Source organism: Eretmochelys imbricata, chromosome 3, assembly GCF_965152235.1.
Source record: "Eretmochelys imbricata isolate rEreImb1 chromosome 3, rEreImb1.hap1, whole genome shotgun sequence".
In the NCBI taxonomy this organism is placed as follows: Eukaryota; Metazoa; Chordata; order Testudines; family Cheloniidae; genus Eretmochelys; species Eretmochelys imbricata.
Genome location: NC_135574.1, coordinates 195,670,553 through 195,814,731, shown reverse-complemented (window position 1 = coordinate 195,814,731; position 144,179 = coordinate 195,670,553). Strand labels below are relative to the sequence as shown.

At 42.7% G+C, this 144,179-nt stretch overlaps 2 protein-coding genes and 1 pseudogene across 6 annotated transcripts; 2 read left to right on the top strand and 1 right to left on the bottom strand.

Annotated features, from left to right (window-relative positions):
* Positions 1 to 26,384: 26,384 nt before the first annotated feature.
* LGALSL (galectin like) lies at positions 26,385 to 32,291 on the top strand. Its single transcript, XM_077812035.1, has 5 exons — positions 26,385 to 26,636; positions 27,338 to 27,409; positions 27,530 to 27,618; positions 28,058 to 28,235; positions 30,068 to 32,291. The coding sequence occupies exons 1-5, from the start codon at positions 26,385 to 26,387 to the stop codon at positions 30,209 to 30,211; spliced, it is 735 nt and encodes a 244-aa protein (XP_077668161.1). The 3' UTR covers positions 30,212 to 32,291.
* Positions 32,292 to 71,615: 39,324 nt separating this feature from the next.
* Positions 71,616 to 73,808, bottom strand: LOC144262444 (ankyrin repeat domain-containing protein 46 pseudogene; annotated as a pseudogene).
* A 1,182-nt stretch (positions 73,809 to 74,990) lies between these two features.
* On the top strand, positions 74,991 to 141,310 carry AFTPH (aftiphilin). Of its 5 annotated transcripts, XM_077814039.1 has the most exons (13): positions 74,991 to 75,186; positions 75,692 to 75,788; positions 89,069 to 89,134; positions 95,368 to 97,265; positions 114,910 to 115,061; positions 115,623 to 115,749; positions 116,118 to 116,174; positions 118,670 to 118,792; positions 124,281 to 124,341; positions 125,955 to 126,038; positions 131,187 to 131,310; positions 135,640 to 135,775; positions 140,026 to 141,310. In XM_077814039.1, the coding sequence occupies exons 4-13, from the start codon at positions 95,403 to 95,405 to the stop codon at positions 140,191 to 140,193; spliced, it is 2,895 nt and encodes a 964-aa protein (XP_077670165.1). In that variant the 5' UTR covers positions 74,991 to 75,186; positions 75,692 to 75,788; positions 89,069 to 89,134; positions 95,368 to 95,402; the 3' UTR covers positions 140,194 to 141,310. The 5 variants fall into 5 exon arrangements, with proteins under 5 accessions (XP_077670165.1, XP_077670164.1, XP_077670167.1 ...); XM_077814038.1 differs by lacking the exon at positions 75,692 to 75,788; XM_077814041.1 differs by lacking the exon at positions 89,069 to 89,134.
* Positions 141,311 to 144,179: the final 2,869 nt, after the last annotated feature.

Below are 144,179 nucleotides of genomic sequence, written 5' to 3'. Positions count from 1 at the left end.
ACACAGACACCCAGTGTGACCTTGGGTAAGTCACTTAGCTCTTTGGGTGACAGTTTCACATCTGTAAAATGGGATAATAATACTTTCCTTCTCTTGCTTGGCTATTTAGACAGTAAGTTCTTCAGTACAGGGTTGTTCCTTTACAATCTGGCACAATGGGATCCTGAACTCAGATGAAGTCACTACATGCTACTGTAATAAAAGTAACAATTGGCAGCATTGTATTCACTGTTGTTGTAGCCATGTTGGTCTCAGGATATTAGAGAGACAAGTGGGTGAGGTCATAGCTTTTGTTGGACCACCTTCTGTCGGTGAGAAGAACAAGCTTTCGAGACACACACAGCTCTTCTTCAGGTCTGCGTAAGCTCGACAGCTTTGTCTCTCTCACCAACAAAAGTTGCTCCAATAAAATATATTGTTTCAGCCATCTTGTCTCTCTAATTATCAGCATTAGTCTTCTGATTTCCTCTCTGTTTTACTTTAACAATTCCCACCCCTCCCCACTACCCAGCCCTGCACATTTCTGTAATAGCCCAAAATTCTTAGCCGCTTTTCCAATTCTGCTTTTAGGATTCTTTGCCGATGGTAGACTAGACCTTGGTTTTATACATAAACAAAGCTGCACGTGAACACCCCATTTGCTGACTTTCTCTGGTGCATAGGTGAGTTGATGCAAAGTAACCAGAGCATTGGAATAAAAGCTTTTTGTAGCATTGTGGTTATTTTACATCGATGCATAATGTCCACAGGCACTGTCATTATATTTCATTTTGATATACTCCATTCACTTCATGTTACTGCTTTTAGGCATAATTGATGAATACATCTGAATTACTTTTTAGTAGGGCTGTCAAGCGATTAAAAAAATCAATCATGATTAATCGCAGTTTTAATCGCATTGTTAAACATTAATAGAATACAATTTATATAAATATTTTTGGATGTTTTCCCCATTTTCATATATATTTCTTTCAATTACAACACACTACAAAGTGTACAGTGCTCACTTCATATTTATTTTTATTATAAATATTTGCACTGTAAAAATAAAAGAAATAGTATTTTTCAATTCACTTAATACAAGTACTGTAGTGCAGTCTCTTTATCATGAAAGTTGAACTTACAAATGTAGAGTTTTGTACAAAAAAGTAACTGCATTCAAAAATAAAATGATGTAAAATTTTAGAGCCTACAAGTCCACTCAGTCCTACTTCTTGTTCAGCCAATCGCTCAGACAAACAAGGCTGGTTACATTTGCAGGAGATAATGCTGCCCACTTCTTGTTTACAATGTCATCTGAAAATGAGAACAGGTGTTCTCATGACACTGTTGTAGCTGGCGTTGCAAGATATTTATGTGCCAGATGCACTACAGATTCATATGTCCCTTCATGCTTCAACCACCACTCCAGGGGACATGCGTCCATACTAATGACGGGTTCTGCTCGATAACGATCCAAAGCAGTGCAGACTGATGCATGTTCGCTTTCATTATTTGCATCAGATGCCACCAGCAGAAGGTTGACTTTCTTTTTTGGTGGTTCGGGTTCTGTAGTTTCCGCATCGGAGTGTTGCTCTTTTAAGACTTCTGAAAGCATGCTCTACACCCTGTCCCTCTCAGATTTTGGAAGACACTTCAGATTCTTAAACCTTGGGTCAAGTGCTATAGCTATCTTTAGAAATTTCACATTGGTACCTTCTTTACGTTTTCTCAAATCTGCAGTGAAAGTGTTCTTAAAATGAACAACATGCTGGGTCATCATCTGAGACTACTACATGAAATATATGGTAGAATGTAGGTAAAACACAGAGCAGGAGACATACTATGCTCTCCCAAGGAGTTCAGTCAGAAATTTAATTAACGCATTATTTTTTTAACAAGCATCATCAGCATGGAAGCATGTCTTCTGGAATGGTGACCAAAGCATGAAGGCGCATATGAATGTTTGGCATATCTGGCATGCAATTACCTTGCAATGCCGGCTACAAAAGTGCCATGCAAACGTCTGTTCTCACTTTCAGGTGACATTGTAAATAAGAAGCAGGCAGCAGTATCTCCTTCAAATTGTAACCAAACTTGTTTCTCTTACCGATTGGCTGAACAAGAAGTAGGACTGAGTGGACTTGTAGGCTCTAAAGTTTTACATCATTTTATTTTTGAATGCCATTATTTTTTGTACTGTTATAACTCTACATTTGCAAATTCAACTTTCATGATAAAGAGACTGCACTACAGTACTTGTTTTAAGTGAATTGAAAAATACTATTTCTTTTATTTTTACAGTGCAAATATTTATAATAAAAATAAATATGAAGTGAGCACTGTACACTTTTCATTCTGTGTTGTAATTGAAATAAATATATTTGAAAATGTTGAAAAACATCCAAAATATTTAATAAATTTCAATTGGTATTCTATTAATGTTTAACAGTGCGATTAAAACTGCGATAAATCACGATTAATTTTTTTTTGAGTTAATCGCGTGACTTAATGGCGATTAATCAACAGTTCTACTTTGTAGCAAGGAAACTGGAGCCACTGTAGCAACCTAAACAAGCAACATAAAGCCATATCTACTTCAGGATCAGTCACACCTTAAGAGCCCAAACCTGATAACAGCCATGGATTCTGGGATGATTTGTAGCTTTGGCTTTGAGTGTGAATGGAAATATTAGTTCTTTTGCAGATGATTTGGTCAGCAGTGTTATGTTTAAAATATGCACTGACTCTCTAGGAGCATGGTATAAACACTGGTATAAACTGACTGACACACAATATTTAAACATGACTGTTGCACCAGGGGGCCAGAACTCCATGCTCAGTCATTGTGCTTTAGGCACAGATCACACAGGCAACTGCTCAGGGCACTATGCTTAAAGACAAGTAAGTCAGGGCAGAGTTTCATTTGGAACAACCTACCAGAGCAAAAGACCCTTGCTATGGGAGCCTATCTCCAGAGTGCAAGCTACTGGACGAGGCTGACCGTCATCAGAAGAACATGTCCTAAGCCTAGAGAAAAGAGGTGGGGAGGCTAAGGCATTGCAAAGGAAACTGGGACAGCAGGAAGTTGCAAGGGGCAAGTGAAAGAGATGGGTGGGACTCACAGATGGGATCTGATGGAGAACCTATCTTGTTTACTTAGGGATGTGGGAGTCAACAAAGCAGGTTCTCCATCTATGGCAATTATTTGCCCAAGGCACGAACACATTAGAACTGGCCCTGTTCTGAGTTATGTGCAGTAAGATGTGTTAGACTCTGCCCTTCCCTTTGAAGACTTCTCTGGATACCTTCTTTCCTTTCTATTGGTAAATTGGGCAGCCCTTTCCCTGCACTTCCATGCTATTTTTCAAGGATATAATGGAAAAGGAAGGTTTCAGAGTAGCAGCCGTGTTAGTCTGTATCTGCAAAAAGAAAAGGAGTACTTGTGGCACCTTAAAGACTAACAAATTTATTTGAGCATAAGCTTTCGTGAGCTACATCCGATGAAATGAGCTGTAGCTCACGAAAGCTTATGCTCAAATAAATTTGTTAGTCTCTAAGGTGCCACAAGTACTCCCGTTCTTTTTATGGAAAAGGAAGAAGACTGCCTTGACATCAGACAGTTTTAAATTGAGAGACACTATAAAAATTACTTGACTGTTCAAATAACGGACGCCCCTATTACCAGCCCCACAATGAACAGAGTTATGGTCTTAGAAGAAACTATAACTTAAGAAGAGCTACGTTCTGTTGAGAAAGAAATTCGGGTACATTTTGTTCACAGCCGCCCATCCTTTACTTTTGTCTGTAGTCGTTACTCACTGGCCTGAGGAATATATTGATAATGGATGTGTAGATCCTGTGGATGTACAAAAGGACCCAAGGATCTATGATTTCCAATAATCAGCCTTCTGAATGGAGTCCCACATTCCCAGTGAGTGATCTTCTTCTATGAATGCGCTGCAACAACGTAGCCAGGAGTTGCTTTCTTAGGCGGTTACTCACTTTCATTTGAGAACCTCTCTGAAGTCCCACTGCACCTTGCCCGTGCAGGGAGGGGGGGGAAGGGGGAGAAAAACGTTGCCTGGCAAAACTCTTGCTTGTGAATCGATTGTGATGCAGCGTTAACGTTCAAATGGGTGTTCAGTGGTTTTGAAGAGGCAGTATTTTCCAGTGCTTAGAGAAAGAGGCTGAGAGTCCGGACACTTGAGTTCTATGCTGGGCCCTGCCACAGACTTGCACGCAAATCCCATAACCTCTCTGTGCCTCTGTCTTCCCATCTGTAAAATGGAATAATAATGCTCACCTTTGAAATCCTCCCATCAATGATGGTGCCTCTGGGCCCTACCACTACATTAATATTAAATACCATAATAATAGAGATGCTAAGTTGTTATTAGCATATAGTGTGCATGATACGAAGGGCATAATGCAACACAGTATTTAAAATGTAAAGAAGAAAAGTGTTTTCAGATCTCATGGTGTATCTGTAATTATTAATTTGAGTGGCAAATATATTATTCATGTCTGTTACCAGCTATCGTAGTATTCGCACATACGATAAAGAGCCTGCAGTGTTTGCCAGTAATACTAATTTGCATTGCCATAGTGCCTTTCGTCTGAGGATCTAAAAAAGGTTCATGGGCTTTAATTTATTTAATCCTCACAGCACCTACATGAGCCAAGTAAGAATGCCATTCCCGTTTCATTGATCGTTAAGTTGAGCTTCCGCAAGGGTGCTCAAGGTCATAGGGAGTCCGGGGCAAAGCTATGCAATGCACTGATTACTTTGCATCAACCCACTCGTCGCACCACAGAATGTCAGCAAATGGAGTATTCATGCACAACTTTGTTTATGTCTAAAGCCAAGGCCTAGTCTATCACACTGTCTACTGCACAAAAATATCAGGTCCAACAAGATGGTTAGTGAATGTTTCTTGTGTGAGTGAGCATGGACTGAGAGGACCAATAAAAATTGTCCCCCTTGCCTAGCCCTGGCAAAACAAAAACAAACACACCCACACCCAAAAACAAACCTAGAATCAACATTTTATTTGACTCACAGTCCCCCGCTCATTAGACTACACTCCCTGAATAGCCAGGATTAAGAGAATTTGCTTGAACTGTTATATTATTCTTATTAATTACTCTCATCATCACCATCCATATTGCAAGTACTTCCAAATCTAAGAGTATTCTCAGGCTTGTGGCTAGGTAAAATATTCTGATTATCTTGTGGTGCATCATTCCTTTAAGAGACATTTCAGGGTTAATATGCAAACATGCCCCTGCCCTGCTATCCAGCTGTTGATACACTTGTTTGAGGAGATAAGCGAGACAGACGGGTGAAAGCGACAGGTGATGCATATTAAAGTTAATGAAAAAATTATGCTGCAATACATTTCAAAGCAATTACCAGGAACACTCAATACTTCTCACAAACATGTATGGACAAACACATTCCCCGTGTCCTAATGACATGGGCTGCACTGTTGCAACTGATAAGCATGGGCTGACTGCTGAAAATGTGCCCTATCAATTGCAGGACTGGGTGCTTGGCTGTTCTTTTAGGAATATTTGGATAAATTGGCTTTGTGGGTGTAGTGCAGGGAGAACCCCATTAGCCACTGAGAATGAAACCCCAAAGCTGCCATCTGTGTTCCGACTCCATTAGTCTTCTGGGTGGGAGTGACCCTCAGATCCAAGCAAGGCACAACTGAACCAATACAGAAGATTCCTAAACACTCTAATAATTTTTTTTATCCCAAGCAGTAGGATAGTCAAGGGTAAACAGAGTTTACCCACTTCTCATTTGAGGAATACGGAGTTTAGTTTTAGTTAGTTTATCCTCTTTTTTTTTTAAACCACTCCATGCAGGATTCCCAAAGGCATTTTATAAGCAATATATCTAGGGATCTCTCACCCACTGAAGAAATAAATGCCTCTCACTGAGATCTAATTTAGTCAGTAAACACTGTCAGTGATCCTTCATCCTGCCCTTGCTGACCCAGTTGTTCAATCTGTCTCTGGTGTGGTCGAGGTGGCCAGCATACAGCTTCATGAGCCAGGGGAGCAAGGGGCAGGCTGGGTCCCCCAGATTCACTACTGACATTCCAACATCACCAACGGTAAAGTGCTGCTCAGGGAAGAATGACCCTGCTTGCAGCTTTTGGAAAAATCCTGTGTTCTTAAAGACATGCATGAGCATGCACCATCCCCACCCAGCGCACATGTCAGCAGTGGGACAGTCCTACATCTCAAGGCTACCAGAATGGCCGGAGTGGAGCATCGTCCTCTGCAAAATGGCGTCCTCCGTGCACTGTGTGTGGGCTGCTACTTTGGCAACCTTCTAAAATAGCACCAGAGTGGCATTCTGGGCTGTTCCCACTCCACTTCACCACTGGTATCAATGAAGCACCCACAGTGATCAACTTGGCCTGTTGGGTGACCTTGAGCAAGTCATTTTACCTCTCAGAGCCTCTGTTTCCCCATCTGCAAAATGGGGATAATGCTACTGACCCCTTTGTAAAGCACTTTGAGATCTACTGACGGAAAGCGCTGTATAATAGCTAGGTAGTATTCTTAGAAGAGGATAATATGTTTTCTGTGTTGCTTTCTTTTTTTCTTTATTTACGCACTTTTATCATAAAAAATGAAAACCAAAAAAAACACATTTTAATCCTAAGGCAAGATAAGGCTGTAACACTACATTATTGAATGAACGTAATAGAATTCAAGACCAAAATCCTATGTTAAAATATAGAGAAACCTGTTTTACACAGTCACCGCTAAATCCAGCAATACTCAGTTTCTTAAGAGATGTGGGCCCAGTTCCTCAGCCCTGCTCCAGCTGCTTTGTACTGCTCTGCAAGACTGATCCAAAGCCCACTGAAATCAGTAGAAAGATTCCCATTGTCTTCAGTGGGCTTTCCATCAGGCCGTGGAATCCCCTGGCTTAATTGGAGGGGATTCCTCAGGTTAGTTGTGAAAACATGGCACTTTCGTACCCAACTCCCCATGTGCAGGCAGAGCCACATCTGCCATCTTCCATGACTCAGTGAAATTGTTACTGGTCCTTCATTCCTGCTAGCCTAGCAGAGCCTATGAAGATAAGAGAGACAGTGGGGTTGCACAGCTGCAACTGAGCGTAGAATTTGCTCTACAGAAGTAGGATCTTTACTACGGATGAAGATGTGCAAAACATAAAGACCCAGCTTGACTCCCGGATTCCAGGTTGAATTTGCAGGGCTGGCCATCACAGGGAAAAAAGCACATTGGCACTGGAGTCTCTGAGACAATAAACATGGAATCCCAGGATGTTATTTCCGTGCTCATTTTTCAGAGCACAACCACACTTTAGGCCAGGGCTGGTCCTGAGGCAGAACTATGCTGCATTGTCAACAGGAATGGTGGTCTACAGAAGCTGTGGTGGTTTCCTGTAAAGCTGAGGAGAAGGTCAAGAGTTGGGGGAACTTCTCAGATGCATCAAAGTGAGTTAGGAGAGCAAGGCCCAGCCTCAGACTCCAGCTGAGTCTCTGTCCACTCTAGACAAAGCCCCCCAGCTGTGAAGCATCTCACGTATTTCAGTTGCAACCTCCGGAGCCATTTAAAGGTGTCAGAGGTGAGAATGAATTAAAATGAGGAATTCTTAGAGCTCCATATTTTTGTATTATGCACAAAGGCCACTGGGCAGCCCACAAAATGTAACTAAAAACCTGACAAACATTTTTAAAAGGCCTCATTGTCCGAACCTAGCAAAACAACAAATAACCCAGCTTCCACTATCTATTAATAAAATAACCACCCACCCAGATAAAGCTCAATAGTAACAAAAAAGTACAGAGGCTTCTTCGCAAGATGTCACTAGACATGGACCTGAAAAGCCCTGACCAGTGGGAAAATTCAGAGCCAGATGCAGCTTCAAACCTCACAGCCGGAGCCCAGCTCCAGATGCCATAAATATGCACTATTTATCGGTGAAGAGAAGATTCTACACATATGGATCTTCAATGGAGAAGCGGCTACAATACTCTTGAGCTTATGTTGGGGGGCTGCCAGGAGCTTCAGTCCTGCCATTTCCAATTATTGTAAAGGAACACAGAAAGCAACAGGTTGTCTCTCTCAGGCAGAGTGGTCCTATAGCAATTTACGATGTGCATATTGAGAAGTACAAGGACCTTTTTGTGCACACTCATTGGGAAAAAGGCAGCCAATGAGTGTTGTGGAGCATGGGCTTCACTGACACTCATGGGCAAAAGCTTGTTAGCAGGCATGCTTCCAAGTGCTACAGTAGCTGCAATGCTACTGCCAAGCCCCGGCATTCAAAATTCATGAGTCAGGCCACAAAAATGTATGAGATTGGCTTAAAAAACATGCCATTTAAAAATATATAGAATATTTTTTATTTGCCTTCTGGTTTTTGTGCCATTTAGGGAGTCACATTTTCAAGCTTTTCTCCACACCCATGGTGGCCAAAAACTTACATTAAAAAATAAAAGCCGAGAGTCTCGTGAAATAACATGACTCCAGGAGATAAGGCTTTAAGAAAAGAGATCAAATACCATGAGACTAATGATAAAATCATGAGAGATGGCAACACAGTGTTTTTCAAAGGAAGTCCCAAATAAAACACAGTACAATAAATAATCTGCCTTGAGGTCACAAGACATGGTTCACGACCTACGGATCTCCTGATTCCTATCAGATCTTTGCAACTATCACTTCTGCCCACCCTAGCATTTGGAAATTATGGATGTGGCTGCAGGAGGACTTTGAAGATCCAAAAGCCTCCTATTCAATCAATAGCTAATCCCATATCTGGTTTACATTTATGCACACATTCTCGGCTCAAGTTGCCTTCTTCTATTTATCACACACACTGCAGGATCTATAATTATTCTGCAATACAAATGGACACCAAAGAGTAACCTAATGGGGGATCAACAGCATGTGTGGTTAAATGACTCATTCATCTGACCCATCTCTTCAAATAGGAGTTTGTTTGGTCCCAGTCAGTGTGAGCTTTGGAGGGCTGATTTCTCCATCACACACATGAAGAAAATATGAACCCACGAGGTGATATTCATACCAAAACATTTCAGTGAGCAACAAGAAAAGGTTCATAGTGTGAAATAAATGATCCTTTTAATCTGAAATTATAAGACACTCTGTATAAATAATATGTCAGCCAATGATGAAAAACAAACAGCTGGTGCTGGGGTGGATCCTGGACTTCTTTATCAGTTTGTCAGAAAGGAACACAATTAACGCATGACAATGCACAGTCATGTTAAATACCTGTCCTGTTCTGTTTGTTCTGCTGCTCTAAGAGTTGCATTGCGTAGGGGTGAGTGTGGGAGGGTGTGTTTATGAGCACACCAAATGGTATGTGATGTGTGGAGAGGTCACTTACCCAATTCACCTTAACCATGACACGCAGAAGGGAGAGGCTAGGGAACCCAGCACTGTCCTGAGGAAGAGTAGTTACGCTCACATCCAAGCTGCCTACATTTGTAAACAATGTTTACCAGCATGAAAAAAAAAATGAAGCAAACAGCGCTTTCTCTGAAGCTGCTGGTGCTGGACACTGTAGGAGACAGGATGGACCATGGGCCTGACCCCGTACTGCAATTCCTATTGGGTGCGCCTCATTATCATCCAGTTTTACACCTTGGAAGTGAATTAAACTAAACCGAATTAAGGCTACTTTAATTCTGAATGACAGTATCCACACAGGGATTTAATGCAGTTTAACTAATCCACTTTAAATTCACACCTTTAGTTAATTCAGATAAACTTTCCTGAGTATCCCCTGTAAACAAACCCTAATATAACTGCAACAGCATAAGGGAAAGGAGAATGAGGCCCTTTATAACACTAGACCAGGATTGCTCATTCCTGTACACTCCACTGAGGTACCAATACAACTGGAAAGACCCAAGGAAATGGGCTAGGTTCCAGGCCCCTTCAGCAGCACACATTCTCCTTCTGTAGCAACATCTTGATGCTATTCAGCTCCCGTGGAAAATAGAAATGTTAAGGCCACTTTACAACTATGTAGAGTCCCCCACAGACACCACCATCCCTCCATCACCTCCTGTGTGATGAATACATGTGAATAAGTACTGAAGGCAAATTCTCGCTCAATAATGATATAAATACATACAGTTTTGATGTCTTCCATATCTATCATAACAGTACACAGTGGTTTCTCCATCTCCTGAAGTCTTCAAATCAAGACTGGATGCCTTTCTGAAAGATATGCATTAGTCAAACACAAGTTGCTGGGCAGTACAGGAGTAAGTGAATGAAATTATATGTCCTGTGTTATACAGCAAGTCAGACTAGATGATCTAATGGTCATAAAACTCACCTCTAATCTATGCTAGCTACAACATACCAGAAACCCTACCAAAAACAGACTTTTGACCTTCTATAATTGTAAGAACATAAGAACGGCCATACTGGGTCAGACCAAAGATCCTTCTAGCCCAGTATCCTGTCTTCCAACAGTGGCCAATGCCAGGTGCCCCAGAGGGAACGAACAGAACAGGTAATCATCAAGTGATCCATCCCCTGTCGCCCTTTCCCAGTTTCTGGCAAACAGAGAATAAGTATTGCCTTCAGTACTTATTCCCTGCCCATCCTGGCTAACAGCTTATCTAGTTCCTTTTTGAACCCTGTTATAGTCTTGGCCTTCACAACATCCTCTGGCAAAGAGTTCCACAGACTGACTGTGCATTGTATGAAAAAATACTTCCTTTTGTTTGTTTTAAACCTGCTGCCTATTAATTTCATTTGGTGAGCCCTAGTTCTTGTGTTAGAAGAAGCAGTAAATAACACCTCCTTATTCATTTTCTCCACACCAGTCATGATTTTATAGACCTCAGTCATATCCCACCTCAGTCATCTCTTTTCCAAGCTGAAAAGTTCCAGTTTTATTAATCTCTCCTCATATGGCAGCTGTTCCATACCCCTAATCATTTTTGTTGCCCTTTTCTGAACCTTTTCCAGTTCCAATATATCTTTTTTGAGATGGGGCGACCACATCTGCAAGCACTATTCAAGATGTGGGTGTACCATGGATGTATATAGAGGCAATATGATATTTTCTGTCTTATTATCTACCCCTTTCTTAATGATTCCCAACATTCTGTTCACGTTTTTGACTGCCGCTGCACACTGAGTGGATGTTTTCAGAGAACTATCCATAACGATTCCAAGGTCTCTTTCTTGAGAGGTAACAGCTAATGTAGACCCTATCATTTTATATGTAAAATTGGGATTATGTTTTCCAATGTGCATTACTTTTGCATTTATCAACATTGAATTTCATCTGCCATTTTGTTGCCCAGTCACCTATGTTTGTGAGATCCTTTTGTAGTTCCTCGCAGTCTGCATGGGACTTAACTATCTTGAGTAGTTTTGTATCATCTGCAAATTTTGCCACCTCACTATTTACCCCTTTTTATTCCTACCCTTTGTTTCCTATCTTTTAACCAGTTACCAATTCATGAGAAGACCTTCCCTCTTATCCCATGACAGCTTACTTTGCTTAAGAGCCTTTGGTGAGGGACCTTGTCAAAGGCTTTCTGAAAATCTAAGTATAATATATCCACTGGATCCCCCTTGTCCACATGCTTCTTGACCCCTCAAAGAATTCTAGTAGATTTCTTTGGAGTTGGCAGGTGTGATTACAGAGCCATTGGCCATTATCTTTGAAAACTCATGGCAATCGGGGGAGATCCCAGATGACTGGAAAAAAGCTAATGTAGTGCCCATCTTTAAAAAAGGGAAGAAGGAGGATCCGGGGAACTACAGGCGAGTCAGCCTCACCTCAGTCCCTGGAAAAATCATGGAGCAGGTCCTCAAGGAATCAATTTTGAAGCACTTAGAAGAGAGGAAAGTGATCAAGAACAGTCAGCATGGATTCACCAAGGGCAAGTCATGCCTGACTAACCTAATTGCCATCTATGATGAGATAACTGGCTCTGTGGATGAGGGGAAAGCAGTAGACGTGTTATTCCTTGACATTAGCAAAGCTTTTGATACGGTCTCCCACAGTATTCTTGCCAGCAAGTTAAAGAAGTGTGGGCTGGATGAATGGACTATAAGGTGGATAGAAAGCTGGCTTGATCATCAGGCTCAACGGGTAGTGATCAATGGCTCCATGTCTAGTTGGCAGCCGGTATCAAGCAGAGTGTCCCAAGGGTCGGTCCTCGGGCCAGTTTTGTTCAATATCTTCATTAATGATCTGGAGGATGGTGTGGATTGCATCCTCAGCAAGTATGCAGATGACACTAAACTGGGAGGAGTGGTAGATATGCTGGAGGGTAAGGATAGGATACAGAGCGACCTAGACAAATTAGAAGATTGGACCAAAAGAAATCTGATGAGGTTCAACAAGGACATGTGCAGAGTCCTGCACTTAGGACGGAAGACTCTCATGCTCTGCTACAGACTAGGGACTGAGTGGCTAGGCAGCAGTTCTGCAGAAAAGGACCTATGGGTTACAGTGGATGAGAAGCTGGATATGAGTCAAGAGTGTGCCCTTATTGCCAAGAAGGCTAACAGCATTTTGGGCTGTATAAGTAGGAGCATTGCCAGCAGATCGAGGGACTTGATCATTCCCTTCTATTCAGCACTGGTGAGGCCTCCTCTGGAGTAATGTGTCCAGCTTTGGGCCCCACACTACAAGGATGTGGAAAAATTGGAAAGAGTCCAGCAGAGGGCAAAGAAAACGATTAGGAGTCTGGAGCACATGATTTATGAGGAGAGGCTGAGGGAACTGGGAATATTTAGTCTGCAGAAGAGAAGAATGAGGGGAGATTTGATAGCTGCTTTCAACTACTACCTATTTGCCAGAGTTTATGCTGCTATTTTCCTCACTAGGACCTAACTTCTACTTTTTAAAGGATGACTTTTTGCCTCTCACTGCTTCTTTTATTTGTTGTATAGCCACAGTGGCACTTCTTTGGTTTTCTATGTTTTTTAATTTGGGGTATACATTTAAGTTCAGCCTCTATTATGGTATCTTTAAAAAGTTTTCATGTAGCTTGCAGGGATTTCACTTTTGGCGCTGTACCTTTTTATTTCTGTTTAACTAACTTCCTCATTTTTGTGTAGTCCCCCTTCCTGAAATTAAATGCTACAGTGTTGGGCTGCTGTGGTGTTTTCCCCGCCACAGGGATGTTAAATTTAATTATTTTATGGTCACTATTACCAAGCGGTCCAGCTATATTCACCTCTTGGACCAGATCCTGTGCCCCACTTAGGACTAAATCAAGAATTGCCTCTCCTCCGGTGGGTTCCGGGACTAGCTGCTCCAGGAAGCAGTCATTTAAGGTGTCAAGAAACTTTTTCTCTGCATCCTGTCCTGAGGTGACGTGTACCCAATCAATATGGGGATAGTTGAAATCTCCCATTATTATTGAGTTTTTTATTTTAGTAGCCTCTCTAAACTCCCTGAGCATTTCACAGTCACTATCACGATCCTGGTCAGGTGGTCGGTAATATATCCCTACTGCTGTATTCTTATTATCAGAGCATGGAATTACTATCCATAGAGATTCTGTGGTACAGTTTGGTTCATTTAAGATTTTACTTCATTTGATTCTACACTTTCTTTCACTATAGTGATACTCCCACATCAGCATGATCTGTTCTGTCCTTCTAATGTATTTTGTACCCTGGTATTACTGTGTCCCACTGATTATCCTCATTACACCAAGTTTCTGTGAAGCCTATTATATCAATATCCTCATTTAATACAAGACATTCTAGCTCACCCATCTTATTATTTCGACTTCTAGCATTTGTATATAAGCACCGTTAAAGCTTGTCACTTTTTAGCTGTCTGCCATTACACGATGTAATTGAATGGGACTCCTTTTCATTTGACTGTTTCTCATCAGATCCTACCCATATTTTATCATCTTCCATCCTCTCCTCCTTACTAGGACACAGAGAATCTCCATTAATAGATCCTCTCCTAAGAGGTGTCTCTGTCCAAACCATGTGCTCCTCCGTACCTGTCAGCCTGCCCCCAGCCCTTAGTTTAAAAACTGCTCCGTGACCTTTTTAATTTTAAGTGCCAGCAATCTGGTTCCATTTTGGTTTAGGTGGAGCTGATCCTTCTTGTATAGGCTTCCCCTTTCCCAAAAGTTTCCCCAGTTCCTAATAAATCAAACCCCTCCTCCCTACACCATTGTCTCATCCATGCATTGAGACCCTGCAGTTCTGCCCGTCTAACTGGCCCTGCGTGTGGAACTGGAAGCATTTCAGAGAATGCCACCATGGAGGTCCTGGACTTCAATCTCTTAACTAGCAGCCTAAATTTGGCCTCCAGGACCTCTCTCCTATCCTTCCCTATGTCACTGGTACCTACATGTACCATGACCATCAGCTCCTCCCCAGCACGACACATAAGTCTATCAAGATATCTCGCGAGATCCGCAACCAGGGCTGCCCTAGCTATTCTGGGGCCCTAGGCCGCCCCACCATGGGGGGGCAGGCCTCCATGTGTAGTGGGGGGGGGCTGGCCCCAGGCCTCCCCGGGGGGAGCGGAGCTGGCTTGGGGAACAGGGGGGAACCACCCCCCAGCACTCACCGGCTGGGTCCAGGTCACTGCACTTCCCACCACTGGTGAACGCAGGCACAGCCCTGCTGCACTCCTCGGGCGTGGGGGCGGGGCTGGGGCAGAGCAGGGGTGGGGGCGGGGCGGAGCAGGGGCGGGAAGAGGTGGGGTGGAGGCTTTGGGGAAGGGGTGGAGTGGGGGCAGGAAGAGGCAGGGAAGAGGCGGGGCAGGGTGGACCAGGGGCGGGGCGGAGGCGGACCTGGGCTGGGGGCCCTGGGGAAGAGGCGGAGCAGAGACTGGAGCAGCACGCAGCTGCGCAGGGCACCAGGAAATCTGGTGCCCCAAATTTCCTGGTGCCCTACGCAGCTGCGTGCTTTGTGTATGGGTAAGGATGGCTCTGTCCACAACCACCAGAAAATACCAATTACACCTGTGTACACCGAGTGTACACCGAGTACACTCCCTATAGGACACAACCCTCTCTTGGCCCTACCATGGCAGTGCAAACCCTCACTAGTTCACACACACCTGTCAAAGAGCTGCTCCAATACTGAAGCTGTCCTCTCTCTGTCCTCTCCTCCTCATTGAGGAGGCTGTTCCCACCTGTCATGCATTTGGATCTCATGGGAGGTCCTTCTTGCCAGCTCAGGCTAACTCCTGTCATTACTCATTCATTTACCTATATACACTCCAAAATAGTGGGATAATTAAGGGCGGGCAGCAACTGGTTGTGAGAGAAGAGTGGAAGATATTGCATCTCCCTCAGGTGCTCGGGCTGTAATAGACTTTCATGTATTAGGATGAACAGGAGAGTACCTGGGTACGCAATGTGGCATGGGTAAGTAAGAGACTTATTTCTAATGAGCTACTGAGTCAGCATCCATTGGTGAGGCATTTGCTATGTTCATAATGGTCAATGAAAACTTCTTGCCTGGATCTTCACATAACACACAGTCAACCTGTGGAACTCTTTGCCAGAGGATGTTGTGAAGGCCAAGTCTATAACAGGGTTCAAAAAAGATCTTGAAAAATTCATGGAGGATAGATCCATCAATGGCTGTTAGCCAGGATGGGTGTCTGTCGGAAGACAGGATACTGGGCTAGATGGACCATTGGTCTTACCCAGTATGGCCATTCTTATGGTGCAGCCAGGGTTAATGGGAACATATTTTTCCCAGCAGTGGCCACCACATAGTATGGAAAAGTTGCGACCCATGTCCTCTAGGAAAAGCCAGTCTTGGCATGACGTCCTGCATTATTGGAAGGCAAGACCAAAGACTCACCCCCACCAAATCCCTCCCACTTTTGGAAGTCTAGCACTGTGGCAACGCTAGAGCTACGGACTCCCTCTACATCCTGCGCACAGGAGCTGGGACTGTTCCCAATCTGTGCACAAAGAGAAAGGAAAGTACCTTTTACCCTCCCCCCAACTGGCACACCAGCACAGACAACCTGTATTTACACAGAATTATAGACGGTCTGTCAAACCTCTGTCACGTAGCAGGTTCCAGCCCCATATGATTTACAATGGCTTAACTACAAAGCTGGGGATGAAAAGCCAGGGACCCTGACAGATGGATAATGATACTGCGAGAGCCTTACTGTCATTCTTCTGAACTTGTTCACATGCAAAACATTAAAAAAGATTTGGCTCCAGCCACAGTTTGCTTATATGAGTAAAACTTGTTGCTATATTTTCTCTTACTCATTGCTCAGGTGTTCCAGGTTGTTACTAAATATGGACCCTAGTTCCTTTCCACCCTGAAACCAGGCAAAGCTTCCATGAAACCAGCAAACACCTCACATCTTGACAGCAATTTCATAAAACCACGGCAGCAAGACCAGTCAGTCTATAAGCCTGTAAATGAACACAGCCATGTCAGATGTAATGAGGTGAGAAACGCAAGGTAATTATGCCACACCAAAACTGTAATTATGCTGCATTCCTTCTAAGTGAAGGACAACTAAAAATTAAAAACACCTCTTGAAATCCACAAGGGGAGTGGCACTTGGGATGTGCAGGGTTAACAGACCCCCGGCAATGGCTTTGGTGCCTGGGTGAAGGGTTGCTAAATGTTCCTGAGTTTTGTTCCCACCATGCCACTTCCTGCCTGGCTTTCATGCCTACTGGCCAAGGAGGATTCAATACTCACTTCTCCGTGCAGTAGCTAGTTTGGGGCCACATCCCACTCACCTAGCCCCCGGTGTTGCAATCAGGTTTGCGAGGTCAGAGCCTTCTGACTGCTCAGAGCTTCACTGACTCCAGTGGGGCTGCACACAGGCACAAAGATCTCTCCACACATTATCTGCCAGGGCCCTTTTCTGCCGAGGAGTTAATGGGACTTCATGTAAGGTGAGCAGACTTGGCTCAGAGTTCTCTTTACTGAAGAACATTGTGGGCTAGATTACGGCATCTACACCACAGTCCTGTGTAGAGGGGGAGCTACATGATTCCAGGACGAGCTGCAGGGAGGTTATTTCTCAAGCAACCACACTCAACTGCAGGGCTTTTTTGTGTGCACAAGTGGATCACAAGCCTGGGGCATATAGCTCCTCTGCTGTGCCAGCTACAAGGGCTGGTGTAGAGGGTGAGGCTAAGCCAGAATCCTGCCTCCTCCCTGCTCCCTCTGGTGTCTTGCTCCCCAGAGGGAGGAACAGGGGCGAACACCTCCCCAGCAGCGCAAGGGGGTGAGGTTTTTGTGTGACTCCCTCATCTGGCACTGTCCCACTCTGGCCCTGTGTGTAGCATGAAGCATGCCTTTCAGAGTTCTCATGGACCACTGTGTAGGGGAGGAGAATGTAGGACAGACAGCAAAATACACAGACTGTCATGTCCTTTCCTTCTGCCTAAAAACGCAAGGAATTTGCTCCATTACCACCTCACAGTGCACGTTGTTTAAACCTAATCCTTCCAGGCCCGAGAACAAATGCGACATTTATTCTAGCGTCTGTAAACAAGCCAAAACAAATGTAGCACAAAGAAGCTAGAAGGGCCATGTTTTATTATTTAATTATGTAGCAATGAAAGATTTAGTTTAAATTTTTTTTTAAAGTTGTAATAATGACCACACTTCCTACTAGAGCTGACCCCTTTCAAAGTTTGGCCTGAAGGATTTGCCTCTATGATTTTAAGTCAGCTACCTCGAATCTTTTTTAGAAGGGTCTCCCTCTACAAGGCGGGGGGAGGAGGGGTGTCTTCCCTCTACAATGGGAGCAAGATGGAAGGGGATGAAATATTTCACAAAAGAGTTCCTCATGCATTACTGAATAGGAGTCCCTGCTCCGTTAAACAAAATTAAAACCCTCAGAGCAAATTCTGCTCTTAGTTAGACTGGTACAAACCCTAATGGAGTCAATGCGGCTGCATCAGCATAACTGAGAGCACAGACTGGCATCATAGATAGCCTGACAAAACAATAAAACTACCTCGCACTTAGAAAATCCTCTTTGTGATTATCTTGTGATTATTCAAATGTACTAAACTTACCACAAAGCCAATAATTTTTAATATATGGTGGCACCATGTTACTGAACTGTTTACAAGTTCAATTTCCTAACATGATTTGAGGATTGTGTTTTTCCAAGCCGTGAATGCCCATAGCTGAACAAACTGGCCCAGATTTGCTCCTGCACTGAGATTTGGTTGGCCTGTTATGACTTCTTGATTCTTTACCCCAATTTGTGCCAGCCCCACTCAGGAAACCATGAGCATGATGTTCAGGAGTGCTGAGTACCTGCTGTTGACTGCAGGTGCTAAGGATGTCTGAAAATCAAGCCCAAGATGTCTGAAACTGAGCATTCAGAAAATAAAGCACCCCAAATCATCATCCATTATTGAAAATTTTGGTCCAAAATTTAATTTTTTCACAATATTACCTTGTTCCCAATAGAATCTTGAAATCCTCATGTGAATGAAGATTTAGACAGAGTGACTATTATTATCCAGCCACTTTATTTCCCAGGTACCTATCATTATGGTATCTAAAACCCAGATAACAGTACAACTAAGCACTCACACAGCACTTCACAAACTGCAACTAATTAATCTTAATAATGCCTCTGTGAGGAGATCCCTGTTTTACATATGGGAAATCTGAGGAATAGAGAAGTGAAGTGACTTGCCCAAGGCCACACAGCACAGCCAGAATCAGAAGTCAGGACTCCTGACCCCAACTCAGGCACTCTGAGACCATGATAATGGGAGTAGCATAAGAACCCGAACAGAACAGGAAAAAGTCCAATGCTCAGTCCACTGTACCACGCTGCTCATTATGGTCCCTGCAGAAATCATGCTCATCTGTCCACATTCGTGTCACCAAATCCTAGCTTGGCAGGGGACAGGGGGCTCTTTAAATCCCAGAAGAACATTGAGCTCATGAATAATGCAGTTACCACACTGTCGCAAATAGATATATAGTGAATTCTAATTGTCACAAGGCACTAAGAGCTGTGATTTCCTTAGTCAGGCATTGTAATTCTCTCATTCATACGGCTACAGCACCATTAAGGTCTCCTTGACTTCAGCAGATTTGTACTAGTGTAACTGAGAGTGGAGTGGGTCCAAGAGATTTTATTTTGTGGAGCTAGGATTCCCTATTGCACCACCTTCTGTGAGCAAGAACTCTCCATATGCGTAGGTGTTAGCTAGGTTTTGGGCCTCTGTAATGAGCAATAAACGCCCTATTGATTCACTCAGTTAGCTTATGTCATTAGAATGTTGTAGGGAAGAATTCAAAACAGTTGCTATATGACATGGGCAAGAGACTAGTATATTACCTAATGCCTTGTAGCATCAAATACATACTGAGGGTCTGATCCTGCAAGTCTCATACCATTCAATGAGAGTTTTGCCTCAGTGAGATCTGAAAGATCAGGCCCTTAATAAATGAAATTACTTAAAACCCTTGACTGTAAAATGTAAATAAATGTAGCAATAGACATTTGTTTTTCAGGGATGCACCTTTACAAAGGCACAGTGGATCTCAGAATACTTTTGAATCAAACAGAAAAATACCACCCCCTAAAAATAAATATAAAAGAAAATAAAAGTAAACAAAATAAACGTAAATCTGTACCAGAAAAAGGCCTAATGTAGTTACCTGTAGCAGTGTCAAAACCAGTTCCTGCTCCCATTAAAGTCAATGGCTTAAACGCTGACTTCCATGGAAGCAAGATTGGTGCCAAAAATGTGGGAAGGTAACAAAAGGCAGGGAAGTGTCTGTCACCTCCATTACAACATCCCTCTTTGCAGATACAGATATCTAGAGGTCCAGGGTTCTGCCCCTGGACAGGGAGTGGGACCATTTGAAGTGTCTGATGGCTCTATAACCTCCTTTCTTCCCCTACCCCAAGCCACTCAATTGTGAAGGCAGCAATTTTAAAATAAAATGACAGACTGTTCAAACAAAATGAAAGGCCTTCTCCAGCTCAACTGCTCCTGATTTTCAGAAACCTCATCTTCAAATCCCCCTGCCCTGACACTTTGGGAGCTGATTCAGGGCCCAGCTCTAAGTACAAGCAAAGCAAGAAAGAAGCAAGCACTTGGGGTCTTGCTCTTTTCAAAGCTCTACAACCAGGGACAAAGCCTATGTCCTCCTTTAGCAGCATGAGCACACAGAGAGAGAACAGCTCGTCACTCACCAGGACCTCTTCTGCTAGGGTAGGGGTGGGCTGCTGGCCGTTTTAATCCGGCCCTCAAGCGCCCACTGGGGAGAGGGGTCTGGGGCTTGCCCTGCTCCGGTGCTCCAGCCAGGGAGCAGGGTCGGGGGCCGCTCCGCATGGCTCCGGAAGCAGCGGCATGTCCCCCTTCTGGCTCCTATGCATAGGGGCAGCCAGGAGGCTCCACTCCGCACGCTGCCCCCACAGCTCCCATTGGTTGGGAACCGCAGCCAATGGGAGCAGCAGGGGCAGTGCCTGCTGACAGGGTAGCGCGTAGCGGAGCCTCCTGGCTATGCCTCCATGTAGGAGCCAGAGCGGGGACATGCTGCTGCTTCTGGGAGCCACTTGAGGTAAGCGCCACCCAGAGCCTGCACCCCTGAGCCCCTCCTGCCCTCTGAACCCCTGGATCCCAGCCCGGAGCACCATCCTGCACTCCAAACCCCTCATCCACAGCCCCACCCCAGAGCCTGCACCCCAGCCAGAGCCCTCACCCCCTTCTGCATCCCGACTCCCTGCCCCAGCCCAGAGCCCCCTTCCATACTCTGAACCCATCATCCCGAGCCCCCTCCTTCACCCCGAACCCCTCATCCCCACCCCAGAACCTGCACCCCAAGCCAGAGTCCTCACCCCCCACCCCAGCCCGGAGCCCCCTCCCACACCCTGAACTCATTTCTGGCCCCATCCTGAAGCCCGCACCCCCTCCTGCACCCTAACTCCAATTTCATGAGCATTCATGGCCCACCATACAATTTCTATACCCAGATGTGGCCCTCAGGCCAAAAAGTTTGCCCACCCCTGTGCTAGGGGAACCACAAAAGGGCCAACTCATGACTCAGTTCACCCTTCTCCAGAAGCTTGGGGTCTGGCAAATGAAAAGCTGGCTCTTGGATTTTCTCTGGAGCAGAGAACTCTTGGCAGCAGGAAACATTGATGGAAGCAGAGCTGTATCTCCAGCAGGAAGGAGCAGCGATCTTAGCCCTGATCTACACTACGAGTTTAGGTCGGATTTAGCAGCGTTAGATTGGTTTAGCCCTGCACCCGTCCACACTACGAAGCCATTTTTTCCGACTTTAAGGGCTCTTAAAACCGGTTTCTGTACTCCTCACCAACGAGTGGATTAGCACTGAAATGGACCTTGCTGGGTCCAATTTGGGGTAGTGTGGACACAATTTGATGGTATTGGCCTCTGGAAACTATCCCAGAGTGCTCCATTGTGACCGCTCTGGACAGCACTCTCAACTCAGATGCACTGGCCAGGTAGACAGGAAAAGCCCCGCAAACTTTTGAATCTCATTTCCTGTTTGGCCAGCGTGGCAAGCTGATCAGCACAGGTGACCATGCAGAGCTCTTCAGCACAGGTGACCATGCAGTCCCAGAATCGCAAAAGAGCTCCAGCATGGACCGAATGGGAGGTACTAGATCTGATCGCTGTATGGGGAGACGAATCTGTGCTATCAGAACTCCATTCGAAAAGACGAAATGCCAAAATATTTGAAAAAATCTCCAAGGGCATGAAGGACAGAGGCTATAACAGGGACCCGCAGCAGTGCCGTGTGAAACTGAAGGAGCTCAGGGCAAGCCTACGAGGGAACGAGGAAGACGATGATGAGGAGGAGGTTGAAGCACAGCAAGTGGAGAAACCGTTTTCCCCAACAGCCAGGAACTGTTTCTCACCCTGGATCTAGTACCCTCCCAACCCACTGAAGGCGGGCTCCCGGACCTAGAAGGCGGAGAAGCAACCTCTGGTGAGTGTACCTTTGTAAATGTAATACACAGTTTAAAAGCAAGCGTGTTTAATGATTAATTTGCCCTGAAGACTTGGGATGCATTCGCGGCCAGTACAGCTACAGGAAAAGTCTGTTAACGTGTATGGGGATGGAGCGGAAATCCTCCAGGGACATCTCAATGAAGCTCTCCCGGATGTACTCCCAAAGCCTTTGCAAAAGGTTTCTGGGGAGGGCAGCCTTATTCCATCCTCCATGGTAGGACACTTTACCACGGCAGGCCAGCAGCACGTAGTCCGGAATCATTGCATAACAAAGCCTGGCAGCGTATGGTCCTGGTGTTTGCTGGCATTCAAGCAACATCTGTTCTTTATCTCTCTGTGTTATTCTCAGGAGAGTGATATCATTCATGGTCACCCGGTTGAAATAGTGGAATTTCATTAAGGGGACATTCAGACGTGGCCGTTCCTGCTGGGCTGTTTGCCTGTGGCTGAACAGAAATCATCCCCGCTGTTAGCCACGCGGTGGGAGGAGGGGTAAGCGATCATCCCAGAGAATTGGTTGTGTGTGGGTGTGGGTGTGTGTGGGGGGGGTGTTAGTTGGGTTTGTGCTGCACGTTAACCTGAAAATCGCAACCCCTCCTTTTCTATGGCCAACCCCTTTTAAAGGGCCAATCCAACAGGTGCTTGGTATGTGAAAGGAGGGCGCTGCTGTTTGAAACCATTCCCACATGTTAGGAAGGTTAAAGAAGCCAAAAGACGGTGGCTTACCATGTCCGCCTGCAAGCCAAATTCTGTTGCCCGCCGGCCCTGCATGTGATCTCTCACCATACCGGCAGGCCCTCGATATAAGAGGCAAAATGTGACCTTGTAAAGAAAGCACACGTGCTATGTAATGTTAACAGCTTGGTTCACCGTGAAAGAGTCTACCCATTGTTCTCTAAAATGTCTCTTTTTAAAGACTAATCTCCCTTTTTTCCCTCCCACAGCGCCAAACGTTTCATCACTCCACGTATCATCTCCGTCCCAGAGGCTATCATAGAAGCCCAAAAAACCGCACTCGTGATGAAATGTTCTCTGAGCTCATGCAGGCCTCCCACACTGAAAGAGCCCAGCACAATGCGTTGAGGGAGACAATGTCAGAGTCCAGGAAAGCACAAAATGAACGCGAGGACAGGAGGGACGAGTGAGAGGAGAAGAGGGACGAGCGAGAGGAGAGGTGGCATCAGTGTGATGAGAGGAGGCAGGATGCAAAGCTGAGGCTACTGGAGGATCAAACTGATATGCTCCGGCGTATGGTTGAGGTGCAGGAAAGGCAGCAGGAGCAAGACCGCCGCTACAGCCCCTGTGTAACCAACCGCCCTCCTCCCCAAGTTCCATAGTCTCCTCACCCAGACGCCCAAGAACGCGGTGTGGGGGCTTCCGGGCACCCAACCACTCCACCCCAGAAGACTGCCCAAGCATTCAAGGAGTTTTGAAGTGCAGTGTGGCCTTGTACTTCCATCCTCCCCTCCTCCCCCACCCCTCCTGGGTTACCTTGGCAGTTATCCCCCCATTTGTGTGACGAATTAATAAAGAATGCATGAAATGACTTTATTGCCTCTGCAAGCAGTGATCAAAGGGGGGAGGGGAGAGCGGTTGGCTTACAGGGAAGTAGAGTGAACCAAGGGGGCGGGTTTTCACCAAGAAACAAACAGAACTTTCACACCATAGCCTGGTCAGCCATGAAACCGGTTTTCAAAGCTTCTCTGATGCGCAGCATGCCCTACTGTGCTCTTCTAACCGCCCTGGTGTCTGGCTGCATGTAATCAGCGGCCAGGCGAGTTGCCTCAACCTCCCACCCTGCCATAAATGTTTCCCCCTTACTCTCACAGATATTGTGGAGCACATAGCAAGCAGTAATAACGATGTGAATATTGGTTTCACTAAGGTCTAACTGAGTCAGTAAACTGCGCCAGCGCACTTTTAAATGTCCAAATGCACATTCTACCACCATTCTGCACTTGCTCAGCCTATAGTTGAACAGCTCCTGACCACTGTCCAGGGTGCCTGTGTATGGCTTCATGAGCCATGGCATTAAGGGGTAGGCTGAGTCCTCAAGGATAACTATAGGCATTTCAACATCCCCAATGGTTATTTTCTGGTCTGGAAAGTAAGTCCCTTGCTGCAGCCATTCTCACAGACCAGAGTTCCTAAAGATGCAAGCATCATGTACCTTTCCCAGCCATCCCACGTTGATGTTGGTGAAACGTCCCTTGTGATCCACCAGTGCTTCCAGCACTATTGAAAAGTACCCCTTCCGGTTTATGTACTGGCTGCCTTGGTGGTCCGGTCCCAAGATAGGGATATGCGTTCCGTCTATCGCCCCATCACAGCTAGGGAATCCCATTGCAACAAAGCCATCCACTATGACCTGCACATTTCCCAGAGTCACTACCCTTAATAGCAGTAGCTCAGTGATCACGCTGGCTACTTGCATCACAGCAGCCCCCACAGTAGATCTGCCCACTCCAAATTGATTCCCGACTGACCGGTAACCGTCTGGCGTTGCAAGCTTCCAGAGGGCTATCACCACTCGCTTGTGAACTGTGAGGGCTGCTCTCATCTTGGTATTCTGGCACTTCAGGGCAGGGGAAAGCAAGTCACAAAGTTCCATGAAAGTGCCCTTAAGCATACCAAAGTTTCGCAGCCATTGGGAATCATCCCAGAACTGCAACACTATGCGGTCCCACCAGTCTGTGCTTGTTTCCCATGCCCAGAATCAGCATTCCACGGCATGAGCCTGCCCCATTGCCACCAGATGTCCAAATTGCCGGGTCCCGTACTTTGAGAGAAGTCTGTGTCCATGTCTTCATCACTCTCCTCACCACGCTGCCGTCGCCTACTCGCCTGCTTTTGCAGGTTCTGGTTCTGCATATACTGCAGGATAATGCGCGTGGTGTTTAGCGTGGTCACAACTGCCGCGGTGATCTGAGCGGGTTCCATGCTTGCCGTGGTATGGCGTGAGCGAGAGAGCAGAGTGGCAGTGGAAGCAGCAATGCTGGAGGACGGTGCTGACAGCAATATGGCACCCGCATGGAAAAAGGTGCGAAACAATTGTCGGCCGTTGCTTTCACGGAGGAAGGGCTAGGCTGGCTGGGAGAGCAGCCTGAGGCAGAATGGCCCCCTCAGGGACTGAGCTCACAGCGCTGGGTTTAAGTAGGCCAAGTCTCAAACCACTGAGCTATCCCTCTGCCAATATTCCAGGCAGGACTGAATCTCTATTAAACAAAACTTAAAGAAGAGAATGACCTGAGTCACTCCCATTTATATGCAGGCACCCCTGACAGACTTTACACAGGTCTGCCAGGAGCACCATGTCCACCCAGGTGCCCTGACCAACCAGACCGAGGCCAGCCAAGAGCACCCAGGAAACAATGAGGACGGCTACTGGTCATACTGCACTGTCTGCTGCCACAAGGCAATGAGCTGCTGCTGTGTAGCCATGCAGTGCCATGTCTGCCAGCACCCAGGAGACATACGGTGACGGTGAGCTGAGCGGGCTCCATGCTTGCCATGGTATAGCATCTGCACGGGTAACCCAGGAAAAAAGGGGCGAAACGATTGTCTGCCATTGCTTTCACAAAGGGAGGGAGGAAGGGCCTGACAACAGGTACCCAGAACCATCCGCGACCATGTTTTTGCCCCATCAGGCACTGGGATTTCTACCCAGAATTCAAATGGCCGGCGGAGACTGCGGGAACTGTGGGATAGCTACCCACAGTGCACCGCTCCAGAAGTCGACGCTAGCCTCGGTACTGTGGACACACTCTGCCGACTTAATGGTCTTAAGTGGGGGGGACACACAACCGACTGTGTAAAATCGCTTTCTAAAAATTCGACTTCTATAAATTCGACCTAATTTCTTAGTGTAGACAGACCCTGCGCAGAAGCCACAACGTCGCAATCCCAGCTTCTGAGACCCCAAAGCTGGAGGCACGTTTGGATCTGGGCTTTTGATGTGGCCCAGTACAAACACGGGGGCTATTTGCAAACTTCTGGCCCAACCCCAGGCGCAGAGGTGGGCCATAACAGGTTGGAGGGTGTTCAGATTCGGGGTCTTGGCTTGGGAGAAGCCCAGGAGACAAAGGAGACGGCTGGGGGCGGGGCCCAACATGAGGCCCCCATCCCTGACCGCTGGAGCGTGTGAAATCCAGCCCCCGCTCTCCCTCAGGAGCTGAACCAAGCGCCCCTTCTCCATGGGGCCCTCACCCTAGGCAGGAGGCCCCCGGGAGCCCGGCGCTGCCTCTCAGCTGCTCGCCTGCCCTTCCCAGCTCGCCGCACGGCCCCCGGCCCCCTCCCGCCTCTCTGCGTCAAGAGCCAGGCGAGTGGAACAAGCTGCAACAACCCCGCCGAGTCCCCACCCGGCCCCTGCCCTCGGGCTGCCCCACGGCCGGGGCAGGGCTTTATATGCCGCCTGCCGCCGCCGCTGCCACTTCCCCTGCTGCGGCACCAGCCCGCCCGGCTGCACGCGGGCCGGCGGGCTTTGCTCCGGGTCCAGCGCCGAGCCCCCGCCCCCTCCCTCGGCCGGGTCAGCCCTGCGCGGAGCTGCGTCCCGCGCCCTCCCCCTTTCCCGCTCCGGCCCCGCACCGGCCGCCTGCGCCTTCACAACTGCACCGATTCAACAAGATGGCGGGATCGGTGGCGAAGAGGGACGCGCTGGTAAGTGGCCCGTTTCCTGCCTGCTGCCGGGGGGGGCCCTGCTCCGCTCCGGGGGCCATGCGGCGCCCCCACCCCTGGGACGGAGCCGCCGGGCGCCCAGCGCCGCTCGGGACGCCGGCCGCCGTGGCTCCGGCATACCTGTGAGCAGCGCCCGCCGCGGCAGCAGCAGCCCCCCCGCCCGTGAGCCGGCCAGGCTGGCTGCGGCTTAGGGGTGTGTTGTGGTCAGGGCGGATGCAGTGGCTGGGCTGGTGGGCTGAATGGGGGGAGGTAACCCATCCCCTTGTGTGGCTCTCTTTCCCCTCTCCCCCATCTCTCCAGAGGGACGATCCTGGGGTGCGTGTGAATGCTCCTGCATGCAGCTGGGCATTGGTAGGGGCGAGGAGCGGGGTCGGGGGACAGACTATGTGCATAGCTAAGTATTGCCTGGGCTCGACATCTGGCTTTTGAATGTGAGCCTGAGCACTTGCTGGGAATTTAAGAGAAGCACCCTCGGAGAGCAGGAAACACCCTTTGTTTTGCAAAGGAGTTCGGAATATGGACCATATTGAGGAGGTGACTTGAAATTAAATTGGCAAGCTGCAGAGAGACTTTCCCAAGCTGTTGTTTGCTGCAGACCGTCCCAGTCACAGGCAGGCTCAGTAATAAACGCACAGAAGGAGCAGTGATTTCTCTGTCTCAGTGTGTGTTTGTTTCCTCTTTAGAAAATAGAGGACGGACATTTAAACAACTCCTTGGGATCTCCAGTGCAAGCAGATGTGTATTTTCCACGGCTGGTAAATTGTTTTGACTTGCTACCCTTCCCTTTCCTATAATTGTGCCTGTGGTCTGGATTTGGCCCAGTCTGTTTCCAGCTTGAGGGTTCCTCCCTCTGATTCCCGGCTGTTCTTTTCCAGATCGTCCCATTTTGTGGACACATCAAAGGAGGAATGAGGCCAGGAAAGAAGGTCTTAGTTATGGGCATGGTGGATCTCAACCCCGAGAGGTAATAACACAGAGGCAGAGCTTGCTTCTGGTTGGCAGGGCTGCTCCAGTCCTGTCTGCATTTTCCCAATGAAGAGCTCCAAGAAAGTACTACATTCCCATGATGAGAATTTGCCCAAAAAACATCCATCATTTCTGAAGACAGCTATTTTTATCAGAGATTATAGAGTGCTGATTTCTCCTTTGACCCATAGAGGGGGCATTTCTTAAAAGGATCGTTTTGTTTCCCAACATTTTAAAGGAGGACACAATTTAGAGAATAATATAAGAGCACAGTGTATATTGTGTCATGGTCCCTTTCTCAACTTTGGGGACTAGCCATTTCCCGTTACAAATTCAGATAGGCTTGTTGAATAAGCTTAGAAATCAGGCGTGCTGCTGCATTTTGGATTTGTTTGCTTCTTTCTTGGCGAGTGAGAGCCGTTTTATTCCTATTTCAGCTTTGACATCAGTCTGACATGTGGGGAATCAGAAGATCCTCCTGCGGATGTAGCCATTGAACTGAAAGCTGTATTTACAGATAAACAGTTCCTCAGAAACTCTTGTGTATCTGGCGAATGGGGCGAAGAACAATCATCGATTCCTTACTTTCCATTTATTCCAGACCAGCCATTTAGGGTGAGTACCACCAGCCGAAGAGTATACATCATATTTGACAAGGTGTTACTTGATGTGATAGTGCAAAACATTTTTGTGTGCATGTTCAGAAATCACATTAAGGTACAAGAATTTCTTCTGTTACGGTAACAACTAACAGACCTAAAGGCATTAAAGTATTGATCAGCTGTTGTGTGTTTTCATGCATATGCTCATACTTGCAGCTGTAGAATATTTTCCCAAATAGGCTGTAAAATCATAGTGGACATAGTGTTTGTAATTTTTATAGTTAAAGAGGGCTTTATTCAGCCTTGGTGTAACTGTTTGTCCCCAGTGGAGTTACGCCAGGGTTGATTTTGACCCATTGTGTTAATAGATTAAAATATATATAAAAAAATATATATATATCATTAGTAATTCTGTACCCTGGAGTTAAAAAAAATCTTATACAATGTAAAGATGTAGCAGTTTGAACAATCCTGCACTGGCAGGGAGATGGACTGGATTGACCTAATATACTTTCCCATTTCTAATTTTTATGATTATATGAAGACATCTTTGCTAATCGTGGCCAACAAACAATGCCTCTGCACAGGGCCTTGCTCTCAGCAACCTCAAAGTGCACAGAGAAGAAAGGCAGGCAGGCTGCCTTCTCCATGCAGCTAATCCAGAAAGGGCCTCGCTCCTCTCCCTAGTAATAAAGCCTGTCTGACCCCCAAAACAAATGCCAACTCTGACCAACTGCCAAACCATCCTGCCCCAAGATAATTCTCCTCCAACCCAAAAAGCTAACAGTCTTCCACATGGGGTAGGTTATGGAAGCATGCTTCAGGCACTGTCTGTCTGATTTTGCACAAGGCCCCAGAAAGCCTGTGGGTGCTTTATTTGCTCCTGTTAAGCTTTAAAAATCCTGATTAGACACAGATCCCTGGAGATCCTCCAGATATGGATGGCCAGGATCATATGCATCTACTCTGTGCCCCCAGCAATCTCACATCCCTGCTTCCTGGCAATATGGCTCTGTGACTCCCTCTGACTGCAGCTAGATTAGGGATTCCCTTAAATGTGAGTAATCACCATGGACAATGCTGTGCAGAACAGATGATTCAGCACTAGGCTACATCACTTTTTTCAAGGTGTCTCCATAGGGCAGTAGGGGGAGATGATGTGCATCCTTCCCTGACCCCAGGCACACCCAGTGTGGTACTATCCTTTACCTGCTCCAGCTTAACCAGTCCCTAATCTCTTCCCCTCTCATGAATTTCAACACCCAGAGAATCCTTTGAAGGGAGGGGTAGTGCTGTGGAAGCAACTACCCTTCTTATTAGGTGACCAGATGTCCCGATTTTTGGGTCTTTTTCTTATATAGGCTCCTATTACCCCCCCCCACCCCTGCCCCGATTTTTTACATTTGCTGTCTGGTCATCCTACTTCTTATTCTGCACAGGAGGGAGTAGAAATCCACACGTGACCCTGGAGGCATGATCTATCCCTCTGTAATTACATGTTACTTAGCATATGGGGCCTGTTTTTGCCATTATTCCAAACTGGGAATTCCCATTGAAGTCAGTGGAACTTTTGTGTGCAGAACAATAGGACTGGGATCCAATATGCTTCTGACTGTACTACTGTACATCTAGAGTAACCTCAATGATCTCTGTGAAGTAACTCCAGATGTATGAGAGTAATGGAAAGCAGACTTTGGCCACGATACCCTCACTGGTACATGGTGTTTCAGTAATAAAATGGCCAACAGTTATCATGTAAAGAATAACTGAGTGACATTTGTGCCCTGGGAAATGAAGCACTCCAGTTACACTGTGAACCTGGTTCATCATTTTTATTTTTTACAGGTTGAAATACTTTGTGAGCACCCACGTTTTAGAGTATTTGTGGATGGACATCAGCTTTTTGATTTTTACCATCGTATTGAAACGCTGTCAGCAATTGACACAATAAAGATAAATGGAGATCTTCGTCTTACTAAACTTGGCTGACCTAGTGAAAACTGTAGATTCCAAACTGGCTCAGGTGAATCTTCTATCTGGAAGATCAATGACAGCTGAGTTTGGACACAACTATTATAGGCAAGCTTCACTGTTTCTTTCCTGTGTCCAGTAAAGAATATGTTGATGAATTGAACTGATATTTATCCTACTGAAGAAAGCTGTTGATTTATAGACACTGAGCCATTTTTCTTCAAACAGACTAGCCCCTCCATGCAGGATAATCAAATTAGAATGGATTCAGAAAGATTTACAGTCTTGTCATAAGTTGTAGCAGCTATTAACCTTCTCAGAGAAAGGCAATTTCTGAAACAAGCGCTAAAGCCAGCTATTGATCAGAGATTTAAAAAAAAAATTTTGTTTTGCAAATAGTTTCTGCACTGAAGTGGATTAGTGTAGCACAAAACAGGGCCTAATGCTGACGTCCTTATCCAGGGCCTGATCCTGTCTCTATTTAAATCAATGGCAAAACTCCCATTGACTTCAGTGAGTCATGACTCATGATCAAACTTTCAGTCCTTTAGTTGAGCACAATTCTCATTGATTTCTGTGAGTTTTGCCAAAGAAAAGGGCAGATCCTCAGCTGATGTAAATCAGCATAGTTCTATTAACTTCAGTGGAATTAGGTTGATTTATGCCAGAGGAAGAGTTGGCCCACGGACTGTGCAAAAACTGAGTAAGGGCTTCAGGATTTGGCTTGTATATTTTAGTCAGGGTATTTGCATAGAATGTAGATTGTTACAAGTTTTTGCACAAATGAACGTTAATACAGTTTTTGACGCTTACCCGTAGTTTGTTTATTTATACTCATCTCTGTATGTATTCTTAGTAAAAATGAACGATTTTACTGATAATTAAGAACAGCAAAGTATAAGTATTTTGAATGTACAAATGTCTTAGATTCTTTGGGTAAACTTGACATATCATTATTGAAGCACTACAAGTGTCTTGCTGAACGGTCGGTTACATTCTAATTGTCCCCTGTAGACCCAGAAAGGTAAGGGGTCTGCTCGTGTATTCACTATAGACTGTTTTTCAGGACTTTATAACTTTGCTGTAAATGTTAAGTCTGAGCTAAAGCAATTTTTTACAAAAAAAAAAATCTTTATATAGAAGGTTTGTAGGTTTAGTTGTGCTTTTTGGAACTTAGCCTGCAGAATTTAATTCTGTTTCCATCAGTTCATAATGGCACTAGCCTTTAGGGGGTAAGTGGGAAATTCTCTGCGCACATTGAAGGGCAGAATTTGATCTTTGGTATTAAAATTTAAAATAGTGTGTGGACAGCCAAGTTATTAGCACTTGAAAATCAGCTACTGCACTTGAATAAGTTTTCCAAATAGCTTTTTAAGTAATAGGTGTAGCTCTCTAAACACTGTAACTGCTCTACACTACAGATGAACACAGTAACTTTTCATAGTTTCTTTAGGACTTCATACACTTTTCCTTGGATGTACACAATGGACTACAACAAGTCTTTTTGAGATGTTCTAGTCTGTGAAATAAACATTTATTTAGACAATTTATAAAACATGTATTATAGGGACTTTTTTAAGACATGTATTTTGGAGCCTTTTTTGTAGCACAACATAAAAAAAAAAAAAAGGAAGAATAATCTCTGAACTATGTTAAACTTATGATAAAGATCTGGTTTAAGCCAACCAAAACTGAAACATCCAGAGTGAGGATAGAACGCCAATTGTCAATCAGTTCATTTTGCCCTCCCTTTGAGCTAATCTGGCCCTGAATCAGGAAGCCTTAGACAATGAGCCAAAATTCCAATTATGGCCCTGATCTAAAGCTTATTAAAGTCAGTGGGAGTCTTTCTGTTGACTTCAGTGGCCTTCGGATGAGACTCCATATGAGCTAAAAACATAGAGGCCTGATTCGTATCTCACTTACACTAATGTAAATGAAAAGTAACTCTGTTAAAGTCTGGAGTTTTGCTGGTGCAAATGAGATCAGGATTGCGCCCCTAGCCATACAGTGCAAATTAAAGATGGAGTTTTAGCCTTATCTTTGAATTTGTGATTTCTCCTCTCCCCCACCTTCCCCCCATTTAAACCAGCCCAAATGTTATTTTCAGATGATTTTTTTCTGGTGTGTGACTTTATATGTAAAATGGACTCTGTTTGTATTGCAGGTTGATTCTTGATATGAAATGTTCCTGTCTTGCTTTGTTTTTATCAGTTTTACACAGATACATAAGTAATGAAATGACTGTGTCATTTTCAAATATGTTAAGAATGCTGGCCGTGTTTCAATACAAAAATATATTCTTAAAAATAAAATCCTAGGAAAAGAAGCTTTTACATGAAACCTCTGGATTATTCTCCAGCTTTGAAACTGTTTATAGTTGCAAGGCAGATGCAGGTAGAAGATGAATTATGTTTAGGAAGATACATTAGTAGCCAACTGGTCCAGCATCTTCTCAACCTTGAACGTTTAGGGGCAGGCTCTCTGGGGTGGTGCTGCTACTTTGTGCCATATCACCAGCAGAATCCAGTCAGAATGCTCGTGTACCTGGCCCAAGGAGGCTATCACCAAAGAAAGAACAATCCTCTGATAGCACCTCCACTGGCTCTGTGCTCTTATGCCACTTCCCGTCCCCACTGTTTGTATAGCTGGGGACAAGAGGCTTGGTTGGGCTGCCGCTATGCTAAACTGATCTCTCACTGCGTTTTCTGCCCCTTGGGACTGTTTGCAGCTGGTATGAGTTAGAGCAGCCCCCAGTCTGCTGTAACCCAGCACTAGCCCTGTACAGACCAGCAGCAGGACCAGAGAGTGCAAAGCACATGCCTATGACAGGTGCTCTGTGTGGATGAAAAGACTCCATGATGTGGCCCACCCAACTCTCCCAGCCTTATATGGCTCTTAGTGCTATACCAGTCCCTTATAAGCTACTATTTTATGGCTCTCAACTGCATTCAAGTCCCTTTTTACAACATATTATACTTTTCTGTCCCAGGAAAAGGCTTGTAGGGCCTGATTCCAGTCTTGCCTAATATAATTCCATTGACTTCTATGGCTAGCCTCTTGATTTACACTGGCACGAGATTAGAAGCAGGCCCAGAGAGACGGAAGATCATAAACACATTTATAGTATGTTTGGACTTAACTTAGCATAAAGATCTGCAGCCTTTAATGCTGAGGAAACCTGCCAGGAAGTCCCAGTTACAGCTTCCATCCCCGTTAGTCTCTTTGGTAGATACTTGGAAGCCTTTTCATTTTTTGCATTGGTCAGTTCCAGGCTGTAAAGAATCAAACAAGACTGGAGATAGCATGTAAGTAAGCGCCAGATTCTGATTTACTGGAGACTGGATTTATACAAGCTAACTCCATTGAGGAGCTACTCTTAACTAATTGATGTGTGGAATCAGTCAGACAAGAATCAGGCCCTACATGTTTCTGTTCAGTAAGCTTTAGAACCAAATACATCACCAGCCCTTATGTGACTTAATAGGAAAATACAGAGTATTCATTAGAGATGGGACTATGCTGCAAAGCTTGGGTCTGGATGCAAGTATCCCTGGAATTTGGGGATTATTCAGCTCTGGGAGTTTTTTTTTAAACCTGTCTTTAGTATTAGTCCATTGATGTGCTGGATGATCTAGCATGCAGCCTCTATGGGTCTGACTCTCAAAAAGACTCAGCACCTCCCAAGGGGAGGTTTTCCAAAGAGTCCCACTGCCAGCAGCTTGTATTGTTCTCAATAGGAGCTCTGGGGTGCTGAGCTGACCCACTTGGGGTGAGCAGGTTAATAATCTACTAGTGAAACATTTCGCTGTAATTTATTTAGTAAATTTCCTCCTCGTGCCATCAGTTGTTACAATGAGAGGAACCTAATATTGAACGAATAAAGCCCCGAGTGATAAAATACCAATAGGAGTAGATGCTATCCTCTTAACTAGTATAGCTTTAAAATCCACACTGTTACGTTTGGAATTGGCAGTGATAAAACACAACCTGATTTCATTACTGAGAATGAGAATGTTGCCTACTCAGAAACAGTCTTGAAATACTTCAGCATTATGTAGAGATAGCACTTCACGGAAATGCTTTTTCTTGGCTAAGTTGCGTAAAATGTTACAGTGTGTCTTCTAATGTTTCTATGTCACAGTTAAAGATATTTGCACTAAACTAGAAGAACGTTTTGTACTAAATATTCTCGCGTTGTGTAAGTGAACCTCCAAATTTTGTGTGAGATGTTGAATTTCCTCTCGTTTCCATGACGAGCTTGTAAAAATATGCGGTGTCACGAAACCAATTCACTGTAAAGTCTGCTTGAAGCAAACGTCTTGCTTGAGGGCTGTTTTGAACATACTGCATGTGGCATGAGCGAGAGCCTGATTCACCATTCTGCTATGCCAGTTTGATGCCGTTGTAATGCCACTGAGATCAATGAAGCTGGTGCATCCGAATGGAGAGGCAGGCCCGGAGATTTTTGTTGATTACTCTTAATGTGTAGGAGCGGGGTTGAGATTTTATCTTCCATTATTTAAAATTGTGCGCAAGGAGGAAATGAGAACCATGGGGCCATCACACTGGCTTTCTAGTGGCACAGTGGTAGCACGCTGTATTGCAATGCTAATGGAGTGTAAGCTCAAAGGCAGAGTTCAAGTTCTGTACCACAGCCTGCCAAAGCATAAGAGAGTGAGTTAAGCTGAGTTTTCTGAGAAGGTATGTTTGAAGGACATGCGCAAATGTCCTTGAGGCTAGTTTTAGAATGTGTTAAGTTTGGAAGACCTGACCTTACTTAAATTCCTAGCTTCCTTGTTTGAAACAGGGACTGAGGGTAAATAAGAAGATAACTTAGGGAAAAAAAGCATGGTAGCCATGCTAGTGCAGTAGTCTGTAATGCTGACAGTCATATGGTACATTTGACATGGGCCTGTAGCTGCTCCTTGCATGGGCCTCCCATTGAAATCCATGGGAGCGCCATGTGCCAAATGGCTCCAGGAGCAGACCCATAGTGCACGGTACCTTGATCACTTAGGTCAGTGACACTGACTTTTCTATATCGAGAACTGCAGCACCATGGGCCCTGAGTCTGCTCGCACTTAGGTGGAAATCAAGAGGAACTTTCCTGAAATCAATGTTATTTCACCAGTGTAAGTCACATCAGAATTCAGCTGATGGTGATTAGAGGCCAAATTCTGACCTTGGATACCTATGCTCAGCTCCTGAAAATATATGAACTAGATCCTCAGCTGGTATATGTAGGCATGACTTCAGTGGAGCTTCACCAATTACACCAGCTGAGGATCTGGCCCTATAGGTCAATTTGCGTACACACATCCCAAGGCAGAATCTAGGTATCCCTTCCCCTGCCGCTTTCTAAAGAGTGCAAACAAATATTTCAAACTCTAATTTCTTAAGATAAACTGAACTCTAGCAATGAATTCCCTGTTTTTTGCAGAAAAACGAAAGATTACTCCTTGGTGAGAGGTGTATATTTTTCTGTTTGGTTAAACTGTTTTCAGCTATGTGTTTGAAACTTGAGCTGTGCCATTTGTGTGATGTGTTAAAGAAAAAGGTCCAGATTCTGATCTCAGCTACACAATTCATTAGAAAAGTTGTATCTGCGTTCATAACTAGGGCCAACCCAAATGGGGGAAAAATGAGCTGTACGCACTTTTTGTCTTGCTTTGATACACCCTCTCGGCTCCTCCCAGCAACCAGTGACTTGTATGAAAAATACAATTAGTGTAACTAGGGATTGCCTGCTGTATGATGATCAGCACTGTGTGCAACATCAAAATAATCAATGCCCACGTAACTACACATCTTCCGTAGTTTCTATTGCTAGACCTATTGGATCTGTCTGTTAGCATAGAGCTGTATCCTCTTCCTTTTGAGGTCAATGACAAAATTCTCTTTGACCTGAGTGGGAGTAGGTCCATAGGAATGAGGATATTTCTATCTTCTACACCCCGGTCCTATTATTCTGACCTGAAACATACAAAGTTTGAGCATCAGTTTATAGGTGTATTTTATTTTTCTAAATTTACTTTGAAGTATGAGATGGGGAATATTTCTTGCCTGCCGTATGTATTTGAATAGAACCATTAGAAAGCACAGCCTTTCCGTTCTGCAGTAATGCTGGTTTGGAGGTGAGCACAGTGGAGAGCTTCACGTAAGTTACATTCTGATTTTAAAAAGGGGTATGCATGATTTGATCTGGCAATAATAATATGTATTGTTCACCACAAATCTATTTTTATGTTGTGCCAATTTGATAATGAACTTTTAATAAGAATAAAATATGAAACCATTAATTGGTGGTGTCATTTACCTGGATGCTTTATTCTAATTACACAGCCTCTTCATTTCTTTCAAACGTCATCCTCTGAATATTTTCTAGATTCTTCCCCTACTAAAACAGCAGTGTGGGGCTCCAGACTGCAGCTTTGATAGCTGCTTGGGTGAAACAACTTTTCAGTTCAAATGCACCATCCTGGACAGTCAGGTCACATTCTTAAGGGCAAATCTTACTTCCCTTACTCATGCAAAATTCCCATTGACATCAAGTAATGTAAGATGAGCATGACTCAGCTCTTAATGCCAGGACAGCAGGGTTTCTATATGGATGTTTGGCTGTAAGATTTAGGGGGCTGAGTCTCTAAAGCATCACCCAAATGAGCAGTCCTTACTCACACATGTAGTCCTGTGGACTTCAGTGGGAATACTTTCATGCATAAGGATTACTTTTGTGAGTAAAGCCTGCAGGATCGACACCTGGGTCTATGCCAGAGAAGTAACCCTACAATATTTCAACTTTTGACATGAGTGATGCTGATTAAAAGCTTGATTCAGTGCCCCCTGAACTCAATTGGGAGTCTTCATATTGACCTAAATGGGCCCAGATCAGGCCTGAAGGTCTCATACTGTTACTATTAAAGTTATTGTCAAAACTCCAGTTGATTTCAAGGGGAGAAGGATGGGCCCTATAGCAAACTCTGTGCTGTAAAAGGTAGAAATGGGTCCAAGTCAAAACCCTAGATCCAAACAGCATTGAACAGCTGGGGAATTGGGATTCAAACTTAGCTATTCTTACCCTTTTCCAATAAAATGTTACATTTTGGCATGGAAAAGAGGTTTTGGAACTGGGAGATTATTTGCCTCTCCTGACCTTTTTGCAGCTGTGGACCAATTTCACACCTGGTGTAAGTCATTGCCATCAAAGGGGTTACCAGCTTGCACCCACTTTGAAGTTGGCTCTATATTTTCTCCACTATTCTAAACAGAATTTGTATATTAAGAAATCCCAGCAATCCATGTGAAGGGGGAACTGGCAAATAGTCTTGGGGCACAAATTAGCATTTGTTTAAAAAGAAATAAGTTTCTCTCAGATATGGTGGCCTGAAATTTGTACTGCACTGAATTATTCTACAGCTGGGGCCCAAAGCCAATGGGAATCTCTCCCTTGACTGGTGGGCTTTGGATCTGGCCTTAAATGCTAAGGGGTACGTTGTGGATCAAGTGCACTTCCTGAGTAAATTAGCTGTGTGCTGGCAGTGGAGGGAAAGTAGCCCTTTCAAAGTGCGGAGCAACAGCAGACTGTAGACTCAGGGTTTCATTAGCCCCTGAGGCTGCTGCACCCTTATGTGTGAGACTGGGAGTGGGTGGCAGGGTTGGCTGGTAGATCTGCATAGGTATGGGTTCATCTTTCCTTTCCCCAGACCTGTCAGGACACAGAGAGCCCCTGCAGATCGCTAGTTCATAGATCTCATGAGCCCTCTCCCTATATCCACCGTCCTCGCACCAGTGCAGTGGAACTATAGTAGCTCTGCATTAAGGGCCCTCAGCACTTGAAGAGAGGGGAGCAAGAATTTCACTAGATGAAATCTGGCCATTTTATATCCATCTTGTGTGAGTGTAAACCACAGTGGTCTTCAGCATCTGTCACAAATGCTGTCCCTGAGAGCTGGATTTTGCATTTAGCTCTCTGATTTAACTGAAAGGTATATACAATTATATGTAGCCAGCCAGTTCCTGTGCATTGACTATTCCAGCAAAAGTACAGAATAAATTACACTTAAAGTTGTTCCTGATCAGTTTGTATTCTACAGCTGGGTGGAGTCTTGATGTTAAACCTCCCACTTTCGATCAGTCCACACCCCATTTTTGTTCTCTTCAGGCACAGACGTGTTAGAAATGTGTATCTGTCTTAGCACATTGTTTGGAGAATGCCAATATCTTGGCACAGCAAAAACGTTGTACGAAGGCTGCCGTCAGCACCCAACCGATACCACAGCACTGACTGTGATATAAGTGGCCGGAGAGGGAGGTTTTCAAAAAGTAGGAATGGGAATTCGATGTCTAACTTCCAATGATTCTCAATGATAGTTGGGTGTCTAACTCCCACTTCAGCCGTGGAAGATCTAGAGCAGTGGCTCTCAACCTTTCCAGACTACTGTACCCCTTTCAGGAGTCTGATCTGTGTAGTGTACCCCAAGTTTCACCTCACTTAAAAATTCGGGCTCAGCTTTACATGTGGCAGGGCTCAGACTTCGGCTTTCTGCCCTGGGCTCCAGCAAGCCTAACGCTGGCCCTGGCAAACCCTATTAAAACAAACTCACCCACAGTTTGAGAACTACTGATCTAGTATATAGAGCAGTATAAACAAGTCTTTGTATGAAATTTTAGTTTTTACTGACTTCACTAGTGCTTTTCATGTAACCTGTCATAAAACTAGGCAAATATGTAGATGAGTGATGTATCCACTGGAAGATCTCTGCATACTCCCAGGGGTACATGTACCCCTGGTTGAGAACCACTGATCTAGAGAATTGATTATGTTATGCCACGTTTTGGTGGAGTGTATCTGAAGCCCATTCATGTGGAGGGATTTACACGCAGAAATACCATTAATGCAGCTACTTACTGCAAATACAGCGGCAGGTATTTTTTAAAGTATGAAATCTGTTCACTGCTCATCTAAGTCTGGCTCTGAAATTTCATGTATACATCCTCTGAAGGGTTATAAATTCTTTTCTTATGCAGGGATTTAGGTAGGAGGCAGTTCAATTCCCAGACAGGGTTTGTTGGCACAGGCAGGGAATGCTGCCACCCCAGACTCTGACGTGGAGGGTGTACCTCAATAAATGCCCCTGCAGCCACCTAAAGAGCTTGAGGAGGAGGTGCGTTGCAGCAACAATCCTTCTGGCCAGTTAAAGACCTGTGTTGATGTGACAAAAAGAATCCCCATCCTTTCCCTGGGCTGACCAATGGTAATTTTGAAATAGAGATTCAAGAGTGGAGCAGCAGTAAAGGTTTGGGACTTCTCAGGATTTTCAAAGTGGCATGAAGGAATTGGCTTGCCCAGGTAGAATGAAGGTTGGGTTAGTGAGAGAAAACTTTCCGTGAGGCTGAATAGTATCTCTTTTTGGTTGCAGCAATTCAAGTGGAGCAGAGAGGCCTTCAGTACTAGATTATAATGTCTCAGTGACATAGGTCCATACCCTGCTTGGTTCCCTCCTCTTGTGCACAGTATCCAAAAGGCAGTGCAACAGAAGTGGTTCTGCTATAATGAAAGTGGGTGTGTGGGCCAAGATAGCCCCTGCTGGGTGATCCACACCCCTGCATACCAGGGAAGGAATGTTTTGCAGGGTCCTGATCAGAGTTATTGTACAGGAGATTTCAGGGACATGCCCAGCAGCACTGTGACTGCACAGATCCATTGGCCAAAAGCCACTATGTATGGGGCACAACCAGTGCCCATAATATTAAAATCCGTGAGGAGTTTAGTAGCAGCTGCAAAGCTACTGCATGGCTGACTTGTAGCCTGGGATAGTGGATTCTCTCTCTCTCTCTCCCCCTCCCCCTGAGAAACTTCCAATTTACTCAGCCTTTATGCATCATGAACCCTATTCAAAGCCCACAGATTGGAGCCCAGGAGGGTATTTGGCCCATAGTAAAAAAGGAGTTTTTTAAAAAGCCAATAGGTCCAGTACTTACTAGAGATGAAAACAAGATCTTTGAATTAAAGAAACACAAAGATAGCATAGAGGATGATGCAGACGGGCCTCCTTTTACCTCCCAGCTCACGGAGTAAAAGTCACATGGGGCTGCACAGAGCAAACAATAGCCCAGCTATACGGATTTGGGTTTGCAGGGCTCATGCTCCGGTGCTAATAATAGCAATGCAGATATTCCCATTTGGACTGGAGCCTGGGCCTTAAGACCTACCCCCCTCGCCAGATTTCAGAGCCAGAGTGGGAATGTCTATACTGCTATTATTAGCACCATAGTGCAAGCCCTGCGAGCCTAAGTCTGTAGACCTAGGCTCTGAGACTCACTGCTGTGTTGGGGGCGAGGGGGGGTTGATTTTTAGTAGTGTACACAAATGCACAGTCAGAGAAAGCCAACCCAGGAGTGACTATGTATTATTGTACTGAAAGGATCAACAGAAATGTGAGACTTTTCTTCATTCATCACCACTCAACTTCACATACTTTTCTTAGTGGTGACAGATAATCTGCACCAGAGATAAACCTGGATGAAAAATCCTGGCTCCAAAGAAGTTCAGTTCTGGATCTGGATCCTAACTTGGAGACACAGACCCACCTCTTTTCTACGCACATCATCTGAGGCACTTACTACTTCATTCAGACCTGAATATGTATATAATAGTGTTCACTTACATAGCACCTCTTACAGAAGAATCTCAAAACACTTTACAAACCCTTAATAAGATTCACAAAATATCATTTAATTTTTATTGTGTCATTTTACAGTCCGGAGAACTTAGGAATTAGGTTATATGTGGCTTTCACAGACATCAGTGACAGAGCTGGGAATAGATCTATCTAGCTACATTTTAGCACACCCATCACTATGATACCTGAGTGAACCTCTGAGTGCAGGCTCCAATCACCAGACAACACTGTTCATTATAATGATAACTATTTAGGGCCAGGTTCTTCCACCCTTATTCCTACTGAGTAGTAATATACTCCGCAAGTACTTCAGTTAAAATGAAAGAGACCATTTGTGGAGTAAAGCACTGCTCACAAGAAGAACAGAAGTGGCAGAAGTTGGCCCTCGGACAGTGTGGTCTCTACAGACTCAGTCTTAAAGTTCCATAGTATTGAAATGCATATTTTATTATTAGAATTGTGCAAAAATCCTGGTATTTGGTGCAAACATTTTATCCTTTAATTCTGGACCATTTGGTGACCCCCAAAATTTTGTTTCTTGCCATGAAATTTCATGAAATGGCCTTTTCGCACATCAAAAGCATTTGAACAAAATTCAATTAGAATAAAAATATGTGGAACATTAAAATAAAATATCACTTCAAAATTATGGAATATTTGTGTATTTCATACCTAAATTGAGCCAACCGGAACCTTATTTTTCATTCAAAAATGGCCCACAATGAAAAAAAATCCACAAAATTTCAAAGGCACTTTTTCTCCCTCCCCCCAGAATCCAACTGTTTTAGAAAAAAGAAATACACAATGATCAAACCTTGCAAACAGAAAGTTTGGCATTATGTTAAAAAGTGTTTGCATACCACTACTGAAGCACGTTTTAAAATGCAATATAAATAATACAGAATGAAAGGAAATCAGGCCCAAGAACAAGCAGTAGTTTGCTGCACCTGCCTTTCAGAAGATGTTGTGGCCAACACAGACACACATTCCCGTAGACAAAATGATTGGCTAGATCCTCAGCTGGTGCAAACTGGCATAGCTCCATTGATTTCAATGGAGGGACACTGATTTATACCAGTTGATGATCTGGTCTAATATGAGTTTGCTTAGGGACTCACAATAAAACTAATTACTTTATGCTGTTCACAAATGCTCTCAGGCAAAAAAGACTAACAGGAGTCTAATCAGCATATGCAAAGGGAAGCGTGTGAGAATTTTAATTCATTGTGTGAGTGAGGGTGTGATACTGCAGGATAAATGACTATGGGTTTCTTTAAGGCTGAAGCAAAAGGAAAATCAGCTACAATTAATATGGCTTTTTATGTTAACAGCTGTATTGATTAGTTTCATCCTGTATGTCACTGGTAACTAAGGAACATGACACATTATCTTTGGCTATTGTTAGAGGGTAGCAGAGACTGCAATATTTTTAGAAACAGATTCCCACAATGTAATTGTAGCAACTGGATGATCATGTACTCGCATATCAAAACATCAGTAGAAGAATTCCTGGGCAACACCACCAACAGTTCTCCTATTCGGAGGGGCACAGGATAGCTCAGAAGCTTGACAATTGGTGAGGACAGAGCTGTTACCTCTAAGTCTCCAGTTTGAAACTGCACCGATCCTGCACTGGCCAGTATGGAAGAGAAGTGGGAGCCAATGCGCCTTACTTGCCACAGTGAAGAGATGACCCATATGCAGTCTTGCCAGTCTGCTCTCACCGTTCCTCAGTTTGCACCGTAACACATTAGAAAGTACATCATGATGTTGATGGAGAATATTGGTGACCATGTGTTAGACTCCTTACACAGCTGGCCATCAAACTCTGGAAGGTAATAGTTATTAAGAGCAAACATAGATACTTGGGTACACTTGCAGGAGTAACAAGAGATACACGCTTGAGGCAACCAGCAGTCTATAGAGTGAGGAGTCAGACTGTCACTTGTATATCTTCCATTTCTACATCCTGGCATCTCCTTCAGCCACTGCATGGTCTTGCCACAGGTCAGTAGACTCAGCAGAAAACCATTACTCTCTGAAGTAAAGGAGATGATTATCTCCATCCATTTTAGGAACCTAGGATTTGCTATGTTGGATCCAATCAGTGATCCAACTAATCGAATATCATTTCTGGCAGTGGCCACTACCAGCTGCTTCAGAGGATGGGGTAGATAGTGCTGAGACAGTTATGGGATAACCCGCCCCCAGGGAAAGTTTTCTCCTAATCCCCATTAATTAGAGGTTAGTTTCTGCCCTGAAGCATGCGGGTTTGTATCCTATTTAGAACTCCTGAGTTTTATATATTTACTGTTATAACTCTGGATATTCTTGTTTCATATAAAAGTCTAATTCACTTTGGAATCCTGCTTCACTTTCGGCATGATGATATCTTGTGGCAATGAAACTAATTTGCACTGTGTGAAAAAGTATTTTATTTTATCAGTTTTGAATTTGACCCCTTTCAGTTTTGCTGAATGCTTCTTTAAACTTTATTAGAAGATAGGGTAAGTAGAAGATTAGAGGACAGGGTAAATAGAAGATCCCAATCTACTTCCTTTATACCAGTCTACATTTTGCATACCTTTATCACATGCTCTCTTATTCATCTCCTCTCTAAGGTAAACCATCCCAATCTTTCTGATCTCTCTTCATCTGAGATTTTCCATGCCCCCCAGCAGCACCCTTTCCCGCACTTAGCAAAGGACAGGATGGACATGGTACTGAATGACTGCCTGCTACCCTAGTCAGCAGTCCTTCCAGGTCACAGCTGAGACACTATCCTGTTGATGTCCCCCTCAAACACTCTTACTGACTCTATTAGTATTATTATTTGCATTACTACCATAGTCCCAAGGAGCCCTAGTCATGGACAAGGCTCCCACTGTGCTACGCATTGTACAAACACAGAACAAAAAGATGGGCCTGCCAAAAAAGAGCTTCCAATCGAAAACGTCAGTGAATTTCAATCAGGCCCTGAATGCAATCTCATTCCTGTTCCATTTTCACTTTTTTTCTTTAATGTGGTGGCTTTACTGGTTCTTTCTGCCTCTTACATCTTCCTCAGTCATTAAGGTTCTGCAGTCAGAACTTGGCTGACAATTCTATTTGAGTGAGGCAGAACAGATTCCAGCTCAGTCTTCCACACCTGTACTGGCTCTGTTATGCTAACAGTTTTGTCAGATAAGCAAGCAGCCGTGACTCAAACACACACAGGAAGCATGTATGCGGAGTCAGAAATTGCCATTTTTATACAGTCGCCTTTCTGCCACAATCACACTTCAACTCCTTGCAAGGGAAACACACTTCACTAATCCACAAACCACAACACTCCCCGCAAAAATCAGTTTGATCTCATTTCCCAGCAAAGACTTAATGGCAGATTCATATTACTAGGACTCATCACTTGCACATAATATCTTAAAGCCAGTTTACCAGGGGATATTATCATAAATAAGTTCAGCTACATTCAGTAAAATAAGTGAACAAAATACATTGTGTTTTTATGCCTATGTTCTCTTACTAATTTGAAAAATTCAGTCATTTGCAGTGGGTCTCCCATTCTTTACTGTGAGCTAGCAATAGCCTGAGATCCTTTGTAAAGTACTCTGAGACACATTGAGTATGGAAGCTCTTAACATAGACTCGTCTTCTATTTTGTTCTATTCCTGATGACCTATACACAGATATTGACTATCGTGTTATGACCGGAGTTATTTGAGAATCTATGGAAGGATGTGTGTGACATGAGACGCATATCCATCACAGCAAACTTTTTTTTAAAAAGTTAAATAGTGTCGATGCAAACCACACAATGAGAGTTAACTGGCAGAAGAACAAAAAGTGTCTCTCAGACCAAGAAAGGTACATTTCAAGAGATTAAACATTGTCTAACACCGATCTGAGATATGAAAATGTAAGATGAAGACCCATCTATTGAGCCAAATCCTGATCACTTGCATAAAGCCCAAGGAAACTAACTGGGCCCAGGAAGTGTTTGGCCCCAATTTAGGACAATTTAAACAACGGTAGGCATGAGCTTAAGAGCTTTTCTGAATCAGGGCCTTTGTGGGAAAACAGGGAATGAATTCGCCACAGTTACTACTGCAGCCAATGGATTTTACTAGTGACTCCTGTGCTTGCCTTCTACGTACATGAGGGATTTTAAACAGTGGACCCTTGTAGTCATGGTACTGGATTTTACTGTCCTGCGTCTCCTCAGCTAGCTTTGACCTACCTCCACTCCTACTGTGTGAACTCTCCAAAGCCTGTTCCCCCATGTACAGTAAACCATTGTTACTTCCTCTCTACTGAGGCCAGATTTTTAGCCCACAATGCTGGAGTGGAGTGGCAAGATTTGGCAAATGGTTTTATTACTATTTTTTAAGTGTTTGACTGACAGAGTATAGCACAAAAAGTTCATTCCATTCCTGGGAGTGTTTGAAACTAAGACATATAATTCATGACTTTCATGAGAATGTGAAGCAGAGCGAAGTGAGAGCTGACAGCTCCTCACCTAGAGATTGCAACAGATGTTAAACACACGTCACGTATGTTTACCTTTACCTGAGATATTCATCCTATTCCTCAAGCATGTCCGAAGGGAAACTCTGGATACCTTCACAGGTGAGTTTCCATTTATGGTCATAGAGCCACTGGCTGTGATGTTTGGCAAATGGATATAAACAATGTGCCAACACTTCCTTCAGTGAGCAGGAACATATAACTAATGCATATAAACAAAATTATATGTGCATTTATTGGAAAAAGATAGCACAGTGACTCAAACATGTGTCAACAGCTTCCCAGGGCGAAGGCTTCAAAGAGCAACTCTGACTATTTAGTGCAGTAAAATCTGATGCTTAATCCACAAATGATCTGCTTCAGATTATACCAAGTGGATGCCTAAATTAGGGAGCAAAGTTGAGAATCTTGTTTTGAGTGACTCCTACTAGCCAAAACTTTGTGCCCAAGATTCACAAAAGAATAAAGCCAAGCATGCCATAACTAGTGGTGAATGTATGACTCTGAGATGCATCTCCTTAAATACCTAAGTAAAAAAGGAAAAATGAAAATACACCACACTGAGGTAAGCAATAGAATCAGCTTTTGGCTGCCAAAGGCAAATGAGAATACATCACTCACATAATAAACAGACACTAATTATTTTGCTTCCACAGGGGACCACCTGTTCTGACAATACGGTGGCTCTGAATGGAAAAAAGCCCTGGAATTAACAGACGGACAACCTACCTGTGACAATATATACATAAAGTACCTCCTTTTCAATCTGACAGAGAGATGCAAAGACGTTTTACTACAGTTACCATATTTCAAGTTCCCAAAGAGAAGATACTGCCAGTGGCAGCAGGAAGGGTAATTGGGAGTGGGGTAAAGTTGGGAGGTGCTGGAGGAAGTATTTGGGGGGCACTTGAGGGATGTGTGGGTACTGGGAGGGAGTATTGGGGGTGCTGAAGGGGTGTGTGTGTACTGGGAGGGGGTATTTGAGGGGTGCCGGGGGTGTATTGGAAGGGGATATTTGGGGGGTACTGGAAGGGCATATTGGGGATGCTGGAGGGGGGTGTATGTACTGGGAGGCAGTATTTGGGGGGTGCTGGAGGGGTGTATGTGTACTGGGAGGGAGTATTGGGGAGTGCTGGAGAGGTGTATTGGAGGGGGCATTGGGGGTGCTGGAGGGGTGTGTGTTTACTGGGAGTGGGTATGTGGAAGTGCTGGAGTGGTGTGTGTGTTGTGGGAAGGGGTATTTGGCAGTGCTGGAGGGGACATTTGAGGGGTGCTGAAGGGGGTACATGAGGCCTCCAGTCACACTCAAGGTGGGGGGCAGTGTCACAGTGGCAGGGAGGCTGTTGCAGGCCAGGGACGCAGCACCAGCCCATCAGTCAGCACCTCTCTGCAGTCCTCTCCCACTTCCCAAGCTAGGGACCTAGGGCTTGGCCCTGTCACCCCTCCCGACTGGGCTCTGAGGCAGTGCAGGTGACCTGGCCAAGAGGCACTTGGCAGCTCCACTTACCTGGCGGGCCGAATTCAGCAGCTGCGGACGCAGGGGAGGGGCCAATCGGGGTGTGGAGACTGCTCTTCCTGAGCTGCAATGTCTGCTCTGCAACAAAAAATCCTGGACATTTCCTCTTATTTCAGAGATCTGCCCAGACAGAGAGGCCATGTCGGGGGAAAACCCAGATGTATGGTAACCCTACCTTTTACACGTAAGGAATACAACCAACTCTATTAACTAGAATCTCCATATGATGTGGAAAGAACTTCAAGCATGTAGGGTTTATTTAAGAACTTCTGTTTTGTTGCTTTTTGGAGCAGAGGTCCCTAAGGAACTGATCCAACACCCATTGAAGTTAATGGGAATCTTTCCATTGACTTCAATGGGTGCTGAATCAGGCCCTAAATTATTAAAAAGAGGTAGACCTCAGAAGGGTAAAGGGGAAATTTTCACCCCCAAATGTCTGGCTCATCTTTGTAAAGAAAGATAAAGCAGAATTGTATCTACAGAGACCAGGTATCTCACTTCAGACTGAGCTCAGACTGGAGAATTTTATAACCATACCTATTTCTAACTGACCACCATCTTTCTCCTGTCTCTGAAAGGAGGAAGAGAAAAACAGATCTCGGAATGCTAGATATTCTGGAAAGTGGGGAGAGTTGGTCCATGGCACCACTTGCAAGAACAGTAGATTGCATCCGATGAAGTGACCTGTAGCTCACGAAAGCTTATGCTCAAATAAATTGGTTAGTCTCTAAGGTGCCACAAGTACTCCTTTTCTTTTTGCAAGAACAGTAGAGTTATCTCCTGGATGTCCCAGCTAAATTCCAATTGGGTAACTGAATTACAATCCTCTGTGCTAAATTCCCCGGCAGGTTAAATGTAATAAGACAAAGTCAAATACATCCCTCGCATAACTCCATTGATGTTGGTGGGTTTACTCTGGGGATGAATTTTGCCCACAGTCTTTCTTTTTTGTCCTTTGTTTCAGGTGCAGCATTTGTGGGTGCCATTTAAAGCCTGCCACCTTTTCACTCAGAAGTGGCTTAACATCAGTGATGGGTGAAGTGATCACTGTATACAAATCTGTTTGTCTAACTCTTGGGAATATTTGGCTAAAAGTATAAATGTCAGTTACTGTTATTAGATGGACACCTCATGGGTGAATGTATGTGACAGAAACAACGTGCAGGTCACATTCTCATAATAATCAACCAGCAACAACCCAGACTGGCTCTGCCAGTAAGTGTGCAGATGATTCTCTTCTTACATACTACTGCAAAGTATTGGCAAGTTACTCAAAACACAACAGCCTCTCTACTAAAAACAAAAAGCAAAAAATCCACAGTGCCTCTGAAAAATAGAGGGAAAAGGAACATGGTTTCAGTGAAGAGTAACAGCTACTCCAACTGCTTACTCAGCCTTTAGTCTGAATGCATTACATTGAGTATATTTGCCACCACCCAGGGAAAAGCATTACTCAGCAGATCAGGACTGAAGGGGGGGGAGGAAGATAGCTCAGTGGTTTGAGCATTGGCCAGCTAAAGCTAGGGTTGTGAGCTCAATCCTTGAGGGGGCTATTTAGGGATCTGGGCCAAAAATTGGGGATTGGTCCTCCTTTGAGCAGTGGGTTGGACTAGATGACCTTCCAACCCTGATATTCTATGACTGCAGGCTTTTCATTTTCTTACAGCTGTGTTCTTTATATAGACACGTTAAGCCAAATCCAGGAAGTTCTGTTGTGTTCTTACTCAAGCAAATCTCCCACGGACTTCAGTGAGAGCTTTGCTCAAGTAAACACTGAGCAAAGACTTCAGGTTAAAGGCTGTGAGAGTCACAAACACCAGTGAATACAGGTGTAATGATCAGCTAATAGGACTTGTTAAATTAAGGAACTTCAGATAGATACTACTTCCTGGTTCTATTCTTTCCTGGGCATATGCTGCCACGGTGATGATGGAGGGCAGGACAGAGCTTAGAAATTCAGTGCCTGATTCTCTCCCCACTTCAACCCATTTCATACCACTGTAACTCCATCACTGCCAACAGAACTATTTTTGATTTATACTCGTATCTGTGAGGGAAAAATCAAGCCCGCAAATTCCTGGTTAGATTAGGTTTGGATTACACCTTCTAAAGGCACAAAAGTGCAGATGGTTGTTTTGACAAACAGTTTTATTCATACCAGGAGTGCATTTTAAAGAGAAAGCCCCCACTTTTAGGATGGATCAGGGAAGGGCTTGGTGTTGCCCCTTCTGAGTTGGAGAGATACATGGTCCCCTTTGGAGTAAAGTTATAAAGAAATTTTATATAAAAACAGCCAGTTAATTTTAAACCCTGTCACACAACAAACTGAACAACAGCTTGGAGATAGTATTTTCATACAGACAAAATTAGTCACAAAGTATGCTACACACTCCATATTTGGCTAAATGTATACACATATATCAGCATGTTTTGTGTGGGTATGTACACACCCACACATCTCTGACATTTGAAATGTTTTGACTTTTAATTAATATGACAAGAGTGTATGTGAGGTGAGTTAGAGTTGTAACATAAGCATGATGGGTTGCTGAGTTCTTTGATCATGGAACAATATTTTGGTAATGGTCTCATTGGAGGCCTCTCTTCTGGCAGTCATCTCCTGGTTAAAAGAGTCACCTTCTCTGGTAGTCAAATGATAACAGGCAGTGATAAATGCAAACTGCACCTGTGTGTGCTGGTGGTGATGTTCACTTCATAGGAACTGAAATGGTCACATTCAAGAACAATTTATCAGCCCAAAGAAACAGAAGTGCAGGAGTAAAACAGGATGCAAAAGCTCACACAAATGCAGTGCATTTTCTGTGGGTAGTGCTAGGCTGTCAGGACTACAGAGACTATCTGCTCCTTTCCAGATTACATACTCACTCTCCAACAGCATCACTATAAGTGAGCTTCCCCAGCAACCTGCTACAAATTTCCATAGCACTTTGTAGAGCCCCATCTGTGCTAGGAGTGAGCTCTGGGTCTAACACAGGTGGAACCTTCTTCCATCTAACTCTTCATATCAATCCTAAGAAAAGGGCAGAGCAGGCAGGAACCACACCAGCAAACTAGGCAGCTGCTAGAACTAGGGGGCCATAGGGGCTAGCAGCCCTGCAATGGAAATATTCTGGGGGTTGATCTATGTTTCCACCCTCCAATATTTTCTCTCTGCCCAGGGTGGGTGTAAGATGAGAGAGCCTAGGTTCTGCTCCTCCTCCGGCCTGAGAGCCTGGAGGGAGGGGATGGGCAGGGAAGGGGCAGCTGGGTGGAGCGGCATCATTTTGGGCATGGAGAGAGGGCTTTTCCCCCTCCAGTGCAGGAGGAGCTGCCAGTTGCACAAAAGCAGCAGTGGGGGCAGGGAGTTGGGTGGGCAGCTGCTGTGGGTGCAGAAGTGGGGACACTATGCTGCCGCTGCCATCCTGACCAGGCCACTTCCTGAGCCTGCTGCATGTCTCCAAGACCAACTTGAGTGCCCGCCCTGCCACCTGCCGCCATCGCCCTGGGTGCTGCCTGAACTCCCTCAGTGCCACACCCCCAGCCCCAAACCTCAGCCCCCCCATTCAAGGTGAGCTTCTGCCACCTCTGGGGGAAAGTGTTTGGTTTTTTATTTTATTTTGAATGCTCCGCCTGTGAAACTGAGCCGGGAACGAAATGACAGCTTTACAATTCAATCACCCACTGTCAACCAGCCTGCCGCTCTCACTAATACCCAAAGAATAAACTCCTACTTGAGCTGGCTAACGGTGGCTAAGCAAAGTAGGCTGGGGCTCACTTGCAACAGCTTAGCATCAGTTAGCAAATTTAGCACTGAAGTTTGCCTAGGGTGGCAGATTGTCTTGAGCAGCATCTCAGAGCTGACCACCCCTCCCCAGTTAGGGATGTGACAGCCCTAGGTATGCCACAGCAATAAGGGCGTGAGCCTTCCTGCGGTTGAAACTTTCCCATAGATAAATATAAGCCTGGAGAATCTCTTCAGATTAGTTTATAGCCTGGTGATGGCTGCCTCCAAAACAGAAAACACCCCACGAACACCTCAGAACCAGGGGGTTCTAATCCACGACCAGATGCTATGCAAAATAATTAAATAAAAACAATAGAAACTTTCCTGGTCCATCAAAGCTGAATTAAAAGTGCAATAGCAGCTGCCCGAAAAGAAAACACAGCTCCAAAACGAAGCACAAAGTGACTCTCTGGGTCCGTCTATACTGCAGTCTGGGAACGTGCTTCCCAGCTGGGGAAGACAGAGGTGCTAATTCTACTCCAGCTGGTGCTCTAAAAATAGCTGTGTAGCCAGGTGTAGCTCCCTGCTTGCCTAGAAACCTGCCCCCACCCCCTGGGATCGGACTTGGGCAGCTAGCCTAAGCCCCTGCCTGTGCTACCCCAAGCTGCGCTGTGATTTTTAGCTTTCTAGCTTGAACAGACTTAGCACCTATTTGCCTACCGAATCAGGGAAGCCTGCTCCCAGCTGCAACGTAGACATACCCATTTGTAGCCTTTATTTTAAATTGAATTGGTAGTTTTGTGTTAAATGAGCGTGCCTAATGAGGGACTCCGGCTCCTGTGTTGCTACAGTTTTAAGATCAACGCGGTGAAAGATACCCCTAGCGATTCTCTTCGGTTAGAAGGCTTTAGGAACACATGAAGAACAAAGTAAGACAGTGACCACAAACATAGTCTGTATTATAAGTTTCACTAAAGCTAAGCAGATGATTAAGGCTACAATCACAAATCCCCAAGAGAGCCAATGCAATAGCCAATGCTGTCGTAGTATTCACATACCCAAAGATACCCTGGCATAGAGTCTGCTGGAACTCTCAACAGGTGGTCATCGATAGAGGGGTGATTCCTTCCTCACCCTATCCATACCAGGGAACCCTTTTTATCCTGTCTCATGACCCTATCATATGCATGAGGGTTCCAATCTGTATTTCCAGAACTCCATAAACTTTCAGATGGGCCCTGCTTCTTATAGGTTGTTCTCTTAATTCCCCTTATTCTCATTAGTATCTTATTAGTATTTACGTAAACATGTTCCCATGATAACCTGCAGTGAAAGCAGAAATGTCCATGATGCTACCATCAGGTGTCTTGCGGTCTCTACGGGTACACTCCGGCATATTTTCCCGAACATCACCTATTGGCACATTCTTTACAGTAATCTTGTAACTTTGCGGGTACAGGGTTATTCCTGGGTCACCTATGTATGTCAAGCCTCCTTAGGCCTGAGGCCTAGTATGGCTAAGCTGAAATTTTACAGGCCTTAGCCTGTAGACCTTGCATTACAGCCTTACTTTATTTACATATCTAATACACACTCATCACTTCTAAATACTTGTCAACCTTATACTCCTCCTCCCATGCTTATATCTACAACTTAACTCTATGCATCACACATTAATTACATATGAAATAATGTATGAGTTAACCACAACAATAGATAGCACAATTAAATGATAAAATGAACTAATTGGCTACACACTGTTGGTAGGTGACACTCTGCTTTCCAGTTACAGCAAAAGTGCAGCTTTGTCTGCCTTAATATGTATTGATCTGAGAGGATGAGCTCCCAAGGGGATTGCCGTGCTGTAAGCAAGCACTGCAGTGTGAACATTCAGCCGAGCCAGGAGATGTGTAAATGATGCAGGTGTCTCTGGCGTTCATCATATAAGGAATTTTATCCACATCTTAATGGTGAAATAACCACAAAATGGAAAAAAAATCTCTTTAACATGCCTTTCTGGAGTGCTGCCTCTGAAGATGCTGATATGGAAAAAGACAAAAAGAGTTCACCCCTCTTTCAGCCATGGAGAGGATACAAGTATATTCCAAGTTGCCTGAGTGTAGGGACAATGGGTTAGAACAGGTCTGTGGTGCTTTTTCCTGAAGTGGTACAATACAGGGATCTCTAAAGGATTGATAACAAGAATATAATTTTATTTCAGTTCTAATTCAGGCCCCATCATCTCCTCTGCTAGGCAGTGCATATGGAATCAAATGAGTGTAATTTCTGCCAGACGTACCCCAAAAGGGCAGCTATTGAGGCATTATCTCCCTAGTCCTCAAGCCTCCAGAACCCCCCACCCACCCTGATGAACAGCTCTCAGTAGGAGTTCCTTCTAGTTTAGGGGGCATGTCTGCTTGGAGGGGTCATTATCCCCTGGGAAATCCATGCTATTTCCATCTGATTTCTTATCAGTGCTATTCTGAGAAGCATTCTTACCATGCAGGTAGCCCACAAATAACAACATGGTTCCTAAGTGAGCTGTGCTGTCAGGATAGGTTTTACCTGTGAATCTTGGGGATAACTGTGTGGGTGGAGGGCCAAGCATCTTGATTTTTCTTCAGGGGAACAAACTCCATTTGAAAGGATGAAGCACCGTGAACTTCACAAATTTTCACGAGTACATTCCCTCCTCCATGGGACTTTCTATGGGAAAAGACAATAGGGCCCTTCACTTTTAAATGGTTTTATGGATACAGTCATTCCAGCACTCCGAATATAAAATTGCAAATTGCACAATTATGCAAATAGCACCAATACAATTTACATATAAATTGCTCATCAGTAGCAATTAGTACTTCATTAAAGGCACAGAACTGTTGATTTGGACATTGACCAAGCAAACAATAAAGTCCATATTGCCAAAATATATAGTAGTTGTAAATAATTCCTTAAACACATATGAAGAAATAAATACAAAGCTACTCCTTGAAAAATGTATGTGTAACAAAATATGCAATACATAAGTGTATATTCTTCAGGGCTTTTGTCACCACGCCTGTGCCTTCATCGCATCTAAGAAATGTGCATATTGACAGATGAACCAATAGTGTGTTATTGTAATTATCAAACAGTACTGATTTTTTAAAATTAAATGGTTAATATAAATAAAACAAATTCTGGTCTCATGTAAATCCATTGACTTCAATAGAATTACACCAGGGATGGTGTCATGGGGCAGGGCTGCTCCCTAGCAACCCCTACTGGTCAAATGAGGCACTACAGGTGTTCCCTGCTTGAGTTTCATTGCCCAAGGTGGATCTCCTTGGTTCTCCACACATGCCAGTCTGTGCTGGAGATGTGGCTTAGCCCTCTAGCCAAGTCACAAACAAAACTTAACCTCCTCTAGGGTAGGAAAAGTCCAGCTAAAAGTCTTAACAAACAAAAAAGGTTATTCTTCCCTTTGAGGGCTTCTCTTCAGCTGTACCTCTGGGCCCTATTCCCAGACCTTTTCTGTGGTACCTTTAAGAGTCTATATTTTGGGAATAGAGCACTCAGCCTCCAGGCTAGTTATCCTGGAGTATTGTTCTCAGCCTCTGCTGGGCTCTGTTCCTTGCATCCTTCCCTGCTCCAGCACAGAGCACACAGTTCACGAGCTCAGGGCCTTCCACAGGAGCCTGCCTACTCCCTGTGGTGCCACTGGGGAAACTGATCTCTCTCAGCCCTTTCATAAAGCCCATCTGTCCGTTAAACTATCAACTGACCCTCCTTAGTCTCCTGCCCTCCTCAGAATGGGAAGCAGCTAATTAATTATGGCATGAGTGCAGCTGACTCTATTTCCCATTAAAGGGGTCAGTCACCCTGTGACAGCTGGATTTGGCTCATCGTTTTTGTGATGCATACATTTCTAAAAAAAGTAGTCCCTTTTTAAGTTGTACGGGCTCTATTTTGGCTCTGTTATGGATCCAGAGCTTTGCTGGGAATGCTCAGCACTGCCTGAGTGGGGGCCCCTGGAGACTGGGGGCCAAATGAACAGCCTCATATAAGTCAAAAGAATGGCTCTGTGATGTGGCGGCTGCCCCCTCACTGATATATAAGGGGTTAAAGCAATCCTTGAGAGGCTGTGCAGGAGGCAGCCAATAAGGAAAAGACTTGAAGTGCCAGCCAATTAGGGGAAGGCTTATTGGAGGAGCCAATCAGGTCCAGGATGGCCCATATAAGAGAGGTTGCTGAGCAAAACAGAGGCAGTCACTCCCTAGAGTTTGAGGGAGGAGGACCATGGACAAAGCAGTGCTAGACAGGGTCAGTAGAATATGAGGAAGCTCCAGACTGATGACTGCCAAACTAAGGCCCTGATACAAGAGCAGAGGAGGTGCAGGGGCTGTGGGGAAATAGCCTAGGGAAGGAGACAGTAGAGTTGAAGGAGGGGCAGTATGTGGCTCCTGGCTATAGGGTTCCTGGGTTGGGGCCTGGAGTAGTGGACAGGCGTGTGCTCTGCCTCCACTGGCCACTGAGGGAAGTGACCAGTGCATAGACTGCAGTCTGCTACTGAGATGAGTGTCTAGAACCTGGACTGCAGATTGCCACTGAGCCAAGTGGCTGGACTGAGGACTGTCAGTCCCCTGGAAGTGGGGAAAGAACCACATGGGGCACAGCTGGAGGGCTGTGGCCATAAGAGTATAATGTAGTCAAGGAAACAATGCAGATCCTGGATGCGGAGACAGGAGTGATGACGGGCAAGACACCACCTGAGGAGGGTGCACTGACAACCCTGAACTAATTCCCAGGACAGTTAGCAAGTAGTGCTGTGGTGGTGAGTCAAACACCCCCATTACACCCGGTGGAGAATGCGGGCAGACGGCCACCCCTGATAAAAGGGGAAGATAGAAGACTGGGGACTATTGCCTATTTGAGAGACTAAGGGATACCTAAGGTGGAGAATATATTGCGGTATACCAAGGCCTTCTTTGCAGAGGATTCTGGGCCTTCCCAAACTGGACTCCGAAGGCGGTGCCCCTGTGCGAAGAGGCCGACAGGTCGCAAGGGCAGCTTCAGACTCTGCTACAGCAGGTGCTCACCACCCAGCAGAGACAGTGGGAGGTACAGCAGCACCTGCAAGCCTATATGGTGGGGTTAGCAAAACAGCAGCTGTGCCTGTTTAAGTTTCTGAGAAGGAGAGTCTGATAGTCACAGGGAGTGAGAGGAGAAGCCAAGCACCAGGACCAGAAGGCCAAGATAATGTTTTACCTGTGGGTGGCTAGCACACGTTAAGAGGGAGTGCCCCGACCAGGATGGGGCATGGAGGCCCCACACGGAGAACAGGAAAATAAAAGAGCCCAAGAGAAACGCCCTTGTGAGGAGAACAGGGAGGCACTGGGTATGTTGGACCTGTGGGCACCAGGGACATGTGTGGAGGCAGTGCCCTCTGGATTGTAGGGGTAAGCCTAGCCCAGGGGAAGGGGCCAAGCAAAAGGAGAAGGACCATGAGAGGGCCATGGTCAAGGGGAAACAAGGGATGTGCTTCCAGTGTCATGAGAAGGCCATATAAAAAGGCATTGCCCTCAGAAGAGAAGGGGGTGGATGTCTGAGTGCCAGGCTCAGTCAGAAAATGCTCAGAGTGAGGGGGCAATGAGGCCCAAGGCCCTGATAGATAGCCATCTCTCACACCCAGCAGGGGGAGGTAGGAAGTTGATGGGTAATATGAGTCAGGCAGAGAGGACCCAGAGAAACAGGAGAAGCCACATGGGAGTAGGGCAAGCTACAGTAGGGACCCAGACAGGAGAACCCACAAAGGAGTGGGACAGGCTATGCTGGTGACCCAGACCCTGGAAGGGGGAGACAGGGTGCTCTTCTTTGTGGAGAGCCTGAGGCAGGAGACAGATACCCTACAGGCCCAGCTGCAAGGGAAGCTAGGAAGACAGAAACTCCTTCTTACACCACCCCAGGGGTGTGGTCTTTAACGGGGAGGGTGTGCGACGGGGCGACTGCCCCTCACTGGTATATAAAGGGTTAAAGCAACCCTGGGAAGGTTGCATAGGAGGCAGCCAATAAGGAAAAGGCTTGTAGTGCCAGCCAATTAGGGGAAGGCTTATTGGAGGAGCCAGTCAGGACCAGGCTGACCCATATAAGAAGGGGATGCTGAGCAACTCAGAGGCAGTCACTCCCTGGAGTTTGAGGAAGGAGGACTGGCTGCTTAGAGGGCTGGAGCACCATGGACAGAGCAGTGCTGAGCTGGGTCAGCAGAGTATGAGGAAGCTCCAGGCTGATGACTGCCAAACTAAGGCCCTCATACAAGGGCAGAGGAGGTGCAGGGGCTATGGGGAAGTGCTCTAGGGAAGGAGATGGGAGAGTTGGAGGAGGGGCAGTATGTGGCTCCTGGCTATAGGGTTCCTGGGTCAGGGCCTGGAGTAGTGGACAGGCGTGTGCTCCCCCTCTCCCTCCACTGGCCACTGAGGGAAATGACCAGTGCATAGACTGCAGTCTGCCACTGAGACAAGTGGCTAGAACCTGGACTGCAGATTGCCAGAGGCAAGTGGCTGGACTGAGGACTGTCAGTCCCCTGGAAGTGGGGAAAGAAACAAGTGGGGCACAACTGGAGGGCTGTGCCCAGAAGAGGATGATGCAGTCTGGAGAGCGACGCAGGTCCTGGATGCGGAGACAGAAGTGATGACGGGTGACACACCACCTGAGAGCACATTGGCAACCCCAAGCTAATTCCCAGGATGGTCAGCAGGAGGTGCCATGGTAGTGAGTTGAATGCCCCGTCACAGGCTCCCAATTACAATGGTTGAGGATCTGGCCCATTGTGCCTGCCTAGAGAAAAGAGCAGGCGTAATGTTGCAGGGGTGCTGAGGTGAGCATGCTTAGCAGTGGTAGTTGCTACGTCAGTTCTACAGATATAGCCTGTGCTGGCCTTTAGTGCTGCTCTGCAGCTGCGAGTGAGTGTGCAAGGAGAGCGAGGGTTGTGCTCATACCCTAAAATTTCTCTCTAGGCTCTGGAACACTGCCATAGTCACTGGCTGACTTTTTGTTCCTCCCACCAAGCACGAGCAGCCAAGCCTCATGCAGCAACATATGCTTTCACTTCCCTCTAGTACCCAGATAGAGTCCTACAACTTAATGCAATGGTTTTTTATGTTCACATACTGATTAGTTAAAACAGAATTTGCAAATGTTTGGAATGCTTGCTTCTGCTGTTTCTAGTCTTTTCTAGTTGCCCCAGCAGCAACTGATTCTGCCACTCCATGGGAATCTTTGTTTGATCCTGTACATTAAGTGTGGGAGAAGCTTTCAACTCCGGACTTCCCCCCACTGCTTCATCAGTCTCCACCCCAGAACCTCTGTTCCAGTGTCCCTTTGATTGTCCTGCTGTTCCTTGCTCCATCCTCTCCGTTCAATCCTCTCCTCCTCCCACTGCTGCTCCATTCAACTCATTTCTTCCCAAGTCCTTCCTCTAACATTTGGGCCGTTCAAGCCCAATTCGGAACATGCTTCTTGAGGGTCTGATCTTGCTCTCATTTACTTGACCTAACTCAATATGTTCCCGTTACTGCCATTTCTAGGTTAGTATGCAGTGTTGTAGCTGTGTTGGTCCCAGGATATTAGCGAGAGAGAAGGAGTGAGGTAATATCTTTTCTTGGACCAACTCCTGTAGAGAGAGAAGCTTTGGAGCTTACACAGAGCTCTTCTTCAGGTCCAGGAAATGTATTCAGGTTTCTAAGTCAGGGCAGTGGCCTTTGCTAGGGATGTGACTCCCCAACAGCTGGAGTAGATGGCCTATTCCCAGATGATTTGTATTGATATTTACAAGGCTAAGTTACACAATGCTAACTGATGTGTGGAGGGAATGTCCAGAAGCTCCTACATCAATATTAATATTCTTGTGAATCAACATCAAAGCAGAGCATTTTAGGCTCCAAAGGCAGATTAGTGGTGTATGCATTTTCAGAGCATAAAGTTCAGAAAATGAATGGAGGATGGTGCCAGTGTTACTGTGTATTGTTGAAATTCAAATAAGCTTCTAAATAATTGAAATATCTGCATCTTAGACATTCACTTTTAGCCATTTCAGCTCTTCCATGTCTTCAGAATGCTCACAGCACATACAATTTTGACATCATTCCATACAGGGATGTGAAGACTGCTGACACTTTTCTCCATTGCCACAAAACTCTGGCAGAACTGATTGTTGTAGCCACAGAAGTCTCCTTCTGTGACAGGAGAATGCTCCTGAACTAAGGAAAATGTACATTTTCTAGATTTACTCAATGTAATGGTTGATCCCCTATTTCTGGGCATCCTGATGCCTTTATCTGATAAACTAAAAGATCACTACAAAGCCCAGATGTATACACACTCCCCTCCATTTTTCAGTGTGGAGAACAGCAATTTGAAGTAAATGACTCCACCAATAGGTAGGCATCCCACTGGACAAGGGAGTTTTCTCTAAGCATCTTGCTGTCATTAGGAGTTCTCCTGACAGCAGAAGAGGATGCCTGATTAGAACTGGGGCCAACCCTCTGTTTATACATATGCTATAACTTAGTATCTGTGTGTGTAATGGTTAGAAACTTATTACAAGTTATTGCTGCACATTGGCCTCTGTGCCATGAATCAGGTGTCTGGATAGGTTCATGTGGTGCCCAATCAGAAAAAGAATGTGTCCCTCTTGTCAGTCTGAGACTGTGGATGGCTATTCATTGAGGGATATAAGGGGTGACACAGCTCCTATAATTCCTCCACGTTTAGTTGCTCTGTCCTACATATCTACTATAAGCCCTAGTGCCAGGATAGATTGCTTCAAATAGGCTTTTTAGCAGTGATCTTTCTTCTCTGCGTTTGGGTGTTGTACCATGCCATGTTGCTTCCTCATCGTCTGCTGATCTGTCTGTTCAGCAAGGAGGTATCTCTACCCTATTGACCATGTTTGTATTGGGAGACCTGATGGGATTACAACACAATGTAATATGGCTGCTGACTAATTGTTTTATGTTTAAAAGAAAAATAAACCAGTTCAAAAACTCAGTATTAAATGGTTGCTGCACCTATGCAGAAAGGCTTCTTCACCTCCTAGAAATTAGACTATTAAAATGTTAATGAAGGTTAACAGGGTTTATATTACTATTCAAAACAGCTCAATTTGAAGGAGACCATTATAATACTTATCACTTAAACATGTTTAGTACTTTACATGTTTAGAGTTCCATACAAACCTTAACTGTGAGGTATTTAGGTATTATCCCCATTTTACAGATAAAGAAACCAGGGCATAAAGGAGAATGACGTTGAAATTTTTTGTTTTGTTTAATAAAAATAAGAAAAGTAAAACAGAACAATTGTCTTCCTACGTTTTCAGTATTGCCAACTCCACGTGTTCAAAAATCATCAGGGTTCTGAGCCTTTAGAGTATACTCAGTTAAATCTTCAAGCTTTTCTCTCCAATCCTCAGCGCTAGAAACGTGCTTTTGTTTTCTTAATGAAAGCTGAGATTTCCACATAATCCCATCTCTCTAGGAGTTGGGACTTTAAGAAAAACAGCAAATTATGGTGAGACTAGGAGAAAATAGCAAGAGTTAGCAATATTGCAACAGGTTTAATTGTACATTTCTTGATAAACTGAACATCTAGTAATATGCATTTTGCATGTGATGCTTAATAGATTAAGTATGCACTGGGGCAAAATTTATCCATAGTGTAACTCCTCTGAAATCAACAACTACGACCACTTTGTGTATGTGGAAAGGGAGAATGGGTCTCTTACTTTTTTGATCCTTTTGTGTTGGCTCCAAGATGGTTATTCCACTGGGCTGCTCCCTTGTGGCCAGCTTGAACTGATAGTTCAGTAGAGGCTCTGACAGATGATTACTATCAGAGGGGTAGCCGTGTTAGTCTGTATCCACAAAAACAAGGAGTCCAGTGGCACCTTAAAGACTAACAGATTTATTTGGGGATAAGCTTTCGTGAGTGTAAAAACTCCACTTCTTCAGATGTATGGAGTCCAGTGGATTTTTTACCCACGAAAGCTTATGCCCAAATAAATCTGTTTGTCTTTAAGGTGCCATCGAACTCCTCCTTGTTTTTGACAGATGATTGGTATTCAGAAAGAAGCTCACAGAAACATTAATGCAACTATTTTCAGTTAACTTTCCCCCATCCTAGCAAAATCAATCTGAGCCAAAATAAGGAAGCCACAGGCCTTACAGCCCCCAATAATTTCTGGGATCCATATAAAATAATGTCAAGAACATAAATATCACTGGATATTTATGGGAAATGATTGTGACAGACTTTCAACTTGAGCAGCTGGTTTACATTTTGAAGGTTCTTTGCAATTAAAACTACTAGATTTACTTGCTTTCTAAGTGCCTGCTGAAATTAGCTGTGACATTTTTAAAGGATCCCCAAAACAAGGAGAACAAGGCTTGATGACTCTGCAGACCCAAAGGGTCAGGTTGTCTGATTGGAGGCTGCGGTGCTGCAGAAAAAAACATTTTGACATTAGTGAAATGAAACAATTCAACATTACTGAAGCAAAACAATTAGATGGTTCTGAACAGAATTTTTTTGGAACTTTCATTCTGAGGAAAGTTTCAGCTTTTTGTTCCAATTCAGAACAAAATTTCCCACAGAACAAAAATTCTGGTTTTTGACCAGCCCTATTGGCAGCCTTAACAGAGAGGCCAATGAAGGGAGATAAAGAATGATCTATCCTTCAATTAGAGGTGGTTTCTTCAAGTCAGGGTTGGGACACATAGGTGGGGAGGTGAGGGGATGCTGTGCTGTATCTATTCTATAATAATGGAAGAGAGGACTTCAGTATCCAGGGCTGTCGAGCCATCATCTTTCATGAATGCTAAATTCACACCAGAGTGCTACAGGCTCCAAAGTGGGCATCAATTAAACTGCAGGATCTTTATAGAAAATTGCCATTTTATTAAGACTGACAAATGGTTGGGTTTTATGACAGATAGGCAGGTGAATCATGACAGTTTGTCCTTGCCATTTCCAGTTCCACTTTCACAGGCAGTGTCTGATAGGCAGATTTTATAGTTTCAGAGTTATTGGGGACAAACTTTCTAGGCCTCCAGATATCCAAATAACAACAGCTGCAAAAAAATACTTTTGATTATGACTGGTAAAGAGATTAAAATCTCTCCTGTCAGATTAGGATTTAAATACAATGATCCATGAATTCAAGACCTCCAGACTTCATTATTGTGTTTCTCTGCACCTAGGTATGAAAACACATACTTTAAAAAAGCTATAAACCTTTAACAACACAGCAATACATGCGCTTAACAATCCAGGTCACTGGCTGCATGTTACCATAGTCCTCCGCTGTCTTTCCTGGCTCTCCATGACATATCATGTCAAAAATCAAGCTTCCAATCCTCATCTTCAAAGCTTTGATGGGATTAGGCTAAATTACATGAGGAACCATCTCACCCTCCATGCTCATGTGCTTCCACAATAGCTATATTCTACTGGAACAACTGAATTATTAGCCACCAAGCATTGTTCTCCTTGTTTTGGGGATCCTTTAAAAATGTCACAGCTAATTTCAGTTGGCACTTAGAAAGCAAGTAAATCTAGTAGTTTTAATTGCAAAGATAACCTCCAAAATGTAAACCAACTGCTAGAGTTGAAAGTCTGTCACAATCATTTCCCATAAATATCACTGGATAGTTATAATTATTATCCTCAAGAACAAAACTCGCATATACAGGAATCAGAGCTTTCTCAGCAATGAGCCCACAAAATCTGGAATTCCACCCCAGAAGATATCAGGATGACCACAAAGTTCTGAAACTTTAGAGCAAACTGCACACTTTGTCTAGGTATCCTTCTAACACAAGGACCACGCAACAAACAAACAAAAGTAAACAAAGTCCAGTCCCTGCTGGTCAGAGAGAAGAAAGACAGAGCAATATATCTTTATATATATATATGCTTTATAATTCTGGGAGGCACAGAGGTTCTGTCGGTGCCATAATATTTTCACATTGCCAGAGCTGTGGCAAGCCCCTAGCAAGTCTCTAACATACTTTGAGTCCATTCACAACAGTGCTTACAACAGCATACAATAGATCAACCAGCTGTTGTGACTGTACGCGCTCTGAGTCAGGCTAAGCAATGTTGTATCCATCATCATGACACTCTGACCTGTTACAAGGAGAGCGCAGACAGCCTGTGCTAGTGCAGCAGCTGCAATGGTGCAATTAGTCCTCCTAATGCAATCCCACAATGCTCCTGTCCAGCTTTCAGTGACAGTTATGAGAGCACAGAGCACTAGTTTCACTACTCGTGAAGGTTCCCCCCCACCGCTACATGCAGCGCCAAGAAGAGCGGAGGTGGTCTTTGGCTGGGCCTGAGTCTGCCCTCTCCGCCCCTGCAGGGCACATCTAAACAGCCAATTACATTTTTATTTTCGAAATGGAAAAACGGTGTTCCCATTATTTTCTTTTCAAAAAATAAATCTTTATTGATGGAATCTCCCATTGAGTTTGAAGGATAAGCTACAGTCACTTCTTGTGCATCCTGAGCTGAGACCAAAGACCAATTTCATACCTACAGCCCTATCTGTGAGTGCCACAGGTGAAGACTATTTAGTAGGTGAACGTATACTGCTTTTAGCTTCATGCCTTACTTGTCTATCTTTGATTTGCAGCAATCTGCGAGCTTTCAAAATCTCTGTCCCAGGTGGCAGAGCTGCCTCCATCAGATCTTGCCATGGGATAAGAGCTCCCAGGTGTTGAGGTCAACAGTGAAAGATTAGAGGTTGAGATGGAGAGTGTCTTTGTAATGCTTTCTTGGTCTGTGGCTAAATGAGTTCCAGGCTGCAATTCTCCATAAAAGACAGTCTTAGGTATTCTACTGTCAGACATACAGATCACATGGCCACACCATCTCAGCTGCGGTCTCACGATAAAAGCTTCAATACCTGTGATGTTGCAGCACTCAAGGACCTCGACGTTTGGAACCAAATCTTGCCATTTAATTTTGATTATCCACCATTGTTACAAATTATACCTGTGAGGACACTCACACAACTAATGCGAATTATACCTGGTAGGACACGCACACAAATGCTATGAATTACACCTGGTAGGACACGCACACAAATGCTGCGAATTATACCTGATAGGACACGCACAGTTCGAATCTAGGCTGAGGCACATAAACAAAGTCCACAACTGCAGAGTTCCCAAAAAACACTAAGTTTATTACGCTCGAGCGTGGTGCCCCCCTGCTAGCCAGGAGGGGACCCCGAATACAGATTATACAAAGGTTATATACTTTTTAGCAAAGCATGTTGCCCTCGTGCATCGGAAACCATAGCCAATAAACAAACCCTTTTCTTATCTACCACCTATCCCTGCTTGGTGCATTCCTTGTGCTAAACCAGTATGTTAATTACACAGCATGGTCCTAAAGCCATGCATCAGTAAGTTTTATTGTCAGGATGGGAGGCCTCACATCAAAGGCCAGGAGATAGGGAGTTAGGGACTGACAAAAAAACAGATACTGGGAGTCAAGGCAGGCTGGAGACAAGGAGGAGGATTTTCACAGGAATGCAGTATCTAAGGAACACACCTCCTGGTGCATGATGTGCTTGTTTTTAGACAATGGTGGGCCCCAAACCAAAATGGAGTCACATGTGCTAACTTTTCCTTAACACCACAGACACTGTAGGTGGAATTGGATCAAGTGTTTTATGTGGCACTGATAAGTAGTCCAGGTATTGCAGTCATAGAGGAATGTGAAACAAATATATTCATAACTACTTTACACAACAGACTTTGCATTTTTTAAGAAAATATTTTAACAGTATAACCCATTCTCCTTTTCTTTTAACCTTGGTATCAAAAAAGAAAGGAAAATAAAAGGTTAGAAAACAGTACAACACTCTAGGCCTGAATTTGAAAGTGAAGCACATGTGAAATAAACGTCTGTCCCTTACAATGGGCTTAATCGGGCAGCAGATGCACAAGCATCTCCTGGATACTGGAGACCCAAGACAGACAATACAAAAGGAACAATTAGGAAAACAACAATAAATATATGGGGGTTGCTGGTCGTGATCTTGCTGGAGTTAAACTGGTTTAAAATTAATATTAGAGAGAGAGGCACAGAATCGCTAGTTGAACTTCCCAACCCACCCTCAAGACATCTTTAACTTAACAGCAGGTGGCTCTCTATTGACCATGCATTTCCTCTGTCCCCCTCCTCCTGCTGCACAGAATAGCCCCCCAATGAGAGCACCGCCATAGATGTGGCAGGGGAATTGGGGCAGCTGAGTTCTGGGTAAAGGAGTCTCCCAGAAGGACTTGCCCAGCTTCCATGTTCCCCTTTGGGACTCTTGTCTCTAGATTCTAAGGAGCTCACATGAGAGAAAGAAGCCATTATAGTATGAAAACAACAACACTTTCACACACAACCACTAACTGTGTGGAAAAGTAAGGAACTATTTCCTTGCTTGGTTGAGCACCACATGCAGCAGTGCTCTTCAGAATACCTTCGTGGGCACCAGTGGGAGGGGGAACAGCCTGGGCAGCTATCCACCATCTCACCATGAAGAGTGGTGTGAGCAGGTAGACCCTGGGATGCATGCACATTTCCTCAACCAGGACAGAACCGGCTGCAAACAATCATCGGACTAAACCATTGGGACTAGCCACCAAACACCAAAGAATCAGAAGCAACATTATTTGTAGTAATTGTTACAATATAATTATAGTAAGTTGCATGTTATATTGCAATAACTAACAAGTTATAATACTTTAAATTCGTTTTAAATATCTCATATGGAATATATCATAAGCACTAGTTACAGTGCTGCCACTTATGCACTGAATGGTATTTTTTGCAGGTTGTTCTACTAAAATAGTGGGATAGGAACTGTGTTGGGGAACTTCAGATCAGGGAGTCCTGTGTGTGGATTCATGGCAGTAGTGCACCCAAAATAAGATGGCTAGCGTGAATACACTGCTTCATTACAATTTACACCTTTGACACTGTGACGGAATACATTCCTACTCACTATTGTAATGATCTTTGTACAAGGTATGCCTTGTAAGGTATCATTTGAAAACTCATAATTTGCTGGTCAGTGGAAACACGTTTTTGTGAAGTTACAAGATTCCCCTGTATGATGTTAAGAGTGCATGTTCAAAACTCACATAGCACCAAACTGGCCAAACGGGCCTGTCTTGAACAAAGGAATGTATGTTTGCCTTAATTTGCCTTTCACTTGTAAACACACTCAAGAAGACAAAGGAAAACAGCTGTTGGACTTTGCGGGAGGGGTCCTGACCTGAAGAGTTTGGTCAGTAACCTTGCTGAAAGCTTGTGGTGAGAAATTTTGCTTGAATCAAATATAGTTTAAGTTAAGCACTAGAAAGCATTTTTTTTTATTTTTCTTGTAGCCATTTCTGACTTTTATGCCTCATTACTTGTACTCACTTAAAATCTCTCTTTGTAATCAATAAACTTGTTTCACTGTTTTACCTAATCTGGAATGTTTAAGTTAAAGTGTCTGAATAACTCTATTTAAGATAATTAGCAGGTATATTATTCCCTTAAAGGAATAATGGACTTAATATATTTGTACTGTCTAGGAGAGGGCAATACAGAACATACATTTCTGGGAGGAAATCTGGGACCAAGGTGGGTTGGAGTCACAATGCAGTATAACCAAGGCTGGTGATAGCCAGGGCCTAAATGGCAGGCTGCAGTTACACACAGATACTTAGAGTGTGGTTTTTATGGTAGAAGGCTGTTTGTGAGCAGTCCACATTGGAGCCTACAGCAGCAGGGCAGGGGTGACACAGGCTCCTCCCCACACTGGTTTGAATGGTATCCCGGTATGTCACAGTCATCCACCAGCTTCAAGCTGCAACAGTTCAGTTCTCTAGTCCAGAGAAGACTTAAAGTGTGAAATTCAGACTGTGTCTTTGCCACAAAAAATGTGTGTTTTTATATCAAGATAGTTATTGCGATGTAAGCTCCTAGTGAAAACAAGGCACAGATTGCGTTTACCTTGATGTAGGTAGTTGAGGTCAACCTTATACCCTCCACTTGGCCCTGGTCTACACTAGGACTTTAGGTCGAATTTAGCAGCGTTAAATCGATGTAAACCTGCACCTGTCCACACGATGAAGCCCTTTATTTAGACTTAAAGGGCTCTTAAAATCGATTTCCTTACTCCACCCCTGACAAGTGGATTAGCGCTTAAATCGGCCTTGCCGGGTCGAATTTGGGGTACTGTGGACACAATTCGACGGTATTGGCCTCTGGGAGCTATCCCAGAGTGCTCCATTGTGACTGCTCTGGACAGCACTCTCAACTCAGCTGCACGATTACTGCCGTTACTCTGAGGCAGGGAGGGGCGACTGACAACATGGCTTACAGGATTGGCTTACAGGGAGTTAAAATCAACAAAGAGGGTGGCTTTACATCAAGGAGTATTTCAGGCAGGACTTCACGGAGGGTTCCAATAAGAAATGGTGCACTTAAGTTATTGTTCTTATTGGAACAAGCAGGTTGGTCTGGCCTCTGATTGATACATGGCTAGATTTACCTCGCTGCACCTTCTCTGTGATTGACTGCAGTGTGACCTAGAGGAATGAGTCCCCTAGATGCGGGGCGGGGCAGGGGGTTGCAAATGAGTACAAAACAAATCTGGTCTATTTCTTGTTTTGATCCACTCCATCTATCTTTTACATCTTTGGCTGGCAGTAGACGGTGCAGAAGGACTGCATGCCATCCACAGCTCATCGCTGCTCGGCAGAAGATGGTACAAGAGGACTGCTAGCAATCCGTATCGCCTGCCTGCTCACCGTAAGATGGTTCAATAGGACTGACTGCAGGACTAAAGAGAATGACCTGATCAAGTCACTCCAAATTTAGTCCCTGCACCCATGTCTGCCCAGGCGCTCCTGATCGACCTCGCAGAGGTGACCAGGAGCACCTCGGACATGACGATGGCGGCTACCAGTCCTACTGTACCGTCTGCTGCCATAAGGCAATGGGTTGCTGCTGCTGTGTAGCAATGCAGTACCACATCTGCCAGCACCCAGGAGACATACGGTGATGGTGAGCTGAGCGGGCTCCATGCTTGCCGTGGTATGGCATCTGCACGGGTAACCCAGGAAAAAAGGCACAAAACGGTTGTTTGCCCTTTCTTTCATGGAGGGAGGGAGGGAAGGGGGGCCTGATGACATGTACCCAGAACCACCCACAACAATGTTTTAGCCCCATCAGGCATTGGGATCTCAATCCAGAATTCCAATGGGCAGCGGAGACTGCGGGAACTGTGGGATAGCTACCCACAGTGCAACGCTCCGGAAGTCGGTGCTTGCCTCGGTACTGTGGAAGTACTCCGCCGAGTTAATGCACTTAATGCACTTAGAGCATTTTCTGTGGGGGCACACACACTCAAATATATAACACCGATTTCTAAAAAACCGACTTCTATAAATTCAACCTAATTTCGTAGTGTAGACATACCCTTGGATACCCCTGCTTGGAGTTTGTCAGGACTAGTTACCTCAAGGTAAAAATTACAGTGTTTTGTCTCCACTAGGATTTACATCAAGCTAGCTAACTTGAGAGAACTAGTTTCTACACCCAGCTGCTGAGAGATTAAATGTCTTGAAAGTATAAGTGAAAAAACAACTTTTAAGAAAAAGATCCTTAAATCAAGATTAATGGAACAATGTTTTCATGACCCTCTTATGACTTACAATGCTTACCAGTAATACACTTTTTATAAAGGAAACTTTAGATGGTGAAAAGGTTTTCTATTGAAATTAGTGCTGTAACGTGTGAGTTCAGACTCTAGAAAGCTGGGCTCTCACAGAACAAATCTATAGTAGTTATCGCTGTCATAGAGTGAATCTCTTCATAGTGGAAAAAATTTGACCTCTTTCAGTCACAGAAGATATAAAAATACACATCTCACCACACATTCCCAGCTACCCATACATATTGTACATGAATACTGAGCTTCATCTTCACTTTCCAGGTTGAATGCTTATTTCTCATGTCTGATACTGCATTCCATTTTGATAGTTGTAAAGTGAATTTCCATACAAAACAACCAATCAATGCTGATTCATGGTTCTGATCATGTGAGCCGTGAAACACTACCAACTCCCATTGACTTGGAGATCCTCAGCACCTCATAGGCTCAGGCCCATACCTATGGAAGTCACAGTCATGGCATATTATTGATACACATAGTTCCTACAGTAAATTTAAAAGATTATTGGATTTTTTTTTTAGATTAGCACCTGTAGTTATACTAGCTAGAATAAGTTTCAGAGTAGCAGCCGTGTTAGTCTGCATTTGCAAAAAGAAAAGGAGGACTTGTGGCACCTTAGAGACTAACACATTTATTTGAGCATAAGCTTTCGTGAGCTACAGCTCACCTCATCGGATGCATTTATGAAGTGAGCTGTAGCTCACGAAAGCTTATGCTCAAATAAATGTGTTAGTCTCTAAGGTGCCACAAGTACTCCTTTTCTTTTTACTAGCTAGAATGAAATTATTATAAGAGCTATCAACACTTATGGCTGAGACCATAAACTGATCACAGCTGGAGTCAGAACTGAACCCTTCATGGTACACTGCTGGGCAGCTAGGTACATTATCGGGCCTTTAAGACTTTAATAGCCATTGCTAGATATGGGAAGAGATGGGCTGCTTGTCTGTTCACTTACAACCGTTTGTATTTTCCTGTTCTTAAAAAGATTATTTTCTTCCTTGTTTCCAAACAGAATAATCTAAGATGTTTTACCCTGACCTTTTGTGGTGCGTTAAATTATCCTGCTTCCTGTTCTCCTCCTTCCCCCATTTCATTTTTTGCTTCCTTTCAGATCAACAGACGCTTTATACATGATTTTAGACAGCTATCTGAAAAAACTAAAATAACCACCAGGGGGCAAAATATAATAGCAATAAAACAGCAAATGAATCACATATTATTGGCTCCAGCGGCAATAATAACATTCCTTACCTAACTGAAACTGAGAATATAATTTATCATATTTTTACAATGATTTTATATTATTTATTAAATTTAGTAGATTAATTAGAATTACTTTTAAATTCATTTGATCATTTTTTATTCCACATATGGGCCCCAAACCTACAAAAAACGTATGCATATGCTTATTTTTAAGCATGTGAGTTCAATGGGATTATTTGCATACTTGAAGTTAACCACATGCTTAGGTCTTTCCAAGATCAGGGCCGTAATAGTCCAAATTCATCTTTTTTTATTATTATATTGCACAGCACCTACCACAGGAAAACTGTGGTAGGTGCTGTACAATATATAGTTAGTTCACTGAAGTCAGAAGAGTCACAGCAGGAAAGAACTGGGCTCCCATTATACATTACTTAGATTCAAGCTATGCATTTGAAATAACTTTCAGTACTTTAAACTTGGAGAATATTTACTAATACTATGTACAGATGTGCAATTTTAAAAAATCTGAATATATTAATTTTATTGCAATTTACATAGTGTAAATACTTACTGTTTTTTCATCAGTATTCTTTCATGTATTACCTCTTTGACTCATTTTCCAAGGGTTGTTCTCTCTCCATCTTTCTCTCTCAATAGAAGAAAATGGAAGATTTTAAAATAAAATAGCCTAGAATCCTCTGTCCCTGGCTCTTTACCCTCCACAAAACACACTTCTCCACAGAAGTTTCAGTATTCCTTCTGAACAACAAATAAATAACATTGTAAAACTGAAACTCTGAACAAGAGTGGATTACTCAACTAAACTACAGCGTGATCTACAGCATGATTACTGTAGTCACTCTTGTACTCCCAGCTGGGTGTTTGTACCCTTTCTCTTCTTCTCCTTAACCTCTGGACAGATCCTGAAAACCCTTGTGCATATTTTGTAATTTCACACTTCAATCTTCTCTCCTCTTCATCCAAATAGCACATTTGCACCCATTTATTCTTTGACACTGGCAGCTCCAGCAGATTCTGCTGCTTGTGAAGTGTGTGGTCCTAAATCCTGGTGTGAGCGCTATGTGCATAGACCTATGGGGATCCACCTGGACTGAGCTCTTTGCTCTAAGTATTGTGCCCTAAAGTCACAAAGGGTCAAAGTGGAAAGTGGAGTCCGAACTGCTGGATTCTTTCCTTGAATAGATTTAGAAACACAGGAATATAAGAACTGACATACCGGACCAGACCTGTAGCCAATCTAATCCAGGAACCTGTCTCTGACATTGGCCAAAATACTTTTCCCTGCATCTCCTAATTCTTGCACACTCCACCTGTGGTCTCACAAATTTATGGAATCTCCTCATGAACCTCCTATTGGTGCTGGCCAAGATGGCCATGCATCACTCTCAGAGGAAGCTGGACAGGGGTTGTGGCTCTGGCAGATCAGGCGCCCGCTCATATCAAGGGCCCAGACCTCACTGAACACTTACAAATATATAACTGGAAACCAGTCCTGTTTACCTGTGTGTTAGCATTATCAAAATCAATATTATATGTTAAGTCGATAAGAATGTGTTTTTATAAAATGCTTGTAGGATGCTGCATATATTTTTCTCACTCAACTATACACCATATTATAATGTCACAGCAGACATTTGCATTGTATATACTCCTGTCACTATGACCTATCTAACAAGAAAAAAGCCTTGTGTAATGCAAATGATGGTCTCTTACAAGAAGATGTTAAATCCTGTTCATTAAACACACATGGGCCATCCTGTGAGATCAAGGACCAAAGACTTTAAGTGCATTCCTCCTCTCCCCCAGCCACTCCATGAAGAAGGGACCTGCATGGGACCTGTTGCTGTCCGCTTGGGTTCTGAGAGAAGCTATAAGTACAGACACAAGGAAGAATTCTTTATCTCTGGTCTGTTTGGGTTCTAACATGTGTGACAGGGTCGGGCCAGATGGCTATAGGAGAGTAATTTTTTTTTTTTTGCCTCTTTTCATTTGCTTTAATGCACCAATTCAGGCTGAGTTTCCACAAAAGGAAGCAACCCACTAACATAATATGCGATTCCACGAGAGAGAAGGGCAATGACGATGATCAGGAGTAGCACTCTCCAGAAGCCCAGATCCTCCACAAACTCTTGCCATGTTGTGCGGAAGCTGGAAAGAACCCCTGCACCTTGCTGCAGGTTCGGATTAAGGAGGGAATGGCTTTCCATTGCACTTTCACTTTCTGCAGTCTGCATAGTTTCCATCTTAGAGTGAGCTCCTCTGTTAAATCCTTTCACCTCCTGCTCCTCCAAAGACTCCAGCAATCGAATTACATCCTTATTTACTCCTCTTCGTTTTGCCAGAACAAGTGGTGTTGCACCTTGGTGATTACAAATATCAATTTGGAGTCCATTAGAGACTAGGAGCTGGATGGTATCCACATGCCCACACAGGTGAAGGGCTGTGTTACCTTGGTAATCAGTGGCCAATAGATCAGCATCAAATTTGTGCAACAGCTGACAGATGTCTACATTTCCTCTGGCTGCAGCAAGGTTGAGACCAGTTCGGCCACGACTGTCACGAATGTTTGGGTCAAAACCACTCTCCAGCAGCCGCTTGGAATAGTTAAAATAGAAGGCAGATATATTAGCCCCTGGCTAAGTAGGTCCCTTTTCCCTGGGCAAAGTAACAGGGAAGATTCCAGAACAATCAGGAACCTTCTGGAGACAATTAAGACAGGCTGATTAGAACACCTGCAGCCAATCAAGAAGCTGCTAGAATCAATTAAGGCAGGCTAATCAGGGCACCTGAGTTTTAAAAAGGAGCTCACTTCAGTTTGTGGTGTGCGTGTGAGGAGTTGGGAGCAAGAGGCAATAGGAGCTGAGAGTGAGGACTGTTCGAGGACTGAGGTGTACAAGCATTATCAGACACCAGGAGGAAGGTCCTATGGTGAGGATAAAGAAGGTGTTGGGAGGATGCCATGGGGAAGTAGCCCAGAGAGTTGTAGCTGTCACACAGCTGTTCCAGGAGGCACTCTAGACAGCTGCATTCCACAGGGCCCTGGGCTGGAACCCAGAGTAGAGGGCAGGCCCGAGTTCCCCCCAAATCCTCCCAACTCCTGGTCAGACACAGGAGGAGTTGAGCTGGACTGTGAATTCAGAAAAATGGCCAAGCTGACGGCTGCCGTGAAGCTCCAAGGCAAGCAAATCCGCCAATAAGCGCAAGACCCACCAAGCTGTATATACAAGCATTAAGGTAGAGCAGGAACTTTGTCACACATGGTAAAATAACCAAACAAGACAGAGATTCCCCCAAGTTATTCTGGGTAGCCCTAAAAGACTTTTGGGAAACTGGCAGATTAATCTCTAGTATCTTTTGAACATATATCTGTAACTCACCTGTACATATATTTTTATCTGGTTTGACCTCTCAATAACTCTCATTCCTTTTTCTTAGGTAATGAACCTTTAGTTAGTTTACTATAAAATTGGCTACCAGCATTGTCTTTTGTGAGACCTAAGATGGATATCAACCTGGTGAGTGACTGGTCTCTTGGGACTGGGTGCAATGTGAATATTTTGTGATTTTCAGTGTAAGTGACAATTTATTACATAGTCCATCCAGCTTGCCTGGGTGGCAAGATATACTGGCATGTCTAAAGGGACTGTCTGTGATTCCATTATAAGACTATTGTAGCACTTTGTAGTACTTTGGGTGTTCACATTTGGTTTTGAGTTGGTGAAATCTAACTATAGAACATACCACCAGTTTGGGGTGACTCCTGCTTTCAACAGTCTGTCCTGAGGTAGGCACTCACGGTCGTTAGCCACTGCAGACAGTGTGACAGGGGGTTACTTCTGTGAGTGTAGGGCCTATATAATTCTGGATGTTCTTGTTACTTGTATTCACGTCCAGTCCTTTTGTGACTCATGATAAGCTTTTGACCTCAATGGTATTTTGGGGCAATGAGTTCCACAGGCTAATCATGAGTTGTGTAAACATGTACTGTATCTTCTTTTATCGGTTTTGAATTTGCCACCTTCCAGTTTCATTGAGTGTCTCCCCTTGTCCTTGCGTTAGGAGACAAGTAGAACAGAAGATTCCAATCTACCTTCTCCATGCAATTTTTTATTTTGTATACTTTTATCATGTATCCTCTTTTTCACCTCCTCTCTAAGGTAAGCAATCTCCATCTTTTCAGACTCTTTATAAGAGTCTTTCCATGTTCCTACTCAATCTTGTTGGTCCCATCTCTGAACCCTCTCCATTACAACTACATATAATTTTTTCGCAGGCGGCAGCATGGATCTGGGGAAAGAGAACCATAGTACAAACTTCTCCCCCATAACACACCTGGCCTTAAATATCACAATAGCAAGCCCATACCACAAGGTGTTAATTTTCTTTCATTTTTAATTCCTTGGGAGACCACACTTTCCTATTACTATGGCGGAGGCTGATAAGTGCCTAGAAAGGCAGAACAAGGGGCTGAGATTTGCTCTGTCTCTGCATGAGCTTGGGCGAGCCACCTGCTCTCTGTACCTCACTCCTGCCCCAGTGGGTGTGTTACAGCACAAGCGCTTAGAGTCACATGATTACCTGGGAATCTCAGATTTTATTTTTTTTAAAGATACAATGTCCCGTCCTCAGGGCTGGTGTCGACAAAAACTTGAAAAGGGGAACATAAAGGCTCAGCCACCCCAAAGCAAATAAAAATAAGTGTTTGTAAAAGCCTGGTGATTTTTAAGCTGATCTCCTGATTCCTTGAGGCCTGACTGGTGATTTTTTGAATGCATGGGGCTGCCACCAGAGGCGTGAGCCTCCTGCTCTGCGACAGGACTAAAGGCAGGGCAATGGGCAGGGAGTGTGAAGTCAGTCACCGCCTGTGCTGGTCCCAAGGCTGTGCAGGGAAGGGGGCTGACTGAGGGGCCATCCCCCCCTCCCCAGCTTCACTCCTCCCAGCTGCAGGCGCAGCCAGACTCCCCTAGGGTGGGGCTCTCCCTCTCTAGGGCCCAGCCTGACGCGCGAGTTCCCTGTTGCCCGCTCAGGGAAAGGGCAAGGTGCCCTACTTCAGCATGGCCCCTCGGGCTTCCATATCGCTTCATAAAGCCCCGTCAAAGGCAAACGGGGCCGCTCGGCCCTAATCTAAGATGGCTCCTACCGCTACCATACGGAAAAAGGCCAGTTTGCCCGGGTCCAAGATGGCCGCTGAATCCCTATCCTTACCATAAGGCGACGTGAGATTTGCCCGGGTTTAAGATGGCCGCAGGGCGTCAGGCACCTCCGTGGAAGCCGCTAGGCTACAGGCTGGGGCTTCCGGGCGGCTCCAGCAAGCGGCCGGAAGTGGCGTGTCCACGGTTGTTGGTCGCGTTGCATGCTGGGAGGAATGGACTAAGTGGGCGGTGGGGGCTGGGTCGGACCGAGGCGGGTTCTGTTGCTGCGGGCTTTGACATGGAGTCCCCCTGAGGGCGGCCGCCCCGGGAGGCCCCAGATAACACCCGCCTGGTCCCTGTGCGGAGCTACCCTCCGCCCGGCCATGCCAGGCCCAGCCGCCCCTGCCGGAGGCCGGAGGTAAGAGACGGGGCCGGGCCGCTGCGCTCGGGTGACAGCGGGGAGGCGGCCGGGTCAGGGCTGGAAGGTGAGACCCTGGCCTCCCCCGCCCCTGAGGAGAGCGTCCCGAGGGCAGGCGTTGACTCTGGAGACACCCGCCCCGCTCCCCCACTGTGCCCTCGCCCCACCCCACCCACAGACTGGGGGGCCCAGGCACTGCTGTGAGGCGACAGCCTGGGGGGGGGGGCAAGAAACCCCCCATCTGGGATCGTTGGAGGCCCCCCCACACACACACACACACCGCCCTTGGAGGGCCCAGAGGCTGCTCCTGTGGCCCTGTGTCGTGTGTGGGTCGGGTTTCTCCTGGGACCCGTGCCAGGCTCTTACCTTCTGACCCAGCGGCTGGTGTGTGAGTGAGTCTGACCAGGGCCTGTAGGTTCCTCAATCGTTTCTTTCCCCACTTCTGTGCCTGGCTGTTAGTGGTGAAGATGGGGAAGGCGGTTTGAAGGGCTGTTTTTTATTTTAGATTTCTGTGCCCACCAAAAGGGTGAGGGGAACCTTCTGAATTTCACTCTGCTCCCACAGATGAGTTAAGGTTGCTGCAACACTGAGGTAGTGTAGTGGTAAGTGCTGTAGAAAATCTTAAGTGAATAAATTTGTTAGTCTCTAAGGTGCCACAAGTACTCCTTTTCTTAAGTGAAACAGATTCCCTCCCTTGACGGCTGTCCTTTGGGTCAGTAGATCGCCTTTATTAGAGACAACTGTCACATGGACACCTGATTTCTGTTTAGTTCTCACTGTACTCTAGTAAAGCCATACATCAACAAAACTCACTTGTTTGTCGGAGGTGTGTCTCTAACTAAAGGTCAGACAAAACTCTTCCACCTATCTTGGAAGATATTCCAAAGTGATTGCTTAAAATAGGGGTTTCCTGTTAGAAATGGGATTTTAGTGCATGTTCTGCTGTATTTAATTCCATTAAGAACTATGGTTGGAGGGTTGGGTAATGTTGTATATGATATGCTATTGGACATTTAAATTGTGCCATGTTGTTCACTGCCCAAACTTTTTTTTTGTCTTTGTATGACGAGGAGTGCTTGACACATTGTTTTAATAATAGTCCACAAACAAATTAAGTAGTACTAAAAGTAATGTTATGCTGTTGTTTTTCAAGCAGAGGAAGTCTGAAGTGTGCCAAAACAAAATTGTCAAAATGCTAGAATGGTTCTGCTTATTATTACATTTCAGCATATACCTGTTTTCAGGATCATACGTGGCTATCCAACGCACAAACAAAAATTGTTTTCTTATTAGAGATGGTGTCTAAAGAGTAAACACAGTAATGCTGTAGTTACTTCAAAGTGGTCACTGAGGACAAGTGATTGGCTGCTTGTTAATGGTGGCCCTGCCAGAATGTTTCACTCTAGGCAGTTTCAGTTTAATTCAGTGTACTGCAATATGCAGTTCCTGTTACAGTGAACTTCTGCTCATAAGTCGTTCTGTAGGAAAAAAAAATCTTTAAAAGAGGGTCCCACTGTATTTACTAAGTAATTTGTTTCTCCTATGGTTTTAAATAGAGAACTATATTTCATTTGAGGTACTTTTTAGAAGTTGAGCTCATTGTAAAGTGGTCTTATTGAGTTCTGATTAAAAAATGCTATTGGACTTGTTCTGAGAGTTAATTATTTCCTTTTAATTTATTCAATAGCCATACTATTATGAAGTAGACTTTTGGAAAACTCAGCCTACTTAAGCATAGGAAAAAATGCTGGGTTATATGCTATGTGAGCGTATGTAGATGCACACAAACTTGCATTTAGGATGAATTGTTTTAAAAAGTCTTCTGTTTCAATTCCTCAGTATAACAACTCCTGTACTGGATACCAGAGAGATAACTTAAAGAATACAGTATTAACAATTTTTGGGTGGGAAATGGGGAAGTCACGTTGCTTTTTGTTTTAAGCAGACCTCTTCCTCGTGTGGTTGAAAGTAAATAAAATTTAAATCACGTTAACTTTCATCCGCAGAAAAACATTAACTTAAGTAACTAAGCAAGGATAAGCCCAAAACAACACATGTAAATTTCTTTGACTGACATTTAAAAAAAAAAAAAATCCGTTTTTCTCTTTATGTTCAACCCACTCAAACTACACTGCTCAGCTGCCTCTGTAAATGAGGAGGTGCTTGAACAGTGTCTTGTTTTGAAGTGAACTTTTGTTTATAGTAGAGTTTCTTCTAGAAATATTTTTTTCTATAAATTAAAGGTTTGGGTTGGTGCTACAGGGAACAATTATGTATTGGCAAAGATATTTGCAAGGTGACCAAATAGGTCTTTCATTTCTATGATTCTAATATTTATTAAATGATTTGAATAATTTGTTTAAAACCTAAGAACCCTTTTCTGAATGAACAGAAGGAAGGTAATTGACTCCATTCACATTAGTGTTTTAGGAAGCAGGTAGCTGGGGAAGGAAATGTGAAACCTGAAGTTCATGTTTTCATTAGAAGACAATGGAAAACAGAGTGTGTTGTTTCAAGTCCTGGACTTACGCAAGTACTACGTTGTTCTTAATATACCAACTATAGATAACATCATCTGATAAATGATGATTGATGTAAGTCTACTGTTGCTAAGCCAGTACAGCACAATACAGCCTGATGGGTTTTTTTCTTCTTATCCGTTGAATACATGTTTTTGTCTGTTGAAGGAAATGTTTATTTGCTTTAAAGCTGGTGAGCTGTAGCAATAATAAAGCAGAGGCAGCAGTGACTCTTTTGCCTATTAGAGCAGTACTCCACCTACCAAACTTGGAGTGAACCTTACAAATGAGAGGTTTCAGAGTAGCAGCCGTGTTAGTCTGTATTCGCAGAAAGAAAAGGAGTACTTGTGGCACCTTGTGGCACCTTAGAGACTAACCAATTTATTTGAGCATAAGCTTTCATGAGCTACAACTCACTTCATCGGATGCATCCTTTTCTTTTTACAAATGAGAATTCACCTCTGGGCTGTTGTCATCTGCTTCTTGCTTTAGTGCATATTAAGTTTGAAGGGTTTGTTATATGTAGTTCAGAGGATATTGTTCTGAAATATATCTGTAAGAACAATTGTGCATGTAGAATCGGTCAATGTTACGCCTGACTCAGGAGACAGCTAATGGTGTCTGACATCATCAGGTGGTCCAGAGACACATACACAGAGCACATCAGGGGACATCGTCAGTAGCAAGTCGAGTAATCGAGAAACGCCAGTCAGGGGAATAACCCACTTCCTTCCTTCGAACCAAGGGACGCACCCCACCCGTGTACTTACTCACTACACCAATACTGACTTGGACTCTAAATACATTCTATGGGTGGCATAATCGAGATCACTTATCCACTGACGTCTTAAAATCTCCCACACCCCAGTCTGGGTCTATGCTGGTTATGTACTATGTATATATCTTAAGAACTCCCCAGATGCACAGTACCTTCCTTCTTAACTTGTGTAAATTTGATTTTAAACATTAACTTTAATAAAATTTTTATATCTGTAACAGTTGACCCATGGTAACATAGTTCTAATGGTGTGTAATCAGGTACCTAAAATTTATACTTAAATACTGAGTTTCATGCCGAAAAATATTGCTGACTTAGTTGAAAACTGTTCTAAAGTGAAACTTCAGAAGCAGTTAATGCTAAAATTTGTGAGTCATCTTGTAATATTTATGTATATTATGGATTAGTAGTTTGCTCTGTATGCAACAATACAATGTGTATTTCTGCAAATCTAGACCTTAAATTGATTCACAGTCAATGGCTGTAGATGGCTATATGAATGATAGAAATACTCATTCTCTGGTAGTGAAGTTTTAGAAGATACAGCAACTGAAACTTGGTTATAGATTATTAAGGAAAAGTATTGAATCTGATTTTGTTAAGGGGACACTGTCAATTCACATTGGGCCAAAAATTTACATTGTATATTTAAAAGTTTCCAAAATCTGCTAGGACTAGAAACATTAATTTAAGTGAAAATATTTTATTGTTTTAAGAAATTCCTCAGCCCAAACATAATGCTACTTCCTAAAAACTGTAAAATAAAATTTTAGTCCTATTTCGTTGCCCAATATCAGTGAAATACAAAAAGTAAAATGGCAAAAATTAAATGTATTAACCATGAAACAATTTAAAATCTAATCTGATATTATTAGTAACCCAGGAAAGGACTTTTTTCTAACGTTTAAACAACTGAGTCTCTGGAGTTTCATTTTTATTTTCTTTTTACAACCTAGCACTTGCTAATGGAAGGCTTTGCAGAATATTTTAGAGCTTACTGAGACCACAGACAATTGATGTAAAATGTTTATAAAGGGATTCAAGAGAAAATGGTATTGATTATTTAAAAATGTTGTGTACATTATGTTTTGTAAATACAAGCAGAGATGAATACAGGTCATATTTTTAGACAAAATGAACATACTAGATCTAGAAAACAGCTATTCTCCTCAACTGTTCAGTGTGTTCCAGCACTTACGGTGTTCTGGAACTCCTGCTGCAGAAATCTTACTGTTGTGACAGGGATAGAATCGAAAACATTGATTTATTTTTCAGGGCTGTCAAAGGTAAAATCTTCTTGTGGATTTTACTGGTAAAATCCACAACACAGAAAAGAAAATTAGGCTTAGTAATTAAATTTAGAAACAAAATTAAGTTATTCCAGTTTGATCAGTAACACTCTTCCTAGGATGGGTTTTTTGGTAAGTAAGAGTGTTGGGAATAAGATGGTGATTTTCTCTCTCTGTCCACTCCAATCACTCTAAACGAGGAGTGGGTTTATATACTGCATCTCTGATTTTTTTCATCATTTTTTCTTTCATTATTAGCACATCACCAGTGCATTGTCTAATGTTCTGAAGTTATTATTTAGAGGATTAGAAGTAAATACTCAAGGCCATGGCTCTCCTCTCTATTCCTATTCTCAAATGCATCACTTTGGTAATGTTTGCTCTGCTATTGACCCAGGTGCAGTTGATCATTGCATGACTTGAAATTAGTGCTGGTTCAAGGCTATTTTAAGGGTCATGGGGGAAAAAAATGGGGATTTAGCTTGATAGGCCAGTAATGAGTAGAGTTATAAGAGAGGAAGATGTCTTTCAGTAGAAAACAACACTTTGATGTCCTGAGGATCACAAATGTCATTGAGGTAGTTTTTGTTCCCATTTTAAAAAAAACCAAACCCTGCAAAGGCAGGAATAAAATGCTGTTGAGGAAGGGGAGATAACAGAAGTTAGTGACTGAGTCCATTTCACTGCTGATGCTGGTTTTTTCACCTAAAGCACTTAAATATTTTAGTGATTGGTGCTAAAGAAATCTCTAACAGCACATTTTTTGATCTTTTATTTTCCAGTCTACTTTCAGGTGTCTCAAATGATAGGCTTCCTTCACTTCCTCCGGGGAGAATCAAATATGTTACAATATTTTATTGTTGGAATGTCTTGCTAATCAGCTTCAATTTTTCACTTAACTTCTTCCAACTACTTTTAATTATACTTTTTTACCATCTTAAATAGTAATCTCCCTCCTTAATGTTTACACCTTTAAATATGTCTCCCCTTTAGCTCTTTTCTTTCCTTATTAGTCAATTCCTGGCATGCATATTTTTGTAGCTCTTCTACAGCCTACCTCTGAAATTGGATGCTCAGAACTGGGCACACTATTTTGAGTACAGTATTGTCTTAAGAGCTACATAGAAAAAGGAGGTACACCCTTGCTGCCTCTGTACATTTCCCAAAATTACATGGGTGTTTTTTCCTGCCATATCACATTATAAACTAGCTGTAGCTGTGTAGTTGACAAAGTCGGGCTGTCACAGGGCAGAGCCCGTTGCCCCTCTGGGCTCCCCATTCCCAGCCATGCTGCGTCCGCCCCACTCAGAGTCTAGCTGGTCCTTGGCTCCCAGTCCAGCTGCTGCCTGGGCTCCCTGCTCTGAGCTGGGCTGCACCTGCCTGGCTCCCCACAGGTGCTGCCTGGTGCCTTGGTACTGCTCTTGGTCCTGCCTGGAAGCTCCTGCTCCCCACTGCAGCTGGGCTTCCTTTAGGGAGCTGGGAGCTTTAGGGTAGTTGCTGAGCTCCCCACTGGCTACCTGGAGGCTGATGGCTCCCCACAGGGAGTCTAGTGGCTTCACAGAGGCTCCCAGGAGCCACCCGGATTTTAGGCACGGCGCTCGCAGCTGGGAGCCCAACTGTGGCAGGGAGCCAAGAGCCCCAGGAAGCGGTTGGGTTTCCGGTGGTGGGAAGCAGCATGTGGCGCTGAGAGCCCAGACTCTCAGCCCCACATACTGCCCCTCTTAAGTTGGTGGAAGAGCTCCTGGTGAGACATGCACCACCAACAAAAGGAGGGTAAAGTACAGCGTTCCCTCTAATTTTTTATGTCCAAGTGCGGAATGAATTTCGTTATGTGCACCACTCCGGAGGTGATGTGTGACGCATCACCTTCATATTGGTGCACATAACAAAATTCATGTGGTGGGAGTGAGGCCTAGAGGTTCGGAGTGTGGGAGGGAGCTCAGGGCTGGGGAAGAGGGTTGGGGTGCAGGGAGTGTGTGGGCTCTGGGGTGGGGCCAGGGATGAGGGGTTTGGGGTGCAGGCTGCCCTGGGGCTGCAGTGGGGAGAGAGGACCCCCCCCCGGCCCCCTCTCTCTGCAGCAGCTCGGGGCTGGGGGATAGGCTCTTTTCCCTGGCTGTGGCAGCTCCAGCAGGGCTGCGCTGGGCTGAGGGAGGGGCTCTTCTCCCAGGCAGTTGTGGCAGACCTGGGCCGGGCTGAGGAAGGGGCTCCTCTCCCACAGCTGCAGCAAGTACAGGACTGGTCCGTGCTGGGGCTTGGGGCTCAGGGCTGCAGTGGGGAGAGATGCCTCTCCCCGCTGCGACAGGTCAGTGCTAGGGGAGAGGCATCTCCCCCCACTGCAGCCCTGAGCCCCTGCGTGGGGCTTAATAGCAACTGCACGGCCACACAGCTTAAAGGGAACAGAGGGCTTGGCTACACTTGAGAATTACAGCGCAGTAAAGGAGCCCCGGGTGCACTAGCTCACTACCTGTCCACACTGGCAAGGTACATAGAGCGCTCTGACTCTGCGGCTACAGTGCTGCTGGTTCTCCACCTCAGCAAGTGGAATAACGTTTGCTGCGCCCCCGCTGGAGCGCCGTAGTGCCAGTGTGAACTGTACTGCGATCTGATCAGCTTTACTGATTGCTTTACTGTGCTCTGATCAGCCTCCGGAAACGTCCAATAATCCCCTTAAGTCAGTAGTTCTCAAACTAGGGCCGTCGCTTGTTCAGGAAAAGCCCCTGGTGGGCCGGGCCGGTTTGTTTACCTGCCGCATCTGCAGGTTTGGCCAATTGCAGTTCTCATTGGCCACTGTTCACTGCCCCAGGCCAATGGGGGCTGCAGGAAGGTCGGCCAGCACATCCCTCGGCCCACGCTGCTTTCCCCAGCCCCCATTGGCTTGGAGCAGTAAACCGTGGCCAGTGGGAGCTGCGATCGGCTGAACCTGCGGACACGGCAGGTAAACCAGCCCGCCCCGCCAGAGGCTTTTCCTGAACAAGCGACAGCCCTAGTTTGAGAACCACTGCCTTAAGTCAAGTGGCCACTCTTGTCATTGTTTGGAATCGGCTGTAGGAATGCGGAAATGCCTGTTGAAAGCGCCGTTTCTGACAGCTGGCTGCTTATCTCCTCTGAGACAAAGCAACCATTACTGTGGAATGCTCTGTGTGTGTGTGTGTGTGAGAGAAGAGGGGAAGGGTGGGGGAGGGGGGCCTGCTGCTGTCTGAACTTACAAGACAGCATGCTGACATGCTCTCAGCCCCCCAAAAGCCCACCTTCTCTCCCCCCACATACACACAACGCACTCCCTGTCACACTCCACCCCACCCCCCAATTTGAAAAGCACAGTGCAGCCAGTTGCATGCTAGGATAGCTGCCTATAATGCACCTTTCCCAATGCCGCTGCGAGTGCTGCAAATATGGCCACACCAGCGCGCTTGAAGCTGTCAGTGTGGATAGACTGCAGCGCTTTCCCTACTGCGCTCTATGAAGGCTGGTTTAACTCAAAACGCTCTACATCTGCAAGTCTAGCCATGCCCTTAGGTAGAGTGGACCTGAACCACCGCAGTAATTACTAACATTACTTAAAGTTGACCTAACATAGGTCAACTTAGTTTCTAGTATAGACATACCTTTAGAAGTAGGTCTGTGGAAATTGAAGCGATGTAACTTTGTTTTCCAGCCTGCCCAATGTGTATACTGCACCCACTTGCCTCCTACACATTGCCTATGAATTTGGCCCACGGCTTAAATATAAAGGAGCCTAAATTGGGGTAACTCTCAAACCAAGGAAGGAGAAGTAACTAAGGGAACAGTATATGAATGTGTAAATTTAAAGCCGGGGGTGGTCTACTTTAATTTACACTTTCTTCGTTTCCAAGTAGTTGGTAGAACATTTAAATTAGATAAACTCCCACTCCCTTTATGCTCTCACAGTGTTAAGTGCTTCTAGAGTTGTTGGAGGTATCTAAGGATGTCTGACTTATACCATCTTAAAAACCACCTCTGAATTCAGCTCTTAGAGTTTGTGATTTATCTGAGGTTATGTCTACACTACACTCTGTCCACAAAATTTGTGTCACTCGGGTGTGAATATTCTATTCCCCGAGAGACAGAGTCACTGGTAGAACTGAATTTGGAAATGGGACTTCCCAAATCCATGATTAGGGCTGGTCCCCACCACGGAAGGTTGGAAGATCGACGCTGCTGCAATTAATGTAGTAGGGATCGATTTAGTGGGTCTAGTGAAGACCCACTAAATTGATGGCAGAGCGCTCTCCGGTTGACCCTTGTACTCCAGCTCTCTGAGAAGAGTAAGGGAAGTCGACTGGAGAGCACCTGCTGTCGACTCAGTGCAGTGAAGACACCAGGGTTAGTTGACCTAAGCTACATCGACTCCAGCTACATTATTCACGTAGCTGGAGTAGCGTAATTTAGGTTGACTTTACCCCGGTAGTGAAGACAAACCCTTAGTCCACTGGACCACTCAAACCTGTCATCTGTCACTCTCTGGCCTCTTTCAGTATTATTGCTTTCCAGTTTTCACTCTTCCATTGAATATTTTTATTTCAGATTAAATTTCTTGAGATGTATATACTTTCGTATTTTTTATTTAGAAACTGATGAAACTAAGAGCTGGTATAACATAACTCACCTTGATCAAAATTAAATATTCAGAATTATTGCTCTAGTTTACCTTTAAAATAAAATACAAATGTTCATTTGCATGGTGTTGTCAGTGGATCCTTTCAATAGCAGTAAGTTTGTCAGTAGTTCCAATGCCCTTATAATTGATAGTCATTGAAATATAAAGTTACAAGTTGAAAACTTGAAACCAGTTTGCAATAAGTCATGTAACAAGAAAGTAAGCTTGGCATAAAAATTCTTTTGAATGGTAGGTGAAAGACTGTAATGGACCTGCCTAAGAGATACGTTTGCAGGTTTTAATGGTCCTCATGGAAAATGAGCTCTTTGTACGGGTTCTCCAAACATATATTCTTGCACTTTATGCAGCAATAGTGGAGAACATGTATCTGTATAACATATATAGAGAAAGATAAAGGAAGCAAAACATTATAGACTATACTGAATATGGCCCAAACCAATTTTATTTGTAAAACTTAGAGGTGTGGTCAGCTCTGGGAGAAGCTGTGTGACTTTCATCGCTCAACACTGACCTCTGTGGATCAAAATAAGCTTTATGTAATTCAAATGGAAATACAGTCTTCTTCTTTTAACACAGAAGCCATTGTGGGATCTCAAGTTGTTGCGAAGAGAGTACTAGGACTCCTCATCATAGTACAAACAGTCTGGTCCTCTAAGGCTATGGCTACTCTACAGAGCATACAGCGGCGTGGCTGTACCGATGCAGCTGTGCCACTGTAGCGCTCTTAGTGCAAATGCTGTAAGCAGACGGGAGAGAACTCTCCTGGCGACTTAGTTCCTCCAGCCCCTGCTAGCAGCAGTAGCTATGTCAGTGGGAGAAGCTCTGTCTACACTGATGCTTAGGTCAATGTAATTTACGTCACTCATGGGGCTGCCTTGTTCACACATAACTTATACCAACACAAGCTATAGTGTGTACATAGGGAAGTCAGTTGCCTCTTTGTGTTGGAGACTGAGATAAGACTTAGAACAAAAGCGTATGCATGACGCTTGTGATCATAGAATATTATCAGGGTTGGAAGGGACCTCAGGAGGTCATCTAGTCCAAACCCCTGCTCAAAGCAGGACCAATCCCCAGTTTTTGCCCCAGATCCCTAAATGGCCCCCTCAAGGATTGAACTCACAACCCTGGGTTTAGCAGGCCAATGCTCAAACCACTGAGCTATCCCTGCCCCCTATATAATATAATATAACCACTGCTTTTTATAATCATACAGATATGGAAAGGTCACGAATGATAGTTAATGTTTTTTTTTCAGTATGTGTCTGAATAGGCATTGGAAGTTAAAATTCACACTCTATAGGGGAGGATAGGAGTGTGACTCTTCAATCCAGTTCACTTACGGTAGCAATATTGTGCATGATCTTCCAATTTTTCTGCTTTTGAGTACAAAAAGAGAATTGGAGCTGCTCAGAAGGAGGATAACTATTGTTGAAGGTGCATTTTGTATTGAGAAGAAACTGATCCCTCTGATATATCTAAGTATCATTCTAAAAGTGAGTTTGTGAAAGTGTCCAAACAAACCGTTTAGAGGTGAACAGTCAAGGACACATTCCTTTACCTCACATTTTAAAAAAAAAAAAAATTAGCTCTACTGCCAGGTTAGTACAAACTTCAAACCATGGAAATAAATGCCTTCCTTACATCCTCTCGCACACAGTGGCACTTTCTACAAAAAAAAAACAAACCCATCCTTATTTTAAACCAATTGCAGATAAAGCTCTGTTCATAAATTCATGTTTCCAGAATTTTCAAATGATTGGATCTTGGAATAAGCTCTTCTAAACTTCTATTTCAGAGCCATCTTCTCTAAAGGGTAGGGTGGGATAATTTTATATATTTCTCTGAAGGAGTTAACCAAGGCGTGTGTGTGTGTGTGTGTGTGTGTCTAAGTGTCTCTAATTGGATGAGCAGAAACCCCACAGAAAGAAGGAAAACCTGTTTTGCCAGATTGTATAGGCAGTGGTTCTCAACCAGAGGTACGGGTACCCCTGGGGGTACACAGAGGTCTTCCAGGCAGGACATCAACTCATCTAGATATTTGCCTAGTTTTACAACAGGCTACATAAAAAGCACTAGAGAAGTCAGTACAAGCTAAAATTGCATACAGACAATGATTTGTTTATACTGCTTTATATATTAAACTTTGAAATGTAAGTACAATATTTGTTCCAGTTGACTTGTTTTATAATTATATGGTAAAAATGCTTGCTTTCTTTTTTAAAAAGTGTGCTGTGTTACTTTTGTATTTGTATGTCTGATTTTTTAAGCAATTAGCTTTTAAGTGAGGTGAAACTTGAGAGTACCCAACACAGATCAGACCCCTGAAAGGGGTTCAGTAGTCTGGAAAGGTTGAGAGCCACTGGCCTAGAGTGTGACTCAGAAGATGTTTAAACTGAGAAAAGAATTCTCTTTCACAAAAGATAAACCCACAATTCTAGCTCTTAGACTCCATTTGAGATGTCAGACAAAAGCAGGGATTAACAACTAAAGGAATTAATGAAGAAAGCTGTCATGCTGAAAAGCCACAGATTTTACAGAATGTTAATGTCTGAATGCATGACAGTGGATTCACTTCAATACTTTGTCTTGGGAGGGGGAAGCTCTCACAGTAAATCCTCCTTTTTTTTTTTTTTTAAAGATTCTGAATTTTTAAAAAAGAAATTTAGCCTGTGAGCTGAAAATTCTAATGCTTGTTTCCATTTCATAGTGAGAGTTGATAGTATTGCCATCTCTTAAACTGAAAAGTGTAATCAAATTCAATTTTTGCCATTTGAGTTAGCCAATCTTAGGAAAAAATGGCATGATTTTTTTCCACTGAATTTTTAACTTAATATACTTTGTCTTCAAATTCTTGAAAAAAATGATTTATCCTTTTATGTACTGTGATGCACCTTTCCTATGCCCCTGTGAATTAGTATATTCTCTGTGTGTGTGTGTGTGTGTGTGTGTGTGTGTATATATATATATATATGCAGGTACCTCCTCCAGCTCCCCCAACTGTTCTCTTCTCCCCCTCCCTCCCCCCCACAGTATCCTCTTTTTGGGAATGTGAAATATGGTATCCCTAAGAAGAGCTCCAAGCTCTTCTTAGGGATACCATATTTCACATTCCCAAAAGCTCTTCTTAGGGATACCATATTTCACATTCCCAAAAAGAGGATACGGTGGGGGGGAGGGAGGGGGAGAAGTGGAGGAGGTACCTGCATCAAGGGTACTTACTGGAAGGTGGGGGGTAGTTTCACTCCCTGTCACTGTTGCAGGGTGGCTGGCATAAGCCCAAGATGCAGTGACAGCCATCCCTCAGTGCCTCCCTGCAAGATCCTCCCAAGGGCTGGGAGCTGGGGCCTGGGTAGGCAGGATCCGGCACCTGTGGCTACAGGGAACGGACCAATCAGAAAGTGGACCAGTCAGGGCTCTTTCTGAGCTCCAGAGTCTGCTCTGAAAAAATCTCAGACGTTGCCTGTTTGAAAAATCCACCCGAACAGAAGCTCAATAAAGAGACAATATCCAGGAAAAACCAGATGTATGGTAATCCTAGCTCTTCTGTATTTGTTACAATTGAAACACATATGTGTGATCTTAACACATCAGAGCTTCCAAATAAGTCATATGATATACATGTATGTAGTTGAATATGCAGTTTATTTTTAAAAAGACAATTATTTTACATGGGGCTAGATTATAAAGTTAAATATACAAATGCTAAGGCGAGATGCCAACTGGTAAAGTTATGATTGCTGAGAGGCACTGTAACTTGACATTTCACAAGTCTTGACCATTTAAAATCATTTGCAGGTCCTGTTGCAGGATCTAGGCTTTAAACAGTTCCATTGTGTTGCTGTGTACTAATTACTAAACAGTTGATCTGTTTTATTCCATTCTAGTGGTGGATTAAGTGATCCCTGTCTCGTTTTTAAAAAGCTTTGAGATAAACGCTATATATACACACAAAATCATCTTTGGTAGGGACATTGTCTAGAAATAAGAATTACATTTCTTTTAAATTCATTGGTGTTTGCTGTTCATTTCTCACCTGAAATCCTAATCCTTAGTGTTTGACATCAGTTTTATTAGCTGTGGAGATAAATGTGGTTTTTGAAAGGGTTGAATTCATGTGATGTATAAGCAGCAGGAACAATGAATCTGATTTCATGCAAATCCCTGAATTTAAAAAAGCAAATTCTCCACATGTGATGATAGTGCAAAATAGATACAGGCTGAATGTTTTCTAAACAAAAAGCTTTCAAGTTTAAGCAAGGCTTCTGACTAATTTTTTGAGGATTAATTTTGGTGCATCTTTCAATTAACATAGAAAATTTGAAATAGCAGTACAAGTGTTTTCACCTTCTTTTGCTACTGAAAATGTAGCTGTCTTGAACTCAGATCGTGTATAATAAATATATATAATAAGTATAATAAAATCAACTGTTTAGTAATTAGTACACAGCAACACAATGGAACTGTACAGTCAATGTTTAGTGGAATCTGAACTTCTTAGTCAATTTGGTGACATTTAAAAAAGTTTGCAGGAAAAATGTTAGCAAGACATTGGCCCATATCTTGTATAAACTAGAAGATTTCTCTAATTACCTTTCTCCCCCAGTCATTTATTTTCCCTCCCTTTGTTCATATCCATGTACCCCTGATGATGCAGATGGAACCCACTTCTCAGCCCTTTGCTGCTTCTCTGCCAATCAGATGGACCACTGAATTGTATAAGGTACTGTTTTCCTGGGACCTAAAAAGTACTACCTTTTACAGCTCTTTAAAAACTTGATGGCCTCTTGAATGAGAAGAGCAAACCAGACTTTTGTTTTATTACTGAACTAACATAGCTACCTACGCTTCACAATACACCACATGTTTGTTAGGGCTATCAACATCTATTCTAATGTATTTTATTAAATTTTTAAAATGTTTTCAAATTTTGTTCCATTCTCTTCCCCCCTCACCCCCCCCATTTCTTCTGCCCCACTTCCCTTTTCAGTTAGAGCTGAACATTTCTAATGCTTTGTTCAAAAACACAGTGATTTGGTCACCGACAACATTACAGAAGGTAGCATCGCTCTGGAGGTTATGTTCTGTCAAAGGTGAAATGTAAAGAAATAAGTTAGGAGTTTGTGTGTCCTTTTATTACTTCTTTCTGATTGAGAAACATGTATTTTGTTTTTCCTTTTAAAGAAATGTTTAAAGAATTGTCTGCTTGGATTTTTTTTTTTTTTTTACTTGCAGAAAAATCAGGAATATCAAATCTAGCAAAAACAGGGAGAACAAGCGGTCAGAAAGCCAAAAAGTAAACTTAAGGCTACAGAATTATTTGTTTTTTAAAAACAGATTAAACTTTCTCTACCTTTTTAAGATCATTTTAGCTGCTACTACAGATTCACAACCAGAGGTGAAAAACTGTTTGTTTTTATGGTATAAAAAGCTAGTGGCTGTTTGTTAGTGGTAGATATTATCTAAATCAGTGTTTTTCAATCCGTTTTCATCTAAATGACTGGAAGACTATCTTCACTGTTTGAATTCTTAAACTTTTAAGTCTCCCTTGAGTTCGAATAATCTTAAGGTAGAACAAAATTCAGGTCTGAAATGACACTTAAGGCTTTAATTTATTGGGGAGAAGGGTTATGAAGCCAGATAGCTATTCTTAAAAACAGTGTGCAGAAAATGCCATATTTTAAAATACTCGTAATTGTATTATTTACATTACATTGACTTTAAAAGGGACAAGAACTTAATGAATATCAGTTATTCTGTTTTTAAAGAAAAGTGTGAAACATATGACATCAAATGTTCTTTTATGGCTTTTTAGAAACTTGTCTTTACTAAAAACTGAATATTTAATAGAAATATTTTTTGCGCCTTTCCTTCCAGTTTGAGTCCAGTGGTTAATTGGGCCAAGAGAGGGATGGCAGCCCTCGGATCACTCAGGCTTGATCTACATTACAGAGTTAGGTCAACGTAAGGCAGCTTATGTCAACCTACTTATGTCAGTGTACACACTACAGCCTTCCTCCCACCGATGTAAGTGCCCTACTACATCAACATAATAAGTCCACCTCCACAAGAGGCGTAGGCTTGTGTCGGTGTAGTTAGGGCAACACAGTATCTGTGTAGACACTGCATGTTATTTACATGGTCTGTTGGCTGTCATTTTTGTCATTCATCCATGCTGGAGCCGCGAAATTGAAAAGAAAGTGGTCTGTCACCCCAAGGTGGGTGGGGGGCTCCGTGTGAGCCAAGTTGTGCACAGTGGGCTCCCTGCTCTGAGCTGGGAGCGCACTCCAAACTCCCAGTGGAGCGGGGGAGCCGAGAATCCAGACAGCCGCCAGGCTTCCGGCACAGAGCTGCGTGTAGAACTGCCAGCCCTGGCTCTCAGGCTCCCACACTGTCCCTCTTAAGTCAGTGGAAGTGCTCCTGGTGACAGAAAGAGGGCAGTGTAGACAGGAACCTGTAATTATTGTGGTGGCTAAAAGTCAACCTATATAGGATTTAAGTTTGTAGTATAGACATGCCTTCAGCAATTGTTCTCCTGTGTATTTAAAACCTTACTTAAAACAAAAGGCTTGTCTACACTACAGACTGAGGTTGACCTACAGCCACTGCAGTAATTCAATCAGCTGTTGATGTCCACACTACCCTCCTTCTGCCGGTGGTGCATGTCCTCACCAGAAGCACTTGCATCGACTGAAGTGGGACATTGTGGGATACTGACAGCTGTGTGGGGCTCACAGCTGGAGCCCTCCAGCCACACCGGTGTGACAGCCTGAGCTGTGAACCCCACCTGGGGTTCAATTTCACATCAGGAAGCCTACCAGCAGTGGAAGTTAACATTCTTGTCAATTTCACAGCTCCAGCTGAGTGAGGGGCTACAGAGGTGAGGCAGTGACAGTTGTGAAACTGATAAGAATGACAGCCAGTATAAGTAACAGTGTCTACAGGGACAATGCATCTCCCTAACTCCACCGACATTAACTCCACCTCCATGAGAGAGACGGTGCTTATGTTGGTGTAGTAGACCACTTACTTTGGCAGAAGCAGCATTCTAGTGTAGACACTGACATAATTAGGTCGGTGTAAGTTACCTTAGGTTGACCTAACTGTAGCGTAGGCCAAACCTTTGTAAGTAGCTGAAGTAAGTGGCCTGCTACAGGAACATAACTACCAGCAGTGAAATTGTCAGTTTCATGGCTCCAGCTGTGAGCAGCAGGTTGCTGGGAGCAGGGACAGTCCTGAAATTGAGAAGCCTGCTGATAAGCTCCATGCTGTGAAATTGAGCTGGCTCCAGGCTCACAGCTCAGGCTGTCACCCTGGGGTGGGTGAGGGGCTCAAGCTGTGAGCGCTGCGCAACTGTCAGTGCCCCACAAGTGCTCCTGGTGAGGATGCGCACCACCAGCAGAAGGAGAGTAGTGTGGACACCAACAGCTGATTGAATTATTGCGGTGGCTGTAGGTTGACCTAAATAGTGTCAACCTAATTTTGTAATGGAGACAAGTCCTTTGTCTCTGAGGGTATTAGGGGAATGCATCCTATAGGTTTCCCTTTGGACAGTACATTCAATGATTCTTTAATCAGAGGAGGTCATATTGATGAGAGACGCTAACCCTCTCCTATCCATCCCCTACGCTGAGCGTGCTGTTTCTGCAGACTCTGACTTCCAGTTTCTACCTATTTAGAGAGGAAAGTTTGAAAAATCTAACTTTGTTTTCCACAGCATACTGACTTCCTTAAAAAAAAAAAAAAAAACCCGCCACCAATTTCTGTATAATAATGGTGTTTCCCCCCCCAGCACCAATAGACTGAAAAATATCCTGCTGAGTGAGAAGATGTGAGTTTCTTCCTTTTAAGAAAGAGCCACCCCATATTGGGACCAGATAAATCAAATCCATATTGTGGATTTTCCTACAAAATATCATAAACATCAGCACTTCAACTATCTTCTATGCTCTAGCAGTTTTATTCCTGTTTTGCTAGTTGGGATAAAAATATATGAAAGGTACAGTGGTACTTACATATCTAACTCTTTCCAGTTACAGATGTTCTAGCTTGATGGACTGACTTTACTATATTGTACTGTCAAGGGATTTAGCTGCTAACTGAAAATTCAGTGAGCAGAAAGCATGCAGTGATAAAACTCTGCTAGAATGCCATTGGACTGTTCCATAAAACTTGTTTCAATGACTTTCATAATACGCTTTCTTGACCTGATGATTATGCCTTTTTAGAAATAATTTTACTACACTCTGATTACCCAGAATGGCTTCAAAGAAGTGGAGAAATAAGTAGTAAACTAGCTTTTTAAAAACAGTTGTTTACTGTACTGAAAGCCTAAAGATTACTTGGATCTCCTGGGGCTAGGGAACTTCAGTTTCAAGATAACTGAAAGCGAGAATGTCATCACTGTTTATGCCAATCTACATTACAATACCTAATTTAAAAAAAATGTTTTGCAGAACTGTTGGGGGTATTCCTTTTAAAGCTTAACGTAAATATTTTAAGAGTATTTTTACTTCAGTAAATCCTTGGACCCTTGAAACTGATGTTGTAAATGTTCTTTGCAGTTATGTCATTTTGGTAGTCATTTTAGGTGGTTTTTCAAGAAAGCATGGCATTACAGATCTGTCTGTGGATCGCTTGGACTAGAGTGGGAAGGAGACTATACAGTACACATGGGAAGCATTGGGTTTAGTTTGCTGTTGCTCCAGTAACTTTTGTAACAAATGTTAAACCCTGCAATAATGTGATAGAAAATTACTACTGAGGTTTGCAATGTTGTGTCACATTTTTAGGGTAATTGCACCTGTATTTTCTCTTTGAGGGGACCTACTTAAAGATTTCTGACTCCCAGCCATCACCTCTAGTGCGTGGAGGCCTGCATCTCACTCCCTTTTAATTGAGGGTTTTAAGGCTGCACTTTTCCCTGACCTATACTCCGATATCTCCAGCAAACCAGTCTCCCTAAGAGGCCAATGCCTGTGCTTTGCTTTCTTTCCGAGGGCTATGGCCAGTATATTGCTGGCAGTTACAAGTTGCCACGCACATTTATTCTTGAGGTAAAACATTATAGAGAAAGCATATAAAAAATAAAATAACCTACACGCATGCTCAACAGCTCATGAGAGGTCACCCCCAGCTCCAACATAGGGTTCTAATAGGCCTCAGTCCTGCAGACCCCACAACTGGGTTTTTCCTGTGGTTACCAAGTTCACATCTTTCTTAAGATTGGGAACCAGAACCAAGCCAGGTCTCCAGTCTCCCGAAACGTGTAATCACCAGTTGATCACCCTCTCCTCATGTTGTAGCTTCAGAAAGCTGTTTTGTTTCTTTGTTTTTTGCATAACCAAAGTTATGGCATTACCCATTTCCCCCAGGAAATCCATTTAACACCTATTGGCCCAAAAGTCCTTTTTGGTCTGGCACATTTCAATATAGCCATTTTTGTACAGGAAATAAATATTATGGTGTATGTACAGCTCCAATACCTACGTTGAATGATGGTCATGATTTGTGAACAGTAAATGTTACACATTCATGAGTACTCCTATTTTGTAAAGTGTAAAGACTGCTTTGAAACTTGCATTCTAAAGGAAGAGCCCTGTCTCCCACCAAATTAAATGGCATATACAGCTCACCATGTGTAAATATAAATAAACTCAGTGGGAACTTGCAGCTGATGCAATATTGAAATTTTAAAAAACCATTTAAAGGGAAAGATTGAGATTTTCTTTCAAAATAACTGTTACTAAAGTAGTTTACAGTTTAAGTTTAAATGATAAACTTTATTTCTAAGGTATTTATAAAGCACCCAATCACCATAGTTCCTAGGCACTGAAAACACTAATATGTGGAGTATAAGACTTCTAAAAAATTGGACTCCTCTCCTTTCTGCAGTTTAGTGGCTTTCAGTTGAATATTTTAAAGATAATCCTAGCTTCTGTTTTTGTGGATAAACTTTGATGAAAAGGTTACTTTTGCATTAGGCTTTGATGGTACTTACAGCAGCAGTTCTCAGCTAATGGATAGTGACCTGAAAATGAGTTGGACTAGTTGCTTAGTAAGTGGTGCACTCTGGCTGAGAACTATAAAATCCTATGGGCTGTAGAATCCAACAGAAGTCTGGATTTGAGGAGAAGGAACTCCAGGCTCCTACTCACTATCCAGTCAGCTCCTCTCTCCCTTTCCCCTACCAGTCCAAAGCTAGGATCCTGTGGAGCTATCTTTGTGAGGTGAGTGCCATGCAGGAGGGGAGAATTCCCCATTTTTTTGACGCACAACCCTTAAAATGGCTTAATATTTTCCCATAGTCCTCTACACACACAAAAGATTGTGGGGTGTGATACGTCAAGTGTATTTTTGGACATCTTTTGAGTCACAGGCCAAGAGAAGTTAAGAACCACTGAAGCCCATTTTGACCACCTCTGTGGAGAGTTCCTTAGCTTGTCAAAACAAATGTGTTTCATGTCTTCGGGATTCTTTTTGGTGTGGAATCTTGATGTAATCCTCCAGCAGTTAACAAGAAGTCTTAACTGTGTGGCAGTTTTTGTGACGATATATTAAAAAAACAAAAGAACGAGAAAGTTTCACTGATGGTATTTTTTTTGGCCCCCTTTATAAAGTCCTACTCGGTCATCAAAGGTCTACATTTTGGCCATTCCTCTCAATAATTGGTCTGTTAAAGCTACATCAGACACTTCCTGTCTAGAGCACTGAGATAAATGTGATGCAATCTCTAGCACATTTTGTGAATACTTTATCTGATGACAGAATACAACTGTTTCCCTTTTCTAATGTTGCCCATGCACTGCTTATATCATTTTTTTCTTTAAATGAAATGTGAAACAAAATATTACACACTAACAATCTCACTTTTTTACAGTATAACTGTAAAACTGCATAATAAATTGCAGTTTTTTATATGTCAGAAAAGTAATGATGTCTGTTTTTCCTCTGTAGATATAAATTAACCTTCTTCTAAAAGGAATTAAACAATGGAACCAGACATAATTCGGATGTACTCTTCTTCCCCTCCACCACTTGACAATGGCGCTGATGATGATGATGATGATGAATTTGGGGAATTTGGTGGATTCTCTGGTGTTGGCACTTCTGGCGTAGGTTTTGCTGATTTTGATGCACCAGACTACAGTAATTCAAAGGAGGAATTTATACCCACAAACCATTTTATGCCAATTCATGATTACTCTGACAATGGAGATAGCCTTGCAACTTTTAACTCTGTTAAAAATGGTAAAGTTAAAGACTGCACTGCAGAACTTCCTAAACCCGCTAAAGAACTCTCTGATATATCAACTAATACCAGCAAAGAAAAATGTAAATCTAGAACTTCAGGTACTTCCTTTGATGTAAATCTGGAAGATGTAAAGAGAATAGGGGAACAAAAAGAGAACATTGGGAAAGCAGAGGGTTTCTCCTCTGAAGGCATTAGAACTGATATGAAAGTTACAGGCCAGGACCAGCAAATAGACACTTGTAATGGTGAGAAACTCCCATGTCTAGAGATTCTAACAAATGGTTTTGCAGCACTGGATTCTGTAAATCCTCAGGGAATAGAAGATCTGGACAGCGTCAGTGACTCAAAGGGACTAAAAACTACTAGCACTCATAGCACTGAGTTAAGTTTAGACTCTTTGCCTAGCCCAGCTGAGGATTTTGCAGATTTTGCTGCATTCTCAAACAATGAAACAATCCATTTAGAAGAACCAGGACATAAAATATGCAAAGTTTTTAATGAAAGAGAAGCACTGAATGTACAGGAAAACCATATAATAAATAGAGTGGCTCAACAAAGTATTACAAAGGAAGTGTCTTCAGATAGAAACTATGAATATGAAGGAGAGACTTACACTGAAGATGAGCAGGCTTGCATTTCAGAAACCAGTTTAGTAGATGATGAAGTCGGTAGTAATTGTGAGCAAGACCCTACAGCACTGGAACATAATGACTTCATCATTTGTAGCACACCTCAAACAACGGAAATTTCAATAGGCACTACTGAAAATGCAGAAAACACTGGAAGGCGAAAATATTGTGACATTGGGAACAGCAAAGAACTTGATTTTTCTAGGGCTAATGATTCTTCAGAAACAGAAAGTATCAACTTTACTAAAATTCAAAACCCCACCACTGATCCTGCAGAAGAAACTGATTTGGGTGATTCTGAAGATGTAAAGAATGGTGAAAGTAGCATTGAATTTCTGTCTTGTAGTGATACAAATGAAAATGATTTTTGCACAGTCAGTGGTGCATCTCCCGCTTTTATTAGCGATACTCAAGAGTCAGTGAATGATTTAAGTTTAGAAGAATCTTCTGAACAATCTGCACACTTCAGTGAGCCAAGTGGTGAATTTGGTGATTTTAGGGATATAAGTATTGTGTTAACTGTTGACAAACAAAGGTTAGGTCACTCTGAACTAAATCAGACATTAGAATATAGAGCTACCAATATGCTTTCTGACTTGGAAGTCCCACCTCTTGCTGAGTTGGAAAATGGAGAGAATAGTGAATTTGGAGAGTTTGATTCAGTGCCAAAACCTCAAGATGAGTGCAGTGCTATTCAGGACTCTGACGACTTTGCAGACTTTAGTTCAGCTGGTTGTAACGAAGCTGCAGAATGGAATGCTTTTGAAGATGAACAGAAAGAAAGCTGTTGTTGGGCTGCTTTTGGAGATGAACAAGCTGCTGAATCTCATTATAGAAAAGAGACATGGCAGTCACATAGGACAGATCCATCTCTTAGTATTGGCAGCCCAGTGACCCATCAGACTGACGGTGTTGCGTTGGCATCTTTAGAGGGAGCTGTCAGTCGGCAAGAATCAGCACCTTCAATTCAGGTAACTTTCTATATTTTGTCCCTTTTTTGGATTTTTTTGAAATTGCTTTATAAGGCTTACATCACCCACGTGTCCCTTTTTTTAAAATAATCCATTGTGCATACAGTTCTTTCCCAGTGCACATTTTTGAATATATGTAAAGCAGTAGCTTTTGTGTATTTCACAAAGAATACTTGTTACGAGAATTTTTATTTGGTTTTTGGAAAATGTATTCCTTCCACAGATGTATTCCTCTGACAGATATAGAACTCCTTTGAAGTTTCCATTATGGAGAGGCACTTAGAGACTCACCAATGTGTCATCTTTCAGCTGTTCCATAGATGGACTTACTGTTTTGGTGTATAGAAACAGCTTCGGTGGTTTTCATTATCATTTGATGTACAGATGCAAAATAATACAATGGTGTTCTTTTTAAATCAATACTCCTTTTAAAAAATTGTTTTAAAGAGAGTAATTGAAAGCTGATAGGTCTCCTAGTCCCTGAAATGTAGTCTGTTAAAATAAGTGACTGATAAACTGATCACCAATCTTAATCTTTTTTTAAAAATCTTATAACGTAAAGTGTTTTCCTAAGACTTTTACTTGTCACTTAGTTCCTGTTCGTGTTGTCCTCTCTGACTTCCTCGTCATGCACAGTCAATCTGTTACAAAATTGTTCCTGGTCTAGTAGTAAAATATGAAATTCTTTCCCTAATGCTTTAAATCTTAAGGTCACACTAATTAGAAAATTAAAGGGTCAATTGTTATGAAAACTCCTATGTAAAACACTAATTTGTGGGGGGAGGGAGGTTAAACATTATGGCAAAGGTATTAATATTCAAGAGTGATTTCTTTTGATCACTGCTATACCTAAGCAAGAATATGGGGATAGATGACTGTTCAAAAGATACTGGTAACATTCATTGCATTTTTGCCTTATTGCTAATTGTGTAACTAAATACTAATTTCTAACTTACTAGCTGGGCTTTTTCTTCAGTCATCTGGTTCTCTTGCACCAGGGTAGATGTTTGAATGTAGTTGTACATTCTTGACTTCAGAACAACTGTACTGAGTTTAAAGCTCCCTTTGCTGAGCATGTGCAGTGTAGTTGTAGCTGTGTAGGTCTCAGGACATTAGAGAGACAAGGTGGGTGAGGTAATTTTTTTTTTATTGCACCAACTTCTGTGGGCAAGAGAGAGAGAAGTTTTTGAGACAGTTCTTCTTCAGGTCTGGGAAAGGTACTCCGAGCATCACAGCTAATTGCAAGGTGGAGCAGACTGGTTATGCTAAAGAATTTGTTCCACCTTGCATTTAACTGTGATGCTAAGTATTTCCTTATCTAATTGATAGCATTCTGTATTTGTGTGCTCACTCGATGTGATTACTGTTTTAAATGCAGAAACTATACCAGTACTGTATAGTGGCATGGTTGAGATCCTTTCATGGAGGGAAAAAATGAGTTATTTATCAGTAGCTGGAGTCTTCCAAATGTTGACTTCACCAATCGTCCTTCACTCCTGTTTCTCTCTGGAATCAGGGAACAGGTAGCGAGGTTGCTGTGTCTTCTGAATGTAGTATTAGAGCCATAAACTGCATGAATCAAGGGATGTAGCACTGATCTATGCTAACTGCTTTAATGATTCTGGGGGTCAATTTTGATGTTGGCTTAACTACAAAAGTTGGCTCAAGTGAGGACTGTATACGGAGAGGAATTATAAGTAACCTAGTTTTGCCAGTAACATATAGATTATAAATTGAGGGCGTGGGAGAGTTTAATTTAATGTTGTTAGTGGTAACCTAGAGCAATGTTTTTGTAAACATAACTAGATCACAAAGGCACAACCAGGGTGTTTGAGGACAAAATGAAAATCTCTGCTCTGAACTTATTTGGTTCTGTCAGAAATTTAATTTCTGCAATATTAAACAGATCATCAGTGTCAAGTACTTGAACATATAATTAATTGTTGCTGGAATTTTTAATCAGGGCAGCCTCCCTTTAAAATAAATTGTCTAAAATTTGCAGTTTCTGAATGGGATCTTCCACACTTCTTGTTGCAAGTAGACTAAGAAGTTGCACAACTTCATCTGTACATTGCTGAAAACTGATATTTTGACAAATCCTTTTTAATGGGACATAAAAATAGTTTCTTCCCTCAAAACCAAAGGCTGATGGACAAACATTACATAAGCTGTTTAATATTTAAAACTTTCAAAGCATCCAGTAATGTCTCATTTTGACTGTGAAGATCCAATAACAGTTGTTGCAATATAGTCTAGGCCTCCTTTTTTAAGTATAAGGTCCTATTCTGATCAATATATAGGGTTAGATGTGATACTGCACATAAGCTTCTTGGGGCAGAGGCTGCCATCTTCCATGTCATGGATGCACTGAGCACGTTGACAGTGCTTAACAGTTAATCTAATTCACTGATTGCCACTCAACAAAACCAATAAATCATTTGTTCATAGCCTGCACCATACATCTCAACACTCAGGTATGTCCTATTTCTTTTTAAATTATGCAGAAAAATCCATTACCACGATGTCATAAATATAAAGGGAAGGGTAAATCCCTTTAAAATCCCTCCTGGCCAGAGGAAAAATCCTCTCACCTGTAAGGGGTTAAGAAGCTAGGATAACCTCATTGGTCATTTTGGTCAGGTGCCAGTGAGGAGACAAGATACTTTCAAAGCTGGAGGGAGGGAGAAAACAAATCTCTCTGTCTGTCTGTCTGTGTGATGCTTTTGCTGGGGACAGAACAGGAATGGAGTCTTAAAACTTAGTAAGTAATCTAGCTAGGTATGCGTTAGATTATGGTTTCTTTAAATGGCTGAGAAATTAGACTGTGCTGAATAGAATGGATATTTCTGTCTGTGTATCTTTTTGTAACTTAAGGTTTTGCCTAGAGGGATTCTCTATGTTTTGAATCTGATTACCCTGTAAGGTATTTACCATCCTGATTTTACAGAGGTGATTCTTTTTATTGTTACTACTTTTTTTACTGTTTCTTCTATTAAAATTCTTCTTGTAAGACCTGAATGCTTTTTTCATTGTTCTTAAGATCCAAGGGTTTGGGTCTGTGGTCACCTATGCAAATTGGTGGGGATTTTTACCAAACCTTCCCCAGGAAGTAGGGTGCAAGGGTTGGGAGGATTTTTGGGGGAAAGACGTTTCCAAACAACACTTTCCTAATAAAATAAATCCAGATAAACGTTTGGTGGTGGCAGTGGAAGTCCAAGGGCAAAGGGTAAAATAATTTGTACCTTGGGGAAGTTTTAGCCTAAGCTGGTAAAAGTAAGCTTAGGAGGTTTTCATGCAGGTCCCCACATCTCAATAAGGATAAGTGCAGGGTCCTGCACTTAGGACGGAAGAATCCAATGCACCGCTACAGACTAGGGACCGAATGGCTAGGCAGCAGTTCTGCGGAAAAGGACCTAGGGGTGACAGTGGATGAGAAGCTGGATATGAGTCAGCAGTGTGCCCTTGTTGCCAAGAAGGCCAATGGCATTTTGGGATGTATAAGTAGGGGCATAGCGAGCAGATCGAGGGACGTGATCGTCCCCCTCTATTCGACATTGGTGAGGCCTCATCTGGAGTACTGTGTCCAGTTTTGGGCCCCACACTACAAGAAGGATGTGGATAAATTGGAGAGAGTCCAGCGAAGGGCAACAAAAATGATTAGGGGTCTAGAACACATGACTTATGAGGAGAGGCTGAGGGAGCTGGGATTGTTTAGCCTGCAGAAGAGAAGAATGAGGGGGGATTTGATAGCTGCTTTCAACTACCTGAAAGGGGGTTCCAAAGAGGATGGCTCTAGACTGTTCTCAATGGTAGCAGATGACAGAACGAGGAGTAATGGCCTCAAGTTGCAGTGGGGGAGGTTTAGATTGGATATTAGGAAAAACTTTTTCACTAAGAGGGTGGTGAAACACTGGAATGCGTTGCCTAGGGAGGTGGTGGAATCTCCTTCCTTGGAAGTTTTTAAGGTCAGGCTTGACAAAGCCCTGGCTGGGATGATTTAACTGGGAATTGGTCCTGCTTCGAGCAGGGGGTTGGACTAGATGACCTTCAGGGGTCCCTTCCAACCCTGATATTCTATGATTCTATCTGTATCCTAGAGTTCAGAGTGGGGAAGGAACCTTGACACACGAACATTTAAGATATTTAAGAACAATCCTCCCACTTCCCAGCACCTGTGAAAAATAATGCTAATAGTTTGGTAGGTTTCTATAGACACCTCCATAGACAAGTTCCGTATCCTGAAAATACCCTCAGTCTAGGGGCCAGGTCTTTCGAGCCTGTACACGGATAATTCCTCTGACTTCAGTGAAGTTATTCAGATGAGTAATGGCTCACAGAATCAGGCACTATATAGAAAGCAGAAAAACAAATGAGGAGGGATGGAATGCAATTTATTATAGGCAGAGCTGGCAGCAACACCTATAATTAAAGTTGGCTAACACTTTGTTACAAGGCCACGTAATCAGTTGCTTGTAATTTGCCAAACTTGAAATATTTGGGGAGATGGAAGAGGTATAAAAAGGGACAAGCTGGATGTTGTGTGTTGCGGGGGAGCCGGGGTGGGTGGGTGCAGGGAATGGGACAGAAGGGTCTCTATCCACTAGAGTACACTTCTCTCCAGAAACTTCAATAGAATCCAGGATTCCAAAGTCAACACCTCTTTGCTGTCTAACAATTATCTGTGAAACCCACTCGCAAAATGTTTTATTTCCTGCCCATGGCTGGTCCACATAGAGATTAACAGCTTACTACTGTCACTTGTTCCTCCACTAGCTCAGACCTCTCCTACTTGTGCTGTGGATCTAAAGGTGCCAACCCCACAGATATCCCATGGGAGGGTCACTGTGGTTTCACAGGATGGAATTTCTGTTTTACAGTTTGCTTTTTAAAAATTTAGGAAACGACATAGAAAAGATCTTAAGGGTACAAAGTTAAGCACTTAAACCTAGGCAATGCCAGAATGCAGGTTGCCTGCGCAACATTAATTCTGCTTCCTAGTGCATATAATGCTCTTTTCCCACCTCCTACCGCCACACAGGACCCCTGCCTCATGCAGTGTACAGGATTGGCAGTGCTTGTGGAATGAATTAGGGTTGTGTCGTGAGAAAGGGGTCTGTAGGGCCCCTTCCTCATTTATTGCAGGAATTGGAAGGCAAGGGACTGCAGGAAGAGAGAGACTGTCTTGTGGTTAATACTGTTGGATGCCACTTTGGAAAACTAGCTTCTATCCCCTTCTTTGAGTTCCTATGTGATCTGAGCAAGTCCCTTTAACGTCAAACTTAAATTTAACTTAAACTTTTCACAGGTGTTTGCTAATTGTGTGTTCATTTTCTGGATCCCCACTCTGACACACCTGGTGCCTGATTTGAAGAAATTTTGTTTGTCACTGTCCCTAGGTAGGCTGCCCTTTTAGATCCTCTTCCAGTCCTCCTGAGTGCACCTCTTGCAAGTGGCAGGTCCATCCCTCCATATCTCTTTGGGCTGAGATGCCACAATCTGAACATTATCTGACTGGATCTTTGGGCCCCTCCTTGGGTGCCAGCTTTGTTACCTAGCAGATCCAACTGGGCTTGGACCCTGCCAGAATTGCCTTTCAGGAGTCTATGCAGTGATACAGAAGCAGCGTGTACAAAACAAAGTAGGAATTATTTGCCCAAACAATACACAGAATGTAAAGAAGTAGATTTAAAAATCGGAGACATAAATGCCTATTGTCTTACCTACACTTGGCATCTCTTCCCAAGAGATGGGGAGGCCGGTCCCTGCAGTGAGGGTCTGGCCAGGGGCAGTGGGGCATGGCATGGCAGGGGCGGCCCTGCTCCACCCAGTGCAGTGCAAGGGCACTGGTTACAAACCAGCAGTCGCCAGATGCACACTGGCCCCCCCGGCTCTGTGGTACCAGCATGCCCCTTCCCCGTGGGGGCAGGCCCATGCTGCACTGCCCAGTGCTCCACTCATAAGCCCCCCTCCCCCGCAAATGCACAGTGCCCTGCACACCACCACCTCTACCCAGTGCCTGCCTGCCCGCAGCCCCATCACAACTGTCCAGCACCCCCACACCCTAGTGCCCCAACACACACAGACCTCACCCAGCACTCTCCAACATACCCCTCACAGCCCAGCACCCCAAAACAGACTCCCCAGAGACCCACTCCCCAAGCCCTGCCCCCTGGCCGCACTCACCAGCCCTGCTGAGCCAGCGCAGAGCAGGGATCTCCCCTCCCAGTACAGTGCTATGGGGCAAGACAGCTGAAGCTAAGGAGCATAGCGCAGCCCTGGGACCCCACCCAGCCCTGCCTGCCTGGCACTGGTGCTTGTGGCAGAGGAGGCATTTCCTTCCAGGGGCTGTGGGGGGGCAGCCACCGACTTCCCCAGCCCGCTGCTTCTGCAGAGTACCAGGGAGAGGTGGGCTCCAACCCCGGGGAAAGTAGAAGTGGACAGTCAATCACTGGCCTGGAGCAGTAGTGGCTGAGGGCTCCTCTCCTCTGCCAGTGATGGGGGGGGGGCAGAGAGGAGCCCTTGGCTGGCTGGCCACTGAGGAGCAAGCAGTGGGCGGGGGGGGGGGTGGAGGGGCAAGGAATCGGGTGCAGTCGGTGGGCGGGCCCAGAGGGAATAGAGAAGCCCTGGGCCTGCTGGCCAAGAGGAGTGAGTGGGGAGGTGGGGAGGAACCAGCAGCTCAGTGCGAGTGGAGCAGGCTGGGCTGGGGGCCCCATTTAAGTGTGGGCCTGGTGCCACTGGCACCATTGTAAACCAGTACTGCACGTTACAGCTTGCTTACTGCAGACTCTGGCTCTCTATGTCAGCCTTGCTGCATGCTGACTCTCTCTCTCTCTTTCAGCTTCCCACTGAGCTGATACTTCCTTTCTCCCTCTCTGCCAGGGCACTTTCTTTAACCCTTGAGAGTCTTTTGATCTCAGCCCTAGCTTTGGGAAGAGAAAAACATCTTTATCTGTATAGTTCCAGCAAGGTAGTTTCTTCCCTCAACTGAGGCCCAGCCATTGTTTTAGGTTTTTTTTTAAGGCAGGTACCTGAAAGACTGCCTTATCTGTCATTGTTTTGCCCTTCATGGGTTCCTTAACAACCTCCCTTTACAGCAGAGGTGGGCAAACTTTTCGGCCCTATAGCCACATCTGGGTGGGGAATTGCATGCAAGGCCATGAATGTAGGGCTGGGGCAGGGGGTTGGAGTGTGGTAGTGGGTTCAGTGTGCAGAAAGGGGCTCGGGGCAGGGGATTGGGGTACAGGAGGGGATGGGGAGTGCGGGAGGGGGCTCAGGTGTAGGGTGCAGGAAGGGTTTGGGGTGCAGGCTCCGTCCCGGCGCCGCTTACCTGGAGCAGCTCCGGGGTGGCAGAGGCGTGCGCCAGGGCCAGGGCAGGTTCCCTGCCTGCCTGCCCTGGCCCCATGCCGCTACTGGAAGGCCAGCACCACATGGTTCCCTGTTCCCGGCCAATGGGAGCTGTGGTGGGAGGTACCCACAGGCGAGGGCAGCGTGCGGAGCCCTTGCCCCCCTTTCCCCAGGGGCCACAGGGACGTGGTGCCGGCTGCTTCCGGGAGCGGCATGAGGCCCGCGGTGCCATAGGGGTGGCAATCCTGTGGGCCGGATCCAAAGCCCTTATGGGCCAGATCCGGCCCACGGGCTGTAGTTTGCCCACCCCTGCTTTACAGCTTTCTTTGGTTTAAACCTGTGCATTCAATCAGGAAATAATATTAAACTGAACAGGGAAACCATGTGATACAAAATATTCCTGAGAAATAACTCAGATATTGTCCCAGTTTGGGTAACTGAGCACTCATAATTGCAACTGAAGTTGATTCGAGTGGTTCTGTGTAACATAAATTACATATGCAAAATGCATATAAAATTTCCTAAGTACTCAGTAAAAATCAGGCCATAGGCATATTAAGTTGGACCCCCAAAATTAGTGGACACTTGTAACAATTTTGGGTATGACCTTGTGGTTCAGTTCTCCATCTGTAAAATGAGGATAATACCACCTAATTTCACAAAGGTTAATTTATAAAGATAAATTCATTAATATTTGTGAAGCTCTCAGGTGCTTTAAGTTTCCTAAAAATAGTCTGGGGGAAATGAGTAAATCTGAACTGAGTGCTGAATTTGAATGGTGTCCAGTAAATAAAACATGGGGATACAATGAAAGAAAAGGGACTGGAAATAAGGTATACATTTTTAATAGGTGAGGTGGATTCTCCATCACTGGCCATTTTAAAATCAAAATGATGTTTTTTCTAAAAGACATGCTCTATATCAAATAAATTATTTTGAAGGAGTTCTATGGCCTGTGTTACACAGGAGGTCAGACTAGATGATTACAGTGGTCCTTTCTGGCCTTAGAATCAATGAATCTCTGAGGATAGAAAGAAATATTGAATAGCTGTCCATTCAGTGAGCACCATCAGTTCTATGCACTGAATGAAGTGGGGGTTTTATGGAGAAATAGTATGTAATCATGTAACTGAAGGCTGTATCACAACATACATGGGGATGAATTAAGGTTTCATTGGCACAGATTTAAGTTCAGATACATTGTAAGTTTCACAAGTTAAGCTGTAACCATACATAACAAGCTGTGCCTGTTACTTCTGCTTATTGTTGTCAGCAGGGGTTTCTCATTGAAGCAAAGTTCTAAAGTCTGCTAGTAGTAGGTATATCAGCAAATGAGCCATTAAATGGCTTCTCTGAATGAAGGAAACTATACTTTAAAAATGAAAGTCAAGTAAGTAATTAAAAATGTTTTACTTTATAACACACACAGTTTGACTAGGAAGGACCTGGAAAAGAAGACAAAGTTGTATTTCAGAGTAGCAGCCGTGTTAGTCTGTATCCGCAAAAAGAAAAGAAGGACTTGTGGCATCTTAGAGACTGACAAATTTATTTGAGCATAAGCTTTCGTGAGCTACAGCTCACTTCATCAGATGCATTCAGTGGAAAATACAGTGGGGAGATTTATATACACAGAGAACATGAAACAATGGGTGTTATCATACACACTGTAACGAGAGCGATCAGGTAAGGTGAGCTATTACCAGCAGGAGAGCGGGCCGGGGGCGGGATGACCTTTTGTAGTGATAATTAAGGTGGGCCATTTCCAGCAGTTGACAAGAACGTCTGAGGAACAGCGGGGGGGGAATAAACATGGGAAAATAGTTTTACTTCGTGTAATGACCCATCCACTCCCAGTCTTCATTCAAGCCTAAGTTAATTGTATCCAGTTTGCAAATTAATTCCAATTCAGCAGTCTCTTCTTGGAGTCTCTTTTTGAAGTTTTTTTTTAAGAATTGCCACTTTTAGGTCTGTAATCGAGTGACCAAAGAGATTGAAGTGTTTTCCAACTGGTTTTTGAATGTTATAATTCTTGACGTCTGATTTGTGTCCACTGATTCTTTTATGTAGAGACTGTCCAGTTTGGTCAACGTACATGGCAGAGGGGCATTGCTGGCACATGATGGCATACATCACATTGGTAAATGTGCAGGTGAACGAGCCTCTGATAATGTGGCTGATGTAATTAGGCCCTATGGTGGTGTCCCCTGAATAGATATGTGGACACAGTTGGCAACGGGCTTTGTTGCAAGGATAGGTTCCTGGGTCAGTGGTTCTGTTGTGTGGTGTGTGGTTGCTGGTGAGTATTTGCTTCAGGTTGGGGGGCTGTCTGTAAGCAAGGACTGGCCTGTCTCCCAAGATCTGTGAGAGTGATGGGTCGTCCTTCAGGATAGGTTGTAGATCCTTGATGATGCGTTGGAGAGGTTTGAGTTGGGGGCTGAAGGTGATGGCTAGTAGCTTTCTGTTATTTTCTTTGTTGGGCCTGTCCTGTGGTAGGTAACTTCTGGGTACTCTTCTGGCTCTGTCAGTCTGTTTCTTCACTTCAGCAGGTGGGTATTGTAGATGTAAGAATGCTTGATAGAGAACTTGTAGGTGTCAGAGGGGTTGGAGCAAATGCGGTTGTATTGTAGAGCTTGGCTGTAGACAATGGATCGTGTGGTGTGGTCTGGATGGAAGCTGGAGGCATGTAGGTAGGCATAGCGGTCAGTAGGTTTCCGGTATAGGGTGGTGTTTATGTGACCATCGCTTATTAGCACCGTAGTGTCTAGGAAGTGGATTTCTTGTGTGGACTGGTCCAGGCTGAGGTTGATGGTGGGATGAAAATTGTTGAAATCATGGTGGAATTCCTCAAGGTCTCCTTTTCCATGGGTCCAGATGATGAAGACGTCATCAGTGTAGCGCAGGTAGAGTAGGGGCATTAGGGGACGAGAGCTGAGGAAGCGTTGTTCTAAGTCAGCCATAAAAATGTTGCATACTGTGGGGCCATGCGGGTACCCATAGCAGTGCCGCTGATTTGAAGGTATATATTGTCCCCAAATGTGCAATAGTTGTCTGTGAGGACAAAGTCACAAAGTTCAGCCACCAGGTTTGCCGTGACATTATCGGGGATACTGTTCCTGACGACTTGTTGTCCATCTTTGTGTGGAATGTTGGTGTAGAGGGCTTCTACATCCATAGTGGCTAGGATGGTGTTTTCAGGAAGATCACCGATGGATTGTAGTTTCCTCAGGAAGTCAGTGGTGTCTCGAAGATAGCTGGGAGTGCTGGGAGTGTAGGGCCTGTGGAGGGAGTCTACATAGCCAGACAATCCTGCTGTCAGGGTGCCAATGCCTGAGATGATGGGGTGTCCAGGATTTCCAGGTTTATGGATCTTGGGTAGCAGATAGAATACCCCTGGTCAGGGTTCCAGGGGTGTGTCTGTGCGGATTTGTTCTTGTGCTTTTTCAGGGAGTTTCTTGAGCAAATGCTGTAGTTTCTTTTGGTAACCCTCAGTGGGGTCAGAGGGTAATGGCTTGTAGAAAGTGGTGTTGGAGAGCTGCCTAGCAGCCTCTTGTTCATATTCCGACCTATTCATGATGATGACAGCACCTCCTTTGTCAGCCTTTTTGATTATGATGTCAGAGTTGTTTCTGAGGCTGTGCATGGCATTGTGTTCTGCACGGCTGAGGTTATGGGACAAGTGATGCTGCTTTTCCACAATTTCAGCCCGTGTACGTCGGCGGAAGCACTCTATGTAGAAGTCCAGTCTGTTGTTTCAACCTTCAGGAGGAGTCCACCCAGAATTTGGGTTTGTGACCTTTATGGTATCTTGTCTAGAAGAAGACTTGGAAAAGAGTATTCAAAAAGTTAGTAAACCTTACAACTAAGTAACAATAGTTTAGTCTTAATTATCCTGTTTTTTCCTGTCTGATAGTTGAAATGGTAACGTAACTTATTGGGAGGGAAAGTAAATTTTACTCAGTGTATTTTAAAAAAAAAAAATTGTTTAAAGTTTATTTTTGTTCAATTAAGTTAAAATGTACGTAACTTAAACAGATGGAAGAGAAGTTTTGTTTGCTAAAGATTCAGTACCCTCTTCTATTAAGGAATAAGAGCTTACAATAAACATGCAAACCAGGAAAACAAGGCTTGACATTCCTGATGATTTGTTTTTGTTTTTTTTTATAAGCAGGAAAAAAGGTTATCCATCCATCCTATTCCCTTTTGTGGGTAACTTTTTACTTAATTTTCAGTTTGCTCAGTAGTTCACTGTAAAAGCTTTTTAGTGTCACTTTAAAAATACCACTTATTAGAAAGAGGCATGGAATATTTTTTCTAAAAATACCTTATATTATTGAAAAAATTGTATAATTTATGTTTGTGATTTATACTAGCTATTTACTTTTTCAACCTTTGTGCTTTCACAGTGAAAACAGACTGTTTTCACTTTCTGATTTGCATGTACCAGCTTAGTGTTGTGAACAGCAAATGCTCTCTTGGAATATTTAAAACAAACAACTGTCTTTGCTGAATCTTCTAAAGAATTCACAAAAACACCTTACATTTAGATTTGTCTTATAAAATGTTTAAATATGGGAACAGAAAGGGAAAACTAGTTTTCTTGCCTGTAAGTTTGGCTTCTACCTGGATGGATATGTTGCTCTGTCATAACGAATGGAAATTTGTCTCTGAAGTGCTTCTGTGAAGACTCTGCTCCTTTCAGATGGAGTCCACACCGAAGAGAAAGGGGTAAATTGTTAGAAGGTGTTTGAAAGGAAGTTTGTTTCTGGGGTAAAGAATCCTTTGAGCTTTTAGATAACAGGTTGCACCAGCTTAACTAAGGTGGTGTTTAAAAAAAAAATTAGTTAAATGTGTGTAGCACTGTGTGTGAACTATTGCATTAAACCAACTTTATGACCCTGTTAAATTGATGCAAGAGTGTCCAAATTAGGAGAGTTGCAACAGTTTTTAAATCCATTTCTAAACCTATTTAGTTAAGTCAGTGCAAAAACTGTATAGGCCAGTTCTTGCAAAAGACTGTCTCAGAAAGCTACTCGCCCCTTTGGACACAAATATACATGGTCAGTTTAGCATAAATCCCAACACCAGGAGCTTCCAATTTTATTTAACAAGAAAACTTCTGCTTTTTGGACAGAAATATTTGTGAATTAGGTCCACTGCTCTGGACAGATGTCTAACATTGGAGATACACTTTAACGTTCTTTACTTTAATCCAAATTTTCTCTTCCTTGGCTTCAGGCCATTGCTCCTTGGTCTTCCACCTTCTGAGACCAAATAATTCTCTTTCTTCATTTAACTTGTGAACTTGAAGTTATTATAAGATCATGTCCCCACAAACCCTTTTCTCGTCTAGATTTATAAATTTAGCTGCTTTATTCTCTTCATATGCTTTTGCCTATGCATCATTTTGTTGGTTTAATCTCCATAGTCAGACCTGAACGTGTAAGTCTTTCAAAAGATTTTTGTGCAGTTAAAGCTAAAACCTTGAATTGCAGTTATCTTTAAAATCCCTCTGTTGTTTGGATCTTTTACATAGGAGGGACTCTCCCTTCCACGCCTCTCCTTCTGTTATACCATGGCAACTGGGAAGCAGTCTTACAGTTGCTATATTTGTACTACATTGAGCTTGTGGCAAGGTGCTCAGTGGAGGGCCCCCCTCCCACGCTCTTTACTTTCAAAGTAACATCTGCCAATGGAGACCAAATTTGTTGCCTTTCAGGGCAAGTTGCAAGGTCTCTCCATTCATTACCCAGGCTGTGAAGGGAAACGGAGGTGTTGAGGGGGAAGGTTTTTAATTTATTATCACTGAAACTCCAAGACTGTGGTTTTGGGATTAACTAGTATTCTGTTTTCTTTGGGCCAGTGTAGATTTATTATATAAAATGTTTTATTGATAGCCTATGGATGAGGTGCATTGTAAAAAGAGAAGAAATAGTGTACACCAGGCCCTTAGTTTTTTTAAGAAGATATCGTTAAGGACCTAATCCTGTGCTCCTTGCTCATTTGAATAAGGGTATACAATTGTGTCCTGTGTTTGGAATTTGGCTACTACCAGTTCTTGCCTTCTAATTTTAAAATAAAAATGCTAACCATAAATTCTGTGAAAATTGGAGAGATGGCAACACTCAAATATAATGAGTGGCCACCTTCAGAAGCACTTGTACAATATGAACCAAAATCCCTCTAAAGAAACATTGATACTAATGCTAATCAAATAGTAGGTAGCACTTTAATAGCCTTTCCAAACAAGAAATGTTATAGAAGTACATTAAACTAATATATAAATACTTCATAGTTTAATAGAATAAAAAATCTACCCTATTGTGCGTGCATTATTGCAGCAAAATAGCCTTCAGTAAGAGGACCTTGAAACAATTGACCACATATATACCATATGCAGTTAATAGGCACAAAAGGCCTAAGTTATAATGCCCATGACCCTTAGAATAGATATAACTGCTTTGACCCATTTGAGGGGGCACTTATTAAAATTTCTTAATCCTGGAAACTAAACAAATTAATCTTTGATTCTTTTTCATTGCCTGGAATATCATAGTTATGGCTTAACTCTCTTAATTCTACTTGTTGATTTACAGGGCCAGCTCTAGGTCTTTTTGCTGCCCCAAGCAAAAAATTTGCCGTCCCAAGCTCCAAGAGCGCAACTACCCCGGGAGGGGGGGTGGCGGAGGAAGGGTGGCAGAATGCCGCCCCTGGAATCGTGCCGCCCCAAGCACGTGCTTGCTTTGCTGGTGCCTAGAGCTGGTCCTGTTGATTTAAGAACCCCTCTTTTCTCCTCAAATTGTAATGGTGCATGTGTGCAGAACTTTCAGGATCCATAAATACATTTAGTGCCACAAAAAAAGTGCAAACAATTTGTTCTATTCAACAGATGTCATATTAAATTTTAGAGAGACAAGGTGGGTGAGGTGATATCTTTTATTATAACTTCTGTTGGTGAGAGAGTCAAGCTTTTGAGCTACACAGAGCTCGTGAGGACAAGCTTGTCTCTCTCACCAACAGAAGTTGGTCCAATAAAAGATATTACCTCATCCACCTTGTCTCTCTAATATCCTGGGACCAACACAATTACAACACTGCATATTAAATTTTAGGAAGCATACTTGCTGCCGTGTCCAAGCATTATAGATAATGTTTCATATTGAATAATTAGATTGTGATTTTTTTCATCTTTATAGTAAGTTATTGTATAACTAGATCATCCAGGAAGACCTGGTACTTGTACACAATGTGTATATATATATTCCACTATTTTTTTTCTCCAGTAAAGCAGTTGGGTGGGATTTATGGAGCAAAAAGGAAGTAGTTCTAAAATAGCAGCAGAATTTTGCAAAGTGTTTATTTTTTGGTAACTCCCTTTCCACCCAGGAGTTGCCAACACAGTGTCATATTTCCAATTAAATGAATAAGTGTAGTTGCTCCCTTTAGAGCTATTGCCATTGTTCCCTTGATATACGTGGGTTGCATGAGTCCAGGGAGCTGGAATTCTCCCCAGTTCAGATCTCCTGATTTTCTATGGAAACCTTCCTACTTTCCACAGTACATCACCTATAAATACTTGGAGATCCTTCTAAATGTTTTTGTAAGACTTAAATAGATAAAAGCATGTGCCAAGGATGTTTTGATTAAGTAGTTACTGCAGCCTTGGCACAATATTATTTCTTCCTCTCTCAAACTTTTATATCTGAATTTTTATGTGGGTGCTGGCAATAGCCTGAGATGAAGTTCTATTATTAAGGGCTCTTTGTATTGTATTCCTTCTCTTGCTGTCATCTGCACTGCCCTAAAATCAAACCACCAACTTAGACATTGACCTGGTTTTCTAAGTGGCAGTAGGTATTCACAGTGGCAGGCACTTTCTTTTGTAGATGGCTTGTTACTTAAGCAAACCTATTCTTAGTCATTACACCATGGGATTTGAGTATATTTCCAAATCTTGACCTTTTCCAGGGAAACTTGATGGTGTGCTACTTTACCAATATGGCTGGACACCTCTGCTGCCTTCATAGTGAGCATTGCTGTGCATTTCTGATGGATTGTAGCATATATCTTAGGAATATTAAGTAAACGTCAGTAGTCTGTAAAAGATCATTGCAACTGATGTAGTTGCACACAGAGTATAATATTTACATTTGAAATAGATTGTTTCTTGTAAAAGCACTAACAGAAAAATTCTAAAAGGAAATAATTAGTAGTGCATTACATTATTTTTAAGCCTGTCCATCAAAAAAGGTTAAGGATAAACAATATGTATGGACATGTCTGCCTTGTTTAAATATTTGTGCCACTGAGGTGCTTCAAAGGGAGTGGAAGTCATTTGCAAGTCCCCTGCTGCAGATTCACTCAACATGGGAAAATCCCCAGTTTGAAGAAAACCCAGCTCTTGTACCTCCTTGCCTCAGCCCTTGGTGCAGAGGAGTGTGTCAGAAGCAGGAGAGTGGCTGGAGTACATTGTGCTCTGGCTATCCTCAGTTGGCATATAGTCCCTTGTGGACTTTAACCTGATGGTGCAAATTAGAGCAGCCTCCAAGCTGCTCTAACCTGTCCTTGGGGGAGAGTATCAGGGAGTAATAACTGGTTCTCATCTTGCGTTTTTATGTCCACTGCTCTGTGTAACTATGTGGTGGAGGGGAGCCATCCTTACTAGGCACTCCCTGAAGCTTGGACCATAACTCAAGCTCCTCTTCTGCTCTCCCTGGGGCTCCCACAGCCAAACAGACTATCAGAAATGGAACAGCCAAATGCTAGTCTCTTCCCTGCTGTGCAATGCAGCAGTTGGACAGACAGGGAACGGCAGAGCAGCTGCAACATGGCAAGGGCCATGTTGGAAATGTAAATGAAATGGTAATAAGGATTACAAAACCTGAAGGGATAGTTATTTTTTTAAAAAAGCACCACACCTGTCCTTTAAAAATACAAAAATTTGTTGTGGTTTAACAATTTTTTCTACACAAAAAGTTGACGCTGAAAGTGGCTATACATCAAATGCATAAAGTAAATTGGAATGTGTATTCTCTGATTTTTCAGTTGCAATAATCTTAGGTGTTCGTTATAATGGTGGTAGGTCAATATTCAGAGAAATGTGGGGTTTTGTTGTGTTTTGCCCCTCAATAGGCTTTTCACTGAAGGTAAAGCTGTCAGGCTCACTCACTCCAGCACCTTTTAAAGGATGGCCTAAAAATGTACCAGCTTCTATAGGAAGGCAAAAGATATGTTAGAGGAGGCACTCCACTGGCTCACAAGCCCACAGAAATCATCAGAAAACCTTTTGGTCAACTGTTAATGAGAAGAGAATGGAGTTACTGGGAGAAAGGCCAAGATGTAGAGCAGTGATATAGGTTAACTTTTTATAGAAGAGCTAAAAATAGAAAATTGGGCTAATGATTATATAAAAATACACTAAATAATCGGGGAGGGGGGAATAATATAGGCAAAGTTCATATTTTGAAATGATTGTGTGGAAAAACTCACGTTGCATCCCCTTCACCCCTCCATGATATTTATCTATTTAGATTGAAGCTCTTCAGCTAAATAGGGATCTCTTATTTGTAACATGCCTAGTGCACATTTGGATGCTACTCAAATCTCTAATAATGAATACTCTTTGCAAAGCACACAGTATTTGGAAGTATTATGGAAAGAGTAAGTGTTGCATAGCAGGTGCTCATATTTATACTATTAGCCTGTTAGACTATAAACTAAGCATGTTTGGCCCAGGTCAGTACTTTGATGGAGACCTGATAAATACCTAGATGATGTAGGAAATAGATCTATTCCCTGTGAATTGGTATTGAACCAGTCCCCTGTTGTCAGGGGGAATGTTGCTGTTTCCAGCTCTGTATTTTAGAGGACATTCAAAACCAACATCTTGACCACTTGTGTTCAGTGAAGATCTGACGGTACTTACCATACGAATGAGGGGCATTAACACGCACCCTAACTAAACATCGCTTGGAATACTTGCTGCATATTTTTACTACCGATATTCACCTTGCAGTTTCAGCTAGCTATTGTAATAACTTCTTGTGTCAAACCTATCGCAGTGCTGCCAGTGGTGGGTATGTCACTTACCTACCCCTCAGTTGTGATTCTTAGAGTTGTAAAGAGCTTTGTGATCCTCTAACAAAAGTTATTATGTAAAAGTGGATTATCATTTTATTTGAATGCTACTCTGAAACCTATGTATAGTTTCTCATTTGTCACACTCATCAGATTTTTTTCTTTATTTTTGGAACAAGCAGTTAAAGAAAACTTGAAATACGTTTCTTTGGTGTTTGTTTGTTAGACAACGTTGCTAAGCCGTTTGGAGCGAATGTTTGAAGTTTGCTTTCCTTCCATACCTGTTCTTGAAACAGAAGAAGAGATAATTTCCTTGAGCCTTTTTCTGGAAGCAAGCAACAAACAGATGAGAACAGGGGAGACTTCGGCAAACAGTGGGTAAGAAACACTAATATGGCAAACTTAAAGAAAATCAAGTGAATAAAGCTGCTTTTAGTAAGCCCAGGTCTTTACACAGATTATAACTTAAAAACATGTAGTGATGTATGTCAAATTCTAATGTTTCTGTAAGTGTTTTTAGAAATTATAGGGTAAAAGTTAATCATTGTAGTTCAGTATGTCTGTTTCAGTGACCACATGTACTGGTAGTATTTCATGTAATTGGTGGTTTCTCCTCTACTTTTAAGTGATGTCTAAATGAGATAGTTAATTAGGATGTAGCTTATTACTTACACTTGTTACAAATTGCTGTATTAATTCATGCGTTGATGAAGTCTAAGTAGGCTGTTCTGTCTGCTGTGGGCAACATTTTCCAATTATAAGTCTGAATAATAATTGTTCTGAGAACACTATAGCAATTTTAGTTCCCCTGAGTACTAGTGTTTGGGCACAAGTTTAATTGGAATTTATAATGTCAGTCACAATAATTAGAATGTGTCTAAAGCTGCTGAGTCATATGATTCTTCCTGTTGATGATTTGATTTATCATGGGCTGTTTAGGGAACTTATGGAAGTGTGGACAGAGCTGCAGGATATCCATGATTCGTATGGATTGAGATATCAGTGGGGTGGCTCCCACAGCAACAAAAAGCTTTTATGCTCCTTGGGAATCGACACAAGAAATATTGTGAGTTTATCTATAAAACTTTTAACTGTTTCTTTAGGTGAGCTGTAGTAAATTTAGTTCTGCATGCCTATGTTTCTTTCTGAATGATCACCTCTTCATAGAAGACCTACATTAAAATGAGTTTTCATGTCAGTATACGTTAGTACTACAGCTTCAAATTTACTACAGGCAAATTTATATTTCCAGTATAAAGTTGTTAAAAGAAAATGAAAACCTTGTTTAGTTATAAATTCATATGGTCTATGCTCTGATATGAATCTCATAAATATAACCCTAATCCATTGACCCATATTTTAAAAGATATTAATTTTATTTATGATTAAGACAGAATGGGAGAACTTCTTAAGTCATCCATCTTTTTTTATCAGCTCTTTACAGGCAACAAGAAGCAGCCTGTTATTGTACCCATGTATGCAGCAGGACTGGTAAGTACCATAGTATGCTTCCCACAAAAACTGTGTATATTCCATAAAAGTATAATCAAATATATAAAGTGCCATTAAGCACCAAACAAGCTGAAAGAGATTTTTGTAGTGTGCTCAAACACTTGTTGGGCATCAATAGAGTTGTTAGGGAGAAAAGCTTGCAAAACATGTAAATAACTTGCTTTATTTGTTTAGTAAATTATGCTGAATGATCCAATCTCATTTTGGTGAGAAGAAAAGATTATAATGCAATATGTTAAGGTTTGTATAGGCTGAATAATGACTTTTAGCTTAATCCCATTTTAATATTTAGTGAAAATCCATGAGATTAGAATACAGCTTTTAAAATATTCAAGAAAAAACCTCAGTAAAGAAGTTTAAACTGGCAGGGTTAAATCCTCAGTTAGGAAATGGCAATGTGAACATAGGAATTGCCAAAGTGGATCAGAGCATAGGTCCATAAAGTCCAGTATACTGTTTCTGACTATAACTAGTACTAGATGCTGCTGAGGTAAATTCAAGAAAACCCATTGTAGACAATTATATTACTAAGCAAAGTTTCTTCCCCTACCCCCATCAAACATTATTCTTCTTGCTCATGTAACCATTACTCTGATCCCTAGTACATAAGTCTGAGTACATGATCACATGCTGTTTCTCAAATACAATATTTTTTTCAACATTCTTAGATACATGTGTATCTTCTTGTATTGCTATGCACTATTCCATGTCTGCCAGTCAATGAAAGTCCTGTATGTACAAGATCTGCAGCGATTGAGTCAAGGGCTCCTATGAATTTCTGCCTCGTTCAAGGAACACATACAAAGTGGGCATCAGGCCATGTGTCCTTATAGGATGTGCTCCACGGACATCATAGACTGCCTTTGCTCTGAAAGTTGCTTTAAAAAAATAGCAACAGTACGTGAAGGAGGTTTTTCCCTTCAGTGTCCTTTGAAATCTAAAGTAAAGTTGTGTGATGATCTTATCCATTTTCATTTAAGAATTGCAGTAATTTCTCCATGTTGTCTTGTCTGGCATCTCATACACCTGGCAATATCTGTAATAAGACAAACATTGACAGACCAAGAATCATAATTTTTCTGATCAGAGTTTTAAAAGCTTTTTCTGTTTATGGGAATTTTATTTTTTTAAATGTTAATATGTAGTCTCCTTATAGAAGAAATTACAACTGTCTGATACATATTATGCTTACTGTTACTTACCAGGAAACATTTTAATATAAAGATTCACAACAGTTCCTTCAGACTTGGATTTGTCAAGCCTATTTGTGCACTGCTTTGTACCAGGATATGCCTACTGTAGACTATAGAGGGAGTTTTAAATCTCTTATTAATGAGCAGTGGCTTATCTTGTGTATATTTAGGAGCAGGACTATCTATTGTACCGGTAAGGTGTGTACTTGGCCAATAATATGCACAGTATTAGTCACCCATCACAGCAGCTCATGCCTCATAGTAATCTTTATGAAATTCTTGTTGAAAATAACATCATAGAAGCCACTCTCCTAAATTTTATTTATATATAATATACATGCACACATGTGCACATAAATGAGTTAGTTGCTAAATATAAATAAGCAGTATGCAGATGGACTTTTAATGCAAAATGACTTAGTACCTCCTCCTACCCCACAGCTTCAGATGTTCCCTCCATTCTGAAACTAAATCTAGTTTCTTTGCTGATCCAGTGAGTTTGGGTCCTGAACATTAATTTCCTAGAACCACTTGACCATTGGACAAGCTAATTTTGGTGGCTAACTTACACAATTTCAACGATATGTGGAACAAACCCACGGTTTAGACATGCTTCTGTGAGAACAGAAGTCTTTTGTATGTCTGAATGCAAATTATGCCTGTGACTACACCAATTTTTCTCACTTATGTGCAAAAGAGCTTGAGAGTTCAAAGCCTACTCAGATCATTGTCCTAGGCCTTGAGCACTTGATTCAGAATGAAAAGCACTGTTTCATTGACCTCTCTGAGATTTTAAAACGGATTTACATCCTTGGCAGTAGTAATAGCAAATCACACTGAAAATAAGGTATTGGAGACAAAATCATGTTACAAAATGACTCAATTCTTATAAATAACCAATTTGTTTTGGGTGGTTAAATGGAGTAAATACTACTATATTCCTTTCTCCTGTGCCACTTGATCCTTGTGATAGTCCACTTACAGCAGGGAGGGAAAATGTCATTTGATCATGGAACAATATCTTCTAACTTGTGTAATATTACTGATAGTAATAAGACTCAGTTAAAGGGTTTGGGTCTCCATCGTTTACTGTAAAATGGTCCCTATGATCCACTAAATAGAGCCGAACGAGGTCTTAAAACATTGAGTATGAAAATAATCCTAGAAACAATGTTTGGGAGCCACCTATTTCAGAATATTACTATTTAGTACCATATTTTCTGTCTTTCAATGTCTGTGTAGTTCTTGGCATGTATGTACACATGACTCTTATTTTTTTAGGGTATGTTAGAGCCTACCAAGGAACCTCTGAAACCAATATCTGCTGCAGAAAAAATAGCTTCCATAGGACAGACTACCCCTGTATCACCAGAGATGAGCACATGTACATCTGATCAGTTCCAGGTAAAAAACTGGAAAGCAGGGTGCCTGATCTAGCTTTATAATACTACAGTTCTGGGTTCCAGGGCCAAAGGAATCTGAACATATAAAGGAGTTTTCTCTGCATCACAGTAAATCCCACCCTTGGATCCACCCCATGTGTGTCTGGAAGGAGTCCCGAAGCTGTCTCTGGCTGCCAGCCACTAACAGGGAGACCTGCATTTGCTAAGAGCCCTGATGACCTCTAATGCCTCTAATGATTAGCTGCTTTCTAACAACTGACTGTGAATGAGCTGCTGTTGTGATTGTGAAGTGTGCCATAGCAGCTGGCCCTCTTCTGGCTAATGTTTTTCATTCAAAGTTCTCTCTGGGTTTCTTGTACTTTCCCTATCCTTAGTGCCCTTTTCTTTTTGTTTTTATATTTTCTTTATGGAGCAACTTTTACCTGTCTGACAGAAATTTCATAAACTTTCTAAAGCATAGTTTTAAACATGTGCTTGTTGCACTGTTTTTCCTTTCGCTCTTTCCCTTTATTTTATCTTACAGAATACATAGGAAGCAGCTTGGCCAGTTAAAGAAATACCCTGAGGGTAGTCATAAAATGTCCATTACTGGCATGTGTGATTGTCTCCAACATCTGTCAGTGGAACATTCTGGAGCATCTGAGTCAGTGGGACATACTGAGGCATCTAAATAATGAACATGTCACCTCAGTTTTGCTCAGCACAGATTCAGAGAATGAGGTTCAATCCAAACATCCCTCAGAGTTCAGATCAAGTAAATTAAACCCCTCAGCTCCTTTGATTATGCATCAGGCCTGTGACTTCTGATTGAAAAAACATCTGTAATTCTAGTTCCAGTTGTTCTGGTGCTTAGTCAAGCCACTGGATCGAGCACTTCAGGTCTTATTGATCTCCATTAGCTGCTTGTTCTACCTTGTTGACTTAGGAATAACACAGAACTATCATGTCCTGCTGGTGGTGAACGTATTTTTCGCTGTTGACTCCATTCAGAACAGTCAGTACCGTGGGTGCTCCAAGTGCATCTGTGTTTATGCTTATATCTAGTTATCTCTGTCTTTGTATTCAGCACCATCAGTATCAATACTGGCCAGATTTGACTCTTGTTTCAGCAATCAATTCATCCCCCATCTAGGTTTGTTTGCAAGTCCTATGGCAAGACTCAGCACCTCCGTTCCCCACTCTCTTCTCCTTCCCTTGACTCCCCTTTTTAAAAAAAAAAAAAGTTGTCGTCTAGGGATCTATCTACATTCCTCCCCAGTTTGATCGAGTATCTTCTACTTTGTATTATGGACATCTGTTGACTACTTTGGTGGAGTCTGAAGTTGTTATCCTCATCTCAGCATTCAGGATAACTTTGTGCTTTCTTAGTTGCTTAAAGAAATACCTGGTGAAGTTTGATCTTCAAGAGGAGAGACCTGCTGTGAACTAGACCTTTAGAGAGAAAATTACCAGGTATACTTTTTTGAAGGTATTTATCACAGCAGATCCACACATACACCTCTTCCCCATTGTGTTGGAGGTAAAATGTAATGACAGAATATATGTTATGCCTTTAGCTATTAGCTGGCATTCTGCTTTGATTAAACTCAATGAGATGAGCTCTTAAAAGGTCCTGTTAATTGCATGAAGGGCCACTAGAACTGCTAGTGATGACAGATGCACGCTGCCCTGCTATTGGCCACTGGCCAAAGACAGCTATGGAACCCCCTTCAGTACATGTGAATGATCCAAGAATGAGATCTAAGAACAAGAATTACAGGTAAGAAATTTCTTTGAGTAAGCGATGGTAGGGCACTGGATAATTAAATTCCATAAAGTGTAATAAAGTAGCTCTGAAGTACTGTTCTAGAAAGGAAGGCAGTATTTGAAAAAACAAAGCAAGAACTCTTATATAGTAAATTTTTTTCCAGTGAATACTTTTGTTTATGATCTGATGTATGAATTGTACACAGTTGTATAGTAAGTCTTTTCTTCCAGTTTTCCAAAAGTCTTGTTTACAGTGCTGTTTGTGGCAACATTTAAAAGTTGCCATTATATTTGTATTGCCAGCTTGTTTTGCAACTTTAAGACAGCAAGAATTCTTTCTGTTCAGACTTAATCTCTTAAGTGGGTTATTTGTATGGGGACAAATGTTTAAATCTTAAACAGTATCTTTTGAATTAAAAAAGCTCCCACACAGTGAAACAGCAATAAACTATATTTATAGTGCTCTAGAATGTAATTGAAAAACTGTTCATTTGTTAAACCAGAAAGCTAAATATTGCACAATAAAACTAGGTTTTTCAGTTTCCTCTTCCTCACTTCCTTAGCAAACCTAAGGATAATTCTCTGACAATTGCACCTACTCAGTTGTATCTTTAAACCCCAACCTACAGTCCTAATCTAAGGCTGAAAAAAGCCTACCCCTATAATCAGATTTCTCATACTTTTTGTTGGCACTTCTCATTAGAGTAAAAACATACTGTTGGGGAAAGTGGTGTAAACACGAAGGCTTCCAAAGGATTTTCTGCCTGTGAGGCTGGCAGAGATTAAACTCCCACATCTGCTACACATTCGCATTGGTTTTCATCATCTGGGATACCTGTACGGAACCTTGAAAGATCAGTGTTGCTAGAGTCATCCGAGGGCCAAAGCCAAGAGCACCAGGAAATTTCTTTGCATTTAACTGCATCTAAATCTTTTGTCTCCAGCCCCTTTCCTTTGATTTTTAGCAACTATCTCAGAGACTAGTCATCTTTCATGATACTTTGCAGATGTTGCCAACATTTATCTACAGGTTATATACATTTTTGGCAGCTTGCTGCTCAGTAATTATCTGAACCAGCAGAATAACTTCCTTTTCCCCAAAAGCAGGACAGTCTGTGTTGGAGCCAATTTTTGTACTTAGGGTTCATTGAATACTTTCTCACTTTTTTTGCTAACATTTGAGAGTAAATTCAGTTTTCATGAAAGTGAAAGATGCTCGGTCCAGGTAGGCACTGGTATAATCTTACCCATACAGCTCTGCCAGTGCTCCTAAGTCCTGAACTAAGTTCCCTCTATACTGCGCGGCTGTGCAGCAGTCTACTAAGCGCTGCGCAGGTGCTCAGGGCGGCAGCTGGGAGAGATTCCTCTGCCCCGGACCCAGCCCAGCCACAGACCTGCCGTGGCTGAGGGAAATGTGCTCCTTCCCCAGACCCAACCCAGCTTGGCCCAGACCTGCCGCAGCCGTTGAAGAGGTGCCTCTCTCGCAGTCCCAACCCAGCCCCAGCACAGACCTGTCATGGCTATGGGAGAGGCGCCTATCCCATGGCCTGAGCCCCGGAGCTGCCGCAGCAGGGAGAGGTGTCCCCCCCCCCCCGCAGCCCAGGTGCTGCTGCAGGGGGAGAGAGCTGGGGGGAGTCCTCTCTCGCCGCTGTAGCGCCAGGGCAGCCTGCACCCCAAAGCCCACCCCCCCCCAGCCGGAGCTCTCATCTCCTCTCCCCCCCGCACCCTAACTCTCTGCCCCAGCCCAGAACCCCCTCCCACACTCTGAACCCCTTGGCCCCACCCTCACCACATGAATTTTGACTCATCACCTCCATATGGGTGCACATAACAAAATTCATGTGGTGAGGGTGGGAAAAATTAGAGGGAACACTGGTCCTGAATCTAAATACTTTAACAGAGACTTCCAAACTATTTCCAGGGTGATTGTGTGACTAAATGGGGTCTGGTAGGAAACCATTAATCCATGTTTTCACTTGTGATTAAAGCCTGGATTTGAGCTCATTTCTCTCAATGGAAGAATGAGTTTCAGTCATGAGTATTTTTAGTGAAAGTCGTGGACAGGTCATGGGGCCGTGATTTTTTTTTGTTTTTTTCCTGTTACCTATCCATGACTTTTACTAAAAATACTCATGATTAAATCATAGCCTTACTCATAATATACTGGGCATGACTGTCATAACTGTACCAGCTGCAGGTTCTGCATCGGCACCATTATTTTTCTTTGCCACTAATAGGAGTATTTTCAAATGCTAGTATTTTCACTGAGAGTGAATAAAAATGAGATGTGATTAAATCCTTAGACATCAGGTTGTGAGGGACTGCTTAAAGCATACTTATCAGTACTGTAAACATTGCAAAGGCATTAGGAAGAAAAGATTTCTCCAGGTAAAGCTTTTATGATAAGTAAATACAGAACTTCCATTCACTTCCTATTTTTTGGTTTCCAATAATATTTTTCAAGAAGCTAGAGGCTTCTTAAAATTTACCTTTATTGTATGGAGCTGGTACTGACCCTCTACTTTGTGAAATTGCACAGCCTTTCAACATTAAGTTGTTCCAACTTTAGAGAGCCCCCTTCGTACTGAAATAGTCAGAATGTGTCGTAAACTTTACTTGCAGGTTCTTATAGGTTAACTCCAGTAAGACATTCCATATTGATTACCAAAAGTTACAACTGTTCCTCCTGACTCAAGTTTAATGAAACAAACAAATACAATGTACCAAACTTACATAGTTCAGGCAGATCCTTCCCATTATTTCTAAAAGCTAATTTCACTGGGGAGCAGAAATGTAACAAGCAAGGGCTACCTATACCAAGTATTTGTAATGCTGCTCCTGTGGATGTCCTCAGAATACAAACCATTTACAAGTTACACTACAAGTTGCCACTAGTTATCAGGAAGCTGACTATATCCTTCCTTTCCCCCCCTTACTTGTTCATACTATGTGATCTCTGCATCTTGCTTAACTTACTTAGGTGTGCAGAAGGATTGAACAAAAGGAAATGGAAAGCTAAGGATACTCTCCCAGGAGGAGACACATTTTCTATTTTGAGTCTTGCTCCTGGATTTTGTGCGTGTGTGTAAGTTCTGGCACCCCATCTCTTTGTCGTCAGACAGAAAGTTTGGGACTTAGCTTCGCCTCTATTGGTCAGGATAATATATCACAGGGTCGTTGTAGGCAGTCTTTCCTTTTCAGGGTGTAGTATACTCCCCGGGTGTGCTGGGGGGAGCCTCTGTCTAGAAAGGAAACATGGGTTCCTTCACGGTGAGTAACTTTCGTTTTTGGATATAATCATGCCAAAGCATACAGAAGTGCAGAACATTCTCTTCATATTTAAAATAAAGAGCCACCTAAGCTAAACTGTGTGTTCACAACCTTTCATGCACAAAGACTGCACTGTGTCCAGTTGGAGTAGCAATTTCTTAAATTTTAACGCTGTATTAATGTTTTTGTTTTTGTCGCCATAATTTAGTTAGTTTAAGAAAAACCTGTTGGGGCTAGGGAGAGTATCTGATCTGTTTGATTCATAATTGAACCAGACTTTGAGGTAGACTTCAGATTTTTTTATAAGTGTATTAAGAAAATTTGCAGCTCACAACATCTGAAGGTAAAAATATTTGTCTTATGTTCAATTGTCCCCTTAATATTTAGGTGCAAAAAAATATTTGTGTGAAACATTTTACATTGTTATAACCTGAACTGACTATAAAATCTGATTTCTGACTTTTCAACTCTAGGAATCTCTACCACCTGTCCAGTTTGACTGGAGTAGCAGTGGCCTTACTAACCCTTTAGATGGTACGTCTCTCCGTAGAGCCTCTAGCACCAGAGCTAGAGTTAAGAAAGCTACAAAGTTCAGACAAACATCTCTCTGCTGATTTTTTTTTCTAATATATATTATTTCTTACTCTTAACTTTGGAAATTCAGGCTTTCTTTCTGGTTAGATCTGCCACAAATAAAGCAATCTATAATCTTAAAACACTAAGAACTAGGTAATATTTTATTTTCCTGCATTTATGCTGAACACACAGTGGCAATATTAACACCTCATTATATATTTTCATATTATAATGAAGATCTGAATAGTTTAGGATTTTGGATTGACATGTTTTACTTTTAAACATGTATTTTTCCCAATACACAATTATCTGTTTAGACTTCCTTATGAATGGCAAAATTAAGTGAATAGTGGCTACTTCAAAGCACAATTGTTTAACCAAAAACTGTTTGCAAAAGAGATTTCTTAACCTGGAAGTTTTCAGATTACAAGTATTTTATATATTAAAATGGAAAATGTATAACTTAATGCGTAATCACTTTTGCTTAAACTCAGAATCTAAAGATGTTAAATTATTAAAGAGGTAGCTACATACTTTAACAAACATAGTCGTCTACATAGTTAAAAATTCACGTAAAAGAATTTTATATAATTTTTTTAATGGGGAAGTGAGTTGTCACACTAACTGTGTACCTTAAATGTAAGCTGGAGGAGAAGGAAAAGTAACAAGTTTAATAAACTTGTTGGGTGGCAGGATAGAAACCTGTAAAGAACATGAGGTTTCTGCTAGCAACAATTATTTCCTCATGCACGAGTTGCTAAAAAATGAGCTAAAATAAATTACATCTGTTACTACACCAGTGCTATCTAGTAGTGTTGTTCCCAGGATCTGTGGAAAGTAACAGCTTGGATATCAGTACCATGGTGATGAAGGAAAGCCTGGATGGGCCCTTTTGCTGTTGTCCGGTGTCTTATTACTTCAGTCAAATCATCCTGCTTTCTTTTAACAAGCAATTTCTTCAAAATGTATCCTGTTTGATTTCTGCTTCAGTGTTAAAGGGGAACAGTGTAACTTACCACTTCAGAAGCTGGATGTAATCATGGCATTCATTATGATGTATTTACATTGTTTTAAGCTGATATTGACAGTTCATAACGTAAAACTAGCTAATACAACTTGTCCAGTTTTCAATCCTGTGCTTTAATTGGAGGGTCAGTTACATCTTCATGCTTGAAGAATGGTTTGTTTTCTTTGACATTTAAACCATTCTCCTCCTCCAACAGATTGGCCTAAGAATTGTTTCCCTTTAATTGGGCAGATCTCTCTTGCTGGTTCTACTCCATTTTTAGACTGAAATAAATCTATCTTTCTTTCTACTTATAAAGTTACTAGTGTTGAATTATTTGCTGCATTGTACATGAGAAAATGTACATTGAATTAAGTTGTTAACCTCTTTAGAAATTACAAACTAATATTGTAAGCCTTGTTTTATGTCAATTTTTAAATTGTGTAATGAGTACTAATTATAACTTGCATGTTCAAGTGTGTGTCTTACCCCTTTTTACACATAAACCCCTCCCTTGGCTTACCTTCTATATGGCTGCCTACCAACATGGTCACTGAATTTCAAGCTAGTGGAGGTTCCACTCTTCTGAACCTTGATTTCTTTGGGCCCGTGGATGACAGTAGCTCTAGCAGCACGACCACAATGCCAGGTCAGCGGAGTGTTAAAACCACAAACACGGTCTGAAACAATTTACTAAAAGCATGAGCACATCACTTGACTTTCCTATAAACAAGGATCTTCCATACTGTATTTCTCAAAAATGCCTTTCTAGTACCTTTTTTAAAATCTGTATGCTATTCTCTGACATTTGTATTACGTGCTAAGTATTAAAAAGGTACTGTCAGCTCTCTACTAATGCACATTTAAGGAGTGAATGGCTCTTACATTCTTAAACATCAGATATGTAAAACTTTCCCACTGTTTCAAATGACAAATTTTGAAAGCTAGCTTGTCAGAATAATTCATGTAAAGCAGTTAGAACAAAATATAAATACTGTATAGTATAAAAAGGTGAGACGTCTTCCCTCTTTTCAAACAAAAGACTATTGCAATACAGTTGATTATTGAAATTAATATAGGTATGTGTATATATAGTAACTTGCTGAATGTGTGAACTATATATTTAAGAATTGAGAGATTGGGCATAGCTAACACACGTGGCTATCTAAAAATTGTAATTTTGTTCTTTGACAGTTAGTACTAATGCCATGATAAAATAAGTGTTTTTAATATTCGTAGTTGAAAACAAGCAGTTCCATGTTTCTAGGACGCTGAAAGCTCAACAAATATTAGATCATTGACTATAAAAGAAAAGCAGTTTCAGCCATGCTTTATGGTTCATTCTCTTGATAAGGGACAAAAGTACGTGTCACTTTCTACTTTGAATAAAATGGGAAAACAATTGAATTCATATTTGTATCATGGTTACATTTTGTTTAATGTGGTTTTGACATGCTTTAAATATTTTTGTGAGCTTGTGAAAACCTATGTCTAGGATTTTAAGTTTTTTATGCTTGAAATTTATATTTAAATTCCTGCAAAATGCATTTATTTCTTCATTTTGTGACCATTGCTGTATTTCACTTTAAATTAAGGAACAGCTTCCCTCTGTTCTGAATTATTTGGTTTTTAACTTTACTCTTAATTGCACTCAAATTCACTCCAACCCCCACTCCAGGAGCCAAATAATATAAGCGTTGTGCAGAGGTGTTGGAATAATGTGATAATGGGTTTGCCATAGAGGTGCTGGGAGCCAAAATAGAGAAATTTAGGGCATGCTTTGTCATTTGCATAATTCCTTCAGAGAGATTTTTATAATAGCTAAATTTAAATCCATCAATTAAATCCATAAATATCACCAGTAGATATTTTAGAAGATGAATGGTAATATACATTCTCATTATCCTGCTGTTGTGGACACTTGAAGTGATTACTACAGTGATGCTTTGGTGGCATTTTATTGCTTTTTGGGTTTTGGTTGGTTTTTTTTGTTTACAAATGTATCAAGCAACTGCAGGTATTACCACCTTCCCTGGTATGCTATATTGCCATTGTCTGCAGTATTTTCCTGACTTGTTTCTGGGAAAGTCATTTGTTTCCTACCTTACAGCTCTGTGTATGTTTTGTGTTTAACTTTGTTTAGGAGCTGTATGTAGAATTTGGTTGGCTAACGTTTCTCAAATAATCTCATTAAGGTTTTGTAGTGCTGCCCACAACCATTCTCTGATCATTTAAAAGGAATATAGAAGATGCAAGTTTTTATTTTAAAAAAATCCATTTGACTTATTTTTGAGACAAGTAGCCAATTATTTGTTAAAAAAACAAAATTGATGTCAGCAGTCGAAGATTACTTCAGCACTTTTTGGTGATTAAATATAGCCTAGACTCCCCTCAGTGTTGTCTCATCTGTATCCAAAATAACTTTATCGATAAAGTGAATGTTAACAATAAATTAAGGGGACTACCATGTCTAATTTATACATCTGTTATGCTGTATATACAGCACTTTTCTTCATTGTGCTATGCAAACACATAATTCAGTAGGAGCTACCAAGTAGCACAATCAATTGAGCAGTAACTTCAAAAATTGTACTGTGATGCAAGTGAATGCAATAATACCTGTTTTTTAGTTGATAAATGATATAACTTGTTAGTTGCAACCTTCTATATATGTCACAGAGCTGCATACCAAAGGGCTCGCTCTGATCACATTTTTAAAAAAAAATTGTAGCTTTACTATTTACACCTTAATGGGATCTCAAAAGCTTTTGCAAGTCACTCCCCCTACTAGAAGTGGACATTCAATGGAGTTGGGTGTTTTCTGATCATTTCTGAGTTCTGTAAACATCTGATACTGTTTAAAATGCATGGTATACTGGTCTCAAACTTGGCGCATTTTCATATGTTGTATGTAAATCTGGCTAAGACCTCACTTTATGAGAATTTGGAAAAACAAGTACATGTTGACTAGTTTCTTTCTAGTGAACAAGTATCAAAGGCAAACACTTCCCTCCACCCCCCTCTTTGGTTTAACCAAGGGATTATCAGTTTCAATTACTTTGTCATCAGTTTAATTTATTAAGCACATCTCAAGACTGTTTAGTTTATTCCAGTGATTGATATGCCAGCCACTTCCTGGCCATTAATGACCCAGCAGTGAGGAGTTTATGCAAGATGCAATTGAGGGCAGTTAATCTCATCCACTTGCACCGAGGTTATGGCTGTTAGTTACAAAATGGAATTGGAGGAGTAACAGGCATAGCTGGGTTTTAACTGGTGAGGTTTTGAAGTTTGGTGAGTGTAGAGCATTTCTAAACCATGCCCAGACATTAGCTAATATCTAACATTGCAATCAGTTTATAACGGTTAATATTTTTAGATTGTTTATAGAGTTGTCAATTAATCACAGTTAACTCACGCGATTAACAAAAAAATTTAATCTCGATTAAAAACATTAATCGCAATTAATTGCACTTATAACAATAGAATACCAATTGAAATTTATTAGATATTTTTGGATATTTTTCTACATTTTCAATATTGATTTCAGTTGCAACACAGAATACAAAGTGCACAGTGCTCACTTTATATTATTTTTTTATTACAAATATATGCGCTGTAAAAATGATAAACAAAATAAATAGTATTTTTTCAGTTCACCTCATACAAGTACTGAAGTGCAATCTCTTTATTGTGAAAGAGAAACTTACAAATGCAGATTTTTTCTGGTTAGATAACTGCACTCAAAAACAAAACAGTGTAAAACTTTAGAGCCTGCACATCCACTCAGTCCTACTTCTTGTTCTGCCAATCGCTAAGACAAACAAGTTTATTTACATTGACCGGAGACAATGCTGCCTGCTTCTTATTTACAATGTCACCTGAAAGTGAGAACAGGCATCCGCAGGACACTTTTGTAACCAGCAAGGTATTTACATGCCAGATATGCTAAATATTTGTATGCCCCTTCATGCTTTGGCCACCACTGCAAAGGACATGCTTCCATGCTGATGATGCTCGTTAAAAAAAATAATGCATCAATTAAATTTGTGACTGTACTCCTTTGGGGAGAATTGTATGTCTCCTGCTCTGTTTTACCCGCATTCTGCATATATTTCATGTTATAGCAGTTGCGGATGACGACCCAGCACATCTTCGTTTTAAGAACACTTTCACAGCAGATTTGACAAAACGCAAAGAAGGTATCGATGTGAGATTTCTAAATATAGCTACAGCACTCGACACAAGGTTTAAGAATCTGAAGTGCCGTTCAAAATCTGAGAGAGACGAGGTGGGAGCATGCTTTTAGAAGTCTTTAAAAGAGCAACACTCCAATGCGGAAACTACAGAACCCAAACAGAAAATCAACCTTCTGCTGGTGGCATCTGACTCAGATGATGAATATGAACATGCGTCAGTCCGCGCTGCTTTGGACCGTTATCAAGCGGAACCCATCATCAGCATGGAAGCATGTCCTCTGGAATGGTGGTTGAAGCATGAAGGGACATATGAATCTTTAGCGCATCTGGCACGTAAATATCTTGCATTGCCAGCTACAACAGTGCCATGCGAACGCCTGTTCTCGCTTTCAGGTGACATTGTAAACAAGAAGCAGGCAGCATTATTTCCTGCAAATTGTAACCAGTCTTGTTTGTTGAGTGATCGGCTGACCAAGAAGTAGGACTGAGTGGATTGTAGGCTCTAAAGTTTAACACTGTTTTGTTTTTGAATGCAGGGTTTTTTGTACATAATTCTACATTTGTAAGTTCAACTTTCATGATAAAGAGATTGCACTACAGTACTTGTGTGAGGTGAATTGAAAAAAAAATTTTTTTACAGTTCAAATATTTGTAATAAAAAATAAATGTAAAGTGAACACTGTTTTTGCCCAAATCTGTGCTGGGGTTTTTTGTATTTTGTTACTGCATTTCATAGAAGGCTTGTTTGTATTTTTATTCTTTGGGATTAATGGCTTGCTATTAGAATCTAAAATGCATTCAAGGGACAATGTCAAAACAGGTATGGCTTAAGATGATAAAAGATGAAAAATTAAGACTGAAGAATCCAGTTACTTCAATAATTGGTGCGCTGTAAACATGAGAGAGAGGAGAAAATACAATGGGTCAAGGATTTAGGTATAATTATAAATCTATGCTACTTTACAATTTGTACTGTAGACCCAGTGAAGTGGAGTTAAGAATGATTGATCTTCCTCACTTCCATCAATTTTCAGCCAAGCTCTTATTACTTAATATGGTTTCATGTGTTTTAATAATGTTTGTGCAATACACTACATAATATCTTATTTGAAGCCCACTGATTTATTGTCACTATGAAACATTCATTTTTAAAACTCGATTTTGTATTTTTTCTAATTCTAAATGGTAGCTAAGATGACATGTTCCAATCAATCACTTGTTAAATTATTTTTAATAAAAACTAGTTAAGTGAAAATGAATAAATGTTAAATATTACACCTATAAAAATGTTAGCTGTGCAAGATGCACTCTAATGGGCAAACCAGATCTTAATGTTGGTTACCCACAGGCTGAGACCTTGTATGCCAAATGTAAGTCCACTTGCATATACATTTTTCTAGTGCAGTTGTAAGCCACTGAAAGGGGTTAAGGAGAGGTGTGGAAACATTGACAAGTTCTGTCATGTTCTCTTACAGTATTTTGTTGACATTTTTAAATTACTCAGATGTTTACAGAAAATGAAGCCTTTAGCATCTTGGTCTGACTAATTATGACGTATTTGCATCCCACCATCACTGATTATTATTTTATACTATAAGGTGTGGATCCAGAGTTGTATGAGTTGACAACTTCAAAACTGGAAACCTCCAATGCAAGCAGCAAAGTGACCGATGCATTCGCAAGGCTCATGTCCACAGTAGAGAAGGCAAGCACATCTACAAGGTAAATCATGGTGACCAGTTAAGAACTTTGAAAATTAAGGATTGGTCAGTGGCTGAGAAATGAATGGCCGTGCCTTTAGATTCTAAGTCCTTGAATGAAACACATTTTATGTTAGTAAATACATTAATGAAGATTAGTCCACATCACAACATCATCACAGATTTCCCCCTATTTTGATGATGATGTAATCAAATCAGGAGACTCGTTAAAAAGAGTTAGTATGTGCATATTAATTTTCTCTATCAGAATTTAATTATTTGTAAAGATACCAAGCAAGGCCAGACCAGAAAAGGAGAATCTCTCAGGAAAATCATTGGCTGCTAAAAATGAGAGGATAAAGTGAGTCCTGACAGAAAGTTAACTATAGCGCTTACTAGTTAGGTTTCACATTGATTTAGAGGAGTCGGCTCTAACAGGTCATTGTGGGAGAAGCTCATTTTTGTTGTGCTTACTCTACTTAATCCACAATGTGGAGAGTTGTACTTGCTTTCTAGCTAGGGAAGTTGTCAAGCGAGAGAAGTGGGTGCAAGGGGACAAACTGCACATTAAAAACCAGCTTTATCTGTGGAACACTCCACAGCAACTGCCAAAAGTGGTGTATTTAGGAATAAGCATGTACTTCATGGTATGCATGTGCTTCATGGACATTGCTTTTTCTTTGTGCACAACCTAAATCAGAACCTTTCAATTACATATGTATCCCTGAAGACTTGTGTATCACATTAGAGCAGAACAAGCAGTCCTTATTCATAAGAACTAGTTCACATTTTCATGGCTTATTCAGTGATTGTGTATCCTAGCGCTGTCCAGAGATATCCCATTGCTATCTAAAATTCAAATTAAACCAGCGGTTCTCAAACTATGAGGGGCCTTCCCAAGGGAGGCACAGGAATGGTCAAGGGACGCGTGAGCTGTATGCGGATGTGTGGGTTTTTTTGGTTTGGTTTTTTTGTTTTTTTTAAGAGCTCTGTCTGTCAGCCCTGGATGGCTGGGGCTTATGCAGAAGGGCCGTGCACACTCAAGAGCTGGGATAAAGGGGACAGCCAAAGCCCCATCACCCCGGCTCAGGATCTCCTCACTGCCCCCAATCCCCTCGCTGGGAGGAGGCTTGGACTTTCCCTCTACCCAATCCCTCACCAGGAGACAGCTCAGTCTCTCCTCTCCCTCCCACCCCAGTCCCTCACCAAGAGGCAGCCTGGGCTCCAGGTGGCAGCCCCAGGGGGGCAGCAGCAGTGCAGAAGTAAGGGTGGCAATGGGGTGCTAAGTCTGCTGTGAAAAGTGATGACCTATAACTTTTCACATTGCCACCTTACTTCTTGCTGCTTCTGGTGTGTGCTGCCTTCAGTGCTGGGCGTCCAGCCAGCTGCTGCTGCTCCACTCTGCCTTCAGAGCTGGGTGGTAGTGGTCTATGTACTTGGGGGGAAGCGTAAACGACCACAGACGCAAAGGGGGACCCGATCAAGTAAGCTTGAGAAGCACTGTGTTAAACATATTAAGTTTAAAAAGGCAGTAACACATACCAAGTAAGCAACATTCTGAATAACTTTTTCTACTAATTTATATTATGTGCAAAGAAAAGAACTTTTATTCTGTGCTTCCACTTAATATGACATTTATTGTAGAATTATGCTATGATATGAATGGTATTGCAGTTAATACTTTATGATGATTATGTTTAGACTAGGGTTTTTTAAACACCAAATGCTAGATGTTGAAAGCACTCGCTACAGAGTGTTTTTTCTGAGTCTGTGGAATATGTTTTTGTTTCCCCACAGTGTGAAAATACCAGAAGCTGATGTTCAAAAAGAACTTACAGCAGTGGTAGGCAACCTGCGGCCCGTCAGGATAATCCGCTGGCAGGCTGCCAGACAGTTTGTTTACATTTGATGGCTGCCTGCAGCTCCCAATAGCCGCAGTTCGCCGTTCCCAGCCAATGGGAGCTGCAGGAAGCAGCGGAGGCTGCAGGGATGTGCTGGCCGCCACTACTCGCAGCTCCCATTGGCCGGGAATGGCGAACCACAGCCACTGGGAGTTGCAGGCAGCTGTGCAAATGTAAACAAACTGTCTCGTGGCCTACCAGTGGATTACCCTGACGGGCCACAGGTTGCCCACCACTGACTTATATGACAGTGATCAGAGTAGCAGCCGTGTTAGTCTGTATCTGCAAAAAGAAAAGGAGTACTTGTGGCACCTTAGAGACTAACAAATTTATTTGAGCATAAGCTCACGAAAGCTTATGCTCAAATAAATTTTTTAGTCTCTAAGGTGCCACAAGTCCTCCTTTTCTTTTACTGACAGTGATGAAATTTCAACTGCAAACCATTAGGGGGAGCCCTAAACCTCAGAGCTGTCTTGGTTTATCTGATTTCAGCTTCACTGTTTAACAGTACTATATATAGCAGGACTGAAAATCTAGCATCTTCTTGGAAATACAGTAACTTTTTTTGAAAATTTACCTCAAAACGGTCTGAAAGCACTGAACAGAAAAGTAAAATTTTTAGTCTTCACATGTAAGAGAACAATGCTCACTTCATTATAACTGTAGAGTGGTTTTACAGATATATTTTAATAAAAGCAGCTGAAAACTCACAGAAAAGCTTGCAAACTCCAAGGTACATGTAGTGCTTGGAAATGTCTTTGTTTACTCTAAGTCTCTCTCTCTAGATTTGTATTTGTTTGCCTGGCAGGCTTTTAAAAATGTCAGTTCAGTTTTTACAAAGTGGTAGAAAGTCTTTTATTCAAACGAATTGTCTGTCGGCATACTACATTGTAATATTTGATTGTGGGTTTTTGGGTTCTGCATCTAAAGTATGGTTGGAACTTTGCAAGCAAACAGGTCACCCCAAGTAGTAGCCTCCTGATTTTTAAGCATAGATAGAGACTAAAAAGGGACATCAGAGTGCAAAAAAATGGAGTAGCATGGCCGTGTAGTAGCTTTAATAATACCCACTTTGCTTTAGCATTATTTTGTAGATTGTTTCAAGTTTTTGAAGGGGGGGATTAATAATGTGGGAAAAGCAAGGAAACAAAGGTGGTGGAAGTAATTTTGGAGGCAAGAAGGTGAAGACGAGGACATGGGAGGATGTATATGAAAAGGATGAGGATAAAGATGAGGAAAAGTAGAGGTATATGAAGAGGCATAGGCAGAGGGGAATGAGGTAGGCCAGCCACAGGTAAGGGGTTGTGATTTAAATGGAAGTTAGTATCAAATCCAAATATTGATTATGGTGACATGAGGAGGTTATAACTTCTGGTCTGGTGTTTGGGGGTTTTTATGGCATGCCACAGAAGCTGCATGTGCTGATCCAACCAACATACGTTGCGAGTAACTTAGGGCTGCTGGAGTTTGATGCCCCAGATTGGTAGATGTGGTGGAGAGTAAGGTGTGGGTTGGCAGGCCCTCCCTTTATCCTGTTCCCTGGCTCCTGGTGCTGGTGGCTATGAGAGGAAGCTTCAGGAGCTTGTGGAGGGAAAAAAAAGGGACCTTAGATTGTGGTTAATCCTGGGTTCACGGATGAAGGCTGGTTTGGAGCAGGTGGGACCTGAAGTTTCCCTTCTTAATTTAATTTTGCAACTGAAATTCAACTATTAAATCTAAATTTAATAATTAGCAGAGATCAGCTGCTAGTTTTTTTTTTTTAAATTAATCCCATCCCCTCTGAAAAAGAAACATTCTGAATATCCTTTTTCTTCTGAAATTTGTTTGAACCCAAGATCTGTGGGGGAACAAGTGAGATGGGTAAACTGAAGGTTTAGAAACGTGTTGTGGAAATGTCAAGTGACTTCCTCAAGGCACCCTCATTTGTGTGAAATAGCACCATTTTCATCCACAGCCCAGTTGCTCACAATTATACAGTTACTTCCTCAAAAGGGGGGTGGGGGGAATTGACAAAATAGTTCCTTACGTATTGGTATATTAAACTTGAAGATAAACAAGCTAAAATGGAGAGTCCTACAGAAAAAGGACTTGGTAAAATATTCTGGGTTATTATTGGGTGCAGCCACTAATTATGTAGCTGGATTGCATCTAGCAGGCCTCCAAGCCTCCTTTCAGATGTTCCTGGTTTGGACTGAAAGATTTCTCTGTATGTTAATAATAGTACTCCTGCTATCTTACCCGGAGGCTAAAGTTACAATTATTTCTCACATAAAGTGAACAATCCCATGATGGTGCATCGGAACTTGCAAAAAAATTTAACATCTGAGTGTTGCAAGTAGGCAGGATATAATTTGTATCCCTTTACAGAAGTGGTCTTACCTCAATCAGTGGCTCTTTCTCCAGGATTGTCAAGTAATGGATTGATGCATTTCTCTTTCTCTTCTTAACAGGAAGCCTAAAAAGGAAGAACATCTTAGTGAAGAGGCTGCCAAGGTGATTTCTAGCCTTCCTGACTTAACTTTCATGCATGCCAAGGTGTTGATGTTCCCAGCCACATTAACACCTTCAACACGCTGCCAAGAAAAGGTAGACTAAGTGATGTGAATTGGACACTTTCTATTGATTTTTTTTTTTTTCCCTCTGGGTCATAAAAAGCAATCTTGCTTTAATTAAAAACTTCAAGTTCAGATGATTTGTTGGTAAGCAGCACTAGAAAGGTATACATAGTAATGTATATTTATTTACATACTGGAATCTAAATTTATATTAGAAAAAAGTGTAAATAATTGGGGGTGAATCTTTTTGAAGATTTATTCTTTTTGTTGTGCTGGGATGTATACATTTCTGTCTTTGTGAAATACACTGGTGTCCTTCTTACAAAACTTTAAAAATTAAAAAAAAAAAAAAAATCCAATCTTCACTCTCTGTGAAATCCCCTTTCAGTGTTTTCAGATTGTATCAAGTGTCTTATTTCTTTTCTGCATACATTAAAATATTTCATTTTAACTGAAAAAGTCTAAAAGGTCACATGGTTTTTTGTTTGGGGTTTTTTTGTGGGGGTTTTTCAACCGTTTCTTTAAAACAGGCAGTTCCTTCTGTTTGATCAACCTAAATTTTTTTATTTGTTTTTTTCTCTCTTCAAACTTTAATAATATGGCTAAAACACTATATAGCCTTTTGAAAGGTATATTGTCAGTACCTTTTTGTGTTAAATTATGGATCACTGTCTACATTTAATCAGTTTGATTTGGAAAAGAAGGACCAAAACTATGAATGTCTTACAATGAGATTTACCTGTTACGGTTTTTGTTTGTTGTACCACTATTCCTATGTTTGATTTTGCACAGTGTAAAATGACATAATCATAGATTGCTATGGTTTAGGCTGTATATACAGTAAAAACTATGGGTTGTAAATGTTGGGGAAATTCCTATGGAAAAATAAAGCTATGTAGAAGAACCTCTAACAAGGTTAATGTGCATGCCCAAGGTCTTTTGAAATTTAAGTGTGTAAATTTCCTTTTAGCTTACACAAAATAAAATAATTTAAAAGATGTGTATAGTCTGAGATCTTTTTATGCAGAGTTTGTCACATATGCTTGCTTGTTTTTTATAATGCTAAGGGACAATTAAATATGCTGTACTAGGAGAGCATACAATAAAACTTCCCTCTGGGCTGTGCCAAGCCCACAACACACTTTCTTGGGACCTACACAAGGAAAAGCGAGGCATGGTTTCATTGTGTCCAGCCTCTGAATTGAGTCAGTTATTTTCTTCTGACAGAAACTTGCTCTCTGTTAGGGCATTGTGGCATGAAACAAATTAGTGAGTCTGATTACAACATGACCTCTTCATAGTATATTGGCAATGCTGAACAGGTAGGGGAAGCCAACTATACCAGCCAACTTCCGAACAACAATTAAAAATGCTAGTGTCGTATTTCCTTAATTTCTCTGACACATAAACGTTTAATGTCATTGTCCTGTTGTAGCTCTTACAAGAATTATATCTTCGGTGGAGAGGTGAGAGAAGGGAGGTTGTCTGTTCCAGCCCCCATTGATTTCAATGGAATTGGATAGGGCTCAGTGAGCTAGCACATCCTTCAACTGAGAGATCCACCAGGGATGTTAACTGTCCACGTCTAACATGTAATCTCAGGTCTTCACTTAGCTATTTATAGTACCAATATTAACTACCGATTCATCAGTGAATATTCAGCTCTGAGAAATCTCCAACAAATGTGCCTCTTCTTCCTGTGCCTCATTGTCCAACTGTCTGAAATTTTGGTCATAACCGTATAAATTCATTCTGCTGTCGTTGGCCAATAGCTAAATCCTGGAATACATCTTCACAAAATTCAGCCTGTTAAATCTAAATCAGCGGTTCTCAAACTGTGGGTCAAGATCCCAAAGTGGATCGCAATCATGTTATAATTGGGTCGCCAGGGCTGGCGTTAGACTTCCTGGTGCCCGGGGCTTAAGCCGATGCCTGAGGGTGGCAGGACTCAGATTACATGCTCCCCCGCCCAGGGCTGAAGCCCTTTGGCTTTGCCCCACCACCACCAAGGGTGGCGAGGCTCAGGCTTTGGCTTGGCCCCCCTCCTCTTCACCCAGGGAGGTGGGGCTTGGGCTTTGGCCCCCAGCGACCCTCCTGAGCTCCTCCTGGGCTCCGGTAGTAACTTTTATTGTCAGAAGGGGGTCACGGTGCAATAAAGTTTGAGAATCGCTGATCTAAATGTTCCTATTTTGTAAAGTGTTCCAAAAAAATTCACCTGAGTTCTACCTCTTGTAATGTGGAAGTTCCAGTTAGTTTGTGATGGCCACTCAAGGCTTAATTATTAGCCGCACAGCTGCAGTAAAGTAAGTTTGCAAAGCCTAAACTTCTCCTCTGCTCTCTGACTAGTGCTCCAGTGCATAGTATCATCATGTAAAGCGACATCCCCGCGTAGTTGAAAGGATTGATGTGAAAGCCATCTGCTTTATTGCCTGAAAAACCTCTTTAAATTGTTTCTTCCAAATAATCTTCATTGCAGCATTGTCTTATATATACACTTCATCTCAGTACTAGATTTTGATTCATTCTGAGGTTTAAGTTGTTGTTTTTGCAACATTTACTTAATATAACATTCAGTTCTAACAGTGGACTGCTGTATTGAAAATCAGTGCATTTGTTTTTATAACTACAAATGTGTCCATTAGAGCCAGACTAGTGTGATATAGTTGGAGTAGAGAGCTAGAGCTATTGTCTGAGGAGAATATGTTTGGGAGCTGACTCATGATCCTAGGCTGAGGGCTAGTGGACTAAGCTGTTAGAGAGAGGTGGGGGTGGGAATGCCAGCTGCAAGTTGATCTTCAGTCATCTCACAATTGCCTCTAGTGGCAGCTGCCCGTTTTGTCTTCCAAGCTCAAAGTGCAGGACTGGTGGCCCTGGCAGAAAGAGGGGGAGGGAGACAATGGGGGAAGGGAATGTCTGTTGTAACTGATGCTTTAATCCTGGACTTCATGTAAAACCTGCTTGCTAGTTGGTTTTTGCACGAAATTCTACATTGCTGAAATGTATAAAATGCCTATCTAAATTTATCGATTTAAGTGGTCAGTATCTGAGATGTTTGTTGCTTGCTTTAAAAACAAGCCACAAAAACAAAACCACATTTCCCCTTCATATTAATCCTTTCTTTCTTTCTTTGCAATTATCTTGCCTCCGGCTAGTAGAGTGGACAGTGTTCCTTGCAGCTGTCCTTTTTACTGTGTACAGGTCTATAGATTTTTCTCAGAAGATTGCTTTATGTTTTATGTAGCTACTTTCATCGAGAAGACCTGCACACAAACAGCTGTTTACCCATTTTGGGTCTACTGAGATGAACAGCATATTCTCTCTAATTGAAATCTTGCCTGTAATTTCAGTTGGATGGTGGCCACTTGTATCTTCTCAAAAACATTGTTAGGTAATGTTTCAGGGGCATGTAAATGTGGACCACGTTCACTCGAGAGCCTGCTTGGTTTTGATAGTTGAAGTGCTTGTGTGCATACCCAACTGAAACTGCAAGGGTGTGTTTGTTGGAAACCCATTGTCTGAATTGGAGTTTGGCCATAAACCCAAATCTAATACACCTACTCTGAAAAGTGCCACAGGTTCTTCAGTGATACTAAAAGAGCTGAACTTTCATTTGGGTAAGACACAAGAGGACAACATGCCCTGTAGCACATTGTCGTTCAGTACTGATTCATAGGGAACAGTGCCGCCTGCTGCATTCCTGACCCAGACTTCCCACAACACCTAAGGTTTTACTGAAAAAACAATTATAACTTACCTCGATCAGCTTCGAGTTCACAAAAGGAAAGTTCACAAATACCTTCAAGTGAATCTGTCAACACCTTATTTAATTACGCAGCAACTCATGTTTAGGATTTTAGGGGGTTTCAAGTGGTGCAAAGGATATTATTGGGGGTGGGCGGATGAGAGTAAAGCAGATCAAGCCAAGCCACATGTCAGATGTTGGTCTAGTTGCTCACTTGTCTTAAACAGAACCCCTTTTGCCTGATTCTGTCCCTTTTGTGTCTTTGGAGGTTGTCTTTTTTTATTTACATTGCAGAATACTGTCAAGGTACAAGATAGTTGCAAAAACAGTTCACCTCATGTAAATCACACACAACTTCCAGATACATACTGCACAGTGATAATTGTGTGGAGCCCTGAGGGTGTCTCGCCTAGAGAAGCAGAGATGCTTCTTTGGTTTCACTAATTGCTGGGGGGAGCATTTCCTTTATGCAAAGATGACTACTTTTTTAAAAAGGTCTGAAGTTATATTTTGAAGCTTGTTTTTCCTCTTCCTTTCAGGAACTGCAGTTCTTGTATATGAAAACACTTCTCAACTGCTTGATGATCCAGTATCACAGATTTTGTCAGTGTCCGATTCTGATCTCAGTTCTACTACAGTCCCTCGCTGAAGCGAATGGAGTTACTTGGGGCCTACCCAACAGTTTGATGTGCCTCAGGAATAAGTGAACCTCCTTCCCGCTAGTGGGGAGTAGGCAAAGGAAGAACCGTTTTAATCCATGTACAGCTCTGAGCTGTGTGATGTAACTCTCTAATATGTTTTTAAAACACTCCAAACTTTAAAGCTATGTTGTGTCAGGGGGTTCTGAAAGCAGCAGCTCTCATGAGGGAGGAAGGGGTGATCTGCTGCTATGGTGACGAAGGCTAGATAAGTACCTGGCTAGGGGGAAACTGGTAAGTAAAAGAACCAACAGCCTCTGAAGCAGTGGTGGGGCTAGGTGTCTGACAGTCCTCTTCAGTGCTATCGGTGAGGTTTCCGTAGGTGCCTAATGAACTTCTTATATGCCCATTGATTTTAATGGGAATTGAGTGTCCAAATGAGGTAGCTTTGGAAATCGCAGTCCACAGATGTGTAGGCCATTTGGAATGCTTCCGTTACCTCTGAAGTCGTGTTCCCAGAAGACATGAAATCAAGGACAAGTTTGGCTTTTTTGGTTGGGAGTGGAGACTGAACTTCTTCTGTTGGCTTCTCTAAAAGTCTTACAAATATAAATACTCAGCTTTGGTCCAACGCCCATGTTGGAGCTGATTTGGGGTAAATGTTTAGAGTTTTCTGAGTTTCTTCAACATATGAATGCAAGGCTGGAAATGGCTAGGTAGAGATCTTTAGTGGCTACCATGTCATCAGAACCCAAGGGGAGGAATTATGGGAGTAAGCATAAAATCAAGTCTTACACATCAGTTAAGTGGATTGATAAAGAAAGCTAAACATTCAAGTAACTGAAAATAAAGTCAAGGAAAAGGCTAAGTGTGGAATGGAGATGCTGTGGGGGAGAGACCTTGTACTTGGGAAAACAAATGTGAAAAGTGGAGCAGATCAAACTGGAGGGAAACACAAAAACAAGAATAAGCAGGCACTGAATGTCCCCTAGCAGAATGTTACAAGCAAACTACAGGCAGAGCTGGCAGGCGCCACCTAAAGTTAAGGTTGCCCTACACTTTCCATTACAAGACCCTGTTTGTAGTTTGCCAACTTTAACTGTTTGGACTGAAGTTTCCTATGCTGGATGTGTCTCCGACTGAAATTTTTTGAAAAATGTAATCAAAAGTGGTTAATTGTTTCCAGGAATGAGGTTAGGGGAAAATGTTTTGCCCATGGTTTTGGGGGCTTTTTAAATGTACACCCAGGTCATTGAGATGCTCTAGTGCCTTCACTGCTTCAAAGCATGACTTGAAATTTGTCTGGGTGGGGTCACCCTGGAGTCAGGGATGTGCCTTTTTGTCATCTCAATAGAAAGCCACCACATTTGCCCAAGTTGTACGTGTTTGAAAAATCTGTCTGCATATGCTCAGTAGAGACTTGTTAGCATTTGTCAGCTAAATTCTCTGAAGAGTCTTAGCACGCGCCAGACCGGGGCTGAGGAGGACTTTCCCTGCAATTGCTGCTCCTGGCTGGCACAGGCTGCTGTGACACTGGCAACAGGAACTGACAGCAGAGAGACTCTCTCCTGGGCTCTGTGCCTGCCTTGCTGGGCTCAGGCAGGGTCGAGGAGGGGAAAACAGCCTGCTTTGAATGCAGAGGAGTGAAAATGGGAGGGAGGAACAAGAGGCAAATAGAGGCACCGAGGGCTGCGGGAGCTAAAGGGTGGTGGGGAGCAGAGGAAGCGAGAACTCCGGAGTACAAGTAGTGGGGGTGGGAGGATCTGGATAGGAGGGCAGGGGGTAGGGGGACGGGAGCTGGATGGGAGCAGAAGGGCTAGAACCACTAGAGCACGCTCCCCTCCAGAGCCCTCCTCTCCTGTCAGTAAAGAGATGTGAAACCCACTGGAAAAGGAGTCCACACAGATAATAACCATATAGAGCCTGATAGGGCTACCCGTTACTCCACTGGCTAAAGTAGCAGACGTCTGAGCTGCGAATCTAAAGGACGGAACTCCACTGATGAGCTAAGCTGGGGTTAATATGGTTCTACATGATAGAATCTTTTTGTTCCCATTTCTTTATTTGAAAATTGCATTTAAAAATGTGAAGTTTGGAAGTCAAGCAATCAGAAGCTGGAAATGCCAGAATTAAGACTGCCTGCGCAATGTTAATTTGATCCCCTTGTGCAAATGCATTATAATACAGTTTTTAATGACATGATCACATACCATTTTTTTCCTACAGGACTCCTGTCTCATTCAGTGCACAGGATGGACTGTGCTTTGGGAATGATTCAAGGTTGTGTTGCGAAGGAGACTGTAGCACACCTGTTTTGTTAGTTGCAGAAGTGTTGGAAGGTGTGTAGTGAATGTGGCAGGGGGAGGGGGGAGCAGGAAGAGAAAGGATGGTCTCCTGGTTAAGGCAGTTGAATGCTACCCTAGAGAACCGGATTCTATCCCTACCTCTACCACATCCTGTGTGATGGTGGGCCGGTCACTTGAACCAAACTCTTCACAGGTGGCCTGTGTGTTCCTTTGTTGAGTGCCCAGCATGAGACACCTGGGACAGACTTGAAGACGCGCTTAGCACTCACGGAGTCATTGGGAGCTGTGTTTATGGACTGCAAAGTACTCTTTCCACTGAATGCATCTGATGAAGTGAGCTATAGCTCACGAAAGCTTATGCTCAAATAAATTTGTTAGTCTCTAAGGTGCCCCAAGTCCTCCTTTTCTTCTTGAAAATCAGAAGTTGAGCGCCCAAAATTAGTGGACACTTTCAGCCTTAATCTTGCATCTCGGTTCTCCAGCTGCAAAATGGGGGCCAACACCCCTATGAAGTAAGATGGTATTGTGAAGATGAGTTCATTCGTGTTTATGAAGCTCTAAGACAGTCTGGTGATATCACCTAAGAAATGCGTAGGAGGAAATAATTCTGTATGCAGTGCAGGGTTTGGACGGCATGTGTTAAGTAAGATCTAGGACCAAATATTGAATGTGGAAGATTAAAAAATACAGAATAACAGTGCGATCATGTAATTAAATTGTATCATCATGTATACACATGAGGGGGCTGAATTATGGTTGTACAGGCAACCTTGTTTCTGGCATTTCCTAACTTGAGTGCTTGCCTTAATGTTCTTTTCAATGTAGTTTTGGGCATGTAATATAGTTTATATGATCCTGTGGTTTCAAATGAATTCTAACCCACTTTACAAAGCAAAACCGAGGAATCAAAATTTCACTGTCAATTAGCTTTCACAGTAGATATCATCTGGAGCTCTCTGTTCTGATTCTTCCCTCAACCCTGCACCTTCATCATCAGCATTATTGAATAAGGAGAATATATGTACAAACCATGTTAGCCTTGTCTGCTCAGTTACAACCAGGGTAAGGAACACATTTATGACATGGATGTGTTCTAAACATGCTATAACATAGTTTGGATTTGCCTGTGTCTTTTAACCATGCTATCGCCCTTATGGTTATAACATGGTTTGGTCTGGTCCTTGCAAGCAAAATCAGAGCATATTATAGCATGGTCAAACCCACCCTCAATGAAAGTGGGTTCTCTACCATGGTTGTAATTGTAGTCTGGATGTTATCAAAGTGCTAGGATTTTTAAATCACGAAGGAGGAGTGGGAATGCAGTGTGGAAGGGCAGATTTCAGTGCAGTTTAGCAGGTATGCTGAATGGTGTGTTGTCTGTGCCTTTGTCTCAGCTTGTCCAGTGAAATGTGACCAATTCACTCTTAAATCGCTAAGGGACAAAATGCTGGCTCAGTGTTTGCTTCTCTCAGACACTGAGAACTGCAGTCAGCCCTGTTACTGAGGCCAGGTGTGGCTTTCAAGACAGCTTTAATCTTCTAAATGGCAGGATGCAAGCAGCCAGTGCTGAAACTCCCCTGAGCCGTAAGCTCTTTAGACTAGTAATTGGAAGGTATTACACAATTGGTGAAAAGCAGGCTCATTTGGTTGCACCTGACTCTATAACTGAGCTCCAGTTGCTCAGGTGGCTGGTACCTGGGAAGAGTTGTGTTGTATTTAAGTCCCACACGTAGACAAAAGTTTCACAAT

What these genes read in the sequence shown, in the direction of transcription:
- LGALSL (XM_077812035.1), top strand. Translation starts at nt 26,385, where the DNA reads ATGCCGCCTGCCGCCGCCGCTGCCACTTCCCCTGCTGCGGCACCAGCC. An exon ending in ATGTGTATTTTCCACGGCTG is followed by an intron (nt 27,410 to 27,529) that starts GTAAATTGTTTT and finishes GTTCTTTTCCAG; the next exon opens with ATCGTCCCATTTTGTGGACA. An exon ending in TTCCAGACCAGCCATTTAGG is followed by an intron (nt 28,236 to 30,067) that starts GTGAGTACCACC and finishes TATTTTTTACAG; the next exon opens with GTTGAAATACTTTGTGAGCA.
- AFTPH (XM_077814040.1), top strand. Translation starts at nt 95,403, where the DNA reads ATGGAACCAGACATAATTCGGATGTACTCTTCTTCCCCTCCACCACTT. An exon ending in GTACATCTGATCAGTTCCAG is followed by an intron (nt 118,793 to 124,280) that starts GTAAAAAACTGG and finishes TTTCAACTCTAG; the next exon opens with GAATCTCTACCACCTGTCCA. An exon ending in CAGCACGACCACAATGCCAG is followed by an intron (nt 126,039 to 131,186) that starts GTCAGCGGAGTG and finishes TTATACTATAAG; the next exon opens with GTGTGGATCCAGAGTTGTAT.